This window comes from Rhinolophus hipposideros (assembly GCF_964194185.1).
Source record: "Rhinolophus hipposideros genome assembly, chromosome: 16".
In the NCBI taxonomy this organism is placed as follows: Eukaryota; Metazoa; Chordata; class Mammalia; order Chiroptera; family Rhinolophidae; genus Rhinolophus; species Rhinolophus hipposideros.
In genome coordinates, this window is record NC_138062.1 from 50153126 (window position 1) to 50287495 (window position 134370).

At 57.3% G+C, this 134370-nt stretch overlaps 9 protein-coding genes across 45 annotated transcripts in view; 5 read left to right on the forward strand and 4 right to left on the reverse strand.

Annotated features, from left to right (window-relative positions):
- The first annotated feature begins 10352 nt into the window (after positions 1 to 10352).
- SSBP4 (single stranded DNA binding protein 4) lies at positions 10353 to 24404 on the forward strand. 23 transcript variants are annotated; one of them, XM_081076557.1, is made up of 20 exons: positions 10412 to 10693; positions 16965 to 17037; positions 17350 to 17411; positions 17524 to 17582; positions 18135 to 18239; positions 19603 to 19720; positions 20767 to 20856; positions 21312 to 21377; positions 21581 to 21640; positions 21727 to 21796; positions 21958 to 22025; positions 22104 to 22171; positions 22417 to 22462; positions 22556 to 22591; positions 22698 to 22752; positions 22839 to 22909; positions 23000 to 23078; positions 23454 to 23482; positions 23587 to 23694; positions 24049 to 24404. In XM_081076557.1, exons 6-20 carry the CDS (start codon positions 19676 to 19678, stop codon positions 24076 to 24078), a joined length of 921 nt encoding a protein of 306 aa, XP_080932683.1. In that variant the 5' UTR covers positions 10412 to 10693; positions 16965 to 17037; positions 17350 to 17411; positions 17524 to 17582; positions 18135 to 18239; positions 19603 to 19675; the 3' UTR covers positions 24079 to 24404. The 23 variants fall into 23 exon arrangements, with proteins under 23 accessions (XP_080932697.1, XP_080932677.1, XP_080932676.1 ...); XM_081076554.1 differs by having other exon boundaries at positions 10414 to 10693; positions 17498 to 17582; XM_081076559.1 differs by lacking the exon at positions 10412 to 10693 and adding an exon at positions 14909 to 15216 and having other exon boundaries at positions 17498 to 17582.
- Positions 24405 to 24587: 183 nt separating this feature from the next.
- ISYNA1 (inositol-3-phosphate synthase 1) lies at positions 24588 to 28303 on the reverse strand. The gene is made up of 11 exons (XM_081076572.1): positions 27625 to 28303; positions 27386 to 27514; positions 27124 to 27285; positions 26736 to 26868; positions 26450 to 26643; positions 26096 to 26245; positions 25802 to 26017; positions 25522 to 25686; positions 25329 to 25442; positions 25034 to 25251; positions 24588 to 24902 (listed from the first exon to the last, which is right to left on the reverse strand). Exons 2-11 carry the CDS (start codon positions 27503 to 27505, stop codon positions 24701 to 24703), a joined length of 1674 nt encoding a protein of 557 aa, XP_080932698.1. The 5' UTR covers positions 27506 to 27514; positions 27625 to 28303; the 3' UTR covers positions 24588 to 24700.
- Positions 28304 to 30971: 2668 nt separating this feature from the next.
- Positions 30972 to 87096, reverse strand: ELL (elongation factor for RNA polymerase II). Of its 2 annotated transcripts, XM_081077485.1 has the most exons (13): positions 86929 to 87095; positions 54914 to 54961; positions 49340 to 49461; positions 48839 to 49002; positions 46568 to 46833; positions 43057 to 43181; positions 40405 to 40501; positions 38638 to 39112; positions 35041 to 35107; positions 34614 to 34785; positions 33603 to 33647; positions 32960 to 32993; positions 31294 to 31611 (listed from the first exon to the last, which is right to left on the reverse strand). In XM_081077485.1, the coding sequence occupies exons 1-13, from the start codon at positions 87061 to 87063 to the stop codon at positions 31439 to 31441; spliced, it is 1923 nt and encodes a 640-aa protein (XP_080933611.1). In that variant the 5' UTR covers positions 87064 to 87095; the 3' UTR covers positions 31294 to 31438. The 2 variants fall into 2 exon arrangements, with proteins under 2 accessions (XP_080933610.1, XP_080933611.1); XM_081077484.1 differs by having other exon boundaries at positions 30972 to 32993; positions 86929 to 87096.
- A 2444-nt stretch (positions 87097 to 89540) lies between these two features.
- On the reverse strand, positions 89541 to 97936 carry FKBP8 (FKBP prolyl isomerase 8). 3 transcript variants are annotated; one of them, XM_081076413.1, is made up of 9 exons: positions 97834 to 97936; positions 96027 to 96349; positions 94331 to 94500; positions 94129 to 94217; positions 93661 to 93881; positions 92933 to 93105; positions 91130 to 91207; positions 90487 to 90618; positions 89541 to 90058 (listed from the first exon to the last, which is right to left on the reverse strand). In XM_081076413.1, the coding sequence occupies exons 2-9, from the start codon at positions 96322 to 96324 to the stop codon at positions 89972 to 89974; spliced, it is 1248 nt and encodes a 415-aa protein (XP_080932539.1). In that variant the 5' UTR covers positions 96325 to 96349; positions 97834 to 97936; the 3' UTR covers positions 89541 to 89971. The 3 variants fall into 3 exon arrangements, with proteins under 3 accessions (XP_080932539.1, XP_080932541.1, XP_080932540.1); XM_081076415.1 differs by having other exon boundaries at positions 93661 to 93878; positions 97834 to 97930; XM_081076414.1 differs by lacking the exon at positions 97834 to 97936 and adding an exon at positions 97255 to 97310.
- Positions 97937 to 102658: 4722 nt separating this feature from the next.
- Positions 102659 to 109635, forward strand: KXD1 (KxDL motif containing 1). 3 transcript variants are annotated; one of them, XM_081077699.1, is made up of 5 exons: positions 102659 to 102845; positions 105393 to 105514; positions 106524 to 106676; positions 107744 to 107790; positions 108289 to 109635. In XM_081077699.1, the coding sequence occupies exons 2-5, from the start codon at positions 105414 to 105416 to the stop codon at positions 108516 to 108518; spliced, it is 531 nt and encodes a 176-aa protein (XP_080933825.1). In that variant the 5' UTR covers positions 102659 to 102845; positions 105393 to 105413; the 3' UTR covers positions 108519 to 109635. The 3 variants fall into 3 exon arrangements, with proteins under 3 accessions (XP_080933825.1, XP_080933826.1, XP_080933827.1); XM_081077700.1 differs by having other exon boundaries at positions 102796 to 102880; positions 108289 to 109570; XM_081077701.1 differs by lacking the exon at positions 102659 to 102845 and adding an exon at positions 103510 to 103531 and having other exon boundaries at positions 108289 to 109570.
- A 545-nt stretch (positions 109636 to 110180) lies between these two features.
- UBA52 (ubiquitin A-52 residue ribosomal protein fusion product 1) lies at positions 110181 to 112428 on the forward strand. 2 transcript variants are annotated; one of them, XM_081077703.1, is made up of 5 exons: positions 110181 to 110268; positions 111167 to 111289; positions 111505 to 111591; positions 112050 to 112152; positions 112237 to 112428. In XM_081077703.1, the coding sequence occupies exons 2-5, from the start codon at positions 111187 to 111189 to the stop codon at positions 112328 to 112330; spliced, it is 387 nt and encodes a 128-aa protein (XP_080933829.1). In that variant the 5' UTR covers positions 110181 to 110268; positions 111167 to 111186; the 3' UTR covers positions 112331 to 112428. The 2 variants fall into 2 exon arrangements, with proteins under 2 accessions (XP_080933829.1, XP_080933828.1); XM_081077702.1 differs by having other exon boundaries at positions 112050 to 112428.
- Positions 112429 to 113656: 1228 nt separating this feature from the next.
- On the forward strand, positions 113657 to 116312 carry REX1BD (required for excision 1-B domain containing). 3 transcript variants are annotated; one of them, XM_081077698.1, is made up of 5 exons: positions 113657 to 113778; positions 113872 to 113954; positions 114243 to 114447; positions 115340 to 115483; positions 116085 to 116312. In XM_081077698.1, exons 1-5 carry the CDS (start codon positions 113677 to 113679, stop codon positions 116091 to 116093), a joined length of 543 nt encoding a protein of 180 aa, XP_080933824.1. In that variant the 5' UTR covers positions 113657 to 113676; the 3' UTR covers positions 116094 to 116312. The 3 variants fall into 3 exon arrangements, with proteins under 3 accessions (XP_080933824.1, XP_080933823.1, XP_080933822.1); XM_081077697.1 differs by having other exon boundaries at positions 115404 to 115483; XM_081077696.1 differs by having other exon boundaries at positions 115340 to 116312.
- Positions 113668 to 128341, reverse strand: CRLF1 (cytokine receptor like factor 1). Of its 5 annotated transcripts, none has more exons than XM_081077692.1 (9): positions 127883 to 128341; positions 121649 to 121930; positions 121199 to 121407; positions 120856 to 121025; positions 119741 to 119898; positions 119495 to 119663; positions 117518 to 117705; positions 117380 to 117422; positions 113668 to 114126 (listed from the first exon to the last, which is right to left on the reverse strand). In XM_081077692.1, exons 2-9 carry the CDS (start codon positions 121685 to 121687, stop codon positions 113996 to 113998), a joined length of 1107 nt encoding a protein of 368 aa, XP_080933818.1. In that variant the 5' UTR covers positions 121688 to 121930; positions 127883 to 128341; the 3' UTR covers positions 113668 to 113995. The 5 variants fall into 5 exon arrangements, with proteins under 5 accessions (XP_080933818.1, XP_080933814.1, XP_080933816.1 ...); XM_081077688.1 differs by lacking the exon at positions 127883 to 128341 and adding an exon at positions 126643 to 126764 and having other exon boundaries at positions 121199 to 121328; XM_081077690.1 differs by lacking the exon at positions 127883 to 128341 and adding an exon at positions 126643 to 126764 and having other exon boundaries at positions 117380 to 117427; positions 121199 to 121328.
- Positions 128342 to 132711: 4370 nt separating this feature from the next.
- The window catches only part of TMEM59L (transmembrane protein 59 like), a 5396-nt gene continuing 3737 nt past the window's right edge, over positions 132712 to 134370 (forward strand). For 2 of the 3 annotated variants that reach the window (XM_081077694.1, XM_081077695.1), the window contains exons 1-3: positions 132715 to 132978; positions 133857 to 134013; positions 134096 to 134187. In XM_081077694.1, the coding sequence (XP_080933820.1) occupies positions 132817 to 132978; positions 133857 to 134013; positions 134096 to 134187 (411 nt within the window). In that variant the 5' untranslated portion in view covers positions 132715 to 132816. Of the gene's footprint in view, positions 132979 to 133856; positions 134014 to 134095; positions 134188 to 134370 lie in introns of all 3 variants that reach the window. The other variant, XM_081077693.1, reaches the window with a different exon arrangement.

Sequence of the window (134370 nt, forward strand, 5' to 3'; positions counted from 1 at the left end):
TATATTTTAATAAAAATCTTTTTTAAAAAAAGGAATGAAGCACTGCCATGCTACAACATGGATGAACCTGGAAAACATGCTGAGGAAAAGAAGCCAGACACAAAAGATCACGTAGTGTATGATCCCATCTATACGAAATGTCCAGAACAGGCAAATCCATAGAGACAGAAAGCAGATTAGTAGTTGCCAGGGGCTGGGGGAGGAGGAGTTGGGGAGGGTAACTGCTAATGGGGATGGGGTCTCCTTTTGGAGTGATGAAAATGTTCTGGAACTAGATAGAGGTGCTGGTTGCACAACATTGTTAATGCATTAAATGCCACTAAATTGTTCGCTTTACAATGGATAAAATGGTAAATTTTTTGTGAAGTGTATTTTGCATAATAAAAAAAGAGAGAAGGCAAAAGATGACACGGCTATGAGATGATGTATTGCAGCAAGGTTTGTTATATATATATAAAAAAATGGAAACAACCTAAGGGATTGGTTAGATCAATAATAATTCATGCATTCTGGGTGGTGCCACAGAGTTATGAAAATGAAATTATAGATCTCTATGAACCAGTAAGGAAAGATTCATTCCTTTCCTCCACAAACCTTTGTGAAGCCCCTACTGTGTGCCAGGCACTGGGCTAGGAGCTGTGGATACAGCGATGAATAAAGCAGACAAAATCCCTGTTCTGTGGGGTTCTTGTAGCTATTAGGGAAACCGGCAACAGGCAGGATCCATCAGAAAAATATGTAACAGGTGTTTGGGAGTGAGGCAGAGAAAAATAAAGGTAAGAATCCAACAGGGAAGGTGGTAACTTTTTAATGGGAAGATCAAGGGAGCCCTTATTGAGAAGGATAAAGGAGCTTATTAAGTCAGGAGGTGGGGGAAAGGCATCCAAAGTATGGAACAGTCTCCGCAAAGACCCTGGAGTGGAAGCTGGCCTGGGTGACAGCAGATGTCTCCAAGAGAAAATGTTAACTGAAAAAGGCAAATGTCATGCCGGGTGTCATGCTGGGTCTCTGGTCCCACTCCCCACATAAGAACGCAGGACATGGTGAGGCCAAAAAGGAACACCCACGGAGCCATAGATAGGGGAGTCACTATATTCTCGCTGGCGTCTGGGCTGGAGACACAGGAAGCAGGAGCCACATTATCCGTAACCTGCTGTCCACTTCTCTGACAACCAAGCTCACTTGCTAGCTGCAATCCACCGTGCTAACTGCAATCCGCTCTTGCTAACTCAGCCACCATCTTCTTGCTAGCCCCCATTTTCTGCTAGAGTAGCCACAGCAGTTATATTAGCAGCCAATGCCTCACTGGTTACAGCTGACGGCCAACTAGCCACAGCTGATTGCCATCCAATCACAGTTGATGGCCATTTATTACCTGAACCAGCACCTTTCCATGTGAGGCCGAGAGCCTGGAAACTGCTCTCTGGGACTCTGTCCCACAGCAAATCATCATCATCTTCATCATCACCATCTAGATTTCATTTGCCTAAAGCAACTTTGGATGAAACGCACAAAAAACCACAAATTCCTATAGTAACCTCTTAGTGGGAGGTAGGTGGGAGGGAGAACCACACTGTATACAATTTAATATTTTTTATTTTAGGATCCTATCATTTCATGTGAATGCAAATTGTAGTCAACACATTCAACTAAAACACTGAGATCATTGGGGTGGCCGAATGGCTCAGTTGGTTAGAGCAGGCGCTCTGAACAACAGGGTTGTCAATTCGATTCCCACAATGGCCAGTGAGCTGTGCCCTCCACAAATAGATTGAAGGACAATTACTTGGAGCTGATGGGCCCTGGAGAAACATACTGTCCCCCAATATTCCCCCCCAATATTCCCCAATAAAATAAAATAAAAAACAGAAAAACAAAAAACATTGATGCCAGCAAACACACAGAAGACACTCAGGAAGACACTTAGGCTTCAGGCCAAGGGCCTCGGGACAGGTGGCCATCCCCCACACCCCATGCCCTGGGAGGGGTTGGCAGCATCCAGCACTGAGGCTTCTTAGAACAGGAGGAAATGAAGAAATGGGGAAGCACCAGAGACTTGGGCTGTGGGGGAGGGGAGGGGAGGGGAGAAAAAAGGGGAAGGGGAGAGGCAGGCCTGAGATAGTGGGTTCTGGAGGTGGGTCTGGGGGACCTGGGGGCCGGGAGTTTTGTACATCTGGGGGTTCTGGACTTTGGAAGCCTTAGGTCCTGGGGCTTGGGGGTCTGCAAATTCCTGACATCTGGGGGCCCTGGGGTCTGGAGCATATTGGGGGTCTGACAGGCCTGGGGTCTGGGTCTCCTGCTGCAGCCTCAGCTGCCTCCCCTATGGACGAGAGGGAGCTCTGGGTTCCGCTGTCCCACACCCTGGCTGAGGAGAGCCAGAAGCTTCTGGAGAGCACATCTTCATACTCCCTCTGCTGCCTGCCTGACACAGGTTGAGTCCTAGGCAGGGCCAGCCTGTCAGCACAGAGAGCTCCAGAGACCCTCAGAGGGGAGCAAAGACAGAGATACACAGGGCAACCCTGAGGCAACCCAGCCACAGGGCCACCAATGTGTGGCCCCCTCAATTCAGCCACATTCTCCCAACACCTTCTGATCTCCTTGTGCCCACCTTGTGCTGGGGGAAGTCTCAGTCTGGGCCCTGTCCCCAGGAGCCCCTAGACTCTCTGGCCCAGCCTCCTTCTTGGCTTCCTGCCATCTCCATTCTCTCCTGACAGCCTTTGAAACTCTGCTTTCCCTTACAGTCCCAGTCCTGTCTCCCACATGAGAGGGTGGGGTGCAGCCTGACCCAGCAGGAAAGGCTATTTAGGGGGTCTGGGGATCTTCAGGCATCTGAGGGGCTCTGGAGCCAGCAGGTCAAGACAGGAAATCGGTGTGATAACCAAGGGCCGGGCTGGGGCAGCGAATCCAACTTGGAGCAATCCTGGAACTTGGGCGGACGTAGGCGACTGCAGACAATCCATGCATTCGTTCAGCAAACGATGGCTGAGATCTGCTTGGCCACTTCATTGCTGTGTGACCTGGGGACAGTACCTTAACCTCTCTGTGCCGTTCCTGGCTTCCTCTTAAAACGAGGACAGTAACCACCATGTAGGGTGGCTGTGAAGGGCTAGGAGGCAGACGTGAACGTGAGCACGTGTCTGGTGCTGGGAACATGTCTGACCAATACACCAGCTGAGTGTCCCATGGAGGAGTAAATGATGGTTCACAGACGCACAAAACTCTAATTCAGAAGGTAAGCCTTAATTTTTAATGATGCAGAAAGACCTTATTTGAGGTTACATGGCCTCATTGGTTATAGTAAAATTTGAGAAGCCACTGAATACTTTTGGGAGGGGTTTGGGCAAAAAAATGTGACATTTAGGCGAGTGCGGTCAGCAAAGGTGTTCCACCTGCCAGATAGCACTTTTGCTGCTCTGGCCACGGGAGGCCACACTGCTGGCCCACAAGGCTCTCCTGGGAGCAGCCCTGGACCACAGATGAAATCATTGATTTTAAACCCCCCAGCGCCTGGTGCCTCGGAAAGGGCATCTATGAGGCGCAGGCGCTATGCGGTCTCCCGAGGTGGGCGTGGGGTGGGGGTCCCCTGGGAACCCAAGACCCGGGGAACCTGCTCGCCGGCGCCCCCTGCAGGGCGCCTTCTCTCCTCACCGCGACAGGGGCTTCGGAGTGACCTCCGAAATAATTACGTTCTTGCGTTCCGGTTATAGGGCTGCTTCTCGACGTCCCCAAAGTAATATAGGTGAAGTGCTATAAGGGAATACCGTAGGATCTCGTTTATATATGGATTCTAAATAAACAAAATAAATGAATAAAAAATAAACAAAACAGAAACAGACCCATAGATAGAGAAAAAGTTGATGGCTGCCAAAGGGGAGGGTGGTGGGGGGATGGGAAGAAAAAAATAATGATAATCAGTTATCTCACAATTAAAAAAATAATGCTATACAGCAGTTAGAATGTAAAAACATTTTAAATTTATTATATATAATTATGTAAGTAAATATATAAGTATATAATATATAAGTATCTAATATATTAATATATAATGAAATATATATAAATAAGTACGTTTATTATAATATATAATTATATTTCATTATAAATAGCAGCAGCCAGACACTGGCTATTTAATTATTATTAAGTGATGTTATCTTCACAATAGCCCCTTGAGATAAAAACTGTCATTGCTCCCATTTTAAAACCCGGGAACGGAAGCACTGTGTGTTTGAATAGCTTGCCCAAGGTTCTACAGCCCTTGAGGGTCAGCTCTGAATCTGTGTGCTTGACCATTAGGCTCAGAGACAAGCCCCATTTGTCTGCATCTCCCTGGGTGTGCAGAGCCTTTGCATGGCACACAGTGACTCTCCAGGGTGCTCGTGGATGCCCAGATGTGGGCTTGACTTCATGATAGCTATTGCCTGGGTGGGTGGGGGCTAAGGAGTGTATTTAGCTTTATTTTCCAGGTTTGATTTATTTTACGTTTGGTAAAATTTCATTCGTTCCGCAAATATGTATTGAGTGCCTACTGCATGCAGAATTCCTGCCTTTAGGAAGATGACATTTCGGTGGAGGAGACGATGAATCGTAAATCAGCAAACTTAAAGGAGGTTAGGAAATAATAGTGCTATTGAGAAATGATTAAATTGAGTGTATGGGGTAGACAGCCAGATAGGGTAGTTGATACTTTGGGGTTTAGTCAAAGAAGGCCTCTCAAAGGGAAAAACAAAAAACAAAACAAAAAAAGAAAAGGGGAAAAAATTGCAGGTAAGAGTTCAAAATGACAGCAAGATTTTTTGGGGGTAGTGGGAGAACTGGATGATTTTTTCTTCTTTTTTTGCCATGAAATTATTTTATACATAAATATGTAAACATATATTTGGATCCTCACTTGAAGGCACAGGCAAGGTCAGTCAAGAGAAGCCAACTAGATTCTAAGCCTGAAACTTGGGATCTCAAAAGCTGCTCCAAAAGGGCACCAGGGAGCCTACTGGGACCCTCAGGAGTTGGACCTACGGGTCTCTTCTGCCCTCGTGTGCTCATGCTCGGAACTGCAGGCGTGGGTGGCTTTGGCAGAAGTAGAAAACTGGTTTTTCCCTCTTCTGACCCCCCCACACCCCACCCTGGCCACAGGAGGGTCATGACTGTCTGTGTGGCCCTCAGGCTGACACCTCTAAGACACTGGAGGCCTCAGACCCCAGCATAGAGGGGACATTGATAATTTTTAGTTCATCAACAGGTATTTATTAAGTGCCTACTGTGCTAGGCCTTGTTCTAAGCGCTAGGGACACAGCATTGAAGAAAGCATTCAAATTCCCTGTTGTCATGGAATTCATGAATGACAGAGAACATGGCAATCAACGTGTAAAAACAAGATTTTCAGGAAAATCCAACAGGACAATGTGACCCAGAACACTGCAGGGCCTCTCTAAGGAGACATCACAGGAGCAGAGGCCTAAAGGAAGAAGAGAAACCGATCATGCGGAAGATGTCCTAAGCAAGGAGAACAGCCTGTGCAAAGGCCCTGGGGTGGGAATGAGCTGGGTGCATGCAACAGAATCATAGACAAAAAGTGCCCAGTTTCTAGTGCTTTAGCAAGCATCCATTCCTCATTGTTGTTAAGCTGAGGGGGTCCCAAAAGGGGCAGGGGCAGAAAAAACTCCTCCTCCTGTATAGCCCAGAGGGAGAATGGGACCTTAGGATGCAATGGAAACGCTTTCCTCCACCACGAGAGGCTGGGGCTCTGGCAAGAGGAAGTGAGGGAGGGGTGCTGCCAGGGCACCCCAAAGTGGGACCTGGTGCCTCCACTCTTTGCTATGTGTCCTGGGGCAAGTTGCTTTCCTGTTCTGACCTCCGTTTTACCTGCAGAACTTTCTTTGCAGCTATAGACTCCCCCACCTCCATTCCTTTCTTCCCTGCCCCTCCCCCCCAGGCCTGAGGTTCCCATAAAGTGCCTCCTATTTCCCAGGGTAAATGTCCCAAACCCAGGCAGGACACTGAGGGCACTTTGGTGAGTGGGGTGCTCCTTCTGGGTCACCCACATGACTTCCTTCGTGCCTCTCTGAGCCTCAGTTTCCCCATTTGTAACATGGGGAGAAGAAATACTGCCTCTCCCATGAGGTGCTGGGTACTTAGGTTCCAGATGACTAGTTTGATTCTGGATTTCAAGTGCATGGCAGAGGGAGTCATGGAAAGTACTGGAGGCAGGGCAGTGTGCGGGCTTGTGGAGGATGGACAGGGCTCAGGGCACCTGTGGGTTGGGCTGGGCTGAGGTTCAGTTGGCTCCTGTTCAAGGCCACACAGCAGGATAGGCACAGCCAGGGTTCAAACTCATGCCTAGATCCTCCATCTGAGACTTCCATTTCCAGGTGAGCAGTCTTGGCATGTAATTCCCATTCAGAATACTGAGGCTCCAAGTGGTGGCTGGCTATCCAAGGAGTCCATGCTGTCTGAATGACCCTCAGACTGTGCTTCTTCCCCCCACTATAACCTCCCCCCCCCGGGACTGGGGACACTGCTCCCATCCCTTCTGGGCTGGAACTCCCACCCAGTGCCCCAGCCCACCCCTGTGCTCACCAGCTGCTGTGGCTTCTCCACTCCTGTGTTGTTTGGGTTTTAATTTTTGTGTTGCAATTAGAAAATTACCCATAATTACAGCTCTGAAAGGAAACGTCTCATGGCACAGACCCTGCTCCCAGCTGTGGCCCCCTCCAATGCAAAGGCTGAGGAGGGCTAGAGGGCTGCAGGGGCCCCTAGCTCAGATCCTGGCCCCTTCCAAAGTTCCCCACTTTAATGATGAGGGGGGCTACTTCACCTCCTGTGGAGAGAAAAATCATCAGGAAAACCCAAACCAGTCTTCCTCAAAGACTCTCGCAACATATTCTTGGCCCCAAGGCTGTGTCTGCAAGGAGAGCCCATCCAAAGGGAGGCAGAGCTGCCAACAGAATACTTGCTGCATTATTTTATCATAATGTAACAGTGACAAGTCCGCCCCAGGCTGGTGCTGAACCTGGAATCTGGGGGATGTGGCCAGGGAGGGCTAGGAGGAAAGGGAAGGGGGTGGGAAAGGAAAACAGTCGGGCCAAAGAAGGAGGAGCCAGATTAGGCCAGGCCTGGAGCCAGAAAAAGAGCGCTCCGGGCGGCCAGGGCAGCCAGTGCCAAGGCCAGGAAGTGGACCCGTGAAGGGTGGGTCTGAGAGTGAGGGCGGGACAGACCCTCCTCCGGGCAGTCCTCCTGCCTCACAAAACAGCCTGCTTTGGGCTATCCCAGGCACGGTTCCCCGACCCCGCGGGGTGAGGTTTGAAGGGGTCGTTGGTGGTCCTAAGAGACCCAGCTAAGGGCTGCAATCTTCACACAGCCACATGGGAGTGGCCGGGAGCCAGTGAAGAGGTCGTAGGTCTGGGATCCAGCCTTGACCCTTCACACTCTTGGCTTAAGAACCCTCTCCCTGGCCCCTGAGCTGGCCCATGGCCCATTTCTGTCTACCTGGGTTTCTTCCCGGGGAGACGACCTCCCTGACGCCTCCACATCTTCCCAATCTATCTGGCAGCCCCATGGAGGTCCTTAACTTCCTGACGCTGGTCCCGCCCCTTGGGGCCGGGCCCCACAGCTTCCCCTGGCTCCCATTGCTTTTAGCACAAATCCCAACTCATCCCCTTCGGGAGTGGTTGGGCTCCTCTGCCCGCCCAGCCATCATTTCCCACCTCTTTCCCCTGCTCTAGCGACACCACCCTCCTCGTTCTGCCTCCATCACCTGAACTATGTGCCCACCTCAGGGCCTATGAATTTGCTGTGACTGCAGTCTGAACATTCTTATTCCAGATCTTTCGGATCCACCCCTCCCCTTATGAAAAAAATGTTCCTTTCCCCCCATGCCCCTCCTTCGCATGGGTGGGGGGCCTCTTTCTGTGGGTTCTGCTCTTGCAATACATGCGCCTTGGTTGGAAGTTCGCGCGGCTCAGCTTCCCAGACGCTGCGTGGGCCCCAGAGCCCGCCTTTCTAGGACTTTTCCGCCGGCGCCGAGGCTGTGTTTGGAGATCCGTCCAGGTTGCCATGAGAACCGCGCTCCTCGCTCGCGCCCGCGGCGCCTGCCCTTTTGCAGCTCGCAGGACCGCGGGAGCCCAGCCGACCCTGCCATTGCCCCGTCCCCTCCACCGGGGACCCTTCCCTCTGCCCAGCACGTGGCTCTCTGTGAAATTATCCTACTAACTCGCCAGCTTTTGACTGTCTTCTTTCCCCATCAGATTCGCTGCTTCAAAAGCAGTAGCAACGTGTCCCGGGAGTCCCCAGAGCCCAGCACACAGCAGGCGCTCAATAAATGTTTCTGTGGTGGGAGACAACATCGACTCAAGGAACCGAGGCTCAGAAAGGGCGAGGGACCTGCCCAGAGCACACAGAATCTTGGGGAGCCACGGAGCATTAGGAGATACACGAAGGGGCGGGGGAGGGGTGGCGTCTGTGGGGCCTTGGAGTCCCAGCTGTCAGAAATACGCTGTATGACTTGAGTGAGCAACATCCTCTCTGTGCCTCGTTGGGAGTAGGCACTGGCAATTGGTGGTGGGAGCGGGCCTTAGGATGAGGATATCCTTAACGCCACGTTCCACGGTGGACCCCCGGGCGCTGGACAGTCCCCAGCTCCTGGCGCCGCGCCCCTGTTAGCGCTCTGCGCGGGCTCCTTTTTTTTCGCCCGCGGGGCCGAGAGGCCCGCGGGAGAGGAAGCTGGGGGAGGGGACGGCCGGCTGGACAGGAAGTGGGTAGGGCTGGCGTCCCCCCACCCCCCGGTTGGGGCCCCTGGGGATGGAGGCGGAGCTGGCGCCGGCTGGCCCTTCCCTTCCTCTTCGCCAGTCTGGAACCCCTGTGACTCCGGACTTTCCGCCCGCCTGCCGGCCTGAGTGTGTGGGGGGGATTCCAGTACTGGGGCTGGGGGGCTGCCTCAAGGAGGGAGGCATAATGGGGGGGTCCGCCGGCAGCGGAAGTGGGCGTCGCATCAAGACGCACACGTCACAGGAAGCCTGAGTGCACAACCACATAACACAGGTCCCAGTCCACCCACTCGCGGAGGCACACTCACACACACGTGTGCACACAACCTGATGCTGCGTCACTCGGCCCCGCACAACCTCCGCGGACACACAACACTGCCGCAGAGCCAGAGCCAGTTGCCCGGACAGTGACCCTTCACTGGGTGCCTGCCAAACCCCCAGGCACAACGTCGCCAACGTGCACTCACACAGGAACACACATACTCACGGTTGTTGCACAGGATAAAAAAGAATATCCATGGCAAACAGTCATAGAAACAGTCCAGACCTGGCCTCACAACTGGATCACCTTCCCCTGAGCCCACACACACGTCTGCTAACGTGGCCCACAGGTACCCTGGCAAACGGGCCCAGGCATCTCTGCTCTGCGGTGTCCTCGTGTGTTCACCCACACCTCCTCTGCATACCTCCTGGGGTCAAACGGAGTCAAATGGGGAAGTGGGGCACCCACTGTCTGCACCCGATTCCTGAAAAAGGGCAATTAAAGGTTGGATGCTCCCCATTTAGCTGGCAACACAGGCAGAGCCAGCTGCAGTCACCCAGTCAGTCAACAATCACCCAGCACCTACTCTTGGCACAGGGTGGCCTGTGAAGCAGCGGTGGGTGGCTCCCAGGGTTTGGCCTGGGCACCCCAGGAGTTTCTTGTCTGTGTGGTATCTTTTGTGTTGTGTGGCTGTGGGTGTCCACAGGCTCCGTGAAACCCTAGGTCTGTGACAGAGCCCTTGGGAAACTTAGACGGAATACCCCAGGGTGACTGGGAGAAGCTGCGTCGGCTCCTGCCCCAGGTGCTGGAAGCTGTGGCATGGCTGTGCCCACGCGTGTCTCTGTGCGGCTGTGTGCCTATGTGAGCGGTGGGTTGTGCTTCGCTGTTCTGTGACAGCTACTATCGGGGCTGTGTATACCTCTGTTTGTGTGACAGCGTGTCCCTAGGCCATCTGGGTGTGGGAGGCTCTGTGGAATGATACACCCAATGTGACTTCCTGTAGCTTTACGGACCATCAGTAGTTGTTCCAGGATCTGTGCAGACTTGCTTGTGCCCTGAGTCTTAAGAGTGTGCCTGAAACCGAGTGTGTGGCTGTGTCCCCGGGTATGCCATTTGGGTGGCTGATCCTATCTGGGTAGTGCGTACAGCCGTGATCAGCTGTCTCTTGCTGTGCGTCTCTGGTGGCCGTCCCCACTAGTGTCCTACGTGTGCGTAGCCGACCCCCCCAGGCGGGCACTGCGCGTGCGCGACCGGCCCAAGGTCCGGGAGGTTGGACCCACCCGCGCGCTCGCCATCGCCCCTTTAAGAGCGGCGCCCGCCGGCGGAGGGGAGGCGGCGGGCGGGGGCGCGCGCGGCGGGAGGAGGGGGCGCGCGCTTCCCGGAACAGCCCGCGCAGAAGGAGAGAGGAAGAAAATAAACCCGCAGCTGAAGCTGGAGCTGCCGCCGCCCCCGCCGCCGCCGTGTGGAGCTCCCCCGCGCGGATGATGCCCGCGGTGCCGGCGCGGGGCTCCGGGCAGTGAGGCCCGGGGCGCCGGGTAACTATGGCTACGGCGAGCGCGGCCAGTAGCGCCGCCTGACAGGTGTGGGCCCCGGCGGCGGCGGCTCCGAGCAGCATGTACGCCAAGGGGGCCAAGGGCTCGGCCGTGCCCTCCGACAGCCAGGCCCGCGAGAAGTGAGTCGGGGGCCGGGGGCGGGGCTCGGCAGCCGCGCGGCTTCCGTGGGCCCCAACGCCGGCGGGCACCTCCCGGGGCACGTGGGCGCGGGGTGCCGGGTGTGCGGGTCCCGAGCACGATCGAGGAGCCGCGAGATTTGCGGGGGCGCGCGAGACCCCGAGACCCAAGGGGTGCGAGATTTGCGGGGCCGCTCGACATCGGAGGGGTCCGAAGGGTCGTGAGGTTGGGAGCGCGCGAGACCCACGGGGTGTAAGAGGCTTAAAGGGTCGCGAGACTTGCGGGGGCGCGCGAGACCCGAGGGGAGCGAGATTTGCGGGGACGCGCGAGACCCGAGGGGCGTAAGGGCCATAGGGGTCGCGAGATGTGAGGGGGTACTTGAGACTCGGAGGCGTGAGGGGCGCAAGGAGTTGTGAGGTTTGAGGGGCGCGCCGTACTCGTGAGAGGCTCGAGGGGTCGGGAGATTGGCGGGGATGCGTGGGACTCGAGGGCGAGGGTTTGAGGGGGCGCACGAGATCCCAGTGGGACTCCAGGGTCGCAAGAGCTCCCTGACAGTCGGTGGAGACTTGGGTGAATGAGGTGGCTTGCGTGGGCGCGGGTTGAGATCCCCACCGCTGCCCGATCCTCCAGGGGAGTTTCCGGGGCGGGTGAGACTGGCCTCGCTGGACCCCTCTCCGCTCAGAAAGAGCTTGAGTGAGAAGAGGAGGGCCTGAGGGCTGCCCGCCCCAGCCCCGCGTGGCCACTTGTCTGCTGGGCAGCTGGGTGGAGCCCTTGAGGAGGCCACAGGGCTCAGTCCTGGGGCGGAGCCCAGAAGAGCCCCTTCTTCTTCTGGGTGTCGTGCTGGACTGTGGGTACCACGTTGATAGGCAGACAGGTAGCTAACACCCAGACCCTGCTGGTTGAGGCTGGGGCACTCAGAAGTGGAAACTCGGTCTGGGGCGGGGAGGCATTCTGAAGCTGGCACTGTCACTTACCTGCTCAGTGCCTTACGGTGAGGGAGTGCCCCTCGCCCAGGCTCACTTTCCTGAGAAATGCAAAGGTAATAACAGTGCTGTCTCTTAGGATTGGGGAGGATTTGAAAGGTGCTGGAAGCTGTGACCTTCCCACAGCAAGGGCACCCAGTGGCTTGCAGTATTGTTAAAGTGCCAGGAAAAGGGGCCTGCAGGAGGGAAGGCTTTTGATGGCTGATGGCCAATGGCCAATTCCCAGGATCCTAAGAAGTCCAGCCGTCTAGAGTGGCCTTGTTGGGAAAGAGGCTGCCAAAACAGAGAGGAGGCTGGCTTGTTCTGTAGGAGTCCCATGATGATGCTCCTTGAGGGCCAGGCCAGGAGTGAAGGCTTTAACGTCTGGGCAGTAAAGAGGAGCTCTGGATGTGGGTTTACTGTACCCTTCTCTTGTCCTGCTTCTTCTGCTTGGTCTGACAGTGGGATCTCCCTCTTGTTCTCAAGGACAAGTGTCCATTCTCATTTTGGAGAAGAGATCCTTCTGGTTAGAAGATGTTAGGCAGATAACTCTTTCCAGGCCTCCCTTGCCCATCTGTTATGAGATTGGGCTCCAATTCCAAACACCCACGAAGACTTTTTGAGACTGGCACCTGGCCCCTGCCTAGGTTGGAATCAGGGTGTGTCTGGCTTAGACACCCCACCCTTGGGGATCCTGGCATGTCCCTGGCCATCCTCTTATCCTGGTTTCTGGGTCTGGGGGCGACCACTCACCCAGAGGGAATAGTTCACTTCTTCAGCACATGTGTCCTGGTCTGGGTGTGGCGTGGAGTGTGGTGGCTGGGAAGGCAGGTCCCGGCCCTGAAGAATCCCACATCCTAACAGGGAGGCAGATGTCAAGTTACTTGGACAAATGGATGGGAGGACAAGCAGAGAAATATCAAGATATTCTATGAAGAAAGCAAAATAAAAAAGTGGGTAATAGTGAAGTATGAGGGGGTTGTCACGTGTGCAGAGACGTGGAGGAAGAGCAGGCGGCAGAGGGCACAGCAAGTGCAAAGGCCCTGGGGTGAGGCCTGGCAAAGGAGCTGGGGCTGTTGCCCTGGGTGGGAGAAGAGCAGTCCACCAGGGCACCACGTGGGCCAGAGAGGCTTGTGAGTGTGCAAGTGCACTCTGGCTCCCCTGTGGAGTGGGGCTGACTAGGGGGTCAGGAGTAGAGGACAAGGACTGGGGGAGGTGGGCACAATCTGGGTGAGATCTGATGACTGGCAGCTTAGGTGTGGAGATCAGAGAAGAGAGAATCAGAGGTTTGAGCTGTGGGTGGTGGGGTTGGGAGTTGGGTTTTGATCCTGTCAGACCTCCCAGGAGAGATTTGAGTCTTTGAACCTGTCCTTTTCTCTTGGCCAGGTCTGGAGAGAGGATTATCTGAAGCCTGGCCCCTCTCCCCATCATCCCCTCACTCCCTAACCATGCCCAGCAGAGCATCTCCAAGGGTGGGGGAATCTGCAGAATCCCCACCCCCACCCCACTCCCCCACACCTGTGGAGGCTGAAGATGCCATCATGTCTCATGTTCTCCAGTTCACTTTTTGGCTAGAGCCATCCTGTACTCATTCGTTTCTTGTAGAGGGTCCTGGATGAGCATTGATTTGGAGATGGGGTTCTGCTGCTAAAGAAAGTTTGGAAAATACCAGATAGTTGCACCCCCCCATTTCACCCAAGGGGATGCCTGGGCCTGGAGAGGAACCAAGCTCACAGGTTCTGGGCACGAAGAGCACTAGAGTGGCTGGCTGGCTGCTCTGAGCCTTAGTTGCCCCATCTGAAATGTAGCCTGCTGGCCTTGCAGGATTCGCACAAGGGCTAGGTGAGAGGCTGCAGGCAGAGCTCCCCCAGCAGGCACTCACCAACAGAGCCACTTCCTGCCTATGGCTCTCGGTTTCCTCCTCTGAAATGGGGTTACCGGGTTGCACTGCTTAGGTCCTTGGCTCTCCAGGACTTTGTTTTCCTCTCTACCTTCTCCTGAGCCCCTCTGGCTCCCATCTCAACATGGGATCCGGGCCAGACTGCCCCAGAAACAGACCAAGCACCTGCTGATACGCTGATGGCAGGTCCCTGCCCTCAGAGGTACATAACAAAATCTAGAGGATGAGAGGGAGGCTGGGGTCCCAGTGGGTTGCCTACAGCAAGCAAAACGTCGCCTCTTCTGTAAATTGTAAACAATCCGAGCCTATGGGAAAGCCCAGGAGTAACTGCCACCCAGAACTAACTCGTGCTTCTATTTGCTAGTTGGTTTGGGGTCAATTAGGGATGAAGGTGACGGGGAGAATTGGAGTTCCCTTAGCACCGCTCCCCTTTGGCGCCAGAGGCTCTGCCTTTGTGAATTGGGGGGAGAGGTCTAAACATCTGCTGCGTGTATATATGCTTGAGCACTCAGTGCTGCCGTGGGGGCTGAGGACAGTTCCATAAACGACAACCGTGGTCAGTGTTACTGGGCATCTAGTCTTTTTCTCCTGGGATTGGTTTCGAGACAGCATATGGCTCAGCAGGTGACTCACCTTGTGTCTGTCCTGCTTCCAGGTGTGGCCATAGGCATCCTTGTTGGGGGTGGTGGGAGCGTCTGGGGAAGGGCTCGAGAAGAGGAAGCATCTGGGGAGGGAACTGGAGGAGGGGGAAGGCCAGGGTGGAATTTGTGAGTGGGGGGTTCTCACTGGCCACTAGGTAGGAGAAAAGCTGTCAGCAGCAGAGGCTGCCAGGTGGCTGGCAAGGAGGGTGGCCGTCACCTTGGAAAGAGGTGGCTGAAGGCCTGGCCTTGAGGGTGGCAGAGGGGAAGGAGGACATGTTTGGGTTGGGGAGTCCTTTGGGGGCATCAGTGGGATCCGGCTGGTGGATTAGACCCGGTGGGGGGGGTGACACAAGGCTGTGATTAGAGGGCCCCTCCCCAGCGGCATGTGCATGCAGGGGCTTTAAGGGGTTGGAGGGCACCCGGCAGGGAGCACCCCTTACTATAATTCCTGATAATTAAGGTAACTTTTGATAATTACTATGATAGTGCTGTATTTTAGTTCACGTGGCTCTAACACCCCATTATGTTACCACTTACCTGCATAGCCCATGTGCGCTTCTCCTTGTAAGCACTCCAGGGATGGGCACCCCATATTCTTCAGCTCACTGTTTCTTTTGGGGGGAGGGCCTCCCTGGGGCTGCCCCATGTTCCTTGCCACCCACCTGTCCTCTGGGGGCAGGAGCCCGTCTCATGGGCAGGCTCTTCGTTCTGCAGGTCATTGGTTACACCGGGCTTTGGATCCAGAGTCTAGTCCTTCCCTGTAACCGAACTCAGAGCCTGGATGATGATCCTCGGTGCTCCCCGGAAGTGCTCCCTGAAGGTCCTAAAACAACCTGACAAAACATCCCAGCTTCAAAACTTTTCATCGAAAATAAAAAAAAACAGCCCAGAATTCCTCCCCGAGACTCTCTCCTGTTAAAAATTAAAATACTAACACATCAGAGAAGTCAGCGACACCAAGAACCTTCTCTGGCTTCTCTTTGCTCTTGGGAGAAACCCCCCAAATCCTTTACATCAAAATAGTAAGTGCTGACCTTTATCAGTGGTCACGCACCACCTCGGTTAGTCTTCCGGGTATCTCAGGAGGGCATCCTATGGCTGTGGCCACAAGTCAGGGGGTCCTACACTTGTGAGCTCAGCAGGGAGGGAAAGAGACCAAGTCCCTACCTCCTAGCTACCTTCCAATGGGCACTGCAGGCAGTGAGCAGACATGTCAGGTGGGGAGACATAAGGCGATGGGTCAGGGCAGGGGTTAGGTGTGACAGGGAAGCCTCTGACAGGTGACACTTGAGCCACACGTCTTCAGGTGGAAGTGTCCCAGGTGGGGGAACAACCTGTGCAAAGGCCTTGGGGTGGAGGGTGGCCAGTGTGTGAGTCAGGACCCTGCAGAGTCTGAGTGAGAAGTGCTGTCGGATGTGTGTCTAGACTCTAGGGGCTGGGAGAGAGCAGCCACTGGAGGGGGGCCCTGTCAAAATCCCAGTAAGAGAGGCAGTGGCCTGGACCCGGTGTGTGACGGAGATGGCAGGACAGAGAGCTTTTCCCTTAAGTTGTGACCCTAAATTCAGTGAGTGCGGTGATCTGGGACAGAATGTGCCACGTTTCTGTGAGTCAAGGCCAGACCACCCAGGTTGGACCACACGGGGAGGGGGGAGGAAGGAGTTGGGGTGGGGCACATCAAGGCTAAGCCTTTAGTTGCCAGGGAGACTGGACCCCGAGTTAGAGTTATGGGAAGCCAGGGTGGGGCACCCTGTGGGCAGCGATGTGAAGATGTCATTAGACTAGGAAGGAGGACCTGTGTCCTGGGGTCAGATGCCACCACTGGGTAGTCCAGAGATGGGGCAGATGGAGAAGGACCCTGTGGGCTTGGTGGACGTGGTGGGACCACGGGCCACTACTTCAAGAGGCCCAGGGAGTCCTGAGGAGAGCCTTCTGCTCCTGGGGGGAGGCCAGCATACAGCCCGTGTCCTCCCCCCACCTCCTCTTGCTCCCTGTCTCCGGCCATCTCCTCCCCGAGCCTTTCCTGCTCCCTGCACTGACCCCCAAAGTGGGCAGGATCTAGCCAGATCCTTCTCAGCCTCTGTCTTTGCCCAGAGAGTAGGGCGGTGAGCAGGCTTGGGCTATTCACACCCATTCCTGGACCTCAGCAGTTGCTCAGCCTGGCCAATTCCTACCCATCTACTAACACCCAGCCTTCCTCGGCAGGCAAGCCTGGGAGCGAGTGAGGTGCCTGCCCTCGGCGCATGGTTCAGAGTGCCTGCTGGGAGACCCCCATGCAGCACACAGTCCCGAGTGATTTCCAGGAGCCCTTTCTCCAGGCAGAAGGCATCCCTGGGGCCAGGGCTGCTCTGGCGTCTTGGCGTCAGCAGGATGGGGCTAGGACTTGGCCCACAAGAGGGCGTTGAACTGACCAGAATTTGGCCTGGAAGTGGGGGTCGGGGACTGCTGGCATCGTTGCCGAGAGGAGGGGCCCGCAGGCTGGGTGGTGATGGATGTGTAGGAGTTGGCCAGGCTGAGCGACTGGTGAGACGACCATCTCCTGTGAGAGGTGGAGGAGATAGGGGGGTTAGGGGACCTGGGGGGCGGGCAGTGAGTGAGGCTGGGGGCGGGTGAGAGGAGGGCTCACTGGGGGCCCTCTGCCCTTCGTCTCCACCTGCCCACAAGAAGGCAGGTGCCTGGCTTGAGAACCCCTCCAAGGGACCCTTGGAGTGGTTCAAGGCTGACTTGATTCCAAGCCTCCTGAGAGCCTGAGCCACCCCTGGCCCACCCTTAGGTTGGCGCTGTACGTGTACGAGTACCTGCTGCACGTTGGTGCCCAGAAGTCTGCCCAGACCTTTCTGTCCGAGGTAAGCTGGCCTGGTGTCTCTCCCACACCCAGGGCCCTCCCCTCTCAGTGTCTCTCGGGGCTCCAGTGGTGGATGGCCCCTCTGGCGGGCCCTGGTGACAGGGCTGGGGAGGGCCAGGGCCAGTGGCTGACTGCATCTGTCCATCCATCCGAGGAGCTGATGCCTGCTGTTCTGCCCCCGTGTGGTCACTCGGGTGTCCCCTCTGGGCCCCCTGGCTCTGGTCCATTGGTTCCCTGCCCTGTGTCCCCTGCCTGCGGTGGGGCTGGGGTGGGCGGGCGGTGGCCCCTCACCGGCCTTACCTCCTCTCTGCAGATCCGATGGGAGAAGAACATCACGCTGGGGGAGCCCCCAGGCTTCCTGCATTCCTGGTGGTGGTGCGTGCGGGGCTGGCGTGGGCAGGCCATGGAGGGGGCTCAGTGGGGGCTGGTGGGGAAACCATCGTCCCCCCTGCTGCCCACAGCGTGTTCTGGGACTTGTACTGTGCAGCACCTGACCGCAGAGAGGCATGCGAGCACTCCAGTGAGGCCAAAGCTTTCCAGGACTACGTGAGTCCCACCCCAGGGCCAGGCGCGGGCAGGGAGCTGGGGCCTGGGGGGCCTGCATGGCCTTGGCTTGGCTTAGGTGGGCCGGGCACTGGGGCCCTGTGCCCTCTACTGGGCCCAGGGTCACTCACAGGGTGGGGGAGGCTCATTCCACTGCACCACACCCCCACACGTTACTGCGGCGCTGGCCTCAGCCCCTCCTCCTCCCCAACACGAGCCCCAGGGGCCAGGGTAGACAGGCTGCAGCTCCTGCCTCCACCACCACCTGTCCCCTGCCACGGCCACCGCCACTGCAGCCTTTCTAAGCCTCCTGAGGTGGAAGCCTAGCCAGGGTGCTGGGGGGTGGCTAACAGCACCTGGGACACTCCCTGACATGCTCTGTGATTGGGGTTGCTGACTCACCACTTTGGCCTCAGTTTCCCTCCTGGTTGGGGGGGCATCAGGCCTGTCTGGAGAGGAGCAGGGGTGGGGGTGACATAAGGGGCATGGTGGCATCTTGTCATGGGGAACAGGTGGCAGCCCCCTGCCTTTATTCTCTTTCCCCTGGTTCCTCAGAGGTGGAGTGCAGGTCAGGGAGGACTTGTCCCTTCACCCTTCCAGGCTGTGGGCCCCAGGGGGAAGCCGCGGCTCCACCGGCTTCTGGGGGAGTCACAGCTTCAGGCGAGTTCCCCCTTTCTGCCCCCTCTTCCCTGTGCTCCCACTCTGCTTCAGCTGGTGCCCTCACCTCTTCTCCTCCGGCCTCCCAGGGCCTGGCCACCACCACTGCAGTGGCACCTGAGCGTGGGCCTCTGCAGGGCCAAGGTGCTGCCACAAGGGGTGGGGGTTCACTTCATCCCTGAAACCGCCCCATGCACGCTGTACACTCGTGTATGGGAGCCGGGGTCCCCCCTCTTTGCCCCCATCAGGTTCCACTGTGCATTTGCTATCCCTGTGTCCCGGTCCCGCCAGAACTGGGGGCCAGGGGTGTCGAGCAGTGCGCGTGCGTTACGCCGCGTGGGCCTCTCGGTTGTCCCTGGGGCCGTTCCCGCCCGGGTCTGGCGGCCTCTCCCGGCGCCTCCCGGGAGGGCGGGGTGCGCAAGCTCCAAGTGGGCGTGAACGCGGTTCCTGCCGCATGCCGGTTACCATGGCAGCAGGGCGCATCCGGGGAGTTGGCGCAGGCACAGACGGCCAGGGGCCAGCGGGGTGACGGGTCCGTACTGCCGGCCGCCGCTCTTGCTGGGGGCACCTTACCCGACTCCCCCGTCCTCTCAAGGGGGCTCCGGCCGCCCCTCCCTGCTCTGGGCCACCACGTCTCCAGGAAACGCCACTGAGCCCAGCCCATCGTCATGGCAACGCGGGCTGGGCGACTTTGGGTGGATGATTGACATGGAGGGGTCCAGCTGGGGCCTCCCGCAAGGGAGGTTGAGCCAGCCGTGCATTAACTCTTCAGGGCCTAGAGTTGGGGACCCGCAGGGACGAGGGGTGCCCCACCTTCCTCCCACCCCCACACCTCATGGTCCGGATCCTGGCGTGCAGCCTCCCCCGCCTCCACTCTCCCCGACCAGGAAACGCTCTGGCGCCTGCTGTGGCTCGAAAGGGGGCTGCTCCCCTCACCCCACCCTCCTTATGGGTCAGGCAGTGGAGAGTGGACAGTCCCAGGGCTCAGAGCTGTCCCCCTTAAACCACTGAGGCAGGCGCCTGCCGGAGTAGCTGCTCCAAGACATGGGGCTGTGTGTGTGTGTGTGTGTGTGTGTGTGAGTGAGTGAGGGAGTGAGGTGGAGGTGGAGGGGGGAACCCCCGCAGTAGGGAGGGAGTGCTGAAAGCTTTGTCCTCCCACCCCAGGGTTGCCTGGGGTGTAAGATGACTTGTGCTGGGAGTGCTCTCAGACACCGTAAGCCTAGGGAGGTCCCCCGGTACCCCCAGCTTGGGACTTGAGCAGGAGTCTTTAGAGGCTGCCCTTGGAGAAGGGGCAGGAAGGGGGCCAGGCTGCAGTCCCGCTGAGGGAGCCGCGTGTCTCCAAGGGCCCCTTGTTCCTCTCCTGTAGGACAGGAAGTGCTGTGTGACAGTGGGCAAGTGCTTAACCCCTGTGAACCCAAGTGGCAGCAGTTCCAGAAATTATGAGCATCCCTGTGTGCTGGCTTGCACTAGCCCGAGGGACAGCGGTAACCAGGACTGTGCTTTCTCCTGGGGCCTGGTGGGGGAGGACAGGTGACGCAGACAGACAGGAGTTGAGGGGCCCTCAGAAGTACTCTCTCTACTCAGTGCCCTTCCCTATCCTTTATGTGTCCCCTCTGCCCTGTAGACCAATCCTCCATCCTCCTTCCCCCGCTGCTGTGAGCCCCAAAGGCTGGTAACCTTGAGACTTGCAAAGGACCAGAGGAGGTGACCCGTCAGCCTGCCCCCTGCCAGCTCTGGGCCTGCACCTGCATCTCTGCCCTTGGCCCACGTGGGAATTCCCCTATGGCACCTGGCTTTCTCCCCTTCTCCATCTGAAGAGAGGTGGTTAGGGACCTGGAGACCACACCCCAGGAGTCCTGCTCTTCCCACCCTCCCTCCTGGAGGGCTGAAAGTGGTCTGTGCAGGAGCTCCATGGGAGAGCCCTGGGGAGGGAGGTTCATCTTAAAGCTGCCCACTGATCTTTTGTGTTTTTATTTGGGGTGTGTTTATGTAGAGCTAGGGGTCCAGCTAAGGGAGCTTCCTTGCCAATCAGTAGGATACCAGGTGGGTTGGGAAGGACTCAGGGTGGGGGACTGTGCCCCCACCTGTAGGAGGTTGGATTCAGTTGGGAAGAACCAGCCTGTGCTGGAGGGCTGAGTGCACAGCAGCCCTGGGTGGTTGGCATTTTCAGAGCCCCACAATCCTCAGGTTCAGGGCTCTGGGGCCTTCTTCCTGGGCTGTGGGCTCAGCCCAGCTGGGTCCTGACCACCTTCAGGAATCCCAAGTGCAGCAGCAAGGACGCAGAGCTCCTGCTGAGGCCACCCAGTGAATCTGACTTTGTGGCCATGTCAGGGTTGTTAAACAGAGGTGGGAACGGGTGGGGAGCAGCTGCTGTGCCACCTAGGGGACCCTCCAGGCATCTTCCATGTGTGGACAGAGGATCAGATGGCCTGGGTTCTCTGTTCTATGGGACAAGCTGCTTGTGGAGAGGAGAGAACTCTGAGGCAGGAAGTGGCCTGACCCTGCCCTCACGTCTCCCCCACCCCTGCAGAGCGCTGCAGCTGCCCCCAGCCCCGTGATGGGGACCATGGCCCCCAACGATGCAATGGCAGCAGGCCCTATGGCACCTGGCTTCTTCCAGGTATAGCCAGGACTGGGGCCCTTTGTCCGGCACGCTCTGCGTGCGCATGTGTCAGAGGCTGGGGTGGGGGGTCCCACATGGGGAGAGGCCCTGAGGGGGAGGGTTGTAGGAGCAGTGGTGATGCGCATGAGGGCCTTGGGGGTACTGGTGAGAGAAGGGCCCCAGGGCCCTCGCCCAGTGCAGGAGAGGGCGGGGTCTCTGCGCCCTTGACCTGCGTGTGAGCGTGCCAGGGTACTTAGATCCGCAGAGCGTGGCTCTCTGAACCACGGGTCCCGCCCATGACCCCTCCCGTAGGGGGTACCCCCAGTCTTGGAAACGGGTGAGTGACTCACCGTCCTGCTTCTATGGCGTCCCCTCCTCTCCACCTCCGCTGGCCAGGCTCAGCAGGGCCCCAGAAAACAGTTGAGATTCGGGTGACTTCGCTCTTCTCAACCCACCTGGTTCTGTCCTCCTAGGGCCCTCCGGGCTCCCAGCCGCCCCCCCACAACCTCAACACCCCCATGATGGGGCCTCACATTCAGGTAAGAACATGTGACGCCCCGCCCCTGTCCCACGCACGCCCCTCTCTGCACTTGCACGCACTGGGAGCTGGCGGGCTGCGGTTTGCTGGCTGGGCGTGGAGGAGGGGGCGAGCCAGGCTGGGGGCCCAGGCGCAGCAGGAACCCGCTAGCTTTGGGGCTAAGCGGGTGGGGGGAGGTGCTGACCCCGGCCCACCCTCTTCCAGCCCTTCATGTCACCGCGGTTCCCAGGGGGCCCCCGGCCCACCCTGCGGATGCCGAGTCAGGTGAGAGAGGGAAAACGGGAGGGAGGGGCAGGAGCTGGGCCAGGGTGGGGGCACCCACACTCAGTGCTGCCACGCCCCCTCCGCAGCCTCCCGTGGGCCTCCCGGGTTCCCAGCCCCTCCTCCCTGGCGCCATGGATCCCTCCCCACGTGCTCAGGGTGAGTAGGGAAGCCCCAGCTGGTGTTCCCGCACCACCTGTTGACCCCAGCTCCGATTGCTCGGTCTCTGCTGCCTCACCTTGCAGAGCCCCCCAACCCCAGCGCGTATCCACCTGAGGAGTGGTCCTGGCCTGAGCCCCTTGTTTCTGCCCCCACCGCAGGGCATCCGAGCATGGGCCCAATGCAGAGGGTGACTCCTCCACGGGGCATGGCCAGCGTTGGGCCGCAAGTAAGGAGTGGGCCCAGGTAGGGGGCTTACGGGGCTCACCCCTCTGGGCTTGCATTCACGGCCTTTTCCCCTTCACAGAGCTATGGAGGTGGCATGCGGCCCCCACCCAATTCCCTCGGTGGCCCAGGCCTGCCCACAATGAACATGTAAGGCCCTAAGGGACCCTGGGAGTGTGCTTCTTGAGTTGAATCTGCACGATAGATACTGTTTATTCCACTGTTGGGTGGGGAAACTGAGGCCCATAGGCCAGGGAGTGTTGGGTTGGGATTTCCAGGTGGTTACCACTTAGCCAGTATCTGCTGCAGCTGGGGACCTCACTGGGCGCCAGTGGGACAGGGTGTGGTGGGGGTGCTGCCTGGCCCATCCCCAGCTTCCACCCCGTCTCTCATAGGGGCTCCGGAGTGCGTGGCCCTTGGGCCAGCCCCAGTGGCAACTCGGTGAGTCGGAGAATGGGGAGTGGAGGGGAGTGGGTTGGATTAGGGATGTGGGGGTACAGTGGGCAGACTGCTCACAGGTGCCCCTTTCCCTAGATCCCCTACTCCTCTTCCTCTCCGGGCAGCTACACGGTGAGTGGGGTGAGTGGGGCTGAGACTGGGTGACCTGACCTGGGGGGGGCAGGGGTTGTTGGGTGGCAGGTGGGGGCCCTTTCTCACGTTTTGTCTCCGTATGCAGGGACCCCCAGGAGGAGGTGGGCCCCCTGGAACACCCATCATGCCCAGCCCTGGAGGTACTAGGGCCTGGGCGGTGCTTGGGGAGGGGTGTGCATGGGGGAGGCCCCCTCACATCCTGGCCCTCATGCATCGACTCTCCTAGACTCCACCAACTCCAGCGAGAACATGTACACCATCATGAACCCCATTGGGCCGAGCGCCGGCAGGGCTAACGTAAGTGGGGAGCTGCAGGCTGGTGGCTGCTGGAGGCGGTGGCCCAGCTGGCTTGGTGGTCCCAGTCCCACGCCGCCCCTCTGCCCGCAGTTCCCGCTCGGCCCCGGCTCGGAGGGCCCCATGGCCGCGATGAGTGCGCTGGAACCTCACCACGTGAACGGATCCCTGGGTGAGTGGGCAGCCAGCGACCCATCCCCACCCCTGCCGCAGGCTGCTTCACGAACTTTGTGCGCCCCCTGGCGGCCTCCCCGCTCCTCCATTTGTGTTCCCTGTCGGTGCGTCAGGGTCGCGCCCTGAGCCTCCTTGGGCAGCTCAGTGACAAGGGATGCGCTGGGGGAGGGTCCAGTAACTAAACCGTGGGCGCGCCTGGCCACGGGCACCGATCCCCCTTCGGGCCCTCCGCCTCGGACGCCCAGCGGCTGGGCCGAGGGAGGGGGCGTGGCCGGGGGGTGTTCCAGGAGGAGGGGTCGGTGGATCCCGGGCTTGGGGGGCGGGCCCAGCGCAGGCGCGTCTGAGCCGCGTGTTCCCGTGTAAATGTCCACAGGCTCGGGCGACATGGACGGGTTGCCGAAGGTGAGGGGCCGCACTCGGGCGGGGTGGGGTTTCGGGGCGGGCCGCGTAGGGGTCCTGGCCAGCGGGTGAGGCGGGAGTCGCGTGCTGACACCGGCCGCCCCCAGAGTTCCCCGGGCGCCGTGGCCGGCTTGAGTACCGCCCCGGGCACCCCGCGGGACGACGGCGAGATGGCGGCTGCCGGGACCTTCCTGCACCCGTTCCCGAGCGAAAGCGTAAGCGACTGCGTCGACTCCCCCCCCGCGGCGGCGTCGGGCCGGAGGGGCCTGGCGGGCAGGCCCCGGCGGGGCGGCCGGGGGGCCAGAGCAAGACCGTGACCGCGGCGGGCCAGGTGGGGGGGCGGCCGCGGCATCCTTCCCCTTCCCTCCCTCCCCCCACCCTGGTCTCACCGCCCCGCCTCCACCCCGCCCCCACCCTGGGACCCGCGCCCCAGGGCGGCCCCACGTCCCTAACTTCAACACCTTCCCCCCTCCCCACATCCGCCCCACCCTGTCCCTTCTCCCCGGGGGGCGGGTCCCAGTCTAGGCGTGAGCTGAGCCCGCCCTGCGCGCCACCCCGTCTCTCCGCAGTACTCGCCCGGGATGACCATGAGCGTGTGATGGGGCAGCAGCCCCTTGCCCACTGCCGCCTTGGCCTCTGCTGAGTCCCTGCCCAGGCCCAGGCCCAGGGGCTCGGGTAGTCTGCAGGGGTAGGGTCTGAGGTCACACCTCGGGCAACTGGACTCCTGGTCAAGGCTTGGAGGCCCCACACGAAAGACTCTCATTTTATAAAAAATGCAAGGACCTCAGAGAGGCTCTTTCTTGTACGGGCCCTCCCCCCCATTTCTATTTTGTCCTGGGGTACTCCTGGGAGGGAACTTCCTTTCTTCCCCTGGGCAGCAGGGGGTGGACCCCATCAATAAATGTAATTTGTTTTGTTTTTGGTATGTGGTCTCAGATTTCTTTGCTTCTAGCCACACCCTCCACCCCAAGGTCTCAGCCCCACCTTTTAGGCAGAGGCCCTAGGAGTTCTGGAAGGTCCCTAAGGGTTGAGGCAACAGTTTTGATGGATAAGTAGGTGAAAAGTTGGGGGGTGGTTAGGGTTAGGTGGAAGGTACCAAGAACCCAAAGGTGTGGCCGATAGTGGCAATGGCTTTATTGTCTTTGGGGGCAGGGGGCTGGAAGGGTGGATTCTGAGGGATAATGGGGGGCAAGAGTTGCGGGGAGCTGCATGGCCACTGCCTCAGGTGGTGGACATCAGGGATGCCTCAGCCTTCGAGTGCCCGTTGGTGTCACCAGTACAGCCGTTGGGGGCTGTGGGTGCTTCTTCTTTCTTGCGAGACACAAGGCAGGCAGCAACCCCATGTTCAACTTGCTTGGGACTGGGACGCTCCATTTTGTGCTCCAGAAGCATGTGGTTCTGTGGCGGAAGCCCCATGCAGGCCCTGGGGATGGGTCAGGTCTCAGCAGGGCCAGACCCCGAGCCAGCACCCCTGCAGCCCGCAATACCTAGGCCCTGTGCGCAGTCCAGCTAGTGGGCAAAAGATCAAGGGTGGGGACCCCCATGCCGGCACACCTGAGGATGTTCTCAATACAGCTGCGCTGGCGGAAAAGGGCGTTGACCACTGGGCTGCCCGGCGGCACCAGTGGCGCTTTGAAGAGGAAGCCAAGCAGCGACAGCACCGGGTGGAAGCCCTGTGGCTCCGGGTCTGCGTCGGTGCAGAAGCTCACACGCTGGCACAGCTCGGTCAGTATGGCCAGGTCCAGCATGATGGGTGCTGCCAGGAGCGAGTCCTGTGGGGTGGACCGGTCAGGGGGTAGGCAGGGATGGCGGGGGGCAGGGCCCACTCCCGCCCCCACACAGCCCCCACCTCGCAGGTGTTGTGCAGCACCAGCGTGTTGGTACCGCCCAGCATCAGCTCGGACGTGTACTCATCCAGCGCACGCTTGCTGTCGCCCACATACGGCACGTACTTGATGACCACCTAGGAGACGGCACAGGGTCACCAGGGTCTGCCCGCTGCTGGGTGACACCCCCCCCCCACGTGCCTATGCCCCACGCACGCAGTGGTCGGGCTCCTCGCCCGGTGCATAGAGCACCGGGTTGCTCTGCACCATGTCGTCCACCACGCTGCTCTTGGACACCTCCTTGGAACGGAACTGCGGCGGTGCGGACAGGTTCCGCCCGTCGTTGTTGCCCAGGTGGTTGTAGCTCACGATGGACATGGTCTGTGGGAACAAGGGGCCCCGCGGACACTGCAGGCTTGGCAGTGCACGAGCCCGGAGCTCGGGGTCCAAACGCTCCCCCTGCCGTGAGCTGCGCACCGCCCCCAGGCCCACGCACCTTGAGGCCAGAGCCGATAAGGAAGTCCACCAGCACCGACTTGACCTTGGTCTGGCCTGACTTGAAGTCGTCTCCGCCCACAAAGACGCGGCGTTGCCAGGCGAGCTCGAGCGCACCCGGCACCAGAGTGTTCTGCGGGGACCCATTGAGGAAGGCACAGCCCTCCAAGATGCTGGCCACTGCGAAGAGTGTGGACGGCGATACCTCCAGGCCCAGCTGCGGGCACAGGTGGACAGTCAGTGGAGGGGGCCCTTCGAGGCTGCCCCTGACTGTTCAACCCCGGCGCGCACCCACCTGGATGGTACGCAGCAGGTTCTCAGCGGTGTCATTGAGGCCCGGGACCAGTTCGCAGAAGCGCTCTGTGTTCGCTGTCCACAGCACGATGACTTTGTCCAACCCCGCGCGGGACCGGAAGTCGCGGATGTCCTTGCGGATCTGCTCCAGCTGGGGGAGTGGAGGCGAGGTGGGGGGGAAGGTTGTACAGGCCCCCTGATCTGTGCACCCAGCTCCCCAAGAGCAAAGAGATACCTGGACCCATGGGAAGGGAGCATGGGGACAAAAGGGAGACAGGTGGCGGAGGGAGGTAGGAGCAAATGGCAGTGGGAACAAGTGCTCGGGGATAAGGGATGGGGTGGGGGCATGCTGCACCTGCTGCGCGCGTGTGCCGGGGATGAGGTTGTCTGCGCGCGTGCTCTGGTTAGCTGCGATGAACCCCGGGATGTAGACCGAGGGCCGCGGGCGCAGGGCCTCCATGTGCGGCCACAGCTGCTCCTGCAATCCCCAATCCAGCACCTGCGCACGCCGCATCGCCTCAGCCAAGTTCAGCGACGATATGTCCCAGCCTGGGGGCGACCGTCAGGCTCGGCCCGGCCCGGCAGAGGGGCCCCTCCAGGCCCCGCCTCCCACCCCACTCCCGGTCCAGGACCCCGCCCACCGTCGAACACGAGGTCGTCGGGCGACACCATGGGCAGTAGCGCGCGGAAGGGCACGAACACCTCCTGGCCAGCGGCGTCCAGGCCCAGGCTAACGGTGCCCGCCTGCGTCAGCGAGCCGTAGTAGTTGGCCTCCTGGGGGCGTCGGGGAAGGGACGGGGTGACGCTGAGGGTGGGCGTGGCCTGGGAGGGCCCTGCCCTACTTTGGGGGCCTCAGCTCGACGTTCCAAGTCAGGAGGCCCAAGTCGCTTCCCCGCCGGAGGTCCTTTCCCGGAGCTCGAGGACACCTTAGGCTCCGCCCCCGTCGAAACCCCTCTCTGCAGGCCCCGCCCCCTCCTTCACCCTCTGGCGGAGCCCTAACTCCCGCAGCGCCCCACCCGACCCCCACACCTTGCGACCGGTGCGCGTGGGCCAGGACAAGCGCAGCCGGTTGGCTAGCACGGCAGCAGTGAGCGTGGAGCCGTTGTTGCCTCCCCAGCCGACGAGCATGACCCCGAGCCGGGGCACCTGACGGGCGGTCCGGAAGGTGAAGCGCGTGGACATGGGGTGCACCTGGGGGCGGGCGGCCCAGTGAGTCCGGGACCGCGGACGTTAGGCAGTCCCACCCCACTCCCGGCTCCCTGGGTCCCCCAGCCCCCAGTCCCTTGTCCACCTTGAGGACGCCGTCCTCGCGGCTGACGCTTGTCGTGCGGTACTCGTACTGCGCCTCGATGGCCTCAGGGCCATAGACCACGTCTGGGCTCTCCACCACAAACTCGGCTGCAGCCTCCATCACGGCGAGCTGGGGAGGTGGGATTGGTAGGAGGTCAGCGGGAACAAGAGATCCCGCCGGGCCGAGCCGAGCCGACTTCGACCCCCGATTCGTACCCGGCCCGGGACCTCACTACTCACCGGCGCGGAGTCGGTTCGAAGAGGCGCACTGCTAGCGTTCCGGGCGCGCGAACTCCAGAGAAAAGAGCCGTAGCCCCGCCCTCGCTCCGCCCCTCACTCTGCTCGCGCCGGGGGAGGGGCGCCGGGGGGGAGGGGTGCGCCGGCCTTGGACTCGGGTTCGAGGCCCTACAGCGCAAAGTCCACGAGGCTATCGTGTGCCAGTCCCCGCATCCACGTGGGCCATAGACCCCCTGCCCGAACAGGGAGCGCGTGGATTCATTTCGCACCACAGCCCGTTAGCGCACGTGGCCTTTTATCCCCATTTCACAAAAGAAGATATTAAGGCTGAAAGTGAGGGTGTCGGTACCGCCCAGCATCAGCTCAGACGTGTACTCATCCAGCGCACGCTTGCTGTCGCCCACACAGGGCATGTACTTGATGACCACCTAGGAGACGCACAGGGTCACACATCCAGTTCTGCTGGATGACCCCCCCTCCGCCCCGTGTCTAAGCCCCAGACACGGCAGAACTGGAACTAGGCAGGGTGGGTATCCCTGGGCCGATACTACAGGGGAAACTGCAGCAGAGGACTGAAATAGGACTTGCACCCCCAAAGCCCGATGCTCCTCCAGCCCAGGCTGCCTCTCCTTCCTACTTCTGGAGCAGTAGCACCCACTAGGCATGCCGACCTCCCTTCGACAGGGCTCACATGGGGGGAGTCCTGGGAGGCCTCACGATTTCCCCACCTGTAGCAGGAGGGCTTGAGGGGCCAGATGGGGAGAGGGGGAATGTTTGGGGAGGGGATGGCAAGGCCCAGGCAGCCAGCTGGGGAGGAGCTAGGCTTGCACAGCACTGAGCTCTGCTAGCACCCAGTGATAAGAGAGCGTGGGAACTCGGCGGGCGGGCGGGGGCGGCTCCCCCAGGAACTTTCCAAAACAAGTGGCCTCCTCTGGCTGGAAACTTTCCACCATTGGAGTAGGCCCAAAAGGTGGATAGTTGGGAACATTCGCAGGAAGCATGGTCAGGGCCTGGCCTAGGGAGTATGGGGGCTGCAAGTCTTCACTCTCAAGGAACCCCAGTGTAAGGGGGAGTTGACAGTGGACTGGGGCACTCCCAGTCAAAGGAACTCAGAGGCAGGGCTGGCCAGGGCAGGCTGCCTAGAGGAGGTGGTTCTAGGAGGGGTCTTGAGATCTGGAGACATCTCTTATCTGAGGGAGTGGATTCAGGAGCAGCTGAAAAGGCAGTTGGGGAGGGAAGGGAGGCAGGGTGAGGAACCAGGGTAGATCCTCCAGGCTGGGGACAGGGAATATGGTCTAATAAATATTTGGATTTTGTCCCCGAGTTCCTGGGTAGAGATTGAATTTCATCACCAGTGGCCAGTAATTTACTCAATCATACTCACAGAATAGAATCTCCATAAAAACCCCGAAACCAGGGGAATGGGTGAACACATGAGGTGCTGCGACGGTGGCACACCTGAAGCGGGCACAGAAGCCTTGTGCCAGTCCCCATACCCTGCCCTCTGCATCTCCTTCCTTTAGTTGTTGAAGTATTTTCCTGCGCACCGTGAGCCATTCTAGCAAATTACCAAATCTAGGAGGGGGTCATCAGAACCCGATTTATAGCCAGGTGTTCAGAAGTATGGGTGGCTGGGACCTTTGGCTGGGGTCTGAAGTGGGGGACAGTCTTGTGGGACTGAGCAGCTTAACCTGTGGGATGTGATGCCAGCCCTGGGAATTGAACTGTTGGATGTCCAAATGGTGTCAGATGACCAGAGGGTCGTAGAGGGAGCTGGCACCTCCAGGCCACATGTGACACCATGGGAATGTGTGTAAAGAGGGGATAAAGGCCCTAAAATACAGCCCCAGGGAAGCCCAGCATTCCCAGGGCAGCATGAAGGAGGTGCTAGTGGGAGGATGGTAGGGCAGAGGGCCCAGGAAGGTCCGTGGGGGTCTGTGCTGGGGCAGCTCGGAGGGGCTATTGTTAGCAGCTGATTGGTGACATAAGGCTGCCTGGGGGTGCATGGTGAGTGACTGAGGACTATCACCCCCACCAGGTCACTGTTCTCACCAGACAGAAGGCTCCCAAGGGCAAGAGCAGAGGCTGTCCTGGTGGCTGCTGTGTGCCAGGGCCCAGGGGTAGCCCGGTGCACAGGAGGGCTGTGGGATCTGGGTACTGGCCAGAGGAAAATCAAGGATGTTATCCAGCAAGTAGCAGGAGAGGGGGGCAAGTCCTGAGCCCCTGGGCCACAATGCAGGTCTCAAGGTGGGGGAAGGTCTTTTTCGGCCCCTGGGGGGCTGGACTCAGGATGCCCGGGGCTGAGGAAAGATGGTCAGGGAACCATCTGCAACTGCTGTGCACTACGGGGCGATGACCAGGGTGGTGCCCAGCAGCATGGGGGGCTGTGGGAAAGGCTGCCAGAGGGGGGAGGTGGGTGGGCAGGCGAGGCTGAGGCATGACAGGAGAAGGCACGTGTCAGCCTGGGCCCTGGGATGTGGGGACAGCCATGTTATCCCATTAGAACTTGGTGGCCAGGCCAGCGGGGAGTAGGGTACATGGCCCCGTCAGACCCACGTGATCTCACCTCCCGCGCCCCTTGGATTCCTGGGCTGCCTCAGAACTCAGGACCGCCAGGGAGGCTGAAGCCCATAGCCCTGACCTCTGACCCGTTAATCCTGGTCTTACTGTTTTTCCCTCCCCAAACAAACGCCCACCCCCACCATGTCCTTGGAGGCCAGGACCTTTGCCTTTGTCTCCTCACCTGGAACCAGGGACAAGAATGGCCATCACTGCTGGCATCCGGGGGCTGTGGGGCTCCAGTGGGCCTCAGTGTCCCTGTCCCCATCGGGGGCACAGGGAATGCCCCAGCATACTGGTCTAGGAGGAAGGAACAATAGTTACCACTGTTTTCATCAGTTACAGCTCATTTCCCCAAAGAAGGGTGTTCCCCTCACCCCAAGTGGCACTTCTGGAGGCCCAGGGACACCTCTGCTTGGCTCAGCCCACCCCATCCATACTGTGCTGAGGGCGTGGGGGGGTGGGGTACTGCCCTGCTCACACACCCACTGGGGCTCCCAAGGGCCCCCCACCATCCTGATCTCTCTGCAGTTTCCTACCTGTGACCCGGCCGTCTTGGCCTCCTGCCCTGGCACCTGCAGGGCCCACCGCCTCAGTCAGGTCAGCCATCTGCCAGCCTCACTCCTGGGCAGCGGCGGGGGCGGGCTGCCCAGGCTGCCTTTTCAGCCTGGTCCCAGCCCCTGCCTCGTCACCATGGCCTGACCTTGGCCCATCCCACATGGGGGACCAGGGCCCCCAGGTTGTGACAGACACACACGCACCCACGCAGCCTGGGCCGCTAGATTCAATTCAGTGAAATTTATTGTAGGTTGAAAAAAATCAGCATTCATCTGTTTAGTGTACAAAAAGGACACTAGATCTTTTAAGAAAATATTAGGAAACTGAGGACGCGGCTGCCTTTCAATTGTAACATTTTGGCAAAAGTGAAAAGTTCTTGTAAACACCAACTCCATGGCTCAAAATAGTTTTTCTCCACAGTACAATATTAAAAGGGAAAAAAAACAGTATCAATAAGTTAAGACCATATTTAATCAGCTAGAACTTTTGTCCATCAACCCCCAAAGCACAAAACTCTTCTTAGCTTCACAATTCCTTAAAAGGAGGAAAAGAAACAAAAAACAAAACAACAAAAAGGAATTCAACTGAGAGTCCCTTGAAATGGTTCCCAGGGCAGAGAGCAGGGGTCTCCTTAAATGACTCCATGTCACCAGTCTGTCCACGTACACAGCTGTCTGCACAACTCGGGCCTGGAGTCTGCTCAGCTCTTCACCCACTGTCCCAAATGCAAAACAAACACAGCAGGTAGTGAAACATGAAGGATGAGCCTCCTCGGTGCTCGAGCACCCAGCGGCCTGTGGAAGAGACTGTGGGGTGGGCACAGCGCAGGTGTTCCCAAGGGGCTTACTCTTTGGGAAGCCATCAGGAGACTCCCTACAACGTAGACACAGAGACCACAGACGTGTCTGTGAGATTGCCACTCTCCCTGTGAGACTGTGGGTCGCAGTCAACCCCACCCCCACTAAACGTGGCCCTGAATCTGAGCACCCACCTCAGACCCCACCACATCCTGGTGAGGGGAGGGGGAGACACACACACACACACACACACACACACACACACACACACACACGGCTCCCTGACGCTCTGGGGTACACTATACTAGGCACAGCGACTAAGCAGCAATTGGGGTGTCCATGCAGCCCATGCCACCAGAGTGGGTGGACCGGGTGCCTTTTCTGAACTCACTCTCGGGGTGGGGGGGCTGACCCCCACCAAACCCCAACCCCTCCCTGAGTGCAAACCCCGATGTGTCTCTGCTAAGACGACCCCAGGACCCCCAAGGGGACTGAGGGACGAAGGGAGGTCTCAACAGTATGACATGAAAAGCAGCAGCAAAGGGGACATGGAGAACATGGAATCCAGTTCAGCACTGTTGCTGCAGAGTGAGCTTGTAGCACAGAGAACCCCAGTGTCCCCAACAGCTGAGAGCCTGAAATAGTGGGCAGGCCGGGGGCTCCAGCAGCTGTTCTAGGGGCCAGCTGGAGTTCTCAAAATAGGCCTGGGAGGTCCAGCCGCCCTGCACACCCCCTTGAAGAAAGCCCACCCTTGCTTGGGCCTGGAGGGCCTGGCTGGGCGCGTGGCCAGAGCCCAGCATGGGAGACGTGACCAAGGCTGGTCCCCCACCCAAACTTTCCGATGGCCTCTGTAATACTGCAGAAAGAACACAGGGCAGAGTCTAGACCCTGGGCGTCCAAGGAGGGGAGGCACAGGTTTAGAAAAAAGATGCTTTCTCTTTCATACAAAAATAGACTCAAGTCTCATGAGCAGTAGCTAAAAGTGGCTGTCTTTGTATAAAACTAGAAAAGGCAGGCTGGCCAAGTCTTCTGGCAAGAGGAAACAAGCCCCTTGGGCTGTGGTCGGCGAGTTGGGCTTCTTGGGGAGCCTGTTCTGGGCGGGGGGCCTCTCAGGAGGTACAGGGGCTGGGGAGTAGGACACCCCACTTGGATCTGTGACCTATGGGTACCAGGTCTGCAGGGGCTCCCCTGAAAGCCGGCGTTGCTGGCTCAGATGAATGTGTCTTCCTTGTGTTTATTTTGTTAAATAAATCTTTCCCCCATGTTTAGCTCCCCCGCCCTCAGCTCCCCCGCCAGAAGGGTCAGTCCAGGGAGGGGGACCTCCTGTCCTTCGGCCTGAAGCTAGGGCCAAGCCTGCAGCTGCCGCTGGTCATACTCGGCGATGAGCTTCTTGATGTGGGCCAGCTTGCTGTGCAGATACTCACAGCGGTGCTTCTCTTGGCTGTAGTTGGTGTTGGTCTGCAACAGAACGGCGGGTAAGCCACATCCCATGGCCATGGGCATGCTGGCGTGTGGGTGGAATGGGTGCTGCCTTGTGTGGAGACGCCAGCCTACTGGCCGCCTCAGGCTTCCACTGCCCCTGCTTGCAGGCCAGAGACCATCGGGCAATGACAGGGACCCCTTCTCCACCTTGAGCCAGAGCCCTGGCTGGTTTCCCTCCCAAGCCCCAACCCTGGATAACAGGGTTGTGGCTAGGTTGAGGGTCAGAGGTGAGATTGGCATGAAGCCTCCGGGCTGGGCTGGGGCCTGGCTGGCAGGGAACCACCTGGCACACAGGGCACACACATGGTGAATCCACAGCTCGTGGCCTTTAGGAATGAGAGCTGCCATTGCTGTGACCAGGCATCAGCCAGGAGCCACCTCATAGGGTACCTTCAGGTCCCCTAGGGGAGGGCCCAGAGCTCATGAGGTTGGCGTCTGTGCTAGACTAGCAGCTAAGGCTGGGAATGTGACCTCCTCTCCTTGACTTCTGGGAATGCATCACTATGCAGTGGGAGAGCTGGAGGGTACTACGGTGCCCAGAGAGGGGCTGTTCCCCACTTCCCCCACAGCTGGGGGGAGACTCACCTTTTTGATTTTGCGATATTCCTGCAAAATCTGCCCACGAGTAGTCTGGAGGGAAAAAAAAAAGAACAATGGCCTCACCTGGAGGAAGCTCCCTGATAACCCATAACCTGCTATCACCACTGGCCTGGAGACAATAGCCTCCAGGCCCTGCGGGGAGCTGACCAAAGTACAGAGCAAGAGCAGCAGGCTGGGGCGGGGGTAGGGGGAGGAAGCCGGACCTGGGGGCGAGGTGCAGGGGTGCAGCCTCATGGACAGGACAGTGCAGTGGGAAGGAGCAAAGGGCAGGCAGATGGCCTCCTTCCCTCGCATGTCAGCTGGCCTGTCCTGTCCGCTGTTCAAGGCTAAGTGCTGAGGCCCCTGACCACTTGGGGCACCCACATGGGGCAGAGAGGAGGGAAGTTGGGGATGCCCTGGGGGCTCATCCGTCCCAGATCCTCAGAACCCCCACTGCTCCTCCAATCGCGACCTGTCTCCCGTGGAAACCAAAGTGGCCTGCGCCAGGGGAGACAGAGCCTGCCCTCCAGCTAATTAGGGCTGGCCCTGTAGCCAGATAACCAGCTCAGAAAGACGGCTATGAGAGGGAGGCGGGAGTCCAGGGCTGGTGACCCAGGCCTTCCCCCTGCAGGGAGCTCCCACACAAGGGCTTAGGGAGCTGACGTGCCCTAGGCCAGAGAGTGAGGTACTCCTGGTATGGGTGGAGGTACCACAGGGCCCCTCCTTTCCCGCCCACCTCCCACTGCGGCTCTGATAGCACACACGGGCCGAGAGGCCATGGGGGTGCAGTGTGGCCTGGCTCTGCCCTTCTTGGCCAAGGGCTCAGGTGTCCCTTGTGACGTGGGTAGTAGAGGACGGGGAAGGAGCAGCCACCTGCCACGCCATGAGTGCCAAATGCTGTTGCCAGTCGCTCCTCACCAGGGAGGGCAGGGGCTAGGTCTGGATGCCTCGGGCTTGGCGGGACTGCGGGAAATAGGCCTGTCTCCCCCAGGGTGGGGTGCAGGCAAGGGGCCCCACCTCGTACTCCTCGGAGCCCTGGGAGAGTTGCCGGAGCTGGGCGTCCAGCTGCGTGAAGCGCCGCGTGATCTGCTCGATGCGGGCGTGCAGGTCACGGTACTCACTGTACTCGGCGTTGAAGTCGTTCTTGTAGCTCTGACGCTGTTCGGAGGAGGAGATGGTGGCGTATTTTCTGGAGATGAAAGAGAGACCCATGGGGCTCAGGGGCTGTTGTGCAGAGGCTGGGGTGCCTATGGCCGCGTGGCCGGCCTCACCCAGCGAGGGCCTGACCTGAGCGGGAGCCTGGCCTAGGCCGGGCTGGGTGGCTGGAACTGGCACACACACTCGGTCTTGGTACTGAGCTGCTGAGCAGCAGTGCGGGCTGGGGCGGCTGGGGGGAAAGGTCCCCTTCCCCCGGCGAGAGGAAGGGGCTCAGGGAAGTACTCACAGCAGGTAGTCAGGCGTCTCCGAGGTTGATGTGGGGACACTTGAGCTGCTGCAGGTCCCGTTTAAACCTACAAAGGACAAAGGAGATCTGCAAAAGGATCCCGCTTCATTGTCTGAAGGATGTGGAGGGACAGCAGAGGGGCTGTGAGGGGTAGCCAAGCACCGTCACGCTGCACATGGGAACCGAGGCCTTTCTGTGACGGGTGTGTTGTGTCTGAACCACAGCCCCTTAAGTGCAAAGCGCCCTGATCGTGCCGCAGACACGTGTGCAGCAGGCAACTGAAAGGACAGGTCCTTCTCAGAGTCAAAGAAAGTCTGGGCAACTCGACCAGAGCTTGGCCCATCTAGAGGGTTTGTTGCCCCTGCTGACTGCATGTAAAAGGCCACTCACGGAAAACAAGTGACCCATGGCCACCCGAGTCCCTGGAGTGCTCGGTTTTGGCCTTGTACGACAAAGGACATCTCACACCTACCTACACCTCGCTGCTGATGGAGTTGGTCTGAGCTCCCCTGGGTGCTCCCACTCTTCCCACCAGATGAGGGGCTTCAGAACCTGCAGGACAGCCCCAGAACACGGCTGGGCTGGCTCTCGAAGGGACACGACCCAGCTGTCCTTGTGGTGGGGCTCGAGGACATGGGACAAAAGCCTGCCCAGACTGGAGTCAACTGAAACTACAATCTAGTGTATCTGTCTCTCCCCACCAGCTTCTTCCAGATGGCTTTTCCCAATATAGAAGTGGTTTTATCACTTTCTAGCATTCTTCTCAGTGAGAGATGAGCAGCCCTCCAGCCCATGACCAGTCTGCTATGCCCTTCTGTGGTTTCATACTTAGGACACAAGGCTACCCTCTGCTGTGGGTTCCCACCAGTGGGATGGAGCACACCCCAACCCACACCTGGGGGGTGTCGCCTTTGATGAGGCTGTGGTCCCCCTTAGCCAAAGCACGATGGGTATGTGAGGGTTTAGTCCGTGCTCCCATGATGCATGCCTGGTGCAAGGCGGACCTAGCACTCAGACAGCTTTGGGGTCTGGCCCGCGGCAAACCTGAGGCCCGCAGCTCCTGTTGGAGCACTATTTATGCGCAGCCACCTCTCGGCCTCCTCTGCACCACCTGAAGTGGTTCTTGTTATGGGGTCTCAGCCTTATAGGCAATATCCCCCCCAGGTGCTCCTCTCCCCAACCCCCGTCTGTCTCTTTCATAGGCTCACTAGCTTCTCCTGTGCCTTGCAGGGGCAGGGGGTGAAGGGATGCATCTCGGAGCTCACGATGCAGGCTTTCCAGCCTGCCCACAGGAGTCAGTGGGCCTGAGCTGAGCCCAAGTCTCCCACCCAGCATGCCAGCCTGCCCAGGAAAGCACCCTGAAGCCACAGGAGTGGTCTACGATCTAAGAATTGGAGGGACACAGGACCTAAGAGTAGCCTGTAGCACAGGGTGATGAGGGTGGCCAGAAGGGGGCCCTTCAGAGGCACGAGTTGGGGCCATGGCCTAGGGCTAGCTGAACAGAACCACCTGCTTGACAGCTGGAGGCTGCTGCCACCTGTCAGGGTCAGAATGGCTGCCGGTTCAATTCCTTGAGTAACGCAAGGGATGGTGGGCAGCGCCCCCTTCAACTAAGATTGAATATGGCACCTTAAGCTGAGCTGCTGCTGAGCTCCCGGATGGCTCAGTTTGTTGGAGCACGTCCTCTCAACTACAAGGTTGCCGGTTTCGACTCCCGCAAGGGATGGTGGGCTGTGCCCCCTGCAACTAGCAACGGCAACTGGACCTGGAGCCACAACTAAGACTGAAAGGACAACAACTTGACTTGGAAAAAAGTCCTGGAAGTACACTGTTCTCCAATAAAGTCCTGTTCCCCTTCCCCAATAAAATCTTTAAAAAAAAAAAATAGATGCAGAAAACTTCCTCAGGTGAGGAACCCTCTCTAATAAGTTTGGGAGCCTAGTGCCAGAGAACAATGCCATTGTTAAGAGAGGTGGGTGGTTCCCACTTGCACTTGTTTGCCTGCACAGCAGAGCACAGCTCACCCCCCAGAAGGAGCCACAGAGTGCACAGGGTGAGGAGGGCTCTGGGTAGGCGCTGAAGGGCTTTACACCCACCCGTTATTGTTAGCACTTGAGCCACGTGTGAGATACAAGTTAAGATGGTCACGGGTGCCAGGCACAGCTTCTGGGACTCAGCTGTCCTTTTCCTCTTCCTGGGGTGGGAGGGGGAGTCTACTCCCTGGTTTGCCTGATTCTAAACCTCCCCTGCTCACTTTGGCCTGGGGACTGGGGACAAGCTGAATGGCCGACTCGCACTGGGCAGGATTTGAGCCCCATGCATGCATGGGCTCAGTCTGAGCTATGTCTTCCTGTCCCCAGTGTTACTCCTTCCCAGGGCCCTGCAAGAGGCACAAGGGTTTCACTTCTACCATTTGGGACAGAACGTGGTGCCCAGCCAGGCTGCTCAAGGCAAGACGGTATCAGAGGGGCACTCAGGGAACCAGGCCACCTTCTCCCAGTCTGCCCACCCAGACGCCTGGATGCCCAGTGGTGCAGCAGGGCTGAAAGGAGCCCAGAGGACTGACCCAACTGTGTCTGCCAGGACTTGCCCTCCAGCCAAAGGGAGGAGCCGGTGCAGCCTTTCTGCAGGGCAGTTGAACAAAGCCTTAAGGGGACAATGGTTCTGTCCTCCCAGGAAAAACCCCTGTTCTGGACTCTGCCTGGGGAAATGATTCCAGAGTGGCAGCAGGACAAGACTGGGACTGTCTGCACTTGGTAGGCGGGGCTGTGACTTGTTGCTAGTGCTGATCAAGTTAAGTTCACACCCACTCAGCTCAGCTGCCTGGGGCTGTAAACTCAGAGTGGCCCAGGCTCTGGGGGTGATGACCCCTACCCTACCACCAGCCCAGCCTGTCCCCATGCCTCCTCAGGGCCCCCGGGCCACACAGAGATTCTCCTGCTCAATACATGGCCCTGGCTGGCCTTACACCCTTCATCCTGATGCTGAGACCCTAGGTCTTTCGACTTCTGGTTCCCCAACCCACTGTGTGACCTCCTTCTGGCTCTTACCACCCACTGTTCTCCAAATAGCCTTCCTAACCCTTTCTCCACAGGCTCCTGAAGCCAGACAAGGCCCATGGCAGTGCAGGTGCTGCCCTTCTGCCTCCAGGCCACCCCCATAGCCTTCCAGGAGCCCAGCTGGTCCTGCCCCACCCCCCCACCCCTCCGTGTCGGTGCCTGGAGCTCATGCCTCTCCGCACGCTTTGCCCCTCCTGTGAGTCTCAGCTCAGTGAGACCTGTGTCTCTAGCCCCTGGTGCTGTCCTGGCTCACGCAGGACAGCAGGAGGCTCCAGGTCTGAGACTGCCGGGGCATTCACTGCTGCCCGGTATGAGAACACAGAGTGCAGAGGGGCTGAAAGGCCCCTCTGGTGTGTGGGCGCCCCCATGTGGCCAGAGTAGGCCTTGCATGTGGGTGCTAGGTTTTTTCTGGGCATGCCAAATGTGAGGCCTGTGGGGTAGTGTGGTCCCTTGGCATGATGTGGAGCTGGTTGGTGCTCAGGCTCCCAGGAGGCCGTCCTGCCGAGTGCCTGCCCCAGGTGTGCCTCTCAGCACCTACCCGGGGCCACTGGTGGGGCTCCAAGGGTGCCAGGCATGAGTTCCGGCGGCCCAACCCGATGTCTGTCCCCAGCTGCCCTCTCCTTATCCTTGTGCTTCTTGGACTTCTTCTTGGACTTGCTGCGAGATGAAGTGCCATGGGGCCTGGCGGCCTGGGCACAGTCCGTCAGCAGGGGTAGGCTGAGACGCGCAGCAGGGGCTGGGGTGGCCCCTTCCCCATGCTCGCAGTCCCGGCCACTGTGGCCCAGGTCATTGCTGACGTCAGCCAGAGGGTCGTACGCCCTCGGGGGCTCCAGCCGTGGGGGCAGGTGGGTGTCCGTGCCAGCCAGTGGGCCTGGGGTGGGTAGGAGGGCCTCGCGGCTGTGAGGCACACTCAGCTTCCCATTGATGGGGGGCTGAGCTCTCTGCGTGAAGTGCGATATCCTGGGTTTCTTGTTGGCGAGGGGGTCGATGAAATCAGGAGGCTGAGGCCGTTTCTGTGAAGGAAGGGAGACTATTTTAGAGGGAAGCCTGTTTCTGGAGTCGCTGGTATCCCCTGGGGAGTGGCGCAGCAGCAACAGGCTGAAGTGAGCTGAGCAGGCAGGCAGCCCAAACCCAGAAAAAACCTAGCGCCCACATGCACGGCCCACTCTGGTTACATGGGGGCACCCACCCCACTAGGATATTTGCAGAAAAAGGAAGGGTGGCCAGGTCATCAGCAGACAGGCTCAACCACCTCTGGGGACTGGTCTGAAACGTTGCTGTGCTTATTATCTTCCCCAGATGCTGGGGATGGTGACACAGCCAAGTATGAGGAATACTGGAAAGCTCCACAAGCTGGGACCCGTCACCCCAGACCCCTGACTACTTGGATCTCATGGCAGCCCTGCGACATGGTCCAGATCTTATCCCCATTTCACAGATGATTAGACTGAGGTTTGTGAGGCAAGCTCAGACCATAGGAGGGGAGCCAGCACTGGATAAGGTAGTCCTGACCCAGGGAAGTGGCTAAAGAGAGAAAGGTGGCGGACAGCAGGCCCAGGACCAGGGGGTAGCAGCGGGACCTGTATGGACTCAGCCTTTCCATAAGAAGGCTTCTGGTTCCAGGGTGGAGAAAGACAGGGAGATGACAGGGAGAGGGAAGGTGAGGAGCGAGGGGGAAGGCGGAGGAAGAGGGCAGAAGAAGGAGGGGGGAGAAAGTGGAAGGGGGAAGGTAAGGAGGGAGACGAGGTGGAAGAAGAGAGAGGAGAGGGCCCAGTTGTGGAACTCAAGTCACAGCACGAAGGTGGGTCGGGGGGTAGCTTTCACCAAAAAGCTCAAGCAATGATGAGTGGGGTGCAGCCCAAGACCACCCTAGCTAGAGCCAGGGGAGCTCCCTCGACCACCAGGGCTCTTTCTGACTGACTAAATGGCAGCAGCCACTGCTCAGGGGGGCCCTCTCATCACCACCCTGTCCTGCAGCCAGCACCCTGGATCTACCAGAATCTTCACCAGTAGTCCTGAGAGGCAGTAGAGCCAGGTACAGATGAAGCATGAGGTTCAGGGCAGTCTAGAGTCCGCCCTCCCTCGGCCACACCCACTGCAGGTGTCCAACGGAAGTGCACCCAGGCCCTGGGCTCAGGCCTCCAGCCTGGGGGAAGCCAGGCAGCTGCTCACTAGTTAAAGAAAACATCCCAGCCCTGAGCCAAGGGCCCCAAAGACTTCCCCGAGCGCTAAGGTTTGATCAGGCTTACTGGCTCAGGGTGAGACCGCCCCCTTCTCCTCTAGCACCTCCACCCACTGCTCCTACCTGTGGGGGCAAGGACGAACTTCCATGCTCGCCTGGAGGGCTGGCTGCAGCAGGGTCTCCAAGGAGGCCACCTGTGCTCTGAGGCTGGCACAACTTCCTGTGGAGGAGAAGCAGGGTAGGGGTGTCTCGCAGCAGCACCCCTCAGGGCATACCCAGGACCACCTGTCTCTGCATTGACATCACAGTCCCACCCTCACCCAGTGATTCAGAGCGGGCGAGCACGTTGGGTATATCAAGGCCTGGCAGGTAGAGCGGCTGGGGCGCGTCCCAACTCAGGTTCATTCACAGCTGCCCTGCGGGCCTTGGCCTCACTGCCCCAAGCACTGCCCCACTCAGTGTTCTGTGCCCTGAGAAAGGTCAGTTGACCACTCACTCATCTAGACTCCTGTTACTATGGAGACCAAGGAACTACATAAAATTGACCAAACATTCAAGGTCTGTACTGTGTCCCACTGGCAGCTGGGGACACTAGGGAACTGGCCCCTCCACTGTTCATCCTAATAATGACGCTCACTGCAAACACTTGAGAGAATTTAGAAGGGAACTGAGATGCGCTGCTCAATGACAGGAAGGCCTTGGATTCAGCACTCGCCTTCCCAGGAGCCCCGGCCACAGCACCTCCTGTGGACGCCAGGGGCAGCCACTGGCCCACCTGGACCTACGCAGACCAGTGCGGCCAGGGATGAGGGGAGACAAAGCTCTCCACGCCCTGCGGGGAGGCTGAGATCCAGGGGCTCAGGGGCCACAACTATGCCGCTCCAGCCAGCGACAAGCAAGCCTGACCCCCTCACTAATGGCTACACTAGGACCACTGCTGCTGTCCTCTGCACATGGCCCAAAACACAAGGAAAGCCAAAGGAAAAGTACCCCAAACATGCAGGCATTCTCTAGAACAACATGGTCCGCATGGCCAAGGGGGGGCAGGTGTGCTGTCCAGCCACACAGAAGCCTCCAGAGTTCCAGTTAAGGATGGAAAACAAAGAATGGGTATTTCCATTCACTCTCTTTCAAGCCCCCACTAAAATAGCATGAAGAGAAAAGCGAACAAGAGAGACACTTAACACTAAAGCAGAAATACAGGTGGTGACTTTCCTAGAGGATCCAAGAAAACCCAGTCCGAAACCTCAGAACCCCATGGCTTAGGGGGCAGCGCCTCAGGCACCTCAGAAGAGGGGCTCCCGCTAAGCTGTCCCCAAGCAGCCTTGCTCTGGATCCGGGTGGACTGCTGCATACCCACAGCACGCCCAGGAGAGGAGCCCAGGCCTTCTCCAGTGCTGGGGGGCTGCTTGGGCCACACCTGGACTACAGGAGGGGCAGACGTGTAGTCTTGGGAGAAGAGGAAACAGAGGGGCCCTCCAGAGTGAGCCTGAGCCATACAAAAGAAAGTCCGGAGGAGGGTGGAAGGTGGCAACAAAAGTCAGGCTCCAAAACAGACAGAAAAGTGCATTGGAAAGGAAAGAGAGACTGTAAGGGAATGAAAACTTTAATGCAACAACAAAAACGCCGGCTTTAATACCTTCAAAAAGACAAAGGACTTGAATAGACACCTCTCCAAAGATACAAAGATGGCCAACAAGCAAATGAGAAGGTGCTACACACCGTTACCCACCAGGGAAACGCAAATCAAAACTATAATGAGATACTACTTCATACCCACTAGGACGGCTACACTCTAAAAATCGGAAAATAAGTGTTGGCGAGGATGTGGAAAAATTGGAACCTATGAGCACTGCTGGTGGGAATGGAAAATGGTGCCGTCACTGAGGAAGAGTTTGGTGGTTTTACAAAGTTACACAGAATTACCATATGGCATGGCAATCCCACTCCGCGGTATGTGCTTGAGAAAACGGAAAAAATCCACATCCACACAAGTCTTTGGACACGAATTTTCCCAGCAGCAGCAGGCACAATCTCCAAGAAGGAGAAACAACACCAGTGTTCATTGAATACACAAAACGTGGTCCAGCCACGCAATAGAATAGTATTGGCTAGAAAAGGGAAGGAAGCACTGACACACACTACAATCTGGATGAACCGGAACATGTTACACCGAGTCGAAGAAGCCAGCATGGTGTATGATCCCATTTATGTGAAGTGTCCAGATGGGCAAACCCAGACTGAAAGCAGAGCAGTGGTGCCAGGGGCTGAGGGAGGGCAGTGGGAAGTGACTGCTAATGGGGACGGGGTCTCCTTTGGGGTGAAGGAAATGTTCTGGAATTAGATAGAGGGGATGGTTGCATAACACTGTGAGTGTACTAAATCCAACTGAATTGTACACTTTCAAAGGGTGACTTGTGTTAAGTAAATCGTATTTCAATAAAGCTAGTACTTTTTAAAAGTATCCTTAGAAACAGTACATTTAAAATGTTGGCACTCCCATGGAATAAGAACATCATGATACAAAAATACAACAGAAAGGACTCTTGGGAACCAGAAATGATGGCCAAAAAAAAACATGGGATGGGAGAAGCCAAAGAAATCTCCCAAAAGTAGGAGGCCGAGGTGGGCCACCTGGGCAGTGGGGAAGATGGTCAGGGAGTCCCCATGGCCCTTTCCACCCTGCTCTCGGCCCTGAGGCCTTTGGGACCAAGCAAGACCACCCAGCATCCCGGGGATGAGATCTGCCCCGGGCCCAGGGGGAGGCAGCCTTACCGGACGAGCATGCGCTTGAGCAGCTGCTGGTCCCCCTCCGAGTAGCCTGGCCAGTCCTTCTGCACTTCCTTGTACACACAGTCCTTCAGCGTGCACGTGCCGTCCTTGGCATTCACGTTAGCCACCTGCAACACAGAGCGAGTGTCACCTTGTGGGAAGCCCAAGGGAGAGGGGATGTGGAGGCAGACAGACAGTACCCCACTCCCAGCCCCCCTGCACCAGGTCCAGGTCCAGCTGCTAGGAGTCAGGCTGGCTCCAACAAAGGGGACTGCCATCTATGAACCCATCATGAGCCTCCTTTGCTATAGACTGAATGTGTGTCCCCCCAAAATTCAAACTCCATCTTAACCCCCCAGGTGATGACATTTGGAGGGGAGGCCTTTGGGAGGTGATTAGGTCATGGGAGTGGAGCCCTCATGAATGGCATTAGTCTCCTTAGAAAAGAGGCTCCAGAGGGCTCCCTCGCCGCTTTTACCACCTGAGAACACGGTGAGACGACGGTGCCTTTGCCCCGCCCTCCTCATCAGCCACCCAATCTGCTGACACCTTGATCTTGGACTTTCAGACTCCAGAACTGTGAGAATGTGTTGTTTGACCTGCCCAGACCCACTGGATTCTGTTACAGCAGCCCGAAGGATACCCCCTCTTGGATTTGCAGCTCCTGGAGCAGAGTAGGTCGAGGGTGGGGGCACCTCCAGAGGCCAGACGGTGCCCCCTGCACCAGCCAGCTCTGTTCCCATTGGTTAAGGGAGGTTGAGCTGGTCTCTGCTGAGTGGAGGTTGAGCTGGTCTCCGAATGTTTGCAAAGATGGAATGAATACGTCACCTTAAGGGTGCCCAGAAGCGGCACTTCTGCGACTGTCTTGCAGAGTACCCTGGTCTTCCGCACATGCACGTGCAGTTGTATGTCGGTTTTTCCCTATTGCTGGGTTCTAAGAGGACTCCACATCACAATTTTCCACAGTGAGCATTTTTAAGGGTTGACTAATATTTCAAGTGGCCACACTGTGATTTACTCAAATATTTCTCCTTTGTTGAATGCTGATGCATTTCCAGTTTCTCTGTAGCATAAACAGATGTCACTGTATGCAGGCTTTTCCACACTGGCAATGGTTTCCTTCAGCCAGCTTCCCAGAAGGGGGATCAGTGGGTCAAAGGCTCTGAACATTTTTATGGCTTTTGATCTGTTTTGTTCAAATGCTCTCCAGACCTGCCACCCACTCATTGACACTCCCACCCATGAGGACAGGCCTGTGGTTTTCTCTGAGGCCCTGGTTACATGGAGAGGCTGGACATGACCAGCCTGGGTGAGGTGCAGCCCAAGGGATTCCCTCAGACCTTCCCCTTCCCCAAGCTGACAGGGCCCTGCTTCCCCTCACAATCACTGGAGAGAACTAGCTGGGTAGTGAACACAGATGCACAAGGCAGATGGGGCCATTTAGGAGAAATCAGAGTGGCACAGGGAGGCCGCTCTGTGGCCACAGATGCCGGCTGGGCCATGCCCAGAAGGCTGCCAGAGCTGAAGAGAGAAGCCAAAGCCCAGTATGGTGCTTCTCTGGTCCTAGAAAGGCCTGGAGCAACGAGAGCATTTTGGGGGCTAGAAACAGAGCAGGTACTCCAGGCAGGTCCACATCAGCACCCCCAGACCCGTCTCTCCAGAAAATGGAGCCTGGCGTTCTGCTGTCTGAAGGTGCTCTGAGGGTAAACCTTGGGTGTAACTGTGTGCTCGGTCAGCATATTCAGCGTTGGAGGGGTCTATGTGTTTCTTCTTCATTCTGGGCACAAACAGGGCACGAGGGGAGGGCGGGAGCGACGGCAGTCCTAAGAAAGCCACGCCAGAGGCTGAGGGCCCAGCCACACAGCAGTGCGGGCGGCAGGCACATCCAGGGGAGTGTGGGTCTCACCTGTGTCTTTATTCCCAACTCATATCTGACATCTCCATCAAGCTTCCCTCAGCCCTGCCTCAGTGTCCCATGCTACAGAAAAAGACTCTGGCGGTGCCCAGTCCAGGGGGAAGGGCCTTCCACATGCTTCCCTTGAAGTCTCAAGGACAACGCCGACATATGTGACTTTCCAAGGAAATGAGCGAGCCCCCTGGGGAGATTGTTCCTGCTTCTGGAGCTTTCTGGATGCGTTGGCAAGCCCCTCTGGCAAAGAAAACTTCTGGGCCACAAGGCTACCTTTCAGTAGGCTCCTAGCCAACTCCTAAACTCTCAGGGAGAAACGCTGCTTCTTGGTCCTTGCCAGCACTACCTATAAACTGGGGACAGTGGTCCAGGAGGCCACATCTGCACAGAGGTGCCTAGCGAGTAGACACGGAGCCCTCAAAGTCCTAGAGATGTGAGGTGTCAGCTAGCACCGAGGCCCCCAGGACACAGGAGGGGTGGGGAGGCACCTGCCCACAGGCCCCCAGCGCCTATGAGTGGGCCTGAGCCCCAGCCCAGATGTACAACCGTGCAAGGAATGCAGCTCCACCTTTTCCGCAGGGGAAGGTCACAGAGGCCTCTTCTCCCCAGCCCTGCCCTTCACCACGAACTCTCTGTGGGATAAGGGCAATGAGGGACCCCCGCCGGAGAAGAGGTGCTGACATCCTCCGAGCAAACGTGCTACGTGGTTCACACGCCTCAAGCTGCACCGAGGACAGGGAAGACGAACACCAAGAGGGCTGCTGAAGAACCCGGCAGATACAGAAATGCATCCTCAGGTACAGCTACTATCTTGGTGTGGGCCTTCTGCCACAGGAGGTGCTGGCCCAGTGCCAGGAGTGTTGGAGACAGGAAGGAAGCAGGAAGGGCAAGTGAGCCACCAGAGGGCAATGAGAAGAGGGTCAGAAACACCTCCTCCTGAGGGTGCTGGCCGGTCTGTCCTCAGAGCAGCACAGCAAAGCAGCAGCCGCATAGCCTGGCTGATGTGAAGCCAGAGCAAGCCACTCACTTCCCAAGGGTTCTCACTTCCCCAGCCGCTCACTTCCTGCTGCCTCCTGGAGCCCTGGGAGCCAGGGCAGCGCCTCAGGAAGGTGGCTCTAGGCTCACCACTCTTGCTCCAAAGCCCCGGCTGTTTCTTAACAGCAGACTCTACCTGCCGGCACCTCATTCCTGCCGGCTACGCGCTCGGCCCCACAAAAGGTGCTGCAGTCACTCCCCAGTCACAGATGGAAGTGGGAGGCTCCAGAAGGGAAGGCCCCTGCCTGGAGCTGGAGCTGGTGAAGGCAGGGAGGGAGGTTCTCCTCACTGCCAAGCCTGAGCTCTCGCTAACGCACGCATGTGCGTTTCACTCACGCCAGGTTTCACTCAATTCTAAAACCCTCGTGCAACCGAAATCCTGGATCCCCCGTGCAGTGCACACTGCCTACGCATTAGCAGGTGGCAAGGAGTGTGACACGGGCCTCGTCCTGAGCTGACCCCCAGGCCCGCAGACAGGTACAGCCCACTGGGTACTGACCGTCTGCAAGGCTTGTCACAAGCTGGCCGGCCCCTCCGCCTCCCACCCCAGCTCCCGCAGGCAGCACACACCTGCTGGAGGAGGCTGTCCAGCGTGTCCTTGTCCGCCTGCGTCAGGCCATCCTTCTGTAGCCGCAGCAGCAGCTCGGCCTTCCGGTAGGGCCTCAGCGCCAGAAGGTGCAGCACCCGGTCACGGAAGGGCCTCTGAGACACCCCGCCACCCCCGCTAACACCACTCTTCTTGATGGCACTTGCCGGGTTGATGGGGGTCGCGCGCTTCCGGGAGGGCACAGCCTCCATCGCCCCTGGCGCTGGTTTCCGAAACTGAACCTTCTTGCCTGCAACCGGAACCAGAGTATTAAGGATTGGAGGGGGAGGCCGTGGTGCCCCATCACCTGGGGCCAACATCAAGGTCCCGAGCGTGGAAGGCAATGGTCAGCATCACACCCTGACAAGTCAGCATGTCCACCGGGCCTGCTGGGTGGGGACCCTGGGTGGCCGAGAGCGCCACCTGCTGACCACACACCGCTCACTGCGCACCTGCAGGCTCAGAAGTGGTAGCCTCTGGAAGTAGAAGCATGTTTGGGGCCATCAACTGACTTCATCTGGGGCAACCTAAATCCTGGGGACCAAAAATGTGGACCACCACAGGGAGAAGGGGGTGGTCTATAAACCCATTTGATGTTAAAAGTGGGGGCAGCCCCTGAACCACCAGGGGAAGATGCCCCAAGAGCCAGCACTTCACAGCCCTACGCTGGCCCCAAGGGATCTGTTGTTCTCTTTTATGAAACAGGAGGGAATAAAGGTGTCAGGGCTGCTTGAGTAGTTGCTCTGGAGACCCCGGGGTGCTAGCAGCTCTCCAGCTTAAGCCCCAAAGGGCTCGCTCCTCAGGCAGATGTGGTGGCATGTTGTCTGAAGCCCTGGGAGCAGCGGGCAGCTCCCCACCCTCCCTGTACAGACTAGGGGGTCAGCTCAGCAATGCCCGGATGGCGCACATGCCACCGAGGGAATGTGGAAGATGGTTGAATGAGATCAGCACACGCCTCAAATCTTTGGGCCAACAACTCTCCACAATGACTTCTTTTTGCTCTTATCCCAACCAAATCTGAGTTGTCAGATTAACAAAGGAGGGAGTGCTTTTCAAATCCTTAGAGCCTGACTTGGTCCCGAGAGGACCCTGCTGACGGACAGACACCGGTGGGGAGAGGCCTGACGCAGTGAGCCGTGCTCAGGGGAGTTTTAAGAGGCCAGGAGATGAGTGTTTCCAGCAGAACGTAAACCACTGCAAAAACCACCACTGTACCCAAAGCGGTCCCATACGACAAATTTTGACTAAGTTTTTGGCCAAAGAACCCAGAAATTTATTAAGATGTGTAGGTATGTTCACGTTTGCATCCTTAAGGCGAGAGCAAGTGGGTGAAACATTTTTGGATTCTGGCCCCAGGGGCAGGGGGCTCACGGCCCAGGGCCCAACATCTGGGCCTTCATTCAGGGCCAACCCCACTGCTAAGCATGGGAAACCACAGGCTTTCTCTGGGGGTATTTGAAATCTTCCTCCCTCCTCTTAAAAAAGAAAAACCCCACAAAGCCATCGAGGCGCTCATTTGCACTAAGCGGGTTCACGCCTCTCTGGCCTAATGCCCCTCTTTCCCTGGCGATGAATTCTGATGACTCTTCAATTCTCTCTGGGTCCAGGAGGTGGGAAGGCTGCAGCTGGATGATGGAGCTTTCTGAATAAACTGCACGTTTCTCCCCATTGGTAACAATGTTCGTGTCTCAATTTCACCAAAATTATTTCTGCCTAGATGCTGAGCTGCTGGAGCCTTCTGAGCAAGCAGGGATCAATGTGTTTCCTTTCAGATCTCCACCTGGCGGTCCCTCGCCAGGCATCGTGGGGGGCAGCTGCTAGTCTGCACCATCCCAGCCACACTGGCCTTGACGAGGACTCAGCGAGGCAGGTGAGGGCAAGGGGTGGTGGCCAGAGGACACACAGCAACCCTGCACTCCTGGAGCATGTTTGTGTTCCTGATGGGCAGGGGTCCCTGAGGATGTGGCCTGAGAGAGGGGTTACACATTCAATTGCCTCCAGTTCTCAGGCCGAGTCCACTTGGGGGTCCAGAGGCAGCAGATGGAAGAGCCCCTAACTGCCAGGGCAGAACCGTCTTCCTGACCCGACATGGTCCCGGCTGGTCCTACGTGAGGGACCACACCTGTCACACATCACTCCGGTTCCCTGCTGGATGGGCCCCGAATGCCTCCTGCTGCCCCACTAGTTGCCTAGCAGGCACACTACCTGCACAGGTGGAATCCCCTGCAGGTGGAGCCCTAGGCCCCCATCCTCACCCAGGTAGCGGCCTCCAGCCTTGATGACGATGGCCCCGCGGCTCCGAGTCTCCTCCTCAGCCTGCGCCATGCTCTGCCGCGCCTTCTGGTAGGAGTCATCCGTGGCACACACTGTGATTTTGTCCTGGATGCTGCCCAGGCAGTCCAGGTGGATGTCCCCATGGCTGTAAGACAAGGCGCCAGGAGCCAAGATGAACACCTGGGAGACGGGAGACATGGTCTTGGGGCCCGCGCCCCCTACCCCTGCTGGCAAACAGGGGTCCGCACTGACTGGAGCCATCTTGACCCAGAAGACACAAGGGGACCCAGGCCCCAGGTCCCGAGGCGACACACCAGGACCTGCACCCGTCTCCTGGACCCACTGAAAGGAGCCAGAGGGGCTCCTCTGAGAGAAGGCGGAACGGGGCCAGAGGTGGTGGACAAACATCTGCACAGCGTGCCAGGCTGCGGGTGGGGCCCAGGGTGCAGGGTGGAGACGTGGGGCTGTTCCTTGGGCCTCACCTGGAGACGTACTGCTGGATGCAGTCGAAACTGCCCTGGGGGCTGTCGCGGCCGATGTTGGAGAGGTAGAAGGAGAAGGTCCGCGCCTCTGAGGGGAAGTCGGGCTGGGGGATGGAGATGCGCTGCGTGGAGAGGGGGTGTCACCAGGGTCTGCAGCGTGGAGGGGACCCCAGGGCGGGGCAGCTGCTGGACCCCGCCTGTCCATGCCGCCAGGCCTGGGCAGCAAGCACATGCTAGCGCTTTCCTTCAAAACACACCTCTGCTTTGCGGGCAGTGACAGGACCTGTGGCCGGTCACCTGCCCCCAGCAATGCTCTGGGTCCTCGCTTCCCACGGTAGGGGGAGGGCAGCGGCCCTGCAGTCCAAGGAGCAGAGCGCTCGGAGGCGGGGACCCCATCCGAATCCGGGCTGTGACTCAGTCTCTGCGCCCACCATACATGGAAGATCTGGACTGAAACACCCTCAAAGATGAAATGACACCAGACAGGCAACAGCAGCCATCAGGGCACGCTGGGCAGCCGACAGGCTCCGACCTTGCGCCCGCTAAGCGACTGCCCCACTCTACCTCCGCCATGCGGACAGACTCCACCTGAGAGTCCATCCATTCACTGCCCTGGGGCCATGAACAAGGCTTCCGAGGGCCACGGCGAGACACGCCCAAAGCTGGGTGCACACGAGCAGCTGCCCAGAATATGGCAGGAAGCCCAGGCCCCAGTCCGCAAAATGAAAAGGAGCCTCTGGGGAACCTGGCCCTGATATGGTGGCTCCTCCTCACCCCCCCTGTCCTCTCCCTCACCCTGGCCTGGCCTGGCAAGGACCTGGCCTCCCCAAACAGGATCTTTCCATCTGCCGAGGGCACCGGTCCCCATTAGGCTGTCAACCCTAAGAGGAAGGGGCGGATCTTGCCTGAGTCCCAAGGTGCTCACAGCCCTGGGCGCCCCCCACTGCCACCAGTCTGTGCAGCCACGAGGCAGACCGAGAAGGCAGGTGGGGAGCATGCACCCCGGCTCCAGCTGCAGAACAGAACTCCTGAGCGGTGCACTCAGAGCCATTACTGGTCTGATCAAGACGCCGGGGTGCCTGCCAGAGGGCATGGGGGTGCGGGAAGCCGACCCGTGACAGCTCCAGGAAGCCCCTGTAGCCGGCAGAGAGCTGATGGTGGAACCAGGCCATGTGCACAGAGGCCCATCCACCACGCTGCGGACACCCTACCTGAGCCTACAGGGAGCAGGTATCGTGCTTCCCCATGGACAGGGTGGGGGACTCTTCACTGTGACCCTTTCACCCTGTGTGGACATTTTCCACCTAGGCATATATGTCCACTTTCAAAATTCATCCCGAGGGTGGGGAGAGCCCAGCACAGAGCCCAGAGGCTGGTCGGTGCAGGACAGTGGGTGACAGGCCTTGAAACCAATGCTCAGGAGAGCCTGCTGCTGCTAGTGCTGGGTAGACACACACAGGTGACACTTGTGGTCGGTGTCCTCAGGACAGCTGGGGGTGGCGAAGAGGTTTGCTGGGAGCCCAGCATGGGCAGTTCTTAAAGCCCCGCCCCCTATGACTTGGTAGCACTCCTGTTGTGGAATCCTCTGGTTAGTGGGCTGTTTACTGCTGGTTAATGGTTACCGGTCTCTGAGAACCACCAGGGAAACCAGCCAGCTCGGCAGGAATGGCCCAGGAATGCACAGCTGTCTCTGTACCAGAGGAGAGCGTGGCACGTGTTCCAGGATGTGGCCTGAAATGCAGTGACCAGGCACGTGCCCTCTGGACCAAGTCTCGGCTGCCCCCACATCTGGGGCCACCATCTGGCACTCAGCTGGCTCGAATGCACCAGGTCTGGGTGCGTCTGATGGCAGACCTGACCCCAGGTTACGGGGGACGGGACCACATATCTGTGTGACAGACGGACCAGAGCCATAAACATGCTCAGCTAGTCCCTTCCAGAAGGCCTGAGTGCCTCCGAGGCCTGAAGCCTGCAGTGAGCGCTGGCTTCTTGGTGTTTCGATCGGGTCCCAGCCAGAGGACTTCCACGCGGCCTCCCTTTGAAATCCATCCCAAGTTGGCCACTGCCTTCCTCCAGGTATGCAGGGCCACGCAGGCAGTGAAGGTGGGGGCTCTGGAGATAAATCGAGTTCCAGGTAGGGGTAGGGGCAACCCTGTTGGGAGTGGGGACGACACTGCGGATGTCGCTTTCAGGGAAAAGGAGGAAACAGGTGCACATGGGACCCAAACACCACTAACCAGGTCTTCTCTAGCCACAGGGGTTTTCAGGGATCGTCAGTGTTCCTCATCATTTGCAATTCCTAGGGAACCTTTCTGGGGAGAGAGGTACTGCTGCTGCTGAAGGCACCTTCCAGGAGCACAGCAGCCTCTCTACCTCTAGTGAGGTAGCCTCTCCAGTGAGGCCTGGCAGGAGGCCTCATTCCCTAACCCCACACCCAGGGCACCCTCTTCTTCTCTTCACTCTCCATGGGCTCAAAAGAGCAACGCTCAGCACCCCACACCCCCACCCCCACCACGCTGCTCCAGGGGTCTTAGCTGCTCCAACGTGGGGCATGATGGCTCTTGACTCAGGAACCCCCATGAGAGATTTTTTTTTTTTAACATTTATTTTAAGTGTGTTTTTCTAGGACCCATCAGCTCCAGGACGCAGCTCACTCTGGCCCATGTGGGGATCAAACCAGCAACCTCGCTGTTAAGAGCACCACGCTCTAACCAACTGAGCTAACCGGCTGTCCCAAGATTTTTAAAGATGGTTCCAAATTGTCCCTGTAACCAACAACACAGCAACAAGCACCCTGTGGTTCAATCCTGAGCACATCCTAAGTGCTCCTGAAGACTTGGTTCCCAGTCATGGCCAAAGGCCTGTGACCTGTCCTGCCAGACCTCGTTCTAGAAACTGTAGTCTGGGCTCCCCTCACATCCTAGGGAAATGCCGAGTACTCTGGACAAAATCCTACCTCTCCTTTTTCATCAGCTGAAGAGTTTTGGGGTAGGGCTAGCCAGAAGGGGGTGCCTCACCAGCTGTCAGGAATTAACATCTCAGAAGTCACCCCCTGACAGCAGAGGGGCCAGTCAGCCAGCTCAGTGCCCCTGAGAGCACAGACAACACAGACGCAAGTGGGTACCTGGCAAATGGACAGGTGAGCGTTTTGCTCTGGCAGATGCCGTCCTGGAGGCCAGATACACTCAGGCATGGCCAGGCTCTCCAGGGAATGTGGCGAATGCCATAGAGGGGCTCACGAAACCAACCAACACCGGGACCAGTTGCACACCTTCACGGCCCGGCTGGGAGGTGGCCGGGATGGATCCCACAGCCACCCAGGAAGGGCATGACGCCGGGACCTCATGCCAGCTGCACTGCATTCACGTCTGAGGGGGACATGCAGCAAGAGCCGAGTGAGCTCGTTCTGGACTGCAGGCTACACGGGGTTCTCCTAAGGCTTCGCTCATTTGCACACAAGTCCCTACGTGGACACGGTCCCCGTCTGGTGGTAGGCAAGAATACTAAAGGGCCGAGGGAGAATTGGTCCCCCAGCTAAGACTACGGATGCGGTCTCAATCTTCAGTCTGTCAGCTTCAGGGGCCTCTGGGGAGTGGGTCCCTGTCACCCCCGCCTGCGCCTGTTCTGTCCGGCCCTGCTGGCCTCCTGTTCCTCCACCTGTACCCACCGCCTCCACCATGTCTAACCCTGCAGGCACAGTGCCCAGAGCAACGCTTCTCCTCAGAAACACTCAGGCCCAGCCGTGTGCATGCAGTGGCGAGACCAGGAGAAGAGCGAGGGGAGCGCTAAGGTGCTACGTCTCCTCTCCGTCAGTCTGTGTGACCAGGCCCTGCAGACCTGGCAGGGGGGAGGGGGAACGTCCCATCAATGCCCAGGAAGAGGAGGAGGAGGTCTAGGCGTCACAGGGGCAGACCCAGAGCCTGACCCTACATAACAAGTCAGGGAAGACCCTGCCCCGCTGGCCAAACAGCCCCTCTAGCCCTCATACGGGCTCACACAGGGAAAAGCCTCCTGGGGAAGAATTACGGGCTGGCCTGCCTGGCGCTGTAGCACGGTGCCTCCAGGCCAGAGCCTTCTAGAAACTCCATGATGCCTAAGAAACCCGAGGAGGAAGGAAAAGCAGGCAATGCATGATTCTAAAACAAAGGTGGTAGGATCCCCCACCTGGAATGGATGGGGCTCCAAGGCTTTCCACAGGAATTCAGGGGACACGGGGCACGGCCCAGGGAAAGCTCACAGCACATCTATGAGTGGTAGTGTGGGTCTTGCTGAGAGGGGAGCACTGACCACGGCGGCCCTTTCCCTGCATCGCCTCATCTTCCCACAGCTGCTGAGGGCACTGGGTGACCATGGCCACCAGAGGGCGTCATGGGACCAGTCGGCCAGCAAGCCCAGGCCAGCCTGCCCCCAAGATGGACCTCCAACCCCTGGGGAAATGTCCCAGGGAAGATAAAGGGGAGGCGGCAAAAGGGTGAGCACTAGACTCCGATGGAGCACATGGAGGCCCGGGGGCCGGGCTCTGGGCCTTCTGCGGCATCTTGCCAACCTTGACTGGTGCTGGTGCGATGGTCAGTATGTGTCCCCTGAGCAGGCTGCAGGTCCAGTTACACCATGAGCACCACTCTGGGTGTCTGAGGAGGTGTTGTGTAAACACACGACATCCTAAACTAGCTGACTTTAAGTAAAGGAGAAGACTCTCCATGGTCTGGGTGGGCAGCCTCCAATCAGCTGAAGGCCTTAAGAGGGAAACTGAGTCTCCCTGAGGAGACACTGCGACTGTGGTGTCAGCCCCGGGCTGCCCCACAAGCGCATGCTGGAATCCTTGTATCTGTACAGACACGCACAGCACATGCAGACACGCGCATCTCCCAGAGGCTCCGTCTCTGGAGCTTTCCGGCCGGGGGAAAGCCGCAGATCTCCCGGGTTCTACAAGGAGCCAGCCGGCTGGCAGGTGGAAGCTGACTTAAGACACGTGGTGAGTTCAGATAAAAACATCAGACTTGCAATAAAGACTAAAAGAAAAACTAAAGTGTTCCAAGGGGTGTTGGTGGTTGGTGGATACAGGGGAGGTGCTAAGAAAGGAGGGCAAGGATTGTGAACAACTTGCCCTTTCTTCCGTTCCCCGATTTTTCTATAACGTGGTCATTTAAAATGAAATACATTTCAGGGAAAAAGGGGACGTTGAGTTTCTATAACCCCTCACCCCACCGCCCCAACCTACTACCAAAAACCAGACAAACACTCACGGTCCTGGGTCCACAAAGGGAGACACTGACTGTCCCTCCCCAGGGAGGACAGAGCTTGGACTCTGGGGCCACGGCGTTGAATCAGCTCAGAGATCGGGGTCAGAACAGGAGTTGGGGGCCTCAAAACCAGGTATGAAGCGGCTACAGGAAGGAAGGGAGGGACCCTGGGCGCATCCAGAGGCAGAGCTTGGCCTGACAGGGGCACTGGCCTGGCGGGGAAGTGGATGGGGCCAAACACTGTGCCCTACTGCTGCCCGGTGAGCCATAGCAGGCCCCCGATTACCCCAATCCCACAATTCTAAGGATGAGTGACACAAATATGACTCACCCCTTGGCTTCCTTGAAATCGAATTGATGGTCTCAGTGAAACAGAATCCTACAAAAAAGAAGAACAGGAAAATGTCAGTAAAGCTATAAGGAAATCCGGAGACTTGTTTCCAGGTATCGAAGGAGAGGGGAAAGGACCGTGCATTCAGGAAAGGTGAGCGGAAACACAAACATTGGAAAACTACAGGAAAGGTCACCAGAGCACGGTTTTGAAGGATCAGCAGGAGCTCCCTAAGTGGCATGGGGGCTGGGGCTGAGAGCACAAGCACGGCAGGAGCAGAGACACCGGCAGGGGGCAGCCCTTCCCCATCCCCTCAAAGCCAGCGTCAGCCCTGGCTGGCTAGCCTCACAGATACCCCTTCTGAATGGAAATCGGTGGATGAGCGCCACCGGCCAGGACGCAGGCTGAGGAGATAACTCTGGCCCCCAATCGCTGGCAGGATGGAGCCCAATGCCTACCCAGCTCTGATGTCACAGCTTCAGAGCAGTTTGTCACTGCACTTGGGGTGGTAGAATTCCCAAATGTCATAAAAAATATATATAGTAAAAAACTCACAATAAATACTTTAAGCTTGAGCTACTCAGAGACCAGCCTTCTGGTGGAATTTTAGAAAGAACGTGAATCCAGATGGAGGGCTGTACCTCGCCTTCTCACCTACCTTGGGCCCACCTTCTGTGTAGCAGACACTGCCCACAGTGAGGTCCTGAATTGTCACCATGACTCCCTCCTCCAGGCCCCAAACCCACAGGGCCCAAACCCACCCCTGTGCCAGCTTGCCCCCCCACCGCCCCCACCCCAGGCCCCCTGCATGGTAGCTGGGAACTGGACTCTCCCCATGTCCATCACTGAATCTACCACTCAGACCTCCCAGCCCCACCTAGAATGAGGGAGACTCCCCCACCGACCCTCCCCCAAAACCCTCCCTGAGTGGCTTCCTGTCAGCTCCCCCCCCCCCAGAATATTAGGCATGGAGAGGTGGAGTAGCTCCGAGTAGTGGAGTGGCTCCACACTCGTGGGGAGAAGCAACCAAGGTGCAGGCAGGACCTCGAGAGGTGCTCAGCCTCTCAGCGTCCATGAGTCTGGGTGTGAGGGTGGCACAGCTCAGCCAACTTGGACCATGCAGACCGCACATGTACACCCAGGAGCCCCGTCTTGCCAAAAATCTTGAAGGACCCTGCCATTTGGAGCAGAGCAGATGGGTCCCTTTATGTCCCGGCACTTACCCCCATGGGATCAGACCCTCCAGAAACCACCCCACACTTGCAAACACACCCCTCACACTGCCAGGCAGGCAGAAAGGGACACCCTCCGGCCCCTTGCCCAGCTCCAGGACTGGCAACCAGCCCCCGCAGGCAGAGGCCACGGGGCTGCTGAGACAGGGGCCAGGCTCCCTCCAGAGGAGACTCAGAACCAGCGGACATGATGACCTGATCCCCCCTGGGACGCCAGAGAATGGGAAGCACAGCACCCTTGGGGGGCACGGCCTGGCTAGGCCCTTGGAGACACACGTCTAAGCAGCCTTTGCTTTGAATTGAGTTCAAGAGAAATGAAAAGAAGACATGCAGATGTCCAACGAGCAGGTAAGAAGCTGCTCAGGGCGGCTCCCATCCATGAAGCACAGGCTGTGCACCCTGTCAGAAGGACTAGAGCAAGAAAGACCTCCCACAGCCCAGAACCCTCGTCGGTGGCTGGGGGGAGTGGACACAGCGTAGCCCCTGTGGAAAACTGTCTGGCAGGTTTTTAAAAGGTTAAACACAGAGTTACCACATGACCCAGCAATTCCACTCCTAGGAATTAGCCAAAAGAAACGAAAAGCTACTGCCTACATGAGACATAAACGTACACAGTAGAATTATTCTAAGTATCTAGGAAGTGGTAACAAGACAACAATCCAGTACTTGGTAGACAGAGAAACAAGAGAATAGTGCCCAGAAAAAAAAAAGGAACAAACGCCTGATGGCCACAACCTGGCTGAACCTAGAGGCATCCTGGCTAAGTGAGAGGTGCCAACACATGACACTGTGCGTTGTGTGAGTCCATCTGTTTCCAGAAATGGCAAAAACTAAAGAGACAGAAAGCAGATGAGTGTGTGCCGGGGCCCGGGTGTAGTGTCAACATTCACGGACTGCACCCCTACACGTTAACATTCACGGACTGCACCCCTACACGTTAACATTCACGGACTGCACCCCTACGTGCTGTACACGATACGTCTGTAATGCTGCGACCCACCCTCAGGCCCACCGTGGACCTTTTCTGAAGACTCGGAGGCTTTGAGCCCCATCGCAGGAACATGCAGAGGATTCCTGAACAGGCAGGGAGAGATTCCTGTCTGTCAAGCATGTTTGGTGCAAGAGTGCTGTCATGTGGGTGGAAGGGCAGCGGGGGAAGACACCAGAACACCGCAGCACAGGCAACGCCGAGGCAAAGCCTGTGGTCATTACAAACTCTCTGCCAACACTTGATCATCAAAGCCAGGAAGGAAGGGTGTTCCTGGCAGAGGGAAGAGCAGGTGCAAGGCTGGAGCAGAAATGTTCACACCGCAGCAGCAGAGGGCACATGGGGCTTGGCTCTTGCGCTCCAAGGTCTCTGGGCGGGTGTCAGCCAGGGCTCACCGAGGCACTGTGGGTGCTCCAGGGGCTTGGGGGACAAGGGCCACGACGATGGTGACAAGGCAAGGCCAGGTTTAGGGTAAGGGAGAAGAACGAGGAAGGGTGCACCTCCCTGGAAGGAACGCCACCAGGGCAGCCCCAGGACTCGCACGCGCTGCTGTGGTGGCCTGTCCCTCCCAGACCATAAGCTCCCCGTGGGCCCCGCAGTGAAGCATGTAAAGGGCGTGGCAGCTGTCAAGAAAATTACCCGGAAGACTCCTCTCTTGCCAGGTCCCTCACTCCCCCTCAGGCACTGAGAATGAGACATGTCATGGAGACGTCAGTCAAGAGGCCTGAAAGCCGACTTTGGCCACAAGGCCCGGAGGCCTGGCTTCAGGGACATATCCCCAGCAGCCCGGCTGTCATTGTAGGGCCAGATTCCCGGCCACATGGGCTGGCCTGTGTCTCCTCCCTCCAGCAGGAGGACCAGGCCCTTCTTGTCAATAACAGAGCAATTCACTCCTGTTGTCACACACACGCGTGGGTGACTCCCCACAGGCCACCTGTCTGTAGCCATTCACGGTAACAGGCACATCTTTAAAGGGCTGAGGACAAATACTGCCCACCTAGGATTCTACATCCAGAGAAAAGAGAATGTGAAATAGAGACTTGTCCTGACAAAGGCCGAGAGAGTCTGTGTGCGGCAGATCGGTAATGCAACGAAGGTTCTGGGCGTTCTTCAGGAGGAGGGAGAATAACATCAGATGGACATGCGGGTCTCTGAACGGATGAAGAGCACGGGGCACGGTGAACACGTGTGTGACTAGGAAAGAGTAAGTTACATTCCTGTGAGAGATCACGGACGGTCTGAGGCGTAAGTGACAAGAAGCGCAGGATTTGGACACGCAGCACTGAATGTGAGAAGGCACGGTGCAAATGGAAGGCAGTGGAGGTGTCAGGGGTGCAGGGGGTACCCCGGGCTCCTGGGCCCCCCAGAAAGTGGGTATGGCACCAACTGTCTTCTGAGTGTCAGCCAGAGCCCGAATCAGAAGTTCTTTCAGGGTAGGACCAGCGCTGTTCCAGGCTCACCCCGCCTGGCTGGGTCAGCAGCCGTCAGGCCACCCTGGCGGTGCAGGGGCTCCCCATGGGAACGCGGCCATCACCACCTGGCTGGCTGCTCCCTACAAAGGCCAAGAGATCACAAGGTTAGGGAGACCCTGTTGCTGTCACCTCGTCTACACAGTAGGACAGAAAGCCGCGTCCTGGGGCCAGGACGGACTGACAGACTGGCCCAGGCACTGCCCATTTCCTCAGCAGCTTCTGGGTCGGCCCCCAGACCGCAATTCGCAAGTCACTAGGTAATGTGACTTCCCTCAAAACCCCCGGGCACGGCACTGCCTCTTCCACGCCTGTCACACTGGTACCAGAGTGGGATACACTTCAGGTGACATCACAGCAATGCCCTAAGTCTCCTCACACGCTCCAGGGGGTCATGTCATTCCCACCGCAGGTTCAGAGGTTACCCCCCCACCCCCACCCCCGGGTCTGGGCTGTCCAGTGCAGCAGACATGGACGGGCCCTCAGGAAGCCCAGCCATCCCCACACACTGGCCCTCTCAGATTCTGCATGGCAGAGTGCCATCTCCCAATAGCCACACATGGGGATGAAGCTGGCAGCTACTCAGGACAAGCGTCACTGCTGGCCCCAAGCTTCTGCCTGGCCTCGATGTCACTCGGCCCTCTGGCAGCTCCCTGTCTGGGAGGCATCACCTGAAGGAAAAGCTGTGCAGTACGGATGGTGATTCGTACGTGAGAAAACAGGGAGGGTGCAGGGTGGTGGTGGGCAGGGGACCGGGCGGTCCACGGCAGGCGACACAAATGCTGGCCTAAGGACCCTCTCCTGTAAGACGGGGCAAAAACGAGGAAGAACTTGACATGGCCAGAATCCCCTTCTCTCTCCTCATGGAGAAGAGCCTTTGAGGGTGAGGCAACAGGAAGTGGCTGAGGAGATCCACCTCCAGGTCTAGCCACAAGTTCACAGGAAGCCAGTGGGGAAGGCACAGAGTTACACTCGAGGTAGTGGCTGATTATGCCCCAGGGGACACTGCAAGGTCCGTGCACAGTTTTAGTTGCCATGACTCACTTGGTTGGGGGGAAGGTGCCCCCGGCATCTGGTGGGTGGAAGCAGGGATACTGCCCAACACCCCCCAGGACACGGGGTGGCCCCACAGAAAAGAATGAGCCAGACTCAGAAGACACTGCACTGAAACTGGGGAGCCCTGAGCTGAACGCTGCCACACACAAAGAAGGGGAGAATGGACAGCAGAGCAGAACGTGGGAAATCCCACGAACCACTCCATAGGTGGATGGCACGAAGGGAAGGAAGGACGGAGTGCTCCAAATGACCCAGACGTGACGAGCACATCCCAAGTGGCTCTGCAGGGCCCTGACGTGACCCAGCCACCATAAGACCCCACAGACAGCCAGCAGGGCGCCAGCAGTCGGGCCAGGCTGCTCTCACAGAGTTGCACACAGGTTGTGTCTAGAAAAATCAGTCCCTATCTGTTGACGGTGAACATTGTCATGGAAAAAGCCATGGGGGAAAGATAACTGGGATTGTTTTCAAAATGCTCCAGCAAAACCAAACAAGCAGGGGTGGAGGGGTTCCTCAGAGAAGAGTTGAGACGAGACCTGCTCAGAGGGTGAGCCTGGGTGATGGCTGGGGGACTACGTTACTCTCTGTCCTATCTACCCACTAACGTCCCCATGGGAAAGGTTTCAAAGGAAAAGTGCACACATTATAGAGACCCCAGCCTCGGTGCACAGCACAAAGCAAACAAGGGCTGGCCTGACCTGGACGTAGCCCTGGGATGCCCGCCACTAACTGTTCGTGGGACGCAGCATCGAAGGCCACCCCTCCCAGTCCTATAGTGCCCACGGGACACAGTGCCAACAGCCAGGGCAGTGTGTGCCCTGACAGCCCACCCCCCGCAACTCTCCCTATAAGACAGAGGTACCTGCAAAAACTGATAGAAGGGGGCCGGCCTGGTGGCTCAGGCGGTTAGAGCTCCATGCTCCTAACGCCGAAGGCTGCCAGTTCGATTCACACATGGGCCAGTGGGCTCTCAACCACAAGGTTGCCAGTTCAACTCCTCAACTCCCGCAAGGGATGGTGGGCTGTGCCCCCTGCAGCTAGCAATGGCAACTGGACGTGGAGCTGAGCTGCGCCCTCCACAACTAAGACTGAAAGGACAGCAACTTGAAGCTGAACGGTACCCTCCACAACTAAGATTGAAAGGACAACAACTTGACTTGGAAAAAAGTCCTGGAAGTACACACTGTTCCCCAATAAAGTCCTGTTCCCCTTCCCCAATAAAATCTTTAAAAAAAAAAAAAAAAGATAGAAGGGAAGGAAGGTATCTGTTCCTCCTCAAAGTCTGTGATTCTGCAGCTGGGACCCAACCTTTCTGAGCAGTGTGGCCAGGGAAAGAGGAGGTGAAATCCCAGGACAAGGCCTGGCTGCTGATCTCCTGGCAAATGTCCCCCCCTTTCCAGTAAAGCACAGAGCATTAGGAAATGCCTTTCAGGAACCCTCCCCAAGACTTCCTGGCAAGTTCTGAGCAGGCCACGGAGAGTTCAGACACTGTCTGTGACCATAAGGAGCTGTTTCCGTGAACCAGACACCAAGGAAGGCCTGGGACATGTCCCCAGAAGGCCGGCCCATGGGGCGTGGCCGGCTCGGGCAGCCCCTCCCCTTGGCCGGGAGGACAGCAGCATAGTCATCATTAAGGGAGACATAAAAGCAATAAAAGGGACTCCAAGTGGCTATGAGCCAGGTGTCAATCAGGACCCACACACTGGCCAGCACAGCACGTTTCTATCGAAAGTCATGGAGGTGCACAGAAAGCTTAGGGAAAAGTTTTCCAGAAACCTTGAAGATTAGAAAAACAGGTGCAAATCACCTGACACAGGCCCTGATGCCCTCCTACTGGGCCTGTTTGCTCTTCCTGGGTCAGCAAGTACACGCAGCCTGCAAGCTGTGCTGTCCGGGCCACCTTCCTAGCTGCTGGAATCCCGCATGCCCACCTTTACTCCACCCACTCCACCCTCATGGTCGCCACTGTTTTCTGTCCCCAGGGCTGCATCTTTTCCAGAAGCTCCTTTAAACAGAATCACACTACATTAGTTTCCCGTGGCTGTTGTAACAAATTGCCACCAACTTGGTGGCTTTATTCTCTCACAGTCCTGGAGGCCAGAAGTCTGAAATCAGTGTCCCCTGGGCTGAAATCAAGGTGCTGGCAGGGTCATCAGGGCTGCACGCCCTCCGGAGACTCTAGGAGAGGGTCCTGCCTGCCTCTTCCAGCTTCTAGGACTCCAGGCGTCCTTGGCTTTCTACCGTATCACCCCAATCTCTGCCTCTGTGGGCACGTCAGCTTCTCCTCTTGTCTGTCAAACCTCTCTCTGCCTCTCTCTTACAAGATTACTTATTATTACATTTAGCCTGCCCCCTACCAAGGATAATCCAGGAAAACTACCCCCCCCCCCCAATCTCAAAATCCTTAACTTAATCCCATCTGCAAAGTCTTCTGTCCATGGAAGGCCACGGTCACAGGTTCCAGGGGTTAAGACCTGGACAGTTATTGGGATCCTTATCCAGCTGACCACACACACACTTGGCGTAACACCTTTGCGATGTGTCCCTTGCTGTTAGTGAAGTCCAATCACATGGCTCTCACTCAGTCCCCACCTCACTTGCTCTTACTCCAACTGCACAGTTTATCCAAACTCTGCGAAGCGTGCATGATCCCATGGCAATGGAAGGAGACATTCACTAAACACTTCTTCACGTTAACGTGCTTCTGTTCCACAGAGCCCCGTTCCATCGCCAAGAACACCCCCCCTCTGAGACACGGGTGTCCCGCAGCTGCCAGCAGCACATCCCAGGCCTGCTTCTAGGGGAGCATAGCTGTCGAGAGCCACCAACCGCTGCCACTTCTCTGAGCTGTGCAACGCACGCCTAGGCAGGGTACTCCTTTCAATACCTTTGCTTCATTATTATTTCATCTTTCTCATCTTCCTTTCCTCAAATAGAAAAACTTAAGACGCCGTGGGTACCTGCTGCACGCCCCCAGTGCACATAGCCTGCAGGCTGAACCTGGCCTGCAGACAGGCCAAGTCACACGCTGGCCGCGGCCCCGTCCCCATGGCAGTGGCCATCGGACAGCCTAACCTCAGATCTCACCTCGTCCGTGTTGTCCTCCCCACAGGACAGAGCAAGCCCGTGCCATGTCTCGGGGCCTGCAGCCCCCAGCCCCACGCTCTGCTCCAGGCCCTAAGGGCCCTGCCTCCAGAAAGGAGCGACCTCGGGAGCAGCATCCCGGCCTTTTGCCCCCCTTTCTCAGCGAGCCCTTGACCACACTGACTGAGACAGGAGGGAAATGCAGACAAAGGGGCCAGCACATCGGCACTTTGCACCAACACTCATCCGACGTGGCCCCACCAGGAGCTGAATGTTGACTGGGCTTGTTTTTCTTAATTGTCCACTAAAACTCATCAACAACAGGTGCTAAACTCGGTGTCAAATTCACTCTGGTCCTTATCCCATGGCCTGGGGGTGACAAGACAACCGCCAGATAACATCAGACACAGAGGGAGCTGAGGGCCTGATCTAGGTGGCAGGGTCCTTCAGGATAGAGCAGGATGCCGGCTGCCTGGCTGCTCCACATTTTAGCACCCAGCTCAGCTCAAATTTCTCCCATGTCAACATCCCCTGCAAAGCACCACCACCCCATCTCGGGAGACGCAGGCACAAATCACAGATACAAAAGCCGGCTGAGACCTCCTCTTCCCTTCAAGGCGTGATGCCCCCTTCCCCGCCACACCCCCCCCCCAAGGCTTCCAGCGAGGGCCCACCAGCAGGTGGCTCCCCTGCATCCAGGACCCGCACCTGGGAGCTGCCAGGTCAGGAACCTGCCGTCCCAGCCTTGGAGCCCAGCACACGAGGAATCCGGGGCTGCCAGAGGCTCAGGTTTCATCACTGACAGAGCCAGGAAGGGATCCGTCCCTTTCAATCCTTGCTTAGCTTCCGACAGGCCCAGGTACCAGACTTCGAGAACAAGAGGATCCTCTATTACCTGGACAAACAGAGCCGGCCTTCCGGGAACAAGCTGGACTTTCAGACTCTAGACACTCAGGAGCTGCTGGGGCCCGGGGGCAGGGCCTGGCTGCCCATCCAGCCATAACGCCAGCGGGGGAGAGGCCTGCTGCTGCTGCCCCCACTACGGGGGGCATGACCCCTCTGGGCACTGACAGGCTAGGACAGCATCCTTGGGGTGGGCTCCGCAAGCCCGGGATTTGGAGAATGAGAACTGTGCCCAAGGCCCCAGCAGGTGAGGAGCAAGTGAGGCTCATCCCCAGCCACCTCTCCATGCTGGCCAGCTGCCACCCGGCTCCCATCCTGCTCTTGGGTGGTTAAGTCATAGGGTCCACCAAAATCGACTGGCCTACTGCTCCCCAGAAAGATGACAATCCCTCAGAGCAAACAGCCAAGGAGAAATGTCAGCAAACTGGGGTCCCCCAGCAGGGCAGGTAGGGCAGCGCTGCTGGCCTCTCTCAGGGCTGCGTTCTGCCCGGTGCTGTGCCCACTGGCTCTTTGGAGCCTGACTATAGGGACCTGCTGGGGACAAGGCCATACGTTTCCAGGACCAGCTTTGGGTGGATGAGGAAACTGAGGCCCAGGAAGCCAGGTGCCTGATTCAAGGAAACTGGCTCAGGAAGCAGCAAAGCACGTACTCCAACCCAGGACCCCTGCCAGCTAAGGAGAAGCAGGCCTTCTGCCGCTTTTCTCCTTCCACATCAATGGGGTCACACTGCTTTGGACGGCTGTCACCCTCCCCAACTGCCAACCAGTGGCCTTCGCTGCAGCTGCTCGGGGCGCTCTCATCTCTACAGATCCACGTTTGTTAACCAGCCCGCAGAAGGGGAGCCTGGCCCTGAAAGTCTGAAACCATCAGCTGCCGTGTACAGAACATTGTGTCACCTACCTAAAAACCAAAGTGACTGGTTTCGGCTCCAAGTGCCGAGGCGGCAGCTAGAATTCTGCAGAGCACAGGAGTGAAGGTATTCTCTCCTAACCGTGTGGCAGCCCCCAGCAGCTTCACTGTGCATTACTGACAGGACTGTCAGTTGGGCCACTGTCCACGTCCCACAGTGCCACTTGGTTCAGCTGTGTTCTTGCATCGCTCTTCCCTCCTGCATGGAGAACCACCTCATCTTGTCAGCCACCTTTAATCTGGAAGTTTCTCAGCTGGGTTTTGATGTTTAGGGCATTGACATTTTAGGATAACACAGGACCCCCTTTTCTTTTTTCCTGTTTTTGGTGTTTTTCCAGGACCCATCAGCTCCAAGTCAAGTAGTTGTTTCAATCTAGCTGTGGAGGGCGCAGCTCACAGTGGCCCATGTGGGGATCGAACCGGCAACCCTGCTGTTAACAGCATCGCGCTCAAACCGAGCTAACCGGCTGCCCCGGATGCCCTTTTCTTTACTAGAGCTTGCCACATTTCGGGTCTTCCTAGTGAGGAACCATGTGTTCCAGCCACATGCCTCGAGGTGATGGTGGTGCGGCGCCAGAAGCACCCCAGGCAGAGGCACTCGGGGTCCGTCTGCCCTCCTGGGCAGTTACCTCTGACTGCCCAGTCAAGGCTGCCCTGTTCAGTCTGCCTTCTCCTCAAGCAGCTGACGGCAGACGCATATCCCCCAGCAGCAGCCCAGGCGCAGCCCTGCTGTCCACAGCTTCACAGGGTGGCCATAAAATGCCGTTCCTGTCTCTGCCTGCCTCGGCATTGTGCTGTAAGCAGGGAACCCTCCCTTCTCCTCCTTTATTTACGTACATGCCTACCATCAACAATGCAATGGGAAATGTTATGTGTCAACTCAACTGGGCCATTGAACCCAGTTGTTTGGTCAAACAGTCTAGATGTGGCAGCGAAAGTGTTTTTTTAGATGACCTTAACATTTAAACCAGCAGACGCTGAGTAAAGCATACCGTGTTTCCCCGAAACTAAGACCAGGTCTCATATTAAGGTTTGCTCCAAAGGACGCATTAGGGCTTCTGTTCAGGGGATGTCATCCTGAAAAACCATGCTAGGGCTTATTTTCCAGTCAGGTCTTATTTTTGGGAAAACATAGTATTACTCGCCATAATGTGGGTGGGCTTCATCCAATCAGTAAAAGGCCTTAAGGGAACAAGAGGAAGGTCCCTGGCAGGAAGAAGGAATTTTGCCTCCAGCCCTTTTGGACTAGAGATACATCAGCTCTTCCCTGCGTCTCCAGCCTGCTGGTCTGCCCTGCAGATTTCTGACTTGTCAGTCCCCGGGATCGCATAGCCAATTCCTTAAAATAAGTGGCCCCTCCTCACATTGGTTCTGTTTCTCTGGAGAAGCCTAGTTCACACCGGCCCAGGGACTGCTGTTTGCAATGGTCTCAAATGCATGACAAGTCCTTCATCATCATGATGCTCAGTGTCCCAGGAGAGCTCCAGGGCCCTTGGCGCTGGCTCGACCCATCCTTGCCCTCCTCCAAACCTTCTCTGACGTCCTGGCACCACAGGAGGCTGCAGGCCCCCCTCGGCCTGCTCGGGCCACAGCCGTGGCGTTGCCCGCCTCTCTCTGAGGAGCCTTCTTCAGAGACTGAGACCGGGAAGTGGCCTCATCCATCCCCACAGTTACAGAGGCACCCTGCCGAGGACACGGCTCAAACCTGGACTGTCCTCGCATTCGGGTGGCAGGAAAACAACACATCTATTTCAACCAACTGAAACTCAGCATCTCCTTCAGTTACAAATGCAGAGGACAAGCTACAGCGGAGAGAGCAATGTCAACGCTGATGTGCTTTAGCGCATGCAAGGCTGGTTGGGCTGAGGTCTTCCAAGGCCAGTTTTGCTCACCCCTATTTCCAAATTATAGCAATTAGATCTGCTGCTAGATCTCATCATTTAACACATTACCGTGGCAAACTTGTTACAAGGTCACACGTTTCTTTTGAATAGTTCACTCGCTCTCTGTGGAGTGCATTTCCTTGGTAATTCTATGTATTTTAGGTATTAGAGAGGGGATCCACGTCCAGAAAGGGCCATGGCTCCTGCCCACGACTCAGGGACTTACTGGGAGCTACTTCAAACGGGCTCAGCCGTGGACAACCAGACTGAACAGTGCTTTACAAAGTCATTGGAGTTAAAAAAAAAAAAAAAATTAGCCCTGGGGGGAGGCCGATGGCTCAGGTGGTTAGAGAGAGAGCTCTTAACAACAAGGTTGCCGGTTCAATTCCCGCCTGGGATGGTGGGCTGCGCCCCCTGCAACTAAGATTGCAAATGACAACTGGACTTGGAGCTGAGCTGCGCCCTCCACAACTAGACTGAAGGACAATGACTTGGAGCTGATGGGCCCTGGAGAAACACACTCTTCCCCAATATTCCCCAATAAAAATTTTTTAAAAAATTAGCCCCAATTAATCCAGTTTCTAAATTGGTATTTACTCCTGGCCTCAGAAAAGTCGGAAGGAGGACTCACCAGATGAGGCAGGTGAAGTGCTAGCTCAGGCATGGAAATGCAACACTCAAGAGCTGCTGGGGGCTGATGCACCCAAGGCTTCCGGTGCCCAGGGGGAGGGGAGGGGATATCCATGCGATGGGAAACTCACAGCCGAGTTCTGGCACATTTGGTTCCAATTAGTTAAAATGCCGTGCGGGCACACAAGACATCACGTGACTGAGAGAACATCTGGACATGAACACCCCCTCCCCAGGCGTGTTGGGAGCCCCCCTCTAGCCCCACCTGGCCTCTCTCTCCAGACTACCCTTCCTACTCTGGGCACCCTTCCCCAGAGCCCAGCGGTCTCCCCCCAACCCCTGCATGTGCCAGTCACATGCTGTGCTCCCGGGGACAGCGGTCCATCCTGCCCATCTCCCCATCCCCTTGGCAGGGAGCGTCTCCGTTGGCCAGGCTGAGATGGCAGGAGAGGCTGGGACAAGTATGTGCCGCCTGCCTTCCATTCATGATTACTCCTCAGAGCCCCTCCCACCCCCAGAATGGAAAGCACGGCTCAGCACCTTACAGCATATGGCGGCCACACAGTGACCTGGCCATGTGGCTCCTGATCGGACACGGTCTCCAGAGCCGAGAGGGACAAGCAGCGGCTGCTACCTTCCTCTTCATGGAGACCAGACCATAAGAGGAATCAAGAAGGAAGGGGGTACTTTGCCAGTTAGGACAAAACATGTCTATAAGTCCAGGGATTTGTCTAAGAAATCAGAAAAGAAAGAGGCAGCTCAGAGACCAGGACAGTGGCCGCCAGGGATGCTGGGAAGCTCTGCCCAGCACCTTCCAGGACAGATCCTCTCTGTACCAGGGCGCTGTGGAGCTCAGCCTGGGCTCCAGGCCGCGTGCTGATGCCTCTGTCCCCTCCAGGCCAAGGCACTACAGAGCAGAGAGGGCCCACTCCCCAAACACAGGGCATGGGGCTTCGGCTTGGGAAGAAAATGGAGCCTGTTAACTGGGAGGGAGGCACCCCATTCGGCGAGATGGAACGAAGAAATGGCACATTTTTCCATATCTAAACTACCCAGGCGACCCAATGGGCAGTGCAAGCAGGAAGGCCATAGGCAGAGGGACCCACGGCCCTGCAGCCTGGGAAAGGCCTGCTGGGTCACTGCCCACTCTTCACAGCTCTTTGCTCAGGTCCCAGGACACAGGTGCCCTCCAGAGGGGTTGCCCCAGAGACCCAACAAGTCATCCCAAGGGGTGACCTGAGAAAGTGAGGCCAAACCTGCCAAGCCCCAGTCACGTGCCACACCCAGGTGACAACCTGTCTTCCTGGGCTCGAGAATAAATAAAACCAGGTCAGAGTCGAGAAACAACTTCTTTAAACATTACTCGAAAGGTACAGTCCCCGTAGGAGAGACAGGGAGGCGACCCTGGTGATGACAGGAGGCCCCTGCCACGGCCTTTTGCTATAACCTCAACACCAACTCTTTCAAGTGAGCACACGTCATTTCAGAAACACGAAACATCCAGGAGGCCAGATCAAGTTTCCCACTCATCAAACCAGGTCATTAAAACCATTTTACTTCGGGCTTGAAATTCAGTTTCGGGCACAGCTGCTGATCTGAGCCACCACGGAAGCGGAACCTGGCATGACTCCAGGCGGGCTGCTCAGCCGGAGGGGGACCATAAATCTATTCAGGAAAGGCAAATGGACGCCTTGCTGGCCCCGGACAGTCGTGTGGATTGGCAGGGAGACTGCCTAAGACAATCCGAACCTTTTCTGGACTTCTGGGCAAGGAACCCAGAATAGCCCAAGGTAAGAGGCCGACTCCACTCTGGGGCCCTGTATGGCCTTTCTCACAGCCAGTGGCTGGTCCAGCCTCACACTTGCCACCGCGCTGCCCCAGGAGGCACTAAGACCTCTGGGACCAGGACTCCACACCAGCCCAGGCCACTCTCAAACCTAACCCTGAGGCAAAGGCCTTTCTTGAAAGCTGAGGCAGAGCCTGGTGTCCCCTCCTTTCCTTACAGATCGGGGCAGCACACCTGCCTGGCTTCCACACCAAACAGCAACTCCCAGCAGAGATGGGAACCAGAGACTAAAAAGCAGAAATGATGCACTTGGGGGCCACCAGCAGCTGCTGGGAATTGAGAGCAAAACTTCTGTCTCGGGGCCCAGAAGCTGAGATCACAAGATTCACTTCCGCTTCAGGATGTGCCATTTAAAAGCTGTGTGACCTGAGTCAGACACTTAACCTCTCTGGCTTGGTCACATGGGGCTGGTGACCTAGCTCCCTTGGCTGCTAAAACAAGGTACAAACAGCACAGACCGGCTCTGCTGCTGACGTGGTCCCCAGCTCTGGCCTCTAGTTTTCAGGACACTGAAAAATACAGCATTGCCACATTCTTCAAAAAAACAACAAAAATCCCTCACGTGAGCAAGGAGGCAAGGCTGCCAGGGTCAGGGAGACCACACTTAACTAGCCATGTGACCTATGGTCGTGATGGATGCCACACCTGAGCTGGTCAGTTTTCTCATCTGTGAAATGGGAATGACGCCAAGGACCCAGTGAGGTCACACCCTCAACCCTGGGGGCACAATGCACCTCACTATGTCTCCTCTCTTGCCAAGGTACCAGGCCACAGGGGACAGGGGCTGGAAGGAAAGATACCCAGGGCTCTGGGCACACAGAAGGCCCCACCAGGGAGAGCTGACAAGACAGGCCCTCACGAAGGGCGTGCCCCGACCCCACATACGAACAGAAACATCAGCACCAGAACCCTTCCCAAAACCCAACCAACGACCGTGAAGAATACTCAGTGAAGTGATATCAAGCCAATAATGACAATAATAACAGCCATAATAAGTGCTCATTACGTGACACATGACTGCTCACGTCCCCACATCTGTCATGCGTGTGGTGGGCATTGCCAGAAGAACCCGGTGCGTGTTCGACGTTTGCCTGAAGCCCTCAGAAGGTGCCAAGCGCTCACCATGCAGATGTCTGTCGTGGCTTCCTTGTAACAGCTGTCCCATCAGCCCTCTGGTCAGAACATCTGCACACCAAACCCAGTTTTCCCTGAGCGAGACCTGTTGGCAGCTTCCTCCCCGGGAGTTAACTGACAAGGGCAGAAACAGGAAGTGTCTTCCAGGACAGAGGAGCAGTTAAGGAACAAGGGCTTCCTTCAATGCAGCAGCTGTGTGGGGGGCAATAGAGGGCACATGCTAGTCCCCGCAGAGATCAGCCTGTCACCGGTGCCCGGACCCCGTGGTGGGCCCTCGCTCAGCCCCAGGGACGGCAGCGCTTCCTGGGGCCCGGCGCCACGGCCTAACGGACTGCCCCGCTCGAAGACGTTGCAGCCACGGGCTCAAACGGGACGTATGCAAACTGACTCCAGGAACCGTCGGAGGCCACAAAGAATTCAGTCCTTTCCAATTCCCAGCTCAGCTTCTGTGTGTTCACTCACGCGTCAAGAGGTAACGGACGCAAACCCAAGACCCTGGAAAGCAGCCGGACAACATGGCGTGAGTGCTTCAAAGCCACTAGTCGGCTGGATCCACAGTCACGAGAAAGTGACAACTGTCCAGCTGGGTGCTAGCTTCACACATTCAATTCCCCAGAGCACAGCCTATAAGCAAGCATTGCTCATGGGGACACAAGGACAATTTCCAGCCCCCAACTCGGGCCCAAACTCCCAGTGGGAGAGGTGATCATGTCCAGTTAGCACAGTGGGTCAGGCCTCGGAAGAGGAACCCCCTCACAGGCTCCGCCAGCAGACAGCACTCAGGAGGCAACAGTGAGAGCCCCCTGAAAAGACAGATACCCCAAAGGGAATGGCGACGATACCACGCAGACAAAAGAGCGCAAGGGCTAAAACACATGAGAAGTCGCCATGAAAACACGAATGAGAAGGAGACACCGTTTTTGCCCAATAATGCCTCAAAACTAGGAAGACTCAGATAATTGGGTGTGCGAGAGGAAGTGGGACAGGCGCTAGGATGCAGCAGAGGTGGCCTGAACCGTCAGCCACTGTTGGCGGGAAAGGGGGAACAAGGCAGGACTCGCGGGCAGCAGCTCAGAGCTGGGCCCTCCCTGGGCTCCGCGTGGTCAGGCTGGGCAAGCATCCTGGGCTGGGGGCCAGAGGTGCAGGGGAGCCAGCACAACAGACAGGAGTCACAGGCGGGACCCACGGCCTCGGCCAAGGCAGGATGTGCACGGCGAGTGAGATCCACGGCACTTCCTGCTAGTCTGTCTGACATACCTGGCTGGAGCCCAAGGGCTGGCCGCACCATGTAAAAGCAAAACAAAGTTGGAAAGCACTGCTCCAGCAGAGGAAGGCCAGTCGGATTCACAACTTCCAGCTAAAGCTTGGCGTGTGCTGGCCCCCCCCCCCCAAACCCTCTGTCCTTGGGGAGCGTGCCCCTTGGTGGGCAGGAGGCAGGGAGGGCAGCAAGGGCGCTGACACTGGAAGACAGATTCCAAAGAAAGGCTGAGGAAGAGAAGACACTGGGGCCTGAGCAGTAGGGGCCCTGGGAGCCCTGCGAGGGTGGTGTGGGCCCAGGAGACATGATCGGGAATCAGGAATCACGCATCACCACCCACAAGCATCGCTCAGCATCACTGTCTGGCTGGCCCAGACGACGGCTTTGTAATGGGTAGAAGCCCCACTGTGAGGCCTCCAAATCCCTCAGAGCTCTATGGGGCAGGGAGGCCCTGCAAGTGGCCCGTCACCGAAGCTCCATGGCCCCCATTAAGGAGCCACACACCCAGTCTGCCGGCCAGACATGAACGAGGGCAGCAGGGGACCAAGGGAACAGACATGGCCACCCTGGGGTGCAGCGACAAGAACACAGGGCCGGCCCCGTGGCGGTGGTGCGGAGGCTTCCGGGAGCTCTGACCACAAACAGCTATCTCTGCTGACGAAGAACTTTCCATGGGTCGTGGGTGTGACAGGAGTGAATGCGGAGGGGACAAAGGGAACCCCAGGCGAGAGCTTGAGGGGTGCAAGCCTGTGCTGACCGTGGCTCTCGCTCGGGGGAGGTACCAGCAAGCAGCGAGCACTCCGTGCTGCAGTTCAGGCCCTGGGCGACGGGAGCTCAGCCACTGCGCAGACGGCTGCGTGGCAGGGGGATGAAGAGGGCAGGAGGCGCTGGGGCTGGGCCTGCCCGCGTGGGCTGACTGATGCTTCTCTGCTCTGTTTTCTACACGCAATCTTGTGACGCTGGGTAACAAAACCCGCATGCTCGTCCTGAGTGAAAACAAGGACACGGGGCTCCCTCTTCTGAATTTCCCCTTCATTTTCTGCAGACTTCAGGAATCCTCCCGGACTCCGCTGTGAAACTGGTGTGTCCATGGGTTTTCGGTCATGTCCGTCTGTGACCGGGCGGCAGGGTTAGCAGCGACAGGCTCCCGAAGCCTCAGGCCCAGGATCCGGTGTTCAGAGCAGGGACGCTCGTTCCCTGCAGAACTGGCCAGCCTGCAGAGGGTGGACTTGGGGCCCCCTGACCCCACCTGTCAGGACTGAAGCCAGCCCAGCACCGCCCACCGGGCTCATCAATGGCTGAATAAGTCCCAACACAAAACACACGGCCTGGCTTGAAACAAATGGAGCTAGCGGTCCAGGCTGCAGCATGGCTGAGGCCGACGGTGTCTGCGTGTGAGTTTTGTTCCCATGCCCCACCTCTACGACAGCCCTCAGGCTGTCAGGAGAAAGTCTACTTACACAGGAGCCACTCTGGGAAGCCCCCTGCAGCCACCACCAACCTGTCCAGCTGACAGCCCCCCCCCCCCCCCGGAGCCCACACAGACCCTGCGGCCTTGAACCCCTGCGGAGCCAGCTGGCCCGGGGTCCGTGATGGCTGCAGCCAGGAGACATTCGGACGCCAGCTCTGATGGAGGAGCCAATGCAGGTCCTTCAGAGCCACCTTGGGCCTTGACTATCCTCCTGGACAAGCAGGGCTGCACATGGAGGGAAGGTCCAAATTGCACAATACAACCGTGACCCTCACGCGGCAAAGGGCGAATCTGAGACCCACACGGTGGCCTCATCGTGCAGCCGGTCCCATCTCCACCGCTACCCCCGCTCCCTCGCAGCCGCCTGGCCTACGGGCAGTTGACACCAAGGAGGGTTTGGAAACAGTAAGGCCTGCTGGCCATCCTGGCCCTCAGCTGTCAGAGGCACAGAACCTCTCTGTCTAGGATCACTGGGCGGGGAGGTGGGCAGCCTTCCCGGGTCTTCAGGCTGGCGCAGGACCAGTTCCCGCTTGGCTCCCAGGCCGGGACCCTGCGCCCTCTAGTGACCTGCCCACCACACCCCTGAGCTCACCAGCCCCGAGGGACCCTGCCTGTAGCACACGGTGTGCTCACCCCTGAACACTGAGCCCCAGGAACAGCACCGGAAGCTCCAAGAAGAAGGCATGGAGGCGGGCGCCACATCCACTCAGAGCAGCCACTCACGGAGGCTGAGCTGCGGCCAGCGGATCACACACTTGGCAGTTCCTGTCACTTGAAAACATTTAGGCCTCAGTGAGTTCACAGGTGAGAGACCAAGACCAGTAAGAGGAGAGGTGGCCGTAAGAGCCATGTAAAAATGCCAGCATGAAGCACAGTCAGACCACAGCTTTGGGGCACAGACCCTGGTGAGTCGCCGCCACCCCCAGAGGAGGAGGGGTCCAAAGCCTTGTGCCTTCCAAGCACAGCACCAACCCAACTTCCGTTGCCACCCTGGGAGCTTCACAGCTGGGCACTGAGAGACCTATTCACTGGCCCCGCTCTCACCTAGGCTTACCCACAGGGGGCATTAACCTCGTCTGTTCAGAGACAACCAGGGACGCTCCCCACAGAGATGCCAGATGCCCGGGCTAAGCGCAGAGACAGCCACACATCCTCAGCCCTACAGCCCAAGCCAGAAGCCGCCTCAGAATCCTTAACAAGGCTCCACTTGCTGCCAGGCGGAGCTGGCACAGACACCAGGTCGTGATTCTACACTCGAGTCCCTTGACCAGCAGGACTCTGTGTCCAGGTAAGGGAGTCAGCATGGCCTCGTTCCGACCCCGAAGCAGTCTGAAGACAGAGGCACCCGTCACTGGCTGTCCTTGTCCCACTTGCCAGATCCACTGTGAGCTGAGCACATTTCTCTGGAACAAGCTGACATATGCAAGCGTCCAACATCAAAAATAGTGCGACCAAGGGAGGAAGGAACACACTCTTCCAGCTAGACCTGCCCATGCCTCACACCTCTCCCCACGGTCCCCCTGCCCTGGGACCCACCCCCGCCTGGTCTCCCTGCCCAGCCTATAGCAGTTCAACAGTCCCACCGATTGATTCTGAAAAGGGAGAAACGTCAGAAGATTAAAAACAGCAAAATCATGCCATTTCTGCTGACAAAACCCAGAAACCGCAGCCCCGTGGCAGGGAGACTTGCCTGAGAAGCCCTTCCCCAAGTTTTTCAGGCCACTGGTATCTAACTCAGAATCTATCTACAGATGGCACTCGTCCGAAGCTGAGAAAGCTCCGGAAGCTTCACTGAGGCCCCTCAGTTTGTGGAGAGCTAACTCCTGGGGAGCAGTAGACGCCTCCTGCCCACTGTGCCCATAGGGGTAAGAGACCCACCCGAAGCCACCATCATGTGATTGTTACTCAGGCCATAAAGTGCACGTTTGAAAAACACTGTGACAACCACTGACCCCTTACTGGATATAATCCCTACTTGGAAGATGACCCTGGCACCACTGTATGCCCCCAGGGCTGAAGCCAGGGGCTGGGGGACTTTGGCCAGAGCCCGACTGGATTTGGAGGCAGACATTTACCCTCCCAACTCCGGCAAAGACTTGAACGCTTGCCCTGTGTTTTCAGAGTTCACCAGCAGGTCACAAATGGAAAGGCCAGGCCCACTGGAAGCTGTGCCAGGCTTGATGCTATGCTGAGAAAAGCTACTGGGAAACCCAGGGGCTCACCCAGGGTGGGGAGCATTCACATCTGTACGAAATTGGAAGGGAGGCAGCCTGTCTCAGAGTGGGTGACCTCAGGTTTGAGGCTCAACTGAGACTATACTGATCACGTGACCTGGGTCGGCCACCATCCTTTGGGCATCCTGTCAGTGACACGAAGGGGCTGGACCAGAAGGACCCTCCAAGGTCTTGGTCCCACCCAGCGATACAACGGCCAGCTGTCTGCCAGCGCTCCCGGGGTCATATAGCACCGCAAAAAGGCCAGGGGTCCCCAGGGCGGCACATCCCACTAACACACAGAGTCGTGTCACACACCCATCCCAACACTCCAGACCAGCAGCCAGGAGCTATTTTGGTAAACGGTCAGAGCGTTAGTATCTCACAGGCTTCGAGGGCCAGACAGTTGGTTGCAAAGACTCGCTGCTTTCGTAGCACAGAAGCAGTCACAGATGAGGCCCATGTCCCAATAAAACTTTACGAATATAGGCAGCGGGCCAAATTTGCCTCTTGGTTTACTGTTTTACTCTAAGGCTGAAACTGAAAAAAGAATGCGCCGTAACAGCCAGCCTCGTGGACTTCCCGATCCAATGCTGTTTGCCCAACACGACAGCAAACATGCTGGAAGCCTTGGTTTTGAGGGCTGGCGGTTACGGCAGAGTCACTGAACACAGCAAACCTCAGCTTTCTCAGGGGCAAAAAGAGGCCTGTGAGCCCTACCACGAATCCCACGGGGAAACGGAGCAGCCCGGGGCTGGGGACAAAGAACAGGACCCCTGCCTGCCGGGACCTGGAGAGCACCACGGTGGAGAGTCCGCACGCGAGAGGAAGCCACTGCCGAGGGCCAGGCCACTCTCAGCTCACCTGCTGTTGGCCCCTACAAGCCAGGCTGTGTTGCCTGATACAGTCGGTGTTCTCTGCTGTCCGTGTTGTGCTAGAACCCTGAAATCGCCCTTCCAGATGTGGGGAGAATCACAAGGTCCCCAATGTGAAGCAGAATTTCCCCCTAAAACTCACTGTTTAAAAAAAAAGGGAAAAGGAAAAAGGAACATCCTGACCCACTTACCCTCCAACATGCTCTGGCGGTCCCGGTGGCACCACCCCCACCAGAAAGGGCAGCGTGAGAGGACGGCTGCCCTTAGATCAGCCTACCCTGGACTGCAGCCCAAAGTCAGGTGTGGGGCCCATGCAGGAGGGGACGAGCAGCAGAATGGGGGCAGGGGTGCAGCCCACAGGGCTGGAGGAAACGCCAGCACCATGGCACAGACCCCGCCTGCCCAGCACCCCCAAAAGGGCTGCTCCTGACCCACAGGGCCTCCGGGCTACTGCCCACCTGGAAGAAAGCCCATCTTCCACACCAGTCCCCTTGAGATTCCAGAGGGGACACAAAGAGCTAAACCCACCAAAGTAGAGAGATTTTGCCCCATGTGAGCTCATGACCAGGGAAGAAGGGCCCATCTGCCTACAGGTGGAGCCCAGCCCTCCTCATCACGCTCTGGGCCTCTGTTCAGTTTGGGTGGGAGACGTAGAAGTCCTGCCACTGGGAAGGCTGGGAGGTGGTGACGGCCTGGAGAACGGAGCCACCTAGGGCAGAGCCCATGTCACTCCTGCTTCCCAGCTCCCATCCCCCACTGCTTGCACACACACACACACACACCCAGCAGGTACTTTAGGCCACACATGGTACTTACTAATCCTCTCATCTTAGAGACCCGAGTCCTGACTAGGGCTGGGCTCCTGCACCTGCACTGCCGTGTCTACTCTTCCAGGGTGGGGCCACCCCAGCTCTCCCTGCCCTTCCTCTCATCTGAACCCAGTGACCTGTTCAAGATCTTCCCTCAGACAGGACCCAAGCCCACCTCAAATGTGAAGCCACTATGTCCCCATTCTGTCACCTGTGACCAGGGACTCCTGCACTCACCAATGGTCCAACAGGTGTTGGAAGGCCTGCAGACCTAAAGTCTCATCTTAGTGTAGTTTTGAAGGCTCCCAGACTACCTCACACCCATCAGGATGGCTACGATCAAAAAGAAAACAACCAGTGTTGGTAAGCATGTGGCGTAGCTGGAATCCTTGTGCATTGCTAGCGGAAATGTAAAATGGTGCAGCCACTGTGGAAAACAATCTGGAGGAGCCTCAAAAATTTAAACAGAGGATGATCATATGATCCAGCAATCCCACTTCAGGGTACATACCCAAAATAATTGAAAGTGGTGTCTTGAACACTTTTCTATGTCCACGTTCACAGCAAGATTATTTACAGCAGCCAAAAGGTGGAAGTAACTTAAGTGGCCATTGATGGATGGATGGATGGATAAACAAAATGTGGTCCATCCATACGATGGAATATTATTTAGACATAAGAAGGAAGGAAACTCTGACACCTGTGTCTGACGACATGAATGAATCTTGAGGACGTTACGCTGAGTGAAATAAGCCAGTCACAAAAGGACAAACTGTGTGATTCCACTTACATGAGGTCCCTAGAGGAGTCAGATTCCAAGAAACAGAAAGTAGATGGTGGGGCCAGGGGCTGGGGGCGGGGAGGGGGAGTGCGTGTTTCCTGGGGGCAGAGTGTCAGTTTGGGAAGGTGAACAAGTTCTGAACATGGATGGTGGGGATGGCTGCACAGCTACGTGAATGTACTTAATACCACTGAGCTGTGCACTTAAAAATAGTTAAGATTATAAATTTTGTTACGTGTACTTTACCACAATTAAAAAACATTTTTTTGAATGTTTTGAGAGGTTCCAGGAAAAGACTGGTGCTGATGGGTTGTAGCATTCCCAAGGCCGCCTTATCTTGGCCCCTCCCCCAGTCCTGTCAGTCACAAGATGGAACCCCCAGTGGAGCCCCCCAGTGAGCCCAGGAAGGGGCTGAGGCCGGTTACACCGCACAGAGCACAGCAGCTACCCCACCTTAGGTGGGCTTCCCTGCACAATGGAATTAACCTCAGCTTCCCACCCCAGCACCCCTCACCATGCCCTGCAGCTGCTCCGCCCCCGCCCACCCTCAGCTCTCACAGGGACTTCCCCAATCTCCCCAGGCTTGGCCTCTTCCCCAAAGTTTCCGCCTGCCCCACTACCAGTGGGTACCTCCTGCCCATCACCCGCTGAGTTTCTCCCTCCTGGTATCATTGCGTGTGGCTGTCACTGCCATGACCCCGGTCAGCCTCCCCCACGGGGACATGGGCGCCGTAGGGTGAGGCCGAGCCGGTCTGCCCACCAGGAAGTACCACGTCAGTCTGATCACCAGGACACGGAGGCCCCGTGCACGTGCTCAGGCAGGGACAGGGTGACATGGGTCAGGATGAGGTGGGCCACCCTATCACTCCTGCCCGGATAGAGGCCAAGGGGCTCCGGGAAGGACTGAGTCCTGACGTACCTTTGCCCAGGCCCCCCGCACTCAGGCTGGACGACAGAACCCCCAACCTCACATCCCCAGGGAATAGTGTGCTCACTATCGTGGAGGGGGTCTGGCCCCTGGAGGCTGCTCTGTGCTTCCCCACACCCACACGCTGAAGCACAGCCTGAAGGCAGAGACCGAGCCACTGCACCCTGGGCTCCAGGCCTGGCTCCGCACACTCCGCCAGCAGTTACCCCAGGCCCAGGCGGATATGTCTCCAGAAACTCAGCCAGCACTTCCTGCCCCTGCCCACTCCACTGTCGCTGCCCCGAGACTGCTGGAGGGATGGAGAAGGGGGACACACCGGGGGACCCAGCGCCCTCCACCACAGTGCAGGGGGCTTCCCAGGAGGAAAGCTGCCAAAGAAACTGGGGTGAGCCATTTCTTTATTGAAAAAAGGAATCCTTAACGATAGAGGCACAGGCGCGGACGCTTTCAATTCCGAAGGGCTGTACTTTCTGAGGACTTTTGCAGGACGCACCTGCGGGCAGGAGCAGTCAGCGTCCACACAGACCACTGCGCCTCCGGGAGCCAGCCAGCGGCCTGGCCGCGAGGCCACCTCTTCAGGGATGGGCCTCCTTGCTAAGCACCCACCCTGAGTATCTAAGTCAAACACACGGGGCAGCCAGGAGAGAAGCAAGGAGCAGATGTCCCCACCCCCCACAGGCCTGAGGCAGCAACAGGCCAGCTGCGAGGGCACATTCTTGGGCAACACGCCTCGTGCCGAGCCTCAGTCTCCCTTCCGAAAGAACGAAGGGAACAATGACGACAGTGCAACATGGCGGCAGATTAGTGGCAGCCCTCCATCCCCTGGCAGAGCTGCCCAAGGCGGGCTGGACCTCCAGGAAGTCTTGTGGAGCGCGCCTGCCCACCGGGGAGGCTGACTCAGGGAGACGCTGAACCCACAGGTGCGGTCTCAGGCTGCGGCCCCTCTGTCCAGGCTTGGCCAGCAGCCAGCGCTCCCCCGTCCAGAAACTGGCCAATACCAGTGCAATAAAGGAAACCTGGCACCCAACTGCCCCAGGCCAAGGGCACAATCCAAGAACTGGAGTAAGAAAGGCTGCTGCTCTCATAGCCGCCACATCCATCCGAAACCACCTTCAACCTGCAGTGTCAGGACGCTGGCAAGAACCTGATGATAGCCACTTCCTAGGACAAGGTGGCAGCCCAGAAAGATGTGGGCCCTGGAGCTGCGCCAACAGTGCTGAGGGTGCCCATGTGCCACAGACATGCAGGAACTCTCCTGACGACACCTGCCTTCCCTCCATCCAAGGGTCACTCCAGAATCCTGCATGACCTGACTCTCAAACACCCTGCTCAGGCCGGACCATCGAGTCCAGTGAGTGAAGACGCTTGTGTTGCAGCCAGAATCAGGACAGGCTAACAAGGTCCCGCACCCCCAACTAGGCATAGAGGGGTGGCCCACCGCCTTCCCACTTGGGTCTCCTTGCCCAGGCCTCCCTGCCTCCCGTCTGCCCTCCTAGACCATCCACGCCACAGATCAGACCCCATCCCTCCTGGGCCTCGACTGTGACACCTGCAGCCTCCGACTCCACTCAGGACACACAGGGACAACGGGGTACTTCTCATGACACCTTAGGCCCTCTGCACAGACTCAGCTCAGACGGGGCACGGCTCTGCGCACCCAGGAACCCTGGGATCAGTGCAGCGCTGGAGGAAAGGAACCTGGTAGGACCCATGCTGCAGAGACCCAGCCACTAAAAAGTGAAGCTTAGCACTGAGGGGAAGCACAGCGCTCACACATCAGGGAAGAAGCGAGACCTCAGATTATACAAGGACACCACTGGGATGACGCTGTGACCAGACGTAAGACAAAGGCAGGCACCGAGGGGCCCACAGTGGCCGTGGGAACAGGGAGTTGCAACTCTTAGGTATTTTGCCAGTTTTCTACACTGAGCTATATACTGCTTTTATGGTACCAATTAATAAACTTTTCATGTGTCACTTTTAAACAGGGGTTCGGTGACCCCATGAACTTCCCAAACATGCAAGACTCCCTCCCTTCCAGAAGAGCTGTGGCGAGTCACAAATGCGCCCCATGACCAAGTGTTGCAGCCATGGCCAGGGAAGAACCCAGCCCAAGGATATAATTAGCATCGGACTCCGTGCAGCCACTTGGCGTGGGAACAGGAGGGCTCTCCTCTGGGTGCTTAATGTGGACACCAGCTTTTGTATTAAAAAGGAAAGTGGCAAAACCACCATTCGCCATGGCTGCCGTGTCAGTCCCTGACCTGCAGTGCAGGTCAGTGCGGGTCATTTGGAGGGATTGTTCTCAAAAGCGTCCCTCTAGGCTCTGGAGTGACCACAGAGTGGCCACACTTCGCTGGAGATGAGATCTCAGACTATGCAGCTCGCAGACCAAGGAGAAAGTCATAAAAGCAGGGAGCCAGGCCCTGAAAACAAAGGAATGGGGAACGCCAAACCCTGAGGGCACCATATGGGTTGCCAGCTGGGCCCGTGAGGCAGGGCGCCTGCCCTGGAGAAGCAGATTCTCAAAACAGGGTCTGCTCTGACCCAGAGCCATAGAGAATGGCTGAAGTGGCCTTGTTTTTCAAGGACTCCCCAGAGATGTCACAATCCCTGTGTGATGTCAAAACTGCCTCAAGGGTGATGAACTCTGGCCTTGCAGATGAGTCAGCAGAGGATGGGTTCCTGTGAGCAGCCTGCTGTTTACACACCATCACCGAGCAGCAGAAGCATGCAGCCGGAAGGAAGGCTGAAGGGTTCCCGTGGCGGGCAGGCCCCTCGCACTGCCTTGCAGCCTCCAGCACAAACCACCAGCACTCATCCCATGCCGTGGGGCGCTCACACTCTCCAGCACCTATGAGACCAGAGCCTTCTGAGAGGGACTCGCTCCACCCAGACCCACCAAGTGCCCACCTTAAAACACACAAGCAAACTGACCACCTAGGGCTTCGGGCAGAAGGCCGCGCTTCTGACCCGTGGGCTAGCCTGCTCGCCCCACCACCAGGCCCAGCGCAGGCCTTCGGAGGGGTGTTCGCGTTGAGTCTGACGGCAGCTGGGAGATTCCTTCCGGTGACTCGATCTCCCAGAGCCTCCAACCCGTTCCCTCATCTGAGAAATGGACACCGCTCCACCACAGGGCTGATGGGACCAGATGAAATAAAGTGTGCAGCTCGGGCCCACGCTGGTACGTCGGCCTCGATCCACAGTGGGTGACTTCTGTCATCTGTGAGAGGAAACACAGTCCAGACACAGCCAGCAACTTCAGGCATTTGCAGGGCCACTCATGTCCCCAACACTCCCCAGGAACCTGAAACACTGGCATTTTAACGAGGAGCCCAGATCACAGCGGGACTCCTTTTCATAGCTGTGTCTCCACAGCTCAAGCTCCGTTGCAACCGAAGAGGCAGCCTGGGCCAATAAGGACAGTCCGTACAACCGCTGGCAGGTGACACTGCTCCTCGGAGCCTCAGTGCCCCCAACACACACTGGGAACTATAAGCTAGCTCTCCTGCCAAGGTTGTCAAGAAGACGACACGCGGGGTCGGCCCGGTGGCTCAGACAGTTGGAGCTCCAAGCTCCTAACTCCGAAGGCTGCCAGTTCGATTCCCACATGAGCCAGTGGGCTCTCAACCACAAGGTTGCCAGTTCAACTCCTCGAGTCCCGCAAGGGATGGTGGGCTCTGCCCCTGCAACTAAGATTGAACATGGCACCTTAAGCTGAGCTGCCGCTGAGCTCCCGGATGGCTCAGCTGGTTGGAGAGCATCCTCTCAACCACAAGGTTGCCAGTTCAACTCCAAGAGTCCCGCAAGGGATGGTGGGCTGTGCCCCCTGCAACTAGCAACGGCAACTGGACCTGGAGCTGAGCTGCGCCCTCCACAACTAAGACTGAAAGGACAACTTGACTTGGAAAAAGTCCTGGAAGTACACACTGTTCCCCAATAAAGTCCTGTTCCCCTTCCCCAATAAAATCTAAAAACAATAAAATAAAATAAATGAACTTATAAAAAAAAAAAAAAAGATGACACCTGCCTGGATGAAGGGTTTATAGGGGCTGGGGTCACAGCCAGCAGGGGCACTGCCAGCCAGTCCTAAAGGTGGTCTGTCTACAAAGCAGACATGGCTGGCAAGAAGCTGCCCTGCTTAGGGCCAAGTGGGGCACCCCCCCAGGAAGGGGAGACAAGCCCTCCCCCTGGGGCCTGGCTGTGGGAGGGGAACAGAGGCTAAATTAAGGCTCCTCCTGCCACCAGTGCCTGGGCTGACATCCACGCAGCCACCCCCTGAGCAGCAGGCCAGCAACCCCCAGCATGGCGCCAGAACAGTCGTGGCGTCTTCACTACAGGCCTCCTGTACCTCCTCCCCCCCCCACACTCTTCCCCAGGACACAGCCCTCCAGCCACTCCCCGCTCCCAGCCTCCCCAGCCCCGGGTACCCAGCATACCTGGACCCCTCCCTTGGCAGACCTCGTTCTGGCATCTCCTAGAAGCGCCGCTCTCAATAGGCAGCCTTTCAGGTGGTCTGTCCCACACTATCAGGTTGCCCATTTTATGTTCTTCCTGACGCTGACCGCTAACCAGCACTTCACGTTGGTTTCTGTGCCACTCTGTTCATTTTCTGTCTCCTGCCTCTAGCATGTCAGCTCATGACACGAGGGGCCTGCCTTGGTCACTTGGGAATGTCCAACTCCAAAGCAGCGGCCCTGCAGCGACCAAGCGTTCAGTCTGATTCAGGCAGATGCAGGAGCCCAGGCTCCTGACTCCACCGGCTCCGCTCTAACCTCCGGGCAGGGACTAGCTCTAAGTAGAGGCACCAAGGGCAGAGGAGGGGGTCAGGGCTGTGCTGAGGGGCACACACATGCCAACAGGAGCCCCACCGCCCTAAGTAGGAGGATCTAGAGCTCAGAGAGGGCCAAGGGCTGGGACCCTCACAGCTGTGTGGAGAAAGTGCTGGACTGGCGAGAGTCAGGCACCGGCCCAAGGCGTCCTGCATGTAGAACTGAGCTTCAAATCCAGATGGGCTCCAATCCCCAGGCTCCTTAGGTCCCTCCCTGGGCCCTCAATTTTTTCTGAACAACCTGCTCCTCTCTATCAAGGAGATTATAACCCAGGACAGAGCTCACCAAATCCAATGATGAAATGCCCAGCTGGTCAAGGCAGGTGTCCCAGGGAGGGTCACTGCCTCAGAGTGGTCGCGGGATACTTCTCTGAGCAGGCAAGTGAGGTGATCTCGGAAGGATGGGTTGTGTCTTCTACCCCGGAAGTAACCCAGCAAAAAAGGAGATCCACAGGACTCCCTCAGGACTCACGAAAGCTTTTATATTCAAGGAAAAACTACACAGAGCCCAAATCTGGATGGTTGGCAGCTGCATGTATTACCACACCTTCACCTTCCACTATGTTCCAGGCAGGCCATGAGTTCGGCACAAAGGCAGCTCAGACTTTAGAGCCCTCTGGAGAGAGAAACCATGGAGACGTCTACGGGGGTTGCTCCAATAGTTAGGATGACAAGAAGCTCCTCTCCGTTCCTCTGCCACATCTGAATCTGTACAAGCCTCTTCCCAATTAAAAAGTAAAAACGGGCCGGCCCACTGGCTCAGGCAGTTGGAGCTGCATGCTCCTAACTCCGAAGGCTGCAGGTTCGATTCCCACATGGGCCAGTGGGCTCTCAACCACAACGTGGCCGGTTCAACTCCACGACTCCCACAACGGATGGTGGGCAGCGCCCCCTGCAACTAAGATTGAACACGGCACCTTGAGCTGAGCTGCTGCTGTGTGGCTCAGTTGGTTGGAGCGCGTCCTCTCTACCACAAGGTTGCTGGTTCGACTCTCGCAAGGGATGGTGGGCTACGCCCCCTGCAACTAGCAATGGCAACTGGACCTGGGGCTGAGCTGCGCCCTCCACAACTACGATTGAAAGGACAACAACAACAACAACTTGACTTAGACAAAGCCTTGGAAGTACACACTGTTCCCCAATAAACCAATAAAATCTTTAAAAAAAAGAAGAAGAAAAAAAGGAAAAGTAAAAATAAAGCCTCTCTACAAGTTGCCATTGGCAAACCATATAACCACAGCTAGGGTTTCCTGGCGGAATTCCCGCCCGTTCTCAGGAATTTTTTTTGCTTTCCCGTTCCTGAATCCCGAAATATAAACTGTTTTCTGTTCTCTACAATGAATCGTTTCCACAAAATGACGGCCGATGCTACCAACCCCCTGGGTTCAAGGAACCTATTTTCCTGATTTCTCGACCAACTTTTCTCAGGATTCAGGAATGGAAAAGCAAAAAAAATTCCCGAGAATATGCGGGAATTCCTGCCCGGAAACCCTAGCGTAATTTAAAAAGAATGTCTAAGAGAGACACTGTGAGTAGTATGTATATTTCCCATTGTGGGTATTACTGGGTTCAAAGAGCCGATTTTCCCGATTTCCCAACCAACCTTTCTCGGGATTTGGGAACGGGAAAGCAAAAACAAAAATTCTTGAGAACGGACAGGAATTCCCACCTGGAAACCCTAACCACAACGAGCATAGAGAACACTAGATGCTGCTGACAGAGCTGTGCATCGGAGGTTTGTTAATAACCAGTACGCTGCTCTGGTCATACAAACGAGTTCTTCAAGTTGCCTTCCCCATGCCCAGCACCCAAGACGACCAAGAGCACCCAAGCTGCCCTTGTATCAGCCCAGTTCACTACACTGCCCAACAGGTATGACTCAATACAAAAACTGCCAAGTCATTTAAATTACCAGACACAGCTTCTGAGAAAACCATAACTTTAGGTCACCCCAAATTTTAGCCCAGCCAGCCAAGTTGGCCCAGATGGCTTGGAGAAGTTCTTCAAGGGAGCCACTCTTAGTGATCAACAGAGACCTACACAGCAGGGCTCCGTGAGGGACGAGCCTGAGTCTGCAGTTACCTTCACCCTCACACAAGGAAGACCTAGCTTAGCTAGGGGATGTAACCAACACCCTAAATTAAAAATAGCAGCGTGACAGCATGAGGTGGACGCACAGGCGGGCCTTCCGGACGACTGGATCAAGTGAGGGCAGCATGACAGGGAAGGCGGAGCTCCTGACCTACAGTGACCAGGTATCAAGTTCACCTTATTTACATGACTCATGAGCTCTCCCCCAGCTATCTCTAAGAAAGTCTGCCTTCCTGCAGGACAAGTCAGACTCTCAGGGAAAAAGACTCAGGGACAGAATTCCACAAGGAAGGCAGGCTCAAGCCAGCCACTGTGCCCTTACCTCCTCCTGCCCCTCCCCTGCACGAAGGAGTACCTTAGCCTCATCTTAGGGAATCCTTCCGACCAGGTGAGAACCTGCTCTTCTAGAAAAGATGAAGTCCATTTCTATTACAGAGAAACTGAGACACCAAGACAGGAAGGAAATTGCCCAAAAGGGTGGAAAGAAGCTTGGGAAGGGTGGGCACTGGGGAAGTGGTGGAAATGAACAAGGAAGAAATTCCCAGCTTAGCTAATGGTGCTGAACAAGTCTGGGGCAGGAAGAAAGCCACATTCCTTCCTAGTTAGTCTGTCTCCTCACCCGCCAGAGGCGCCCCCATCCCTGATACACAAACACACACACACACACACACAGAATGGGACCTCCCCACCACCTGTAACTATGAAGCCCCCACTTCCCAGGCAGGGAAGAAAAGAGCTCCCAATCCACCTCCCCTCAGGACCTCACCACTGGGCACCTACAACTTCTGTTCCAACACAGAGGGAGGGCGCCATGACACCAATAGAAATGGGAAGAAGCAGGTTTTGACAACGGCCCCAGATGTGCCCCAAAGTCAGGCCTCAAAGAAGGTGCACAACAGCCTCTTCCCCATCGCCTGCCCAGGGCCAGGTGACAGAACTGAAAGCCTTGAGCTTTCAAATTGGCCCCTGAGAAGTTTGAGAGTCCGCAGCCAGGTGCAGTAGCCAGAGCTCCCTCCCAAGTTGCCCACTACTGGCTCCCAGCCTGGGAAAGGCACCATGCCAGAGACCCCCCTACATACACAGCTTCTTCCCCCCAAAACACTCCCAGTCTCCGAAGGTGTCCAGTGAGACAGGGTCACCTGGAGGGAGGTGACAAACTCCCCTTCCTAAGAACCAAGACTAAGTCCAACTCCAGGGGCCTCACGGGAAAAAGTCAAAGACCGCCCCCATACACAAACGGAACAGGACCCCACAGGTACCCCGTCAGCGGTCCCCACTGACCCACCCTGCCAGAGACCCAGGAGGAGAAGCCCCCAACCCCCCCAATCTCCTTCCCCCGACCAGGTGAACAGAGCAGCCGAGGTCCTGCCCAGGTGCCGAGTGGGCCGGGAAAGGCCGCGTACGCCCCCAGGACCAGGCGCGCGAGTTCGAGCCCCGCGCCGCCCGCCAGTGTCGCCTCCCAGCGCCGATAATGAACGTGGCGCCCCGCTGGGCCAGGGACCCGCGAGCAGCACCCCGGACGCCGGACCCCGCGCCCCCACGCCGGGACGCCAGGCAAGGGGCGCGCGAGGCCGGCCTGCGCCCCGACGTCCCTGACCGCCGCCTCGGGTCCGCGCTACTCACCTGGCTGGCGCGATAGCTCTCGAAGGCTCTCAGAGCACTGTCGGTGAGCTTCACGTGGAACACAGACACTTTGCTGCCGTCGCTCACCCTCCCGCAGGACAGCCCGTAGCTCCGACCCTCCTTCAGCGCCGCCATCTTGCGACCATCGCTCCCCGCCCCCCCTTCCTGGCTCCAGGGCCGGCGCGCCGGCCACGCCCCACCCCGCCGCCCGCTGACGCGCTGCATTATTCATGACTTCTGGCCACGCCCCCAAGAACCCGCGAGGCCTAGTCGACGTCGCACGGGCCGCCGACGTGCTGCATTATTCATGATCCGTGGCTGGCCACGCCCCCTGCGGGCCGGGCCAGACCTACAGTCACCGCCTGGGTATCTGCATATTCAAGACAATCCTGGACTTCCGCTTCCCGGACTCCGCCCCGACACGCGCACCCCTCCAGGCCCCCGCCCATATATGTATTATTCATGAGCCTGATGCTGCCAGGCGCATCTAAGCCCCGCCCCACCAGGCGCTGACGTGATGTATTATTTATGAGGTCTCACCAGCCCTTCAGTCTTTGGCTTCAGTTGAGAGCCGCAGTGTGGGCGTGGAGGGGCCAGGCCAACGCAAAACACGTGGAGTACGGGACGAGCGGCTGTTCGGGTGAGTGGGCGTGGCTATGCAAACAACGCGCTTTGGACGCTGTGTTGGGCTGGTGGGCAGATGTGATTCTCCCCATCTGGGGCTTTTAGAGGATTGAGGAACCGGTCAGCTTTGTTCCTAAGAGTAGACTTTTAATAGAATAAAATCCAACATCACCATGGGCCCTGAGAGATGATGGTTGTCCAGCTCCCCCATAGAAAAAAATTACATATTGTAAAACTAACCCATATAAAGTGCAAAGTTTAGTGGCATTTAATACATTCACAATGCTATGCAGCCACTATCTAGTTCCACAACATTTTTATCACCACAAAAGGAAACCTACTCCCCTCTCCCCAGCCCATGGCAAACACTAACCTACTTTCTGTGCCCATGGATTTGCTAATTCTGGACATTTCGTATCAATGGAATCATACAATATGTGACGTTGTGTGTGTGGCTTCTTTCACTCAGCATGTTTTCAAAGTTCATTCACATTGTAGCATGTTAGTGCTTAATTCTTGTTTATGGCCGAGTAATATTCCACTGCACGGACTGACCACATTTTATCATCCATTGATGAACATTTAGGTTGTTTCCATTTTTTCACTATTACGAATAGAGCTAGTGTGAACATTCATGTACAAGTTTTTGTGTGGATGGATGTTTTCCCTTCTCTTGGGTCTATACCTATAAGTGAAATTGCTAGGTCATATGGTTAATTCTGTTTAACCTTTCAAGGAACTGCCAGACGATTTTCCACAGAAACTGTGCCACTTTATTAAGCTCTCCTTGTACAGGTGGGGAAACTGAGGCTGAAGAACACTGCTGGCTTGCCCAGGCAAGGTCCTCCTGGACTCCCTGGCCTCCCGACCTGTGGAAAGCTCTTAAGTCATTTTCTTTCTCCCTTTAATCTAATTACAGACTGTGGTCATAGGATGGATTTTGATGGATGAGAGGAAGGTGAAGTTCAGGGACTTTCTATGTCCCTGCCCAGGTGATTTCATTAGTTTTGCCACTGCCACCCGCCACTGCCAGGTCAGCACTACCATCTATTTACATGCCCCTCCCTCCCAGCCATGAATGCTGAGGCTCTGTGCTCAGTGCCAGGCACCCACAGCTGTCTTTTATGGTGGGTACAGTGGTTTGGACCCATCTGCCAGACGAGGAAACTGAGGCTTGGAGAAGATAAGAGAATTAGAAACACTGCAACTATGGGCTGCACTGCTTGTTAACAAGTATTTCTCCACTTTATACTCAATGTCCAAGTGGCTCCCAACAGGACCCCAGGAATAATAATGCAGGAATCACCAGACATTGACACACTCTTCAAAAGTCTCTAAGAACTAGGTCACCTAAGAAACTGCAAGCTAGTTCATCACCTTGGGGTGGCTCCTCGACACGTCCTCCACCTTGCAAACTCACTGCAGAAGCTCTAGCCCAGGGGTGTCCAAACTGTGTCCCGCAATCCATTTTTAATTGGCCTGCAGCAAATTCCAAAAATATATTTAGTTTACTTAAATAAACCAGGTGAAGCAATAGTACTTCACCTCGAGTGAGTGGGCCCAGCTGTTTGTGTATTTTACCGCATATGGCCCTTGGTAAAAAACATTGAAAAAAGTTTGGACACCCCTGCTCTAGCCTTTGTACTGGCTATACTGCTGCCGCCCAGACACGGGGCTGTCAGCTCATTGCACAGCCAGACCCCTGTAAATGCTGGTCTCAGAAGCCCCCAGTTAGGTCCCATCAGGGTCCCCATTTTCAGAAAACAGAGATGAGAGATTAGGGTAACAGGTAGTTACCCCAACACTTTAGGAGTGTGAACTCCTTAAGAGTTCACAGCTGGGTGCCCTGGCTTTCACTCCACTTCTCCAGGCCTGTTTCCCCCTCCGTAACGAGGGTCTGCTGCGGCCCCAGTGGAGACACCCCATGCTGCCCCCTGCTCCAGCTTAGCCCCAAGTGGCGGTGAAAGAAGGCTCCGGAGCCAGCAGAGTGCGGGGTGGGAGGCTTTATTTCACTGGGAGAGGGGAGAGCCTGGACAGAGATGCAGCAGGCTGGGCAGGAGGGGTTGGCACTTGGACAGGGAATGTATCGGGGAAGGGCTGCCCCCAGGCCTGTTGGGAAGGAGAAACTGAGGCTGGCCCCTGTTGAGACCCAACCCAGAGGGGTGGGAGTGGGAATTGGGTCTGGAGGAATGAGGAACCCTCCCTTCAGGCTGGACATGGGGCCCAGGCCCTGCCTCATTTTTCTCATATTGGGCCTCAGTCCCTCCTGCTCGCTGGGCCATGCGACCCCCAAACCTGGCTATCCCCCCCCACAGGAGGGGGCTAGGTCAGAGAGGGCAGTGGACAGGGAGCCTGGGAAAGTTAGGGAGCTCAGGGTGGGGTCCATGGTGCTCAGAAGGGGTGGCAGCCACCTGGGTGATCAGTTCCTGGCAGCGATGACCACAGAGAGAGCCACGCCCCCCAGGGCAACAGCAGTCGCCCCAAACAGCCACTTCCATGGTATGGACTGTGGATAAAGGGAGAGGAGGAGGAGACTGGAGGATAATCAACGCTGATGTCTTGGGTCTCAGATACCAACACAGTTTAGACAGGACTCCCAGGAAGCCACTGCCTGACCCTGCCTTCCTGGCCTCCTGGCAAACTCCTACTCATGCATCAAAGCTCAAACCAAATGTCACCTCCTCTGGGACACCTCCCCTTCTCCTCTGGAAGAGACATCACTCCCCACCCTAAGTCCTACAGATTGTGTTCCACCTTCTGCTCTGGCCCTGGTCAACAGGGCTGAGGCCGCTGTGTCCCCAGCATGTCCAGCATAACCCAGGTGGGGAAGACATCAATATTTGCAAAATAAAGACACTGCCTCTGCATGGTCTGCCCTGCCCATGGCCCTGGCCCCTCCTCTGAGAGCCTCCCTACCCGCCAGCCCCAGCTCACCCAGGCACCCTTGCCAGGACACTTCGCGGGCAACCGGCTGGGGTTGCCCAGCATTTTCCGGTACAGGGCAGTCTCCGTGCTTCGCTGGGCCGCATGCTTCTTCACCAGCTTTGAGAGCTCCGCGTGGATCGTCTGGGAGAGGTGGGCAGCATTTGGGCTAAGAGCATGCAGCAACAGCAGCCAAGGTGACCTGCCATCGCTGGTGCTCTGCCTTTCTGGCGCCCTGGGTCACTTTGGGGCTGGGACCACTGGGACACGGGGATTCCGTCTGCCCCTCTCTGAGCAGCAGCAAAATGGGGGCTGCCATCTCCATCCCTCTAGGGAGACTGTAGATGGGGGAGAGCACAAGGTGGCCAGGAGAGGAAGGTTCTAGGGTTAGAAAACTGAGGATACCGGCACTGGCCAAGCTGGCAGCGCCCTGGGCTTCTGGGACCGCTGGTTAGGGGTGAGCCCAGACTACCTACGTAAGGATCATGAGTGTCTCAGCAAGCTGGCTGGGGCCCTTCAGCCACCCACCCCGATGCTGTTCAGGTAGAAACACCACAGAGAGAGCCACAACAAGAAAGACCAGGGACACACGATCGAGGGGACTTCCCAGACAGGCCAGTAGGGCAAGTCCCCAGGGCACCCCAGTTCTGCTCACCTTGTTGGAAGGTTCTAGCTTCAGGGCCGCCCTCAGGATGGGGATGGCCTCACTGTACTCGCCTTGCTGGGCCAGTACCTACGGGAGTCAGTACATGGCATCGCTCTGGACCCATGCTGGGCCACGCTTTCTTTCACAAAACCCACTCTGCCAGGCTCCTAGCCACGCTGACGAGTCCCAAATCTATCTCGAGCAATAGCTCCAGGGGTTCAGCCACCCCAGGAGGCTCTCCTGAGCCCTCACACTCCATGAGCACCCCACTACTGGGTTCAGTGTTGTCCCTGCGATCTATGCCTCCTTCTCTGAGTGGCTGTCTCAGCCTGTGCAGGAGACCCGGGTGCCCAACTCGCCTCCTCCTCCCTCATCACCTTGACTGAATATTTCCAAAGCTCTGGCCACAGTGAAAAACTCAGAGTTAGCACGTGCCTCAAGCAAAGCAATGAGATACAGCCTGAAATAGGCTTGTGTCACTGGGAGACCAGGTGCTAAGGGGAGAGGATGGAAGCCTGGAGCTTTTGGGGGGCAGGGGGGAGCATGTTGGTCACTCCCAAGAGAGGAGCCTGCCTGAGAGGGAAACTGACAGCAGACAGACACGGCATTCCCACAGCACTGCTAACGCCTGATCTAGGGGCCCTGCCTGAAGCCAGAAACCCAGGACTTGGCAGTGCCACAAGCCATCCATCCCGACTTTTGCGTGAATCTGAGTGGGTGTCTGTGACCTTCAACCAGCAGATCCAAAGGTGTGAGTTATCCAAGCAGACAGTCCCACAGCCCCCAAAAGGATTACAAACCCTTGAAAAACAGGGATGACATAGTCTTCCTCCCCACGTTTCTATGCAGAACTCTATACACAGCAAGTGCTTAAAAAATGCTGGCTAGAGAGAGACAGTCCTCAAGCCTCTTACAAACTCACGAGGTGACCCAGCACTTGCTCGCACCTTACTCGGTTTACCGCTAAAAGGTACTGGAGAGTTCTCCCCGTTCTGCCCCATCCAGGGTTGCTATATGAGAATAAACAGATGGAGGCAAAAGCAATTCAGGTCCATGCAGGCCAAATTCTCCCGTTTCACCAGCACTTACTGAGCACCTACTGTGTGCCTGGCCCTCTTTGCAGGGTTAGAGATTTAGCAGTGAGTCAGCCAAACAGAATCCCCACTACCCAGCGGGTAGATGGACAAGAGACTTGAGGTCTCCCTGTGAGGACGATGACAAAGGAAACATAAGGACGGCAGGGGGTCAGGGTGGGGCAGCAGGAAGGGCTTCCCAAGGAGACATCAAAGACCTGAAGAACGCAAGGAAAGAACCAATGAAGGTACCTGGGGCATGAATGTCTCAGGCAGAAAGCATACCCTACGCAAAGGCCCTGGGTAGGAGAGATCTGACCGGGACGTCAGTCAGCAGGCTGGGCAGGATGGAGAAGCAAGACGTAAGGTAAAAGGTGATGGCAGGAAGAAGAAGATTAGATGGCTCAAAGTCCCAAGGGCTGCAATAAAAACTCGGCTTTTGTTCCACGGGAGATAGCAGCCATGAAGATTTACATGTAAGGAGCAGTCACCACTGGGCTAAGGGCAGCGCATGGGTACCTAAGGCTTGGGGTTCACGTCTGGCCTCAGTTAATGAATTGCTATAACTCCAGTCACATCTCTGAACCTCAGTTTCCCTAGCTGGACCCCCGAGAGCTTAGCTGGCTGACGCCTATGCCCTTTTCAAATCCTGGGTGCAGGAGCAGTCCCACTGCTCTGGGCTGGGAGTGCCAGCCTAGCCACCGTGCCTGTGGCCTGTCCACCCCCGGCCAAGGCCCACCTTGCCCTTGCGGAAGAGCGCCTTGATGTTGTCGGGCTGGTGCTCGAGCACAAGGCTGCAGGAGCGTAGCGCAGCCCGGTAGTGATCCAGCTTCAGCTGGGAGGCCGCCAGGTTGTTCAGACACTTCACCTTCAGCTGCAGGAGCTGCTCCTCTTCCTCAAATGTCATGTCCACTGTGGAGGGACAGTGCTCAACCTCGGCAGCAGTTACCAGGCCGCCAGCCCCCCCGCAACCGTCTGCCCACTACGTCACCCAGGCCAAGACCCACCCCTCTGTACCTGGTGGAAAAGGAGACTGAGGAGGGGTCTCTAATTGAGTGTCCTGGTTAAGGGAGGTGGGGGACGCTGCTGCTCAGAGGACCTCAGGTCTCTCTGGCCTCAGTTTCCCTATCTCTAACACAGGCCAAGACCACAGTGTCCTCAAGACACTACCAAGGAATCTACAAAACAGCCTAAGTGAAGCAGGGGTTTAAACACAGGCTTGTGGAGTGACACCATCTGCAGTCACCACCGCCCCACATCTACGTGTATCCTCTAGCACCCCATTGATCTGGAATCTACCACGGGGCTGGGGTAGACCCTAGCCTAAGGGTTAGGGATGGCTGAACATCTATCCACATTCTGGAATACTCTAGAACATTCTGAGTCTCAGGCCCTCTGTGGCTTGAGGTTTCTGGCACTAGCAGATACTTTTGCAGGGGAGGTGAGGGAATTTGACTGGGAGGTCACCTTTGGCGCTGGAGGTGATGGCCTTGATGGCGAGGTCATAGGAGTTGGCAGCCAGCACAAAGTCCGCCCGTTGGTAGTGGGCATTGCCGCACTCCCGCTTCCGGTTGGCCAGGGCCACACGCTCCTGCCCTGTGAGCATCTCCAAGTCAGGCCCGTCCACAGCCATCTTCAGCGTCACCTCCAGGCACAGTGCCGCGTGAGGGGGAATATATGGGCTCCTGCTGGGGGGTTGGTGGGGAAGCACTCAAACCTGGCAGCCATGACAGCACCCCACAGACACTAGACAAGCTCAGGAACAGGCAGAAAAGGGCTCAAATCCTGGAGCTGGCCCCACTGTCATCCCCTCCTCGGTAAAACACAAGGAAAGTGACTTTTGCCACCCTTGGGCTACATGACTTGGAGAGTTACATATCTGCCTCCTCCCCACCCCAACAGGGCAATAACCCCCAGCTGGTGGCAGGTTCTTACCTGCCTTGGGGGCCATAGCAGTACTTGGAGTCAGCAGTGACCATAGCCGTCTCCCCCACGTCCATGAGCGGGACGCTGAGATCCAGGGCCTGGGTGTGCGGGGTCATGAGGGTCAGGTGGATCCAGGATGCGCCCTCCCCCAGCCCACCCAGCCATCACATCTCCCCATCATGCCTCTGCCCCACCCCCAACCCACTCTAACCTGGATGACGTCGCAGTCTCCCAGGGTGAACACCAGCTCTGGTTCCTCCTGCACCCGTGTGCCATTCTCCAGTGATGTCTGCAGCTGCACCGTGACCACCTGGCCCTTGGCCGGGCGGCTTGAGCCAGGTGGGCCTGGGACCAGTGTCTTCTTCCTCAGCATCCCATTTCCTGTCAGGGACCAGGAACAAGAAGCCTGTCCCCGAATGGCTCAGATGGGTGATGCTCCCTGAGCCCCTTCCCCCAAACCCTTACCCCCACCAGCTCCACCCATCCCGGGGGTGGCCCAGCACCAGGACACAAGCTGAGCCTCAAACAGCTGCCCTGCCACTTACTGGGCAGGTACCTCATACCTCTGGGCCTCAGAGTCCCAGCAGTCCATAATATTCCACCGGTCTGGAATACAACGTAAGTCTGAATGAACTCTAGTCTAAAGGTTAGGGATAGGAAGGCATCTATTCATATTCCGGAATATTCTAGAATGTTCCAAATTTCTGTGCTGCTCCCAAACTTGTACATGTCCCCACATCCAGCCTGAGAGCCACTGATCTAGTGGATCTGGAGAACCCTGTGTCTTGAGGTTTCCTGGCACTAATGGGTGTGCTGGCAGTCTCAGGGGGGGACTCCGGGCAAATCACATCTCCTCTCAAGGCTTCAGTTTCCTTGTCTAGAAGCCTGAATTCTGACCTCAGAATGTGGCTGGCTCTGAATATAAATGGACAAAGCCAGCCTCCTGCTCAGACGTGCAGCAGGGCAGCTCCTACTATAAGTAGAGAAAAGCTTCCCAGTATAGCCAAGGAGGCTGTATGACCCTGGGCAAGTGCCCTTCCCTCTCTGAGCCTGTTTCCCCATCTGTAAAACAGGAGTACAGTACAAATTACATCACGGGGTTGTTGTGAGGATAAGGTAAGATGGTGCACAGGCCTGGCACAGAACTAGTGGGCAACGTTACCTGGTGTTATTTTTAGAAGTAGTTAACATTTTTATTAGCAGTGGAAGTGACATTAATAACTCCTGGTTTATCAGAATCAGTATTATGTGATTCTATTGGTTTAGCATCAGTACAAATGGTAGTAGTAATGATAATGTTTTACTACCATTCACGGGAAACTAGTATTATTTAGCATATTGTATATCAGTACTAATAGCAATATATTTTTAAAGTTTCCAGAGTTGCTGTGAGGTAGATTCAGTGGCAACACCTGTGTGTGTTCTCCTAGCTTCTTTCCTGTAGGAAACTAGTTTCTCTACTAGTCTCTTTCTCTGAGCAATTAGAACGCTAATGAATACTATGAACCAGACAGAGGAATGGATAAATTGGGATGTCCCCCAGACTTATGCGATCTCCGGACACGTTTTCCAGGGGACCGGTACCTGTCAGACAAATGCCAAGAAAAGAAGCAGTGGAGGTTAAGAGCTGCCAGCGCCTGGTGTGCCGGCTGTGTAGCCCTGGACGGGTGACTCAGCCTCCCTGAGCTGCTGTGTATGTGACAATGAAAGAGGTTCATACACATGAAATGTCTCAAGGACTTGCCTGTGGCTGGTGATCACCGTGGTTACTACAGGTTTTACTTCCAACCTACTTCACGTCAGAGATGGGGAAATGAGGCTCAGGGGAGAATGCCTGGGCCAAGGTCACTCCTGAACTGGAGAAGTCCGGGTCCTGTGGGTCAACCCAAGCCACCCCTGCTCCTTACCCAGGATGTCCAGCCACTCGTCCGGAGCCGGGACAGGCTCAGGCTCGGGCTCCATGGCAGCCAGGAACTCTCGTGCCAGGGCCCCCGGCTGCTCGGTCTCCTCCAGTGAGGGCTGCCCCACATCCTCCAGTGGCGGCAGCTCACTCAGGTCCTCTTCCTCTTCCTCCTCTTCTTCCTCCTCACCCTCTGCCTCTTCTACCCCATCCAGCACTTCGAAGTCCTCAAGTGGTGGGACCCCAGCAGGCGGCCGGGCAGCGGGCTCAGGGCCCGAAGCAGGGGGCTCAGCACAGGATGCCATGCTGCTGGGGGGACGGGAACTGGCCCTGGGAGGGGGAATGCATGGGATTTGTAAAACTCCCACTCAGCCCCGCAAATCCTCCTATGTCTCCGCTCTCTGCACTGCGGATCACGTGCTATGTGATTCAGGGGCTCCAGGCCCGTTTCCTCATCTGTACAACGGGTAGAGCAACAACCCTGGTTTGGCCAGAGGATGTAAGGACCCAAGAATCAAGCCCAGGGCATCAGGCTCAAACAGCGCTAGCTATTATTAGAGCTAATATTTAATCTTCATAAACACCACAGGGAGTAGGAAACATCCCCCCCATATTTTGCAGAAAAGGAAATCCAGGCCCAGAGGGGCAAAGCCATTTGCCCAAGGTCACAAAGCAAGCCAACTCAGAGGCAGGATTTGAACCCAGGGCTTTATCTGATTCAATTCCCAAAGGAGGTGCTGAGTTTTAGGGGACAGTCCCTGAGGTACTCGAGAGGCTATTTCTAGAGTTTAAGGGAATTAAATTTTACCAGGGCTCCCCACCTCCACCTGCCCCTTCCCTTAAGGAGAGTCCCATGCTAACTTCCCACCACCCAGAAATCTCAAGCCTTTTCCTTCCAAAACGCTGAACCTAAACCATCACACACCCCCCACCCCACCCCCCACACACACACCCGCGGCCCCACCCCCTCGCCACACCAGAAATCCTAGCCAAAACCCTTCTCTGGGAGCCCTTTATCCTCTCCTCGGTCTTCCTGACGACCCTCCCAAAGTAGCCTTCTTTACAGGAATGGTGGATATTCCCACCGCATTCTACAGCCTCTTCCTTGGGCCATCAAAGACTGCCCCCCTTCTCCAGACCCCAAGCTTGGGAAAGCGAGGGGGTGGGGGAGGAGGTAGGTAGAGCCGTCATTCTAACGCACAGCATCCCCTATTCCCTCCCCAACCCTCACTTGCCTGCTCCTTCCGGGCTCGGGCCCCTTTTTCTGAGACCCACCTAGCCCCCACCCCCATAATCCCCTGCGCCCGCACAAATCGCCCTCCCCCCTCCCCCAACCACCGCCCCCAGCCTGGGCCAGCTGCCCCCACAGCCGCTCAGTCGCCGGGTAAACACCCCGATGACTGACGACCCCCTCCCGATCTCTTAACACCCTACGCCCTCCAAACGCCCCCGGCCTGGGCCTGGCCCTCCGTCAATCCCCCCACCCAGGCCCCCAAAGTCCCACGCCTGTTTGACGCCACCAGTCTAGGGCCCCTACCCCCCGCACCCCTCGAGCGCCCCCGGCCCTGCACGTCTCTACCAGCGACAACCCCCTAGCTCCCTTCGGCCCCCCCCCAAAGTTCCCCCCTCCCCGCCGTCTCCGCCGGGCCGCGCCCCCTCGGGCACTCCGACCCCCAGCGGCCCCCGGCTCGCCTCCCCCGCGGCCCTTCGCCCCGCCCATCGGTCGCAGCCCAGCCGCGCCGGCCCCCGGACCGTCCTAGGCCCGAGCAGCGCCCCCGGCCGGCACAGCCCAGCCGACGCCCCTGGACACGTGCCTCCGGCTCCGGGACCCCCGCCTGGGGTCCTGCGCCCCCCTCCCCGCCCCCAGACGCAGCCGTCGCGCCTCGGGAACTAGGCTCGGGCTCCTGGCCCCGCCCCCACCGTGTCGATTGGCCGCCGCCGCCGAGACTGCAGCGCTCATTGGCCCACGCGTACATCCGTCTCCAGCACAGGCACCGCCCCCTTCCTGCTTGTATCCGCGGGGTGTTCTTAAAGGGGTAGAGGCTACTGCTCCACCAGAGCGGGGGCGGGGGCGCGGTGGGGGTGTCTCTGGGTCAGTCTGTTTACGGGTCAGTGCCTCACCGCTAGTGCGACTCACCGCTCCCGCATTAGCTTTCTCCTGCCCATCTGCGAAATGGGAATGAACACCCCAATCCACGCACTCTCACCTTGGGGACTGTTGGGAGGACAGTGCTAAATGGTATTTCTTTAAGGAGATCAGGCCTGACGGTCAGGGCAGCTCTGGAGCTGCTGGATAAACCACCTTGAAGCCCTAGTTATGGATGAGGCGCCTAAGGGCACACAGTACCCCTTCTCCCCTGCGTGGTCTGTCTAATCTCCGGGAACTTGCCTGATGCATACAGGAGGAGCTCAATAATGGCTAGGTGAGCTACTGAGCCAGCAGGGCCGCTGGGGGTAGTTACTCCTCCCTGCACCTTGTGCCAGAGAGTGATAAAGTGCCCATGGTCCCTGGAGAAGGTGGCTGCCTCGATTAGATGGGTTATGATGGATCTTGTTTTGAAAGGAGGGGCAATTATTCTTCCCTGGCTCTATTTCCTTTCCAGCAGTTACCACCATCCAGAATAATCTTGTTTGTTCCTTTGCTTCTTCCCCTTTCTTCCAACTCTGCTCCTACCTAAAAGGAATTTTGCTTGATTTGTTCCCCACACACACACCTCCTTGAATGATGCCTAGCACCTATGGGAGTTCAGTAAATGAACTAATAATTGAATAAATGAATGAAACTGGCTTTGGAGATAGCTAACACTGGAGGAGGTAACTAGTTTTTGGGGGGAACTAACTTGTTAGATCAGCGCTCGGAGGTCATCTCCTACAGGAAGACCTCCCAGACCTCCCCAAGGCAAGGCCAGGTGCCCCAATTGGCTTTTCCTAGACCCATGAACCTCCACTTCATAACTGACTGACTTTTATCCGTGCCATTACTTGCCTTACCTCTGCCCACTAGTCTAGGAGACCCTCAAAGTCTGGGACGGGTCTGTTGTTTCTCACTGTTTCAGCCCTGAGGCCTGCACAGTCCAGAGCACAAAAGGTGGAGGGTGGGGGGACTTGAGGAAATCATTGTGGAAGGAAGGAAGCAGGCTCATCAGCCAGAACAATTGGGAAGGCAGTGAGGATATGTGAGAAATTGCTTAGGAAGAATATCAAACCCTGGGTCAATCCCAGTTCTGAGGGCCTTGGACTATTACCTGTTCATCTCTGATCTTCAATGTCTTTATCTGCACCCATCCAGCCCTACCTCTTTCATGGGCTGGAGGAGTTGTAATAAAAGATACTATACATAAATAACTAAAATAAATATAAACTAATAACATCAACAATTATAACAATAATATCGTGTTTCCCCGAAAATAAGACCTAGCCGGACAATCAGTTCTAATGTGTCTTTTGGAGCAAAAATTAATATAAGATCCGGTCTTATGTAATATTACGTAAGACCCAGTATTACATTATAGTATAGTATAGTATTATATATTATATATATTATATTATATTATATCATATTATATTATATTATATAAGACCGGGTCTTATATTAATTTTTGCTCCAAAAGACACCTTAGAGCTGATTGTCCAGCTAGGTCTTATTTTCAGGGAAACACGGTAACAGCTGAGACTCCGGTATCACAGGTGTAGGCAAAAACTGTGTATTTAATCCTCCCATCTGCCTTATGAGACAAATACTCTGATATTTGGAATCCACATCATTGGCTACGTACAGAGTTGCAATCGTTCCATCTTCCTGGTGAACAGAATTTGCGATTGTTGTGACATGCCCCTCTTTATCTCCATGCTTCTTGCCTTTGAGTGGACTTTGATATTAAGACTGCACGCCTATTCTCTTGGTTTATCTTTTAAAGTTTCCATTCTTTTCCACCCCTTATCTTCCACCTTTCGGTACCCTTATGTTGTATATGTGCCTCTTGTAAGCAGTATAGAATCGGGTTTTGTTTTTTGATCCATCCTGCCCATCTTTATCTTTTAATTGGGGCATTTGGTCTCTTCACATTTAATGTAATTACACCCATATTTGGACTTAAATCTGCCCTCTCATGTGTTTTTTCTCTGTAATACCTTCTCTATGCTCCTTTTCTCTCTCTTGCCTTCTTTAGAATTGGATGCATGTATTTTGGTAAGACTCTTATTATCCTTATTCTACAGATGGGGAAATTGAGACACAGAGAAGTTAATTAACTTGTTCAAGGTCACAGTGATGAAGGGCACAGTGGGCCTGGTATTTTACGCCATTGAGCTTCTATTCCAGCCAGGGAGCTGGATACTGCACAAACAATGATGTAGATAAGTATCTAACTGCAGCTATGATGAATGCTATGTAAGAAATAAAATTGGAAAAAGTGGCAGAGAAAGGTTGCCAGTGCCCAGACTTAGGCCTCCCCCACCACCAATGCCCCCATCACTGGGGCAACTGAGCATTCACATCATTTCCCACCCTCTCCCTCAAACACACAAAGGAGGAAAATATTTTTCTTGTCTCTACTCCACTGTGCACAAAACATTTGGGGCCAGCCAAGTCCCTTTTGGCCTCAATGTGCAGCCCCCACCTCTTCCGGGACCCTCGTAAATGTTTCCTGGCCTCTAACAGAGCCCAAGGGACCCATTGAAAAGCTTGATTTCTTCAGCCTGGGCCTCTTCTGCTGCAGCCTGCAGACAGAGTCATGATTCCACTTTTCCCAGCAGCCCCCACCAGTGCTCCCGGCTCAACACTGGCTGCTACCTGGTTCACTGAGCTCCCCAGTTCTTAAAAAGATCAAGTCCAGACTATGTGTTTTCCCACCAGCCTGTCTTTGCTCCTGTGATTCCCTCAGCCTTGAATGAAAGTCAGCACCTAGAAAACTCCTAATCCTACCTCAAAACCCCATCCAGATATACTTTCTTCTTTGCCCTTAAAAGGAGTTCTCATACCCCCACTCTTCAGGTTCCTCCAGCTCTGAGTCTCTCCTCCCTCTAACCCAGCAGTGTTCTACTCAGGGTTGGGAGTGTCTGAGTCAGACTTTGTCTCCCTTCATCCTTCAGGGCTAGGCAGGGACTGAGTACTCTCTGGATTCCCAGAATATGGGCCACATCCAGAGGGGGTGGCTAGCGGGTTACTGAAACATTTTTTAAACTTTTGAACTAAGTACTTAAGAGTCCTGGTCTGTATTAACTTTTCAGTGAATTAAGGCAGCAAAACATGCGGGTAATAATACAGTTTACCAAGGGTTTACCGTGGGCCAAGACTTGTAAAGAACTCACCTGCCTGATTTCATAAGGTTAAGCCACTTGCCCAAAGCCATCCAGCTAAGATGTGACAGAACTGGAATTAGAACTCAGATATATCCAATTCCAGAGCTCTTAAAGAGTCTTTCATGTGCCCCAGGGCATGGTATGTGTTTATCTCCCAAGCTTTCAAGAACCTTAAAAGGCAAATGCGATGATCACCCAGGCTCACAGTTAACAAACTGAGACCCAGAAAAATTAGACGTATAACATACACACATTATAAGACCTCAATAACTAATGATAATGAATTGCTAATATTTATTAAGCAATTACTATTTTGTAATTGCCCCGTTTTGTTTATGGTTTTCAATATATAGACAAGGTGACAGATGTAGGAGTAAATATAGATATGTGTATGCATAGGTTAGTAGACATACTATGTATTTGCTAACTCTGACAGCTGAGAGGGTCGTTAAGCAATGAGCACAGCCAGCACCCAGACCTTGGTTTTTAAATATCATTCTCCAAGAACAGGAACCAGTGTCCATGGAGAAACTGCTGATTCCAAGGATATGCCAAAGCAAACATGGAAAATCTTGTGCCAAGAGTAAGAAAGTACTTAGAGAATGATGGAAGACATATTAAAGAACATAGGTGATTAACTTAAAGGGGCAGCAAGATAAATAACAATAAAATTCTCATGAGTTCAGAGCAATATAAATGTGAATAAATACATAATTGGAGAGTGGACAGCTCTTGTTTAGAATAAAATCCAATTAATAATTAAATTAATAAATAGAAAAAAGTAAAAATTGTTGACAAGAGCCATGCATGGATGCTAAAACTTGTGGGTGTCAAATGCTTTTTAAAATGTTTTTTTAAAAAAAGTACTTGCATTGTCTCTTAAGTAGCTCCCCATAAGATACTTATTAATTAGAAAGGTGAAAATAGTGACTTCATAGTTGAGAAACCGTCACGACGCTGTCTTACGCAAGTCGTCAGTCAACATCGCATGCCTCAATATAATGCACTGAGGAAACAGCATCGCTTCTATGGGATTCCTGTCCGAATTCCTTATCTACAGTCTAATCCGGAGGAAACACTGGATTAAACCCATGGTGATGGGTTTTCTACAAAACCAGAAGTCTTCGGAAGTATTAAGGTCATGAAAGAGGAGGAAAAGACTGAGGAACTGTCACAGAGTGGAGGAGACTAAGGAGATGTAATTAAATGCAACGTGGGATCCTGGATGGCAATGGACCAGAAAAGAGTCAGCAACAGCAGGACACGGATTCCTGAACCCGGCGAATTTGATTCCCAGCCTGGCAAGCTCGGGCTTTGGAAGCTACGGAGGCGCGAGAGTGGCCGCTTGATTGGCTTTGTGTCGTGACGCACAGGCCAAGGGACTAAACCCTACCCCTTCCTGCCGCGCCTCCACGCACGCAAATCGGCCCTGGGCACGTCGCCGCCACGTGCGCATGGTGCGTGGTGACGTCACGGCGGCGCGGGCGCCATCCCGGAAGCGCGAGCAAGGCCGCCAGATGTGCAGGTGCCGCTGCCACCGACGCCGGGGCCGAGTTTGGGGTGGGGCTGGGGCTGCCGGGGCCGCCGGGGAGCCGGGCCGGGTCGAGCGCGGCCCTGGGGCTGTCGTGGGGTGGGGCGCGCTCTTGGCCACATCTGGGCACCCCTCCTGCGCACAGGCCTCAGTTTCCCTGTATGCTCAGTAGATCCAGGTCCAGGGTGCGGGAGTTGGGGCCACCTGTGTCATCCAGAACCAGGCGTTGCCGTGGTTGGGCTTCAGTTTCTGCGCTTGGCAGGGGCGGGGTGTGAGGGGATACGCGAGCCTCGCTCCCACTCCAGGGTTTGCTAAGCTTGGGCCACCAAATTAAATTGTTAAATGGCCTGGGTGGAATCGCGTTGCCTCTCCGCCTGGCCGTTTTACCTTGGGCAATTGAGCCGGCCCCTGTGAGCCTTAGTTCTCCTCCGAGATGAGAGTGTTTGCCTCATAGGCGTGGTTGGGGATTACATTTGCTCAAGTCTTGGAAACACCTTAGAGGGTCTAGTCAAAATGCGGATTCCCGCGCCCCAACTTAAAACTTCTTCACATTCACCTTGGAGAAACAGCCTGCTCGGAGTTAAGCTTATCACCGTTGGTTTCGGTCCCCACAAACAGGACTGTGAGATTCTGATTCTTTGTTATTCCCATTTTCTGGATGAGAAAACTGGTTCAGAAAGGTGAGGTGACTCTCCCAAAGTCACACAGCTTCCCTCTCAGCGTGTTTCCCTCATAAACAGAACAGATACCAGAGCGCTTGCTGGGTTGTTTCCACCCTTACGTGGTCCACAATAGCTGTTAGGGAAGGCTTCCTCAGAGAAGGAGCTGGCAGTGGAGGGATGTGCCTTGAAGCTCACATATGGGAGCCAGAGACAGGAAAGAACCCAACTTTGAAGCAGAACTGTTTCCTGCAGGTCCAAATCTTGTGCCTGCCAGGCTTTAGTTGTGGGCTTCCCACCACGTGACTGCCCTTTGAGCCCAAGTAGCCTCTTTATACGTGATCACACTTTTTTGGAAATGTGGAGACTGTGAATGTCTGTACCTGGCACATAGGAGCTCAAAAAAATAGTACTAATTGGCAGGGCGAGGGGATTTCACCAGGTGTGGCAGCTTATTTCCAGAAGGCATGTAGGGGCTGTAAACCGCTAAGCCAAATTCATGGCATAAATACTCTTGGCCCCATGGTGTTTGGGGGGAAAGAGGGTTAGTTGCTAAAATTTGCAAATGAGGTGATTTCACAGTGGGGGATCCACATTTCTGGGTATTTTTCCTGGAAGCAATCGGAAGGCTGGTAGGAAGCAGCTGCTGTAAGAAGCAGCTGTGCTATCATGGGTGGATACTGAACATCTGTACAGGGTCACACCTTTGTGGATCCTGCGGACCGTGGATATTTGTGACTCAGGTTCACTGGCTACGTGACAATAGCTCAGTGCCTCAATCTCTGAGCTTGTTTTCTCACATACAAATAAGGGTAACAGTTCCTATGTATAAAGTAGGTACCTTGTTTACCTTACAGTAGGTGCTAAATGAAGAGGAGGGTGGATTAAGTGGGCTCTGAAAGCCCTTACTGATCCTGTGTGTGAATCTTAACCAATGGCAAATGGGCCTTTCTGTCGGCCATTAAATGTGTGGGCTCCAGAACCAAGCTATGTCAGGATTCTGGGTTTTCCCTGAAGCTCCCCACCAGTAGGGTCAGCGCTAAAGCTGTGGCCTTTCTTGCCCTGGCCTGATCCAGGAAGCCCAACCCCCTGGGACAGTCATCTACATGCTAGGGAAGCTGAGAGCCCCGCAGCTGTCTGGGTTGCTGGGGTCCACAGCCTGTCTGCAAGTGCCTGAAATTCTTGGCTTTATTTGCTGTTAAAAGTCCAGCATTGCAGCTGAGTTTGAAAGGTCCTGTTTGCCTCTGACAAAAGTAGTTCTGGTGATTCCTTGCTGTGAGCCTGATTCTGGGCTGGGCTCTAGAGACAGCAGTGAGCGAGGGAAACACATGCCTCTACTCTTTTGGAGCTGGCAGTGCTGTGGGGGTGACAGGCAAACAGGTCAACTGTTAACTAAGGCAATTTCAGGCAGAGATGAGCCAGGGAAGCAACTAAAACAAGGTGATGAGAGTGACCAAAGTAAGGATAGTCATCAAGGATCTCCTGGAAGGGAAGACACGAGGTGGTGGTGATCAGAGGGGGCAATGGTGCATGTTCCACCAGGGGGGACAGTAGGCCCTGAGCTGGGAATGGGCAAAGGCAAGGGGGTGTGGGAGGAGGTGGGCAGATAGATCTGTGCAGGTGGGCAGTGCCAGTGGCCTTGGGCATATGGAGAACGGGTGCTGGGGAGCAGAGATGGGATTCCCATGTGCTTGGGTGCAAGTTATAAATGTGACCTTCTGTAGTTCTCGAAATACCCCTGAATTCCTGGGATGACCAAGCTGAGGCTGAGTGGCATGACCGACCCACTTTCAGGCAGCCTGTGGGGTTCCCGGCCCCTCCTGTCTCACCCCTCACCCACCCATGTGCCTAGTGCAGACTGCAGATTTTCTTCCTGTTTCAGGCAGCGGCGGAGGAGGAAGACATGGACCCCCCAGCCTCGGCCTCGAGGGTCTTCTGCGGCCGCATCCTGAGCATGGTGAATGTGGATGACGTCAATGCCATCATCCTGGCCCAGAAGAACATGTGAGTGGTGGCCAAGCAGCCTGGGCTCCAGGCGTGGGAAGGAACCCACTTGCCAGCCAGCATTGTTGCCCGGCCCGCCCCCACACTGGTGATAAAATGAAGGAAATGAGCAAATTTGCTGGCCAGCTCCTAAGTAAATTCCTTCCTGGCCTGGAGGCGAGCCCTTGGCATAGGAAGCAGGGCTTTGAGATGGTTTCACAGCTGCAGAAGGCTTGGGGTGGGGGACGGATGGGGCAGATGCATCAGCTCCTGTCCCAAGGCCTGGGGTGAGGAAGAGTGGGATAAGGGGATACTGGGGGATATAAGGGAGCTGGTGGGCTGGCTTCCTGTTGGGGGCCTGGTCTGTCAGAGCCCAGGCTGTCTGTAGAGCACCCAGCATCTCTTGGAGGGACCGTGAACTCCCTTTTGCCCTCCCTGGGGCTTCGCACCATGGCCACTGCAGCCCCATTCTAATCCTGGCCTGACTTGTATGGGGAACAAAGGCTGACAATCTTGGGAGGGAAGTATAGCCTCCTGGGGCTTCATTTTTGTGTCTTTAAGCCAAAGGCTCTTCCTTCCATTTAGGACACAGTACAGACCTGATACCCTGTCTTACACTGTGACAAGGGAGCTGAGTGTGTCTGGATATCAGCAATACCCATCTTTCTCCTAGTTCTTTAAGTCAGATTCAGACTTGACCCTGGGGAATTCCCAGCGTGAGGGGAGACAAAAACCAGACACAAATCTTTCTGCCTCCTCGGTGTCTGCACTGGGCCAGAGAAACCACCTGAGACTAGGGGAATCAGGGAAATCAATGAATCTGCTTGAGGGAGGTGGTGAAGGCTACATGAGAAGGGCACACCTGAGTAAGGTTTTAAAGGTTGAATAGGAGTTTTGCTAGGTGGCTCAATCACTAGGTAGAGCTCTGTAGAACAAGGGAAAGGCACATGTAAAGGTCATAGAGCAGGAAAGGGCTTAGCAGGGCTTTATAGGCTAAGCAGAGGTGTTGGTGCCCTCTCTCTGCCACCAGGCTGGACCGCTTTGAGAAGACCAACGAGATGCTGGTGAACTTCAACAATCTGTCAAGTGTCCGCCTGCAGCAGATGAGCGAGCGCTTCCTGCACCACACAAGGACCCTGGTGGAGATGAAGCGGGACCTGGACAGCATCTTCCGCAGGATCAGGTGGGAGCTCAGCCCCGCCAGGCTCTGCCTCCCCCTCCAAGCCTTGGGTCCTCCCCTCTTCAATGAGAGCTGCCCATTTCATGTAACAGGGCGACGGAGAGATCCAGCTCACTTGTTTTATGAGACTTCATCATGTACTTAGCATCCAAGAAGATCTGAATTCTGGGATAAAGATTTTTTTTTTTTTTTAACAGGACTTTATTGGGGAACAGTGTGTACTTCTAAGACTTTTTCCAAGTCAAGTTGTTATCCTTTCAATCTTAGTTGTGGAGGGCGCAGCTCAGCTCCAGGTCCAGTTGCCATTGTTAGTTGTAGGGGGTGCAGCCCACCATCCCTTGGGGGAGTCGAAACGGCAACCGTGTGGTTAAGAGCCCACTGGCCCATGTAGGAATTGAACTGGCAGCCTTTGGAGTTAGGAGCACAGAGCTCCATCCGCCTGAGCCACCGAACCAGCCGTGGGATAAAAATCTTAAAAGTTTCTGAATTTCAATTTTATTTATCTTTTGAAAAACGCAACATAACACTGAACACAGAATGCAAAAAAGGCAAGCAAAAGCCAATAGTGAAAGGCCAGCCTCCTGTTCCCCTAGCCGTTCACCCGATCTTCTCAAGAGGCAAATGAGATTGCTGGGTTTTGGGGTGTGGACAGCCAGCATGACTCGCCTCCTCGACTTGCTCATTGGGCCTCACCCCCTAGGATGCAGGGACAGGTTGGGACAAGTAGCCCAGAGCAATTGCTGAGAAGCGGGCAGAGAAGCTTCCTGGAAGGTTGTCCAGATAGAAGAAGGTTAGAAGTCAGAAAGGAATTGCAGGTAGGGGGCCCAGGAAGTACCCAGACCCAGCCGAGGATTCACAGAAACTGACAGCTGGTTGGCTGGTGCCTTCAGAGTAGGTCTGAAGGGCTGAGTGCCTGGGCCGCCCTGCAGCCTGGGAGTGAAGTGTGACAAGCAATGAGGGGGAAACTCCCGCCACCCATCCACCCCGTTGACAATGGCGTTGCTGGTTTGCATCGAGTCTAGCCTGTTTGTTCAGTGGGCTCAGCCTGTGTGCCTTCCCTTCCCCCACAGGACGCTGAAAGGGAAGCTGGCCAGGCAGCACCCGGAGGCCTTCAGCCGTAAGTGTCACCCAGGGTTTCTGCACCCCACATCTGACTTCTGCATCCCTTGGATGCCAGCACCCTCAGCCTTGTCAGAGGAAATATAGTGTCCCCTCACACTAAGTCTTGGTTTACCCCCACATGCTGAATGGGCCAACAGCTCCCCATCTCAGGGCTGCTGACACCCACAGGCTCAGAGGAAATGCTGCTGTCATCAGCCCCAGTTTATCAAGCAGGGAGCTGAGGAAAGGGCAGGTGAGGGGCCTGGCCCAGGTGATAATAGTCGAGGGAGAGCCACGCTCAGGCTTGCCCCCATGGCCCATGTTGGCCTGACCCAGAGAACCTGGGTCCTTACCTCACCTTGAAGGGAGACGTCTCACCTACCTGAGCCTCAGTTCCCTCTTCCATAAAATAGGCCACGTCATGCCCTGTGGGGGGCGGGGCTGTTAGGGATCACAGGCCCAGTTAATCCTTCGTCACTGCAACTAAGCCAACTGCTGCACCTCCTTTCCCCAGACGTTCCGGAGGCGTCCCTCCTGGAGGACGAGGATGAAGACCCCATCCCGCCCAGCACCACGACCACCATTGCCACTTCCGAACAGAGCACAGGCTCCTGTGACACCAGCCCCGACACTGTCTCACCCTCTCTCAGCCCTGGCTTCGAGGACCTGTCCCATGTCCGACCTGACTCCCCTGCCATCAATGGCCGCAGCCAGACAGATGAGGAGGAGATACTGGACGAGTAGCCCTGCTCCCAGGCACTCCGAGGGATCTCAGGGCCGTGGTGGCACTCTATGTGTCTGAGGTGGCAGCAGGTAACCCTGCCTTGAGATGGTCAGCTTTGCCACCCTATTCTGTCATCTGGGGCTTCCTGGGGGACAAGGCTCCTTCCCAGGGGTGTGGAATTCCTGGAGGTCTGTCACTCCCACTCCTTCCTCACTAAGAGCCTCTCCTGCAGACCCTCTGCCAGGCCGGAGGATGAACAGCCAACTGGCATTGTTGGGCAGGGCGCAAGGAAGTTTTTCCAGAAACCAAAGCCAGATGTCCCCTACCCCAGTGCCCTGGTCAGGACCTCCTTGATGTGGACAAGCGCTATCGTATCTAGTTCACCCCAGCTCACTCCCAGACTTACTAATTCTGGTCTCCCTGCCCTTCTATTCAACAAAAGTATTACATACATTCTCCAATTGGTATCGCAAGGAGGTTTCTGAAATAGTTGTAGAAAGCTCAAGACAGATGCGGCCCATCCGCTCAGCCCTGAGCCTGGTAAGGCCCATGTTTCTCTGACCAGAGGTGTGGACCCTAAGGGCTCTGCAAGCCTCTCCCAGGGCCTCCATGGCGCAAGCCCAGCCACCTTGGAAAACAGAGTTTAATGGAATATTTTTGTACCTGTTATTTACAGATGCTGTTGGGAAGTTATCAATAAAAAGACTCAGTTCTAAAAAAAAAAAAAAAAGAAGGGCGTACCTAGCAGTAGTTTCCTTCCATCCTTTGGTACACCAGCTCAAACGGGATTGGATGTGGGACAGGATGGGTGCGGCCAGGCGCCACTAGACGAGGAAGAGATGTGGCTGCCCTTGGTGGGAGTCCGCGGTGGTGGCAGCCATGACAAGTGCCTGTCACCATTGCTCACAACCCTGTTCCCTCACCTCGAATAACTCCTCCAGAACTCCGTCGCTGGGTAGGCTCCTCGAGGAGCTGAGCTGGGGCGCATTCCGCATTAAACACTCACGGAGTCCCGTCATCTTTGAAGCACTTATCCATTGTTATTAAAGGCATCTTCCCTGATCCAAGAGTGTCTGCTTTTGCCTGGTCCATAGGGGAGCTGGGAAGAGTTCAAGAAAATAAAGAGGTGCACTGCCAAGCCCACAGGTCACTTCTCGGTCATCACCTCTCTATCGCGCTGGGCGCTCTTTAGCCGTCCATGAGTCTCGTGAGTCCCATCCCATTTTTTTGCTCTCCTTCCTCTCACCTGCTCTTCCAGCGTTCCTGCGCTCCGCCCTGAAATCCATCTGCGGCCCGAGAGATTGGAATAACTGCCTCTAAGTAACTGACTTCGGGTGTTAGGTGCGTACGTGGCTCCCAGGGGTCCCAGCCCGGCACCTCCTCCTCCCTTCCCGGCCACATCCCTGCGTCCTGGACCCGCAGACCCTCTGCTTAATGCCTTCGCTTTAGCACAAAAGAGTTTACTCAAAAAGTACCAGAGAGCCCGCAACCTGCCTTCTTGCGCCGTCGGGGAGAAAGCTGGTGGAAGCACCTGAGGGCTGACAGTGTTCACGTGACCCGGGGCGGGGCACACATCCCCGAAGCAGGTGGGCCACGTTCGCCCATAGGCGCCACGGCTTCGTTCGCCAGCACCCAATATGGCAGCGGGGCGGGGGCGGGGCAGATTGTGACGCAGGCACGCAGCGTGCTCGGTGCGCAGGCGCTTTCGGCGGCAATTCGGCGGTTTCCGGTTCCGCCGCCCTCTTTCTTTTCAACGAGGCGGCGGAGCAGGTCGGTGGCTGCGTCCGTGCGGGTTCGCGCCGCACCGGGGTCAGGCGGGAGGCTGTGGGGGGCATGAGGGCCCGAGCAGCGAAGGGGGCCGCCCTGAATCCGTCTGTACCGGCCAGGTTCCGCGGGCCTGCTGAGCAGGGCGCATCGGGCGGGTATTCCGAACCCGGACTGGGCCCCCAAGAGGCGAACTGGCCTTTACGAGAGTGGCCTGCCCGCGCCGCCCGCCTGAGCTATCCGACGGGGTCTCGGGACGAGGATAGGTCCTTCTGACAGATCCGGTTTAGTGGGGAGGGGTATTAGGCATGTAACTTTCACAGTGCCGGACTCTGACAGTCCCTTTAAAAGTGTTAAAACCTCTCGCTTCCTCCGGAGGTACCTACACCTCCTTTTCTACACCTGTAAGGAGAGGTTGGTAGTGTCCATCTTGTAGGCTTTCTTTGTTTTGGAAATGAAAAAAAACTCGTGTAAACAAGTATCTGGCAGGTGGTTGGCAGATATTTATGGGTTGGAGCAAAGGCAAGAGGTGTGGTCTGAGAAATTTCGGGGTAACAGAGGAAACGAGTGAGGTTGAGCTTGGAGTTGGAGCGGGTGGGGGTGGCTACTAAGATGGAATTGCCACCCAAGCTGCAGGAAGGGCATCTTGGGGAGCAGATGTGGCCAGGGGCTGGTGAAAGGGAGGGAGGATGGATGGATGTGACCTGCTGATCACACCTGGAGAAACGTGTCTGGCAAGATGGTGCTCTGGCCGTGAACTGATCGTTCCATCTGTAGGCTTGTGGAAGGCAACGGGCACTGGGGTGGGCCTGAAATTGGGGTCCATGCAGGCACAGGACTGGCCCACCCCCGAGTTCAAGATGCGTGGACGTGCAATTTACTCTTTTGTCCTACTCTCCTTCAGCCTCCCCAGCAGACACAGAGATGCAGATCTTTGTGAAAACCCTGACGGGCAAGACCATCACACTCGAGGTCGAGCCCAGTGACACTATTGAAAATGTCAAAGCCAAAATCCAAGACAAGGAGGGTGAGTTGGGCTGGGCCTGGGTGCTGGCATTGGACAGACCTCAGCCTTGCCAGTGCTTCCCCTGTATAGTCTGGGGAAGGCAGCTGGTCATCTCTACCTTGGTTTCCCTTTTGGCAGATTAGGGGTAATGATGGAGCAGGCCTGGGGGGAGGAGGGAAGAGCTGCCAGTAATATGCTTGCCAGACAGAGCCTCAGTAACTTAGCTTTCTCCCCAGGCATCCCACCTGACCAGCAGCGTCTGATTTTTGCGGGCAAACAGCTGGAGGATGGCCGCACTCTCTCAGACTATAACATCCAGAAAGGTATTGGGGGTGTGGTGACTGGATAGGGCCCCATGAAGCCTAGAACCCAGGTGGGGTACTGTCAGCCTTATGGCATGAGGGGGTTCTTAAGGTGAGTGTCAGGAAATGGGAGAGTCTTGATTTACAAGATAATATTCTCATCTCTGGAAAGGGTCTCAGTGATCTCTACCTATTTCCAAATGGCAGTGGTGTCCCGTATTCTTGTTCACTTGTTTTTCTTTTTTCAAGACAACGTTTTATTTTAAAATGTGATGCCTACTATAAATGAAGTCAGTGTCATTCCTTGCAGCAAGAAGCAACCCAGCTGGCCAGCACTGTTATATAATAGTCTCAGACTCCCCAGGGTCTGGTGGGAGGTTCTGTGGGCTGGGCACACCTGGTCTACAGGACTGGAGGGCCCTGCCCTGCACCTGGCAACTGCTGAGTCACTGTCTCTCCCTAATCCTCATTTCCTGTAGAGTCCACTCTGCACTTGGTGCTTCGTCTGCGGGGTGGTATCATTGAGCCTTCCCTCCGCCAGCTTGCCCAGAAGTACAACTGTGACAAGATGATCTGCCGCAAGTATGTACACTGCGGGGTGGGCAGGGTAGCCCTGGAGCGGGGAGGTGTCAGGTGCCCTCACCAATCCCTCCTGTCCCCATGCAGGTGTTATGCTCGCCTGCATCCTCGTGCCGTCAACTGCCGCAAGAAGAAGTGTGGCCACACCAACAACCTACGCCCCAAGAAGAAGGTCAAATAAGGACCTTCCACCACCTCGGCTTACAGGGTGGCCTCCTGCCCAAACCCCTTGGCCCTGGGGCTTCAATAAAGTTTCCCTTTCGTTGACTGGAGCAGTAATTGGTGTCCATGTGGCTGGTCTGTCCAGTGGGGAGGTGGCCAAGGTGTGGGCATCTCCCTTGGGGACTTGTCACTTGATTGCAGAGCCCTTGGCTGTCCTTTGTCCTGGGTTCCTGTAAAACAGGCTGTACTGGCCCTTCACATCATGAGGGGTTTGTCATAACCAAAGCACAGTCAGGTTCAGTCCTGGCTCTCCCCCACATGGCCTAGCAAGCCCACCCATCTGGGTTTTGTCATCTACAACATAGGAATGAAGACCCCAGCCGAGGGACTAGTGGGACTGTGGATCAACTGGGCCCTGGATGGATCCACGTGTGGGTTGATGGGGAAAAAAGGATAACACCTGTTCTGAATTTTAAACTGTACTGGGCCTCGCCTGAAACTAATGATCTCCAAGGGGTAGGCCTCTGGTTTTTAAGACCACATCAGGTGAGGGTTGTACACTGGACTGCCCTTGACATGGCCATACTTTTTCTGGAAAATTGGGGCGTGGTGTAGGCGACAACCCAGGCCTACACAATGCCTAGGAATAGCTGAGGCCTGCAGTGCCAGCTAAAGGCTGGAGTTTCAGTCACTTCATCAGTTCGTTTCATCCCTGTCAAACTGACCCCCTCACTAGGCCAGGCCACCAGCATCTTTCTGTTCTTTCCCATGTCCACCCCTGGAGAAGGAAATTCTCAGCTCAAACTAGGTGGTATAGTTCCAGCAGAGCCTTCAGAGACTGCCCCTGTGCTTACATGAGGCCCTATTGGCCTCATCCCTGACCCCAGGCTCCCCTCTTCAGGTCATTTTTGAGGTGTTCACACAGCCCGTGAGTGCTACAGTCGGTTGGGTTCTAGAGAGCTGTCCAATGTCGAACTGCGTTGAAAAACCGCTCGTCACAACTTTGTGGCATTAGATGACATACCACCTCGGACTCCGTTTTCCTTATTTGAGTGGACAAGGGATGACAGGAAGCCGGTGTTGACATAAGCGCATAGAAACAAACCAAGAGACAGCCCTGCTGTACCCAAAGCCAAACGTTCAAGGGCAAACAACAGCAGAAGGAAGGCGCTGGGCGAGAATAAGTAGAAAGGTGAAGTGGGAGTGGTTGTCGGACCTGAGAAGCCCCCCTTGTGCGGGATCTCCAGGTCTTCAGGATTCCCGGTCGGCCGTCCACACGCTTGGGTCCGGAGACCTCCGGGACTGCAGGGGGCGCCTGGAGCAGCGGAGCAACCAGCTCCCAGGCGGGGCCGGGGCTGCGCAGTCATGATCACCGCCGAGGCTGCCGCCGAGTCCGCGATCCACACCGCGCCCGAAGCGGAGGCAGCCACAGGAGCCCCAGAGCTCGAAGAGCCGCCGTGGCCCTGGGTGAGCCCAGGACCAAGCGGGAAGGGGGCGGGGCGGGTGGCGCATTCTCTGGGGCGCGGGCTTCAAGCCCCAGCCGTGCTCCCCGCTCCGTAGAAAGACGCCCCGATACAGGCGCTGGTGCAGCGCATCCACCAGCTGCAGGCCGAACGCGCGCAGACCTTCCGCCGGCTGGAGGAGTAAGTGCGGGCACATGGGCCAACAGGGGTCGCAGGGTGTTTTAGCCTGTTCCGGAGGTGGGCGTGCCTGGGGGCGGAGCTTTCCGGGAGAGCCAGGGCGCGTCCCCCCTGGCCGACGTCCCACGCCGCGGGGTGCCTCTTTCCCAAGCGGGTGGGCCTACCTCGGGTTCCCCTGTAGGAATGAGCGTCCTCCACGTTCGGATCCAGGGACACGTCCTGGGGGCTTTTAGGTGGCCGATGCGGGTGCGGGACCTGGGAGCGTAGCCTCAGGACCCCCACCTGCCGCAGAGGCCACCGCCAGTACCTGCGTAGCGGCCCGCCCTACGACTTCCCGCGCTACCGGAGCAAAGTGCATGAGGTGACCCAGGCCTTCGCTGCCGTCTCGCGGGAGGTGCTGGCGGTCGAGGCTGAGTTGGCCGGGCCCAGAGCGCAGCCGCTGCTCGCGGGCCACGTGCGCAGCCTGCAGCAGCTGGAACAGACGCGCCTGGCCACGGTGAGGACCCGCCCCCCGGTCACTGTTCCCTACTCCAAAACCTGGTCTCTACCGCGGTGGCCTCCTCGGCCCACTCTGCGCCTTTGGGGCAAATGGTCACATTCCGGTCCCCCACAACCCCGTCCCAGGAGCCCCAGACCCCACCTCTAACTACCCCACCTCAGTCTTCCAATAAGGCTTAATGTGAGATTCTCTGGCCTCCTGGTTCCCACCTGTCAGCTCCTTTTCATTCCAGGCTTTTAGTTCCAGGACCCGTCCATCCATCCCGGTCCCCGCCCTCAGCCCAATGCTTTCCAGGATGCCCCGCCCCCACCCGCACAACGCTCCTCCCCTCTGGCTCTTCCTAATGCCTCAGGTCCAGTCCTCAACCCCCCTGTAAGTGGAGGGCGTGGGTTTCAGGCCACGTTCCCTCTGTGTGACACACACACACACACACCCTGCCTAGGTTCTGCCTATTCCTCCGCTAGGGTTCCAAAGTCCTGCCTACTCTACCCCTGCAGCTAATCCTGGCAGAGATACGCTATTCCCCGGCCAAGCTCACGTCGCACTACACTGGGACCCTCAGGCCACACCCACTTCTGAGATTCCTGTCGTAGCCTTAAAATTTGGGACCACTTCCACCCTGGGATTCTAACGCCCTGCCCTGCGCCTGAGACTATGAGGCTCCAGTTACTCCACCCCTGCCACCAATCCCTGGCTGACTGCTACTCCCTCGCCCACGCCCATGCTGCCCTAGGCTCTGACTCTAGGGCCTGCCACCTCTCACCCCTCGAGATTGTCTCTCACGTGAATCCCAAGCTCCTCCCTCGCAAAGCACAGCCCTCCAGACTCCCACCACAGCCCCACCCCTGCACTGCCTTTCCGGGTATCTCTTCCTCCCTGATGTGTGTAGGAGGGCAGGGGATGGCCTCTGCCCGCTGTGACATCCTCCCTGCTGCCCCACCCACCCGCACCAGGTGGCCCTGCTGCAACTTATGGGGGCACCAGAGCTGACCGGACAAGAGAACACACTACAGACGCGCCAGCTGAAGATGAAGTGAGTGCTGCCTCCCAGTGGCTTGGCCATGCTAGATTTGCACATGGTGCCAGGTGTGCCCCACAGCTGGTACCGTCAGACCCCGTGGACCTGCACACAATCCTAAGGGTGTGCACACCGGAGTCCACATCTGGTGACTCCCAGACACACAGCACACATTCCCCCAGTGCACACACCCTCCATTTACACACCAGACTCGCTGTGCGTTTCCGGGACAGCTGGGCATCTCAGACATGCCAATCCCACTCACATGGCTGGATGTGGAGCTTGGACACAGTCACCCAGGCTCCACCAGGCATATACATCTGCACATTCTTGCCCTTACATACATGCATACCCCCTCGACATCTGCCAGTCATACTGTATACACCCTCCTGATGGCATACACCCACCCAAGATGTCTCATTTCTCTGCCCACTGTGACCTACGGGACCATTCCTGCTTCCAAGCATCCAAATGATTCTCCCCACTGCTAGTGCTGCCTGCAGGTTGGGCAGCAGGCAGGAGGGCCTGAGGCTTGCCACAGTCCCCTCAGAGCTGCGCAGCCGAGGCTAACGCACCCCATCTGGGTTTTATTTATAGTTCCTATCCACTCCCCTAGGGTAATTAAAACCATGGAGGCCATCAGCGAGGTTCTCCAGGACCTCAGGTTTGATGCAGAATTTGTCGAGTGATGGCAGCTCTCCAGGGACACACAGAGAGATGGGAAATGGGGCAAGTGGCGCCCAGCCCAGCCCTGACTACCAGCTGGCTGGGGTTGTGTCCCACTGGGCTGCTGACCCTCCTCAAGGTCTCTGCACCTCCCCCAATAAAGAGTCATTCATCTACAGCTGCTCTACTGCCTCTACATCCTGGGGTGCTGGGGTGTATGTGCCTGGGGAGGGGGCTGCACAGGGGCAGGGATGGAGGGTAGTAGCCCCCCTCCCCCCAACTGAAGAAACTCTGGAGTTTAGAACCAGATATTTCAGATCCTGGAGAGAGAGTCTGAAGTTCTGGGAGGCGAGGATTTCGATCGCAAAGGGTCATTGGAAGTCCTCATGCCTCCCCTACAATTCCCACCCCAAGCCACTGCAGCCCCAAACTCACCTACACAATCAGGGCACCTAAATAGCTTGTTTATTTAAAAAGACTCGAGGGATCCTGGGTGAGGGGAGTAATGACCCCTCTTCACCCTTGGCCCTGGCAAGGGTTCTGGGCAGCTTGGCCGACCCTCACACATTCCCACTGGGGTGCACCCAAGGGTGGCCTCACATGGAGGCCAGAGATGTTGTGAACCTCAGAGCTCAGAGCACCTGCTCCAGCTCCTGCTGAGGGTGCTTGGGCACCCTGAGGTGAGGATACAGAGGTGGCCCCAGTCTGGGTGCAGCCCTGGGTCTCCACGTAGCAGGGAGGGCGGCCCCAGCCTCTAGAGCTTATCTGGCAGGACCTGCAGGCAGAGGGGAAGCCAGGCTAAGCAGGGTGCCTGGGAGGGGCCAGCACCACAAAGCAACTGAGGAGGGCCCCATTCAGGTCCTGGCCTGGCCACTTTCTGGCCTGGCTGGGTGACTTTGGGCAGGATACTGCCTCGCCCTGTGCCTCGATTCCCCATCTGAGAAGTAAGGATATCCGTCCCAGTAAGTGTCCTGTAGGTAAAGCCCTTGGCACAGGGTCAGTATGCAGTAGGCGCTCAAACATGCTAACTTGGGCAAGTATGTTCTTTCCTGAGGATGATATTCCACTTGGGACATTTTCAAGGGGTAGGGTGCTCTTCCTGGGCTAAAAGCCACAGGGCCAGGCACACAGTAGGTGCTAATTGCTGATAAAAAAAAACAAGGCTGGGGGGGAGGGGTCCAAGGCCTACTGGCCACCAGAAGGGCCCATGTCTCCCTGTCGCCCACCCACCTGGGCTCCCCTTACCTCTCGCCGCGCCGCGTCTGCCCGAGGGCAGGATCCCCTCGTCCTGTGCTTGGAAGGAAGGAGGTGGTGTCCGGGGGCTGCCCACCGACCTCTCCACCCCACTCCTTAACCCCTCGCCCGCGGGTCCCTCCTTCCTACCTGGTTGCGGGTCTTATGCGACTTCTGCATCCACGCTCGCCACTGGTCGTATAGGCGGAAACTGAGGTTCGAGCAGTACGCGTGCTTCTTGAGCCAGCCCAGGAACTGCTTGAGCTCGCGCCGCACGGGCCCCGAGCTCGGCTCTCCGCCCCGCGGCTCGCACGCCCCGCCGCCCGGGCCCGGGCGCTCTGATGGGAGCGGCAGTGTCAGGGCGCACCCGGCAGAGGGCGCGCGCGGGCAGCGGAAGGAGGGTCCCCGCGAGGCGAACCTTGTTCCCCTCGGGCACCTCCCTCCCATTTTCTCGGGACCCGGTCCTCCCCACCGCCCAGCCCAGCAGCCCAGCTGCACCCGAAGAGGTGGGGGATAGGGGAAGGAAAGGGCTCCTCCTCCACATCTTCAGGAACCCGATTCTTGTGGCCTGAGCCAGGTGTAAATGGAAGGGGGTTGGGAAGAAGGTGAGAGGCCAAGGCCAAAGGGATGAGAGGCAGAGAGAGTAAGGGGCAGAGAAAGCGAGAGAAATGCAGAGGAAGATACTGAGCGATGGGGAGGAGAGGCAGGAAGTGCAGGGTCAGACACGGGAGAGCCAAGGAAATTCAGAGGGATGGAGTTGGGAGGGCAGAGAGCCTGGAGATGTAGGGACACAGAAACCAAGAAAGGCAGAAAGACACAGACAGAGGGGAAAAGAGTGACAGAGAATCCAGAGCAGACAGGCCCTGGGAGCACGAGCCAATAGTAAGGGGAATGGGCTGGGAGGGCCAGGTGGGAGGCCTGCCTGTCTGTCCAGCTGCTGGATGCAGCCAGCCCCAAATAGTCCGGCGGATAAGGACATCGGCCTCACGTCATAAATAACGCGAGGGACCCGCTGACAGGCCCTGGCACAGCCCGGCCCCTGCCGCCCCTGCCGGCCTCCCCAGCCTCCTCTGCGGACGCAGCCGCCTGCTGGCTCCCGTGCAAGAATCACAGGTGCTGGGCACAAGCAGGGGCCAAGGCTCAGGCCCCTCCCAGTCATGCTAGCTCCCGCCCACCCCTGAACCTGGAGGGGCCCACGATGGGGCTGGGAAGCTGGCTGGAGCTGGGTTCTGCCCCTCCCTTGCTCTAGGACCCTCTCTGGGCCTTGATTTCCCCATCATCCCACCAGCGTGGGCCTGGACTTCCAGCAAACTGAATTCAGAACCCTATGTGACCTTCAAGGCTTCCTGAACTTCCTGGGGCCTCAATGCCCTCACCTGAGAAAAGGGGGCCTACCTTTGGGTGAAATTGTGGGGGGGGGCAAGGAAAGGGAGACTTAATTGGCGCTCACCATGAGGGCACTTTCCATGGGTTAGCTCATCTCACATGTACAATAATGTAAAAGTCATTATCATCCCCACTTTCCAGATGGGGAAGCTGAGGCCAGACATTTCAAGTAACAGATTTCATATCATTTCACAAAGAAGAGAATGGAGATCCGTGGTCTCAGAGGAACCCCAAGTGGCAAGGAGAGTCAGACCCAGGCCCCTAATCATCCCCATCCCCCTACCTGGATCAGAAGGAGAAACTGAGGCCCATCAGAGGGAGAGTTGGCAGCCCATCAGCTTTGGAAGCAAGGGTCTCAAACTCACTTGCCCTGAGGGGCTAGGGAGGGGGTATAGGTAGGTGAAACAGGCCAGTTGGGAATGGGACAACTGGAGAGAGAGGACCCCGCATGGGGGTGGTGGAGCAATGCTGGCTGTGTGTGTCCTGTTACATTTTCTAGACAAATTTTCTAGGGAATCTAGGATATTTGTGTTAAAACTTCCTGTTTTAAATGTCTGCAAGTAGATCAAAGTGTTTTTTGTTTGTTTTCTTAAAAATGAAAGGCCAAAGAAAACAGATCCAGGGGGCCACACTTGGCCCACTAGGGGGGACACCAGTTTGAGACCTCACTAAACAAGAAAACAGAGCCCAGGCTGGTTTGGGGGTGGTCCCCAGCCCATCCAACCCTGTTGGGGTGCTCACCACTGCGGGGGGTGGAGGCGGCCGTGGGGTGGCTCCACTCACTCCAGATCCCTGCCTTCTTGGAGCCGTAGATGCCAAAGGGGTTGCAGCGCACTTGCACGAAGTATACAGTGCCGGGCTTCAGACCCGCCAGGCGGCATGAGGTCTGGTTGCTCACGTCATCCACCACCTGGGCAGCAAGGGTAGGGACAGGGTCAGAGGCCAAGCCGGGACCAGACCAGGGACGGGCTGGGCGGGGGCAGACACCTTCCAATCCACGCTATCCTCCACGCGGTAGCGGATCTGGTACTTGGCTTGGAAGAGGAAGTCCTTGAGGGCCGGCGGGGAAACCCAGCGCACGCTCAGCTGGTCCTCCAGTCCCCCAACGCGGCTCACGTGTACGTCCGGCGGGGGATCGGTGGTCACTGCGGGCCGGGGTGGGGCAGGGCAGGGCTTAGTCAGGGGCTCCTCCGACCTGGCTGGCCCCTGTCTGGGTTCAAATCCCAGAGCACATGGCTTAGGTGGCACCTGCTTCCGTTCTCCCCCCTCCCTCCGTCCCCCTGGAGGCCGGGTGGATTACATTAGACAATATTCGGGAAACACTCAGCGCCTAGAAGCACTCAATTAATGTTAGCTGTTATCACCATTATTATCTGTGACAGGAGAAACATAATCCTATCTTCAGGGAACTCTGTAAAAGTAGAAACTGCCTAGCTTATGATATTATTATTATTATGCCCAGGAGGCCAGGGGGCCATCACCATCCACCTCCACTCCTTCCAGCTTTACAAAAGTCCTCAGGAGGACAGCCTTGCTGGATGCAGAGGGACAACTGAAGCTGAGAACAAGCCTACCGCAGCTTTGGGACTTAAGGAAGTGAAGCAGGAAGCAGGGGGTGGGAGTGGCTACAAGCCTGGAGACATCCAGGGATCCTTCTGGGAGCCCTGTGTTAAGCAGGGAGAACGGGCTCTCCCCCCTTGAGGCCTTGGTGAGGGGCTGAAAGGGTTAAGACACAGGCCTGCTCGGGGCTGAGCAACACCCTAATTAGATTAGGCCCAATTCTGCTGCAGATCATCCATTTCCTGCCTCCTGCCTGCACACTCCCCCCCCCCCCCAGCTACAGTTTGTGGCTTCCTGGGGCGCCTCCGACCTGGGCGCCCCCTCCCAGTTCCCTTACGGGGGCCCCCTCCCGCACACCTGGGCTGCCAAGGGGAGGGAGCCAGGCCAGGTGTTCTCCAAAGAGTGGGGGTATCCTGGCTGCTTTGGGGGACTGGGGACCGAAGGGTATTCCCCACCCCAACCAGCAGGGTTGGACCCAGAGATGCAGCCATGGCTGGGCTTGGTGGGGGGGTGGCGACAGGATCCCCCCTGGGGGGGCTCACCCACATCCAGGATATCCAGCGTGAGCACATCTGAGCGGGCTGAGCCCAGTCGGTTGGTAGCTTCTACCCAGATCTCATAAGGCGTAAAGAGGGCTAGGTCCTTGGGAATGTGGCAGGAGTGGGGTCCCACCGTGTGATACTCCTCACATGTGTTGTCCTGCCCATACCACCTGCAGGGGCAGGAGGGAGGAGAAGGACACCTGAGGGGGTCTTCAGGGCCTCAGACCTCACCAGGGTGGCCCCAGAGTACAAACAGGACACCAGGCTCGGAGAGGATGAGCAGGCCTGGCAAAGGTCACACGCAGCCAGGCTGGGACACATGTCACCAAGGGCCACCACCAACCTCAGCTTGTACTTCAGGGAGTAGTTGGTGTGGAGAAAGGTCTCCCCATGGGCCCCCGGTGTCCAGCGACATGTCAGGTCCTTCATGTTCTTGGACCAGCAACTGATGTTGAAGGGTTTCTCTGGAGGCACTGGGGATGGATGCCGGGGCTGAGGTCTGGACTGGCCATGGGCAGGTGGAGGAGCTGCTGGCTTCCAGCTGGCCCCCACCTTAGAGTGGAAGGAGGGTGAGCGGGGTGGATGTTGGCATGATCCCTTCCTGGACTCTCTTGGAGATGGTTGGGGAGGGGTCTCCAGGCTCTCATTTCCACCCCAGGGGCCCATACCTCTCAACCCATGCCACTGTGTGTGCCCACTGTCCAGCCCTGGGCCAGGGAGCCCATGATTCCTGCCCCTCTCCAGGAGATGCTGCTCCCAAGAGCTACCTCTGAGCGTCCTGGGAGCCACTTACAGCCAACATAGAGGCAAGAGCCAGCCAGGATGCTGCCATCACGGGCGTGGCACACGAGGTTGTCCCCCGACTGCTGCCTGGATCCGTTGAGGTTGGCCAGGACGAGGGCCAGGGTGGAGGTGTTGAGCACGCGGGAGAGCTCAGGGGGAAGACGGCGCCCGTTGAGAGTCCAGTAGAGGCCGTCGGCTGTGGGGCCCGGCTGGTCCCCGTGCACTGAGCACGTGGCCTGCAGGGAGGAGCCGATGAGGAGCGTGGGGTCCTGGGGACTGATCACAGCTGTGTCTGGGGTCAGAGAAGAGTGCCTGTCAAGTCTGGGATAGAGCTGCCTTGAGCCTTCACCATGCTAGGACTTCTAGGACTCATGGCAGTCCTGCAAAGGAGCTCTTTACTATTGTCCCCATTTCACAGATAAGGAAACTGAGGTTGTTAGTTCCTTCCATGCACTTCATCACTGACCTGCTCAAGGCTCTGAGTTGTTACAAACCTCAGGCAGAAACGCCTACTCACATCTAAGTCACTCTAGATTTGCACAAAATTCTGACAAACCCTACCCTCTGCGTTTTTCTTTTTAATTTCATTTTATTTTTGGCAATTGGAAATAAAAGATTGTGAGTTCTGGGGACAGCCGGTTAGCTCAGTTAGAGCGCAGTGCTAACCAACGGCACCAGGTTTGATCCCTGCATGGGCCACTGTGAGCTGCGCCTTCCACAACTAGATTGAAACAACTACTTGACTTGGAGCTGATGGGTCCTGGAAAAACACACTTAAGTAAATAAAACAAAGTTTAAAAAAAAAAAAACAAAAGATTGTGAGTTCTTGGTCTCATAGCCGCAGAGCCTTGCACACAGTAGGTGTTTCTGTGGGAGTATTCCCTGTGAGAATCCTGCTCATTTTATGGATGAAAAAAAACCAAGGCTCTGAGAGATGAAGTCCCGTGCCCAAGGTCACTGATTGAGGGAAGGGCACACTATTCAAACCCAGATCTGTCAGTCTCCAAAGTCCTACTCTGTGCTGGAATGGAAGGTGGCTGGGGGAAGCTCTAGGCCCCCAACCCCTATCAAAGGGACGTTGCTCTGTCCCTTGACTCAGTTTAATCTGCAAAATGAGAACAAGAAAGTTCCCATTCCCCAGGGCCGTGATGGTCATCAGACTCTGGGAAGCAACTTCCTAAACTGAGTTGTGTGAGTTGAGTGCTGGGCAAGGGGTCCTCGGGGACACCATGGTTGATGCCTCCCCTCCTGCTGGCTGTTGGGACAGCACAGGGTTCCTTCCCCCTTCTGGAGATGAGAACCTAAGAAGAGCCCATTTTACTCACAGGGAAACCAAGGCCCACATAAGGTGGAGAGTATTCACAGTCCAAGTCCCTGGCCCGTCTCCCTGAGTCTCAGACTCCTTATCTGGGAAGTGTGCGTCATGGTATCAACCACACGCGGTTGTTTGAGAGGAGTAAAACTATTGTTGTCAGGATAACTATATGTGACCTTTAAGCCAGCTGACCTGGGTTCGAATGCCCCTAGTTCACTGTGGAAGTCTGGTTCAGTCACTTTACTTCTCTGAGCCTCTGGGAGGGAGCTTCTCCCTTTAAGAGCAGTTGTGGGGACTCATTCACTCACTTGTTCAATCCTTCATTCACTGAGCCTACAGTGCCAGGAGCTGGGGACAACATGGTCACCAAGATACCCAAGATTCCTGCCCTAGTGGGCCTTGAATCCAAGAAAGCAGCAGGAAAAAGAACAAATAAATATATCTAAGAATATAAATAGGGAGAAAGTAAAGCACGAGTCAATAGTGTCGGCTCAATGGCCCAGGAGGCCTGTCTGCGGAGGTGGCATTTCTGCTGAGACCTGAATAAAGTGAGAGAAGTAGCCATGAAATTATATACGATAGAGTATCTAGGCAGTGGGAGCAAGTGCAAAAGTCCTGTGGCAGGAATAGTAGTCAATGAGGTCTTGGAGGTCAGCAGGGGCCTGACTGGCAGGGAGAAGTTATTCCAGGGTTCTGAAAAGAGGAGGGATTTACATTTAAAAAGGATCCCCAGGCAGCTGTAGGGGACTGCAGGGGGGCAGAGAGGCAGAAGCAGCCGAGCTTCCCTGAGATGTCAGCCAAGGACAGGGTGATCCTGGCCCCCTGGAAGGCCCCCTGAATGCCAGCGACTGCCTTGTGATGGCCTTCACTGCCCCAGATGGGCGAGGTGGGGTGGACACGGTTCCAAGAGCTGACCCTGATGATTTTCCGGGGCAAATTTGGCTTGAGGGCCATGTCTTACTGGAGCCTGGGATCACAGTTGCGTTTGAGGCTTGGCCCAGGGCTCTCCGGAGGTCTCAGCATCCGTGCGAAGGAGCCGGCTGAGCGGGCCAGAGCAGAGGAGGCGGGAGCGGCCGGGGGCGGGGGGCCAGGGGGCCGCCCTGGAGGTCCCAGGCAGCCAGCCGCTCGCTAATTCGGAATTCCTCCGGCAAGAACACGGGCTTGCCAGCATCTCTGCCCTGGCCCACCCACCGTTTCCTGCCTGGGCTCCCCCCAGCAGGGTGGGAGGCACTGCCAGGCCTGCCCAGACCCCAGGCCCACTTCCAACCCTTGGGGGATGGGTCATATCCCTCCTGCACCCCCCACCCATCGTCATAGCCTAGTCAGGAATGGGCTTTCTGGGGGGTCCTGGCTGGGGGGCACTGCCCCTCTGTCACACCCGCCTGGCCTGGTCTGGTGTTGCCCACTTGCCAGCAGCTGCAGCTGCCCTCCTGGGTTGGGCGGGGGATGGGGCGAGAGGGCAAGGCCAGGCGGGCCTGGACAGGCCAGTCCCCCGTGCCAACCAAGTTCTGGCAGCAAAGGTCAGAGGGAGGCCTTCTCCTCTTGGAATATGGGTGCCAAACTGAGCCAGAGCACCTGGGCAATTGGCGTCCCCTCTCTTATTCTCAGTTTCCTCTTCCATAAAATGGGAGGAAAATATATTCTACCTGCTGGGGAGATTAATGAGACGAGATCATGAGGTCCATCGTGCCTAGGAACTATTAGGATTACAGCCCCTCCCAGCTCTGGGGTCCCGGCTGGCTCCGCACTCCCTCCAGACTTCCCCAAACAATGCACCAAGGCACTGGGGACCGGGATGCACATTCCAGCCAGACGAAGCAGCTGGGAACAGCCCACTGAGGTTGGGGGGCCCTTGGCCTGATTGGGGGAGCCTCCTAGAAGGCTCCCCAAAGCAGATCCCTGGGCTAGGCTTTTGGACACCCCCCCATTCTCACTCCCTGCCCCCCTGCCTTTCCCACAGAGCTGGGGCCTTTAAAAGTTTTTCCTCCCCCCTTTCCCAATCTGGAGCCACTGCCGTTATTAAAAAGGAACACCATGTGTTTTAAAAGGGAAAAGTGTGAGATTCTCTGCAAGCAACACAGGAGGGTGGCCTCCATCCCAGGGTCCCCACAGGGGTTCCCATCTCCCATCCCACTGGTACCTGCAGACACTTTACGACCCACCCGCCTGCTGGTCAGGTGCTAAGACACACCGTAAGTAGAAACATATTGCCGAGGTGTGAGAATCTTTTATTTAATTTCTTCCCCCTTAAAGGAAAAAACACACGCACAACAACACTCCCCCCCTCTACCCCACTACCACCTTCCCTGCTGCTCTACAGGCTGGGAAACAAAGCCTGCCTCAAACGGTGGCACTCACAGGCACTGCCCACTGCCTTGCAGAATCGTCAGGGACCCTGGGGCCGGGGCGGGGGCAGCCCCTCACCAGCCCAGGCACCCTGGGCAAGCTGGGTTTTCAGCAAATGCCCCTAGGGGGTGCCCAGACCCTGCCCTTTCTGGAAGAGTACTGCAGGGAGCCTGCAGATAGATAGCTCTGTGCAGTGTGGGGGTGACCTAGGCAGCAGTGTGTGCAGGTTTGGGCAACCTGTGTTGCCTGGACGTGGTCTGTGGAATGACTGTGAGTGTCCAGGGCAGGCTGTGCCTGCATGTGTGCTCCTGTGTTGTCTCCCCTGAGGAATGAGTGTGTGACCACAAAAGTGTGTGTACCAGGGATGGAATGTGTGTGCGCCCCAATGGTGTGCGAATGTGCATCTGGGATGCAGTGTGCACGCGTCTGAGGGTGAGGGTGACGGGCCACAAGCCAGTGTGTGTCTTTGTGTGTCTCTGGGTGTGTCCCAGAGCGGTCTGGATGTGGAGACGGTGTCCTGGCATGGATGTGCATGGGGTCGGGGGCAGAGCGTGCCCGGAGCTAGGAGCTCCTGATGGTGCCAGGGTCTTAGCCTGTTGGGCTGTGGGTTCCCGCTCACCCCCCAAGGCTGGGCCCCCGGTGCCCAGACTAGTTGGCTCCCACTTCCTCTCCCTTTCACCCACGGACTCACAAAGATTTCTCTCGTTAGAAGCTTCCAGCCTGGCCCAGCCCGCAGGGAACGGTTCTGAGCGTTCCCGGTGGTGGGGACTCCGCGCACCCCCGAGCGCAGGGTCCCGCCGGGGGAGGGCGGCGGCGCCGGCCCGCGGAGAGGCGCGTCCCCGGGGACCCCGGGCCGCGCGCCAGGCGGCCAGAGCGTCCCCCCTCCCGCCCCGCCTTTCTCGCGGGGCTCATCCCTCCTCCGGGAGGGGGGCCCGATCAAGGCCCGCACCCAGCGCGCCTACCGCGTGCGCCCCCGCCCGCGAAAGATGCCCCGCGGTCACCGCGGCTCGGAGTCCGCGGACGCTGTCGCGTGCGCCCTCCGAGTCCCTGCGTGCAAAGGGCCCCAGGCCGCGGCCCCCCAACGTCTGGGGGGCCGGACCGGGCGTCCTTGGCTCGGCGGCCCAGGTAAGAAGGCCTCGGGCACGGAAGCTGGACCCTCCGGCCAGGGAATTGCAGCGTCGTGCGCCCCGCAGGTGACGACGCCCCGAGGGCCGTGCGGGGGGCGCCTTCCTTTGTTCCCGGGCCGTCCAGGTGGCGCCTGCGCCCCCTCCCCCCGCGGCTGCCCCCAGGGCGCACGCTCTCCGCCCAGGCGGGAAGGGGGGAGCAGGGCGCCGGGTACTTACGGGCTCCTGATCCGGCTCGCGGCGCCCCGAGGACGCAGAGCAGCAGTAGGGGCAGCAGCGGCGGCGGCCGCCGCGCGGATTGGGCGGCCGGGCCCAGGCGGCCGGCCGGCATGGGGCCGGCGCTGCCGGGGGCGCGCGGCGGGCGGCGGTGGCGGCTGCGGCAGCGGCGCGGGGCGCAGGAGAGCGCGGGCTGGGCAGCCCGCACGTCGCTGGGCGCGGGCGCGGAGGCCGGAGCAAGTCTGAGCAGCCGAATTGACAAGGAGCTAATACGCCGCTGGCCCCGCCCGGCCCCGCCCCCGGCCCGGCCCCGGGGGGGGGCCACGGGCCCCGCACCGGCCTCCCCGCGGCCCGCCCGCCCGCGGGCACCGCGCGCCCCACCCGTCCGGCCTCCGCCCCGCCGCGCACCGCGCGAGCCCTGTCCCGCGGCCCAGAACCCCCAGCTCAACCCCGACCGGCCTGCAATATCCCATTCGAATTCAGCCAGCCATAGGGTTTCCACCCCCAATCTGGGACCTGGCGTCCCCAACCCCGTTTCCATACTCCCACCCATTACCCTACACCCTGTTCTTGGCCCTGTCCCCTGCGGCTCTCAGCCCTGGTCCTCTAACCCCCCATCCTCTGTTTGCCCCCACCCCAGTTTTGGCCCCCTCCCCCACTGAACGCCGGGGTCCCTGAACCCCGCCTGCTCCCACATCCATTCCCCCTTCCTCCCCAGGGGCCTGAAAGTCGCCCGCTACCCGCCCCACGCCCTCGGTGCGCGGATCCCACCGGTGTCGGCCCAATGGCCCCTCTCCCACTGCATCCCGCCTCTCCTCCGTCCTCCGCGGGCAGCCTCCCGCCCAGGCTTTGCTGGAGGGAAGACCGAAAAAAAACTGGAAGCACGGAGTCCCCAGCCCTCACCATGGCTCAGCTGTCCCTCTAGCGCAGGATGGGGCTGAGGTTCCTCGGAGCGCTCGGGGGCCTCAGGAGGGAGCTCCCGCGTGGGCAGACGGGGGAAATGGGTCCCCGTGGGAACGAGGACCGGGGCCTGTGCGGATCCCGCCGGTGGGCAGGAGAGATGCCCAGAACGAGAGCGTGAAAGAGCCCCCCCCCGGACTCACTGACACCCCCCACGGAAAAATCCGCTCAGCGGCCCGCGGGTGGGGTGCGCCACGCAGTGAGTAATCGCTTCGGCGGCCGCCGCCCGCCGACTCCAGGTAACCAACGCCGGCAGCCGGCAGCGACGCATAGTTCGTCTTACTATTTTTGCGCAGGGACCCTTCTCCGTGTTATTATTTTTGGCCATTGCTTGGGTTTTGGGATCCCCTTCCAGTCCCGACGCCTCATCCCCTTCCTCCCGGTTCCATGCCGATCCGTGCGCCCAAGATAAAAGGGTTCCTGGCCTCCAAGGCCGCGGTGGAGGGGTGCCTGAAATGAGAGTTCCCGCCGGGCCCGCGGTTTGAGTCGAAGCCCCGCCCCCAGCCGCGTGCCTTGACAGGGGAAAGTCTCTAACTCTCCGGAGCTTCTGGGGGTTCCCTTAGAGGCTCGGACCCTTCATTCATGTCCCTAACCAGCCAAGGTGGGTAAAAATGTCTGAGGGAGTCTCAGGAGCCCCACCTTGTTTGCTCAAAGCTGCCTTCCGCCCCTGCTACGCAGACCCCAAAGTGTCAGAAAAGAGGATTGGAGGATGGGGTCCTGGGGGCTATGCGCAACTCCCCAATCTGGACTTTGGATGGGTAGGAGAGGGCGGCTTAAAGCCGGTTAGGGTTCACTGCCCTTTACTGGGGTCAGCCAGGCCTCTGCCTCAGTTTCCCCCTCTGCAGAGTGGGCAACTCCCAGCCAGCTTAAGGGTTTCTGTGGGAAGATGCCGTGCAGCAGCAGATTCCACAGTCTAAGCGCTTAGCATAGTGCTGAGGGGGGCGGGGTGGGGCCACATGCTTTTGGAGAAGAGGCCTCAGTTTGCCACTTTTGAAAAATGGGGTCATAGTCTCACCTGCCAGGTGGTCCAGAGGGTGAAGTGCAGGTGGCAGTTCTTGGCTGGAATTGTATCCCGGATATGTACCACCCCGGCTCCCCACAAACCCTGCCTTTCAACATTTGACTCCCTCCTTAGAGGACTTCACTCAGCCTTCTGGAGCAAAATCTTGATATTTCCCCCCAATCTCTGTTCCTCCCCCAATCATCTCTGGCTCTTGACAAAACGCTCCCCCGTCCACCCAGGTGCTCAGGCCAGAGACCTGGAGGCGTGCGTGACAACTCTCTCCTTGCACATCCCCCATGTCACATCCATCAGCAAATCCTGCTGGCTCTGATTCCAAAACACAGCCCCATCCTGCTATTCTGACCCCTTCTCCCCACCACATTAGGGTCCAGGTCCCACCGCCTCCCTCTGGGGTGCCAACCGGCCTCCTCCCAGGCTTCCCCTTAATCCTCTTGCCCCTTTCTGCATAGCAGGCAGAGAGGGAGCTTTTAAAAGAAGTGAAGCTGGTCTCCTCTGCCCTGCTACACTTCTCCCCTCCTCTTCTCCACCCTCTTCTTCCCCTTCCTCTTCTTCACTCCACTCCAGCCCCGTTTTCCCAAACACACCAACCAAGCAGGTTCTTTCTACATTTGCTGTTCCCACTGCACGGATGCAGTGCCCCCAAATCTTCCTCCAGTTAGCCCCTTCTCTTCCATCAGGTCACAGGTCAAGTGTCATATTCTCAGAGGGGCCCCCTACCTTCCCCAGGCACTCTCTATCCCCTTTCCCTTTTGAAATGGTCTTTGTAATACAGCTCTTCAAACATCTTTCTCCAGCGACTTATTTCCTTTAGAATGTGAACACCCTGAAAGCCATGAGGACCCCACAGTGGGCTAAGCAAGGGTGGCGGGAGAAGAGTTCAGTGAACATTTGCAAAATGAAAAGATAGAATTCTCAGTCCCTCCAAGCAGCAGGAAAACTCAGTCCCAGTGAATCATGCTGCCAAGCCTATGCCCATGGCATGCTGTGTGACGCATCCAGTAGCTAACCCCTCTCTGGTCCTTACTTGTAAAAGAGTATGTCTGAATCCTTTGGATTTCCTGGTTCTGTCCAGCCCCGCCCTGGAGTGTGCTCTCTGTTCTGTGGGTGACCTTGACCCCATACCTTTGACTTTAAAGAGAGATCTGACACCCTTCCTTGCCCTTGGTACCGCTGTGGCTTAACCCCTTTTTCCCCAGTCACACCACCTCTTTGCACAGGAAGAGGAACCAGCATTGATGGAACTTCTAGCAAATATTGACCCAAGTCCTTGAAGGCAGCTGGGAATGTATTGAGGGGGCAGATTGAGGGAGGGCCCCACATGGGCTGGGAGAAGGGCTCCTCTGTAGTCTCGCACCCTCTGCACATAAGGATTAGGTTGGGAGTGATTCTCCAGCTCCAGCTCCAAGGGTCGTTCCTGTGCGCTGAGGGGGCACTGGGAGGAGGCCGTGGTTACAGCACCTTCAGGGCCCCCATAAGGCCCCAGAGCCACTGGGAGTGAGGAGGGTGCGATCCTGGTGCTCAAGGCTCAGCATGAAATTAGCTGCCTTGTGTTCCAGGCCAGTATTCCCAGGAATGGGCAACAGTGATGTTCTGGACCTGGACCCAGGGTTGGAGCGGCAGAAATAGGTTCAGGACCTGTGTGTACAAGATGGTGGGTGGGGCCTTATCATTTCCACCGGGGAGGCTGAGTCTGGGGAGCTGGGATGCCTGGGTTACAGGCATTGGAGGTGGGGGTCCCAGAAGCACAGAGCTGCTTAAGTCCAGATCACCGTCAGTGTGCTCTGAGCCATGGAGGCCTAGGTTCCCCACCCTCTGCACCCTGGAGAACCTCGATGTCTGGGGTCCAGGAAGCGCTGGCATTTGGGGGGCAGACAGCTGTGCCTCTTTTCCCTCCCTCCCCACCGGCGCAAGCGCCGGCGCCACTGGGCCGTGCCTTCTTCCCAGCCTGTACCCGGCTTGGGGATGGGGGTCAGCGGGGTCGTGGTGAGGGCGGCAGGGGACAAAGGGCGTTTGTCCGATACCCGCTCTGACCTCGACTGCCCCTTCTCGGACGCAGAGCCGGCGGCTGATTCACGCCCTGGCCGGCCACAGGGCCCCCGCCTGCCGCCCCCGGCCGGGCCGCCCCGGGGGGTAGGAAGTGGGGGGGGCGAGGGGCGGCGCCGAGTTAACTTTCCCTCTTAAGCCCCGAAGGAATGTCGGCGGATTTCCTGAAACCCGACCCTGGCCGCCCGCCGGCCCTCCCGCCCCTCACCTGGACCTGCTCCCTCGGGAACCGCAGGAGGGGCGCGGGGGCTCACCTGGGGGGCCGGGGTCAAGTCCTCCTTCCGCTCCCGCCCCCAGCCACCTAGTGAAGCGGAAAGGGGGGTGGGTGGGAGGCAATCAAACTCTCATTCCTTCTCTCCGGAGACCTAAGCCAGCGGTCCAAGCCCTCCTGCCTCAGTTTACCCTCTGCAGAAGGACTGGGGGTGTCCTTACTTCCTGTTGCGCTCTAAGCGACACCTCTTATGTCCGACGCCCCTCCCCCTGCAGTTTGCCTGCCTCTTTGCTTCTCACGCTTGTCACCTGGACGGACCCTCTTGGCTACCATAAGCCTCAGTTTCTTCATAGTAAATGGGAAAATGCTACCAGTACTTCCTTATAGGGTTTTTGAAAGAAAATGCCTGGGTTGTGTTTTGTTTGGGATGAATGCAGGTCGGTAATTGTGGAAGGCTTAAGTGCGTGGGGCTCTGGAACTGACATGTGTAGGCTTGAATCCTAGCTCTTCCCAGGGGTCTTGGGGCCTAGGTTTCCCACCTGTGAAATGGGGGACAGTACCGGTAGTAACCAAAGGGTGTTTCCCGAGGCGGGGGCCTGTCGCGCGGTGGGTTAGACCCGGGGTTTCCCCGCACTCGTGCAAACCTCGGCTGAAGGCCCTCGCCGCAGGGTCGCCGTGGCTTAGCCTGGGAGGGGCGGGGCGGGGGAGGGGCGCGTCGGGATCCAGATGTTCGGGGTCCGCCAGGCACAGCCGCGCCTGATTAAGCCACGTGGGGGCCGGCTGAGGCCGCGGAGATGAAAGCGCTGCAGCCGGCCCGGGTAGGGAGGGGTGCGCCAGCCACCCCCCCACGCCTTCCCCTCCTCCTCGGCCGGAACCTGCGGCGCCCCCTGACCCGCCGACCCCAAGTAGCTGCCGCCCCGTCTGCAGGGGAGGAGCGTAGACTGAAGACGCACGGGAGGCAGTGCGGCCTCCGCAGGCACCTGTGCGGGCCACGCCAGGGATAGGGGTCATATTTGCAGGTGACCCACGTTTATAAGGGCGCCCCCACTCCCATGCCTGACGGAAGAGGCTCGGGTGACCTCCTAACCCGCGATTCACGGGACCACAATCTGTCACCTTGGGGGAGTGGCAGTTAGTTATGGAAACCAGACGTCAGTTTGTCCCAAGTTTTCCCATGAGAATTAGACATTTTAGCAGCACCCACCACTCCTGCTGTACCTCTATGCTCCCTCTCACTCAGCTCTACTCAGTCGGGGGGAGCAAGGGCCTGATCCCCCAGGTATGTGGATTAGGGTCGGGCGAGAGAGAGGCGAGGCTGGGGGAGCCCTGGAGCGGCTGGGAGAGCTTCTTAAAGGTGGCAAACTGCACACGTTACCCCCCCCCCATTTGGGTATCAAAGGAGATGATGCCAGAGACCCTTCCAAGGCTTTGGCTGACCCAGCCCTGCGATCTTCCCGACCCTCTTATCTCCACAGGCTGGCTGGGCTCCAGCCGCTCCGCCCTCCCACCTCCTTTCGCACAACCTCCTCCCCGCCTCAGGGCCCTCGCTATTCTTTCCGCCTCGATTGCCCTCCGGTATGGCCAGCTCAAACGCAGCCTTTAGCGGGAGGCCCTCCCTGATACCCTGGCCAGTAGACCGCCCCTCCCATCTCATCACTGTTTCCTTTTGGCCCCTAGCTCAGGCTGCTACCCCCTCGCCAGTGCATACAAGGGAGGTGTCAGGGCACCCCGAGATAAGACTGACTGCGGGGGCTGCCATCCACCTGCCGGCACCCAGACAGTGCCGCAGCGCCGCTGCCCCGCCCTTTCGCCGCATCCCCCGCCCCCTCCTTCCCAGGCTGCCTCGCTCGGGTGACGTCAGCGGTCTGGTCCTCGCTGCCGCCGCATCCTCCGGGCTTGCGGGAGCCGGCGTCCCGCGCCCCTCGCGTCCCGCCCGGCTATGGCTCCCGTGGCTCTGCTGCCGTTCCTCCTGCTGATGCTGCAACCTCTGCCCGGCACGCCTGCGCCTCCCGTCCGCGACCCCTTCGCCCCACAGCTCGGGGACACGCAGAGCTGCCAGCTGCGGTGCCGTGACCGCTACCCTAGCCCGCAGCCTTCGCAGGTGACGCGCATGCGGCGCCAACCCGAAGACCGGTTGAGGATGCGGGTCCCTCGGTTGGGAGCGGGAGACAAGGGTTCCTAGGAGGGGGAAGGGGTCGGAAATGGGGAGTGTTTTTCCCATGGCGATGGGTCCTTCTGATGGGCAAAGGGCTGGGGTCCCTTCGATGGCGGCAAGCACGGGCGTTTGGGTGCCTCCGATGGGGATGGGGATGTTCCTCCCATGGGGGAGGGGCTAGTGGTCCCTGCGGTGGGAGAGGACATTGGGGTGCGGGTCCTCCGACGAATGCGGGGTTTGGGGGGTCCCTCCACGCTTGGAGTGGCGTGAGGACTGAGGACCCTAATGCCACCTGGCGGGCTCTGGCTACACTCTGCTGCGCAAGAGCGGTGGGGTGCCCAACCCCCACCTCCCTCAGGCCTGACGTTCCCATCCTCCTTCCCCCACCCAAGCAGCTTCCATATCCTTCTCCTTACACCCTCCCAGCTACCAGCCCCCACTCTTATCCTAACCCCCTCGCCCCAAGCTAGATCCCAATTTTCCCAAGCCTGAAAGGTGACAAGCCTCCTCTGAGTGCCCCCTCCTTCCTCAGGCCAGAATTCCCCTCAATCTCCTCCCTCCTCCCTGGAGCCTTAGGAAGCCCATTTCCCTCTGTCTTGCCCAGTTTTCTAACCATTGCCCAAACCCAGCATCCTCCATCGTACAACCCCCTTCTTAAACCTTCTGTCCTCAGAGCTAAGAGCTGCCACTAATATTCTTAGCCTCCTCCCAGTCTTCCTAGATGTGGGGGAGGGCAACCAAATCTACGTCCTCCCCTGAGTGCTTTCAGTGCCCCCCTCCTCCTGCCCCTCTCCCTGGTCTGAGCCCCTTGTCCCCCCTCCCAGGAGGAGCTCAAGCAGGCAGACTCCTCCAAATCCCAGAATGAGTATGACAGGGCGGTCTTCATCAGTGCTTGTGAGCGAGGCTGCCGCCTCTTCTCCATCTGTCGGTTTGTGGCCAGGAGCTCTAAACCCAATGCCACACAGGCTGAGTGTGAAGCAGGTGAGTGCTGGCCAGGTGGGCCTGGTTGGGGAGAGGTGGCCTGGGAAGGGCTGCCCCTAGTGACTTCCTCCTGCCCCTGCAGCCTGCGTGGAGGCCTACATGAAGAAGACAGAGCAGCAGGCCTGCAGCGAGGGCTGCTGGGGCCAGAACCCTGAGCCGGAGTCTGAGCAGAAGGTGGGCTCCCTCTCATCTGTGGCCCTGGGCTCCTATCCCCCTTTCAATCCCCCTCCCCCAAATCTGCAGGAATATCCAGAGTCTCCCAGGCTCTCTTCCATTCTGGGGCCTACTGGGTGTCCTCAATTGAGCATGTCACTTCTCAAGCCTCAGTGGTCATTTCAGTGAGATGAGAAGTTACCC

What these genes read in the sequence shown, in the direction of transcription:
- FKBP8 (XM_081076413.1), bottom strand. Translation starts at nt 96,324, where the DNA reads ATGGCATCCTGTGCTGAGCCCCCTGCTTCGGGCCCTGAGCCCGCTGCC. An exon ending in GAGACTGCGACGTCATCCAG is followed by an intron (nt 94,218 to 94,330) that starts GTTAGAGTGGGT and finishes CCGCACACCCAG; the next exon opens with GCCCTGGATCTCAGCGTCCC. An exon ending in CATCACCTCCAGCGCCAAAG is followed by an intron (nt 93,106 to 93,660) that starts GTGACCTCCCAG and finishes GTCCCTCCACAG; the next exon opens with TGGACATGACATTTGAGGAA.
- ISYNA1 (XM_081076572.1), bottom strand. Translation starts at nt 27,505, where the DNA reads ATGGAGGCTGCAGCCGAGTTTGTGGTGGAGAGCCCAGACGTGGTCTAT. An exon ending in CGACGACCTCGTGTTCGACG is followed by an intron (nt 26,644 to 26,735) that starts GTGGGCGGGGTC and finishes GGTCGCCCCCAG; the next exon opens with GCTGGGACATATCGTCGCTG. An exon ending in GCGAGGAGCCCGACCACTGC is followed by an intron (nt 25,443 to 25,521) that starts GTGCGTGGGGCA and finishes GCCGTCTCCTAG; the next exon opens with GTGGTCATCAAGTACGTGCC.
- KXD1 (XM_081077699.1), top strand. Translation starts at nt 105,414, where the DNA reads ATGGACCCCCCAGCCTCGGCCTCGAGGGTCTTCTGCGGCCGCATCCTG. An exon ending in ATCCTGGCCCAGAAGAACAT is followed by an intron (nt 105,515 to 106,523) that starts GTGAGTGGTGGC and finishes CTCTGCCACCAG; the next exon opens with GCTGGACCGCTTTGAGAAGA. An exon ending in AGCATCTTCCGCAGGATCAG is followed by an intron (nt 106,677 to 107,743) that starts GTGGGAGCTCAG and finishes CTTCCCCCACAG; the next exon opens with GACGCTGAAAGGGAAGCTGG.
- REX1BD (XM_081077696.1), top strand. Translation starts at nt 113,677, where the DNA reads ATGATCACCGCCGAGGCTGCCGCCGAGTCCGCGATCCACACCGCGCCC. An exon ending in AAGAGCCGCCGTGGCCCTGG is followed by an intron (nt 113,779 to 113,871) that starts GTGAGCCCAGGA and finishes CCCGCTCCGTAG; the next exon opens with AAAGACGCCCCGATACAGGC. An exon ending in AACAGACGCGCCTGGCCACG is followed by an intron (nt 114,448 to 115,339) that starts GTGAGGACCCGC and finishes TGATGTGTGTAG; the next exon opens with GAGGGCAGGGGATGGCCTCT.
- ELL (XM_081077485.1), bottom strand. Translation starts at nt 87,063, where the DNA reads ATGGCGGCGCTGAAGGAGGGTCGGAGCTACGGGCTGTCCTGCGGGAGG. An exon ending in GATTTCAAGGAAGCCAAGGG is followed by an intron (nt 49,462 to 54,913) that starts GTGAGTCATATT and finishes CTCTCCACGCAG; the next exon opens with CGCATCTCCATCCCCCAGCC. An exon ending in CTCAAGCGCATGCTCGTCCG is followed by an intron (nt 40,502 to 43,056) that starts GTAAGGCTGCCT and finishes TCTCCTCCACAG; the next exon opens with GAAGTTGTGCCAGCCTCAGA.
- UBA52 (XM_081077702.1), top strand. Translation starts at nt 111,187, where the DNA reads ATGCAGATCTTTGTGAAAACCCTGACGGGCAAGACCATCACACTCGAG. An exon ending in CAAAATCCAAGACAAGGAGG is followed by an intron (nt 111,290 to 111,504) that starts GTGAGTTGGGCT and finishes CTTTCTCCCCAG; the next exon opens with GCATCCCACCTGACCAGCAG. An exon ending in AGACTATAACATCCAGAAAG is followed by an intron (nt 111,592 to 112,049) that starts GTATTGGGGGTG and finishes CATTTCCTGTAG; the next exon opens with AGTCCACTCTGCACTTGGTG.
- SSBP4 (XM_081076549.1), top strand. Translation starts at nt 10,635, where the DNA reads ATGTACGCCAAGGGGGCCAAGGGCTCGGCCGTGCCCTCCGACAGCCAG. An exon ending in GGCCTGCCCACAATGAACAT is followed by an intron (nt 22,172 to 22,416) that starts GTAAGGCCCTAA and finishes CGTCTCTCATAG; the next exon opens with GGGCTCCGGAGTGCGTGGCC. An exon ending in CCAGCCCCAGTGGCAACTCG is followed by an intron (nt 22,463 to 22,555) that starts GTGAGTCGGAGA and finishes CCCTTTCCCTAG; the next exon opens with ATCCCCTACTCCTCTTCCTC.
- CRLF1 (XM_081077688.1), bottom strand. Translation starts at nt 126,754, where the DNA reads ATGCCGGCCGGCCGCCTGGGCCCGGCCGCCCAATCCGCGCGGCGGCCG. An exon ending in GCGAGCCGGATCAGGAGCCC is followed by an intron (nt 121,931 to 126,642) that starts GTAAGTACCCGG and finishes CTCTGACCCCAG; the next exon opens with ACACAGCTGTGATCAGTCCC. An exon ending in CAGACGCGGCGCGGCGAGAG is followed by an intron (nt 114,127 to 117,379) that starts GTAAGGGGAGCC and finishes TCATTCCTACAG; the next exon opens with GGGAACCCGAGGTAGGCCCA.